Source organism: Argentina anserina, chromosome 6 (genome assembly GCF_933775445.1).
Source record: "Argentina anserina chromosome 6, drPotAnse1.1, whole genome shotgun sequence".
NCBI lineage: Eukaryota > Viridiplantae > Streptophyta > Magnoliopsida > Rosales > Rosaceae > Argentina > Argentina anserina.
Genome location: NC_065877.1, coordinates 31,212,545 through 31,316,492, shown reverse-complemented (window position 1 = coordinate 31,316,492; position 103,948 = coordinate 31,212,545). Strand labels below are relative to the sequence as shown.

Here is a 103,948-nt window from a genome sequence, read left to right as displayed (position 1 = left end):
AAGAAGCAATGTTTATGTGCAATGTTTTTTTTTTATCTGAATGTTTATATGCAATGTGAGGCCATGCCAAACAGGCATAGTTTCTAGATCATCTTAGCAACCGAGATTTTGCAATTATAACAACAAAACCTAACAAAGTTGAGGAAATCGCCGAGATACAATTAATATCTTAACTTAGCATATTAGTTTCAACGGTAGTGATATGACCGCCAATAGGCAATAACAAATTTTAATTAATCCGCACTTCCAAGCCTTCGAATTTGTGCCTATTCTTAAACCAAAAGTGCGCTTATAAATTAGCTGCAAAAACGAACACACCCTTATTCATAAACTAAGGATGGCAGTCATGTTCAAAGCAATAAGTATTTTGTGCCTAATTCTGTTTGTATCAATTTTGGTTGAAGAAGTAGATGGCAGGAAGTATATAGACTACGAAGCTGTCAAAAAATACAAACGTCCAGGATGCAGCAGTAAGAATCTAGGCAATTGTTACAAAGAAAAGGAAAATCGAGAGCCAGGAAGTGCAAATCCATATCAAAGAGGTTGTAGTCCAATAACGCGATGCAGGATTAGTGGATGACTTGCCCGGAAAACGAATTGGGTGTAGGAGCAAAACAAGTGACACCAACATACATATGAGCGTAGTCACGGATTTAAAATATTAATGTGAGCTTATAGTGATCAGCAATCTATTAATTACGTATGTACTGTAAGATAAATTGAGAGACTATGTACTTTATTATACAAATAAATGTGACAGCGCCACTGTTATACAAGACCGGAGAAACGTATATTAAGCTTATATATTCATCTAAGAACAGGTTGACTATGAAAGAACTAATCTCACTTGGATGTTTTATTAGGCTGGCATGGATGTGAAGCTCCTATCTGGGTATGTATTCTCGATTTATATGTCTTTTGTGAGGAGGTTTAGACATGCTTGTACTACAATCGCATGTTAGGTAAGTAGTAGATGATCTAGATCCATTTGTTCATAGAAGACGATCGAGCTTGTTTACTAGTATGAGATTTATTCGATTGAGAGCTAGCTATTGTTCTTAAGTTCTTTTTTCTTCGACCATAAGAGCTAGGGGTGGCACTTAAGACCGAAAAACCGAAAACCGAACCGAACACACGAAAAACCGAACCGAACCGAATTAATCGGTTTGGTTTCAGTTTGGGCACATAAGAAACCGAACCGAACCGAAAAACCGAATTATTTATAAAATAATGTCGTTTTACGTTTATCTTACTGAATATTTGTTTTGATTAATGTGATTTTAGGTTTATATTATATGTTTCTCTTTTGTAGTATTATATATGTATATATAATCATCTATGTTTATATGTATGCTCATATATGTATGTTTCAAATAAGTTTGCTAAAACAAACACACATATATATATACAAGCGGATGTGTAATTACTAAATCCGCCTCAATATGAAGCAACTATATGAAGGAAACTTGTCAAGATCGATCGACACCAGTCGATATGATTGATATGTATATATAGTCACCTTTTAAAAATTTCATCCAATTCGGACCTCGTTTAACCGTCGGAATTTTCGGTAAACCGAAAACAACACTAATATACCCTAAGAGAGGACCCATTACCAAGATGCGAATGAGAAAAGTTGTTTACATATTTGAAGTCACATAATTTTTGTCATCGATCGTGCGTGGTCGAAACAAGGAAACTCATTTGGCAAAGTCCCGGTCAATGGGGGTTTTATTATGTGAAAACGCATGTTTTTTTGGTTGACCGTTGGTACGGACGGTCAAATCATGTTCAAAACGGATGAAATTTTTATGAGTTCCCTAAATATATATACCGATCACATCTACTGGTGTCGATCGACCATATTTCAAACTGGAGTTGTCGATCGCTGAAGTGTTCACTAATGTACCATAACCTTTTTATAGTAGGGTTATAATAAAACTATCACATTATGAAGCAACTATATGAAGGAAACTTATCGGAATTGATCGACACCATCCGATGTGATCAGTATATATATTTAGTGACCATTTTAAAATTTCATCCAATTCAGACCTCGTTTAACCGTCGGAATTTTCGGTAAATCGAAAACAACACTAATATACCCTAAGGGAGGACCCATTACCAAGATGCGAATGAGAAAAGTTGTTTACATATTTGAAATCACATAATTTTTGTCATCGATCGTGCGTGGTCGAAACAAGGAAACTCATTTGGCAAAGTCCCGGTCAATAGGGGTTTTATTATGTGAAAACGCATGTTTTTTTGGTTGACCGTTGGTACGGACGGTCAAACCATGTTCAAAACGGACGAAATATTTACGGGTTCCCTAAATATATATACCGATCACATCTACTGGTGTCGATCGACCATATTTCAAACTGGAGTTGTCGATCGCCGAAGTGTCCACTAATGTACCATAACCTTTTATATTAGGGTTATAATAAAACTATCACATTATGAAGCGACTATATGAAGGAAACTTATCGGAATTGATCGACACCATCCGATGTGATCAGTATATATATTTAGTGACCATTTTAAAATTTCATCCAATTCGGACCTCGTTTGATCGTCGGAATTTCCGGTAAACCAAAAACAACACTAATATACCTTAAGGGAGGACCCATTACCAATATGCAAATGAGAAAAGTTGTTTATATATTTGAAGTCACATAATTTTTGTCATCGATCGTGCGTGGTCGAAACAAGGAAACTCATTTGGCAAAGCCCCGGTCAATGGGGTTTTATTATGTGAAAACGCCTTTTTTTTGTTAATCGTTAGTATGGATGATCAAACTATGTTCAAAATGGATGAAATTTTTACATGGTCCCTAAATATATATGTTGATCATATCTATTGGTGTCGATCGACAATATTTTAAAACTAGAATTTTTAAAAAATCAAAAAAAAAAATTCAGAAAAAAAAAACTGAAAAAAACCGAACCGAACGGTTCGGTTTTCAGTTTGCACTATTGAAAAACCGAATAGTAAACCGAACCGAACTGAACCGAAATTGAATTTCAATTTGATTTACGGTTTAACCCCAAAACCGAACCGTTTAAACCGAATGCCACCCCTAATAAGAGCGGTGAAGAATTGCTAAAAGTTATTTAATCTACAAAATGAAATCTTCGTCCAGAAAATCGAAAGTATTCATAAATTACAATATATACCCATAACCTAAAAACGTTATGTGTATACATAATACATATGTAGAACATATTGTGCGCAGTATGTCACATACACCTAGAACTATTGAGCTAGAAAAGAGATCATGATCGACCTCCATCGACGTCTGATTGAATTTGTACACCTAGAACAGATAGTCAAACCGATAACGATTTGGTTGAAGGCACGAGGTCATGATTGAATTTGAGTAAAGAGGGACCAATAAAATAACTTCTGATATTTCCGTTTGCGGAACCAGAAATTCATTCAAGCTAAAACATACGTAGTAGCAACTTCCCTTGCTCAGTAACCAAATGTGTCTACTTGATTCTTTTTCCTAAAAAAAGAAAGAAAATGTTTTAGCTCCACAATATAACGTCAAATCTGACGACATATAATTTCACGATATGTCACATCACTATTTCACGTCAGTAATTAAAATATTACAAAATTTCATTTTTAAATAAAAAGACAATCATATCCGCCTTGTAAATAATTTAATTTTTATCCTTTACTTATTAAAGATGATTTTAGCAACAATTAAGGGATAATTAATTACTAAAATAAAAGAATATTACCAAAAAAATTTCATCTAATTGAATTAATCAATTATCTTTGATTTTTTGTATCCTCTTAATTAAGAATCTTACCCAAAAAAAAATTTATTTTTCTGTCACTAAATATGTTAAGAAAATTTTCCAAAATTAATTCATGACTTTTTTAGTTTTCAAATTTTATTTACATTTACGAATTATATTAATAACTATAATTAATAACTAAAATTACCATATATTCTCTATCGAATTATTAATTAGATTACAAAAATATGAAAAAATCTCTAACAAGATTATTTAGGATACACACATATATATTATAATCAAATGAATTTAATTTTGAAAATACTTTTTACGCGCGCGCGCGTACACACACACACACACACACACACACACACACACATATATATATATATATATATTTCGATAGAGAAATGATTCAATATATGCAGTTCATATCCAAAGTGAAGCTTCACTCTGAAATTACAGAGTGAAGTTTCAATTTTGGCACACTTTTCGGTCAAATGTTTTCACCATAAGTGATTCAATATTTATATATGTTATTCAAGATCATCTCTACAAAGTTTCCTCTAACTCGACAATGGTTTGAGGTTTTGAAATTAAGATTTACACGAACGGTTCATGTTGAACAATTTTAATTCATTCATTGATTTAATCTAATTTCAATACCTTAACGATGACCGAATTGGATGAAATTTTGTAGAGATGATCTTGAATAACATACCTAAATATTGAATTGCTTATGGTGAAAACATTTGACAAAAAAATGTGCCAAAATTGGAACTTCACTCTTTAATTTTATAGTGAAGCTTCACTCTGGATATGACTTATATATATATATATATATATATATATATATGTGAAGGAAATGCCTATTTAATAACATAAATAAACCATAATAAGATAATTATTTTTGCACCAAATCTTCCTCACATATGACAAATCATTCTTTCTAATATATGACAGGTTGTCAACATTATTTTATAAGAAACGGCAAATAATTAATTGAATTGAATTGAATTCAACATATGAAAACAATGTAATAAATTATACTTCCATTTACATATATTTATATCTTATGAAGACACAAATTAGCATATATATATATATATATCATATTTATGAGTTGACCATCATATAGATAGACAAAAAATAAATTACAATAAATTATTCTTCTATAAGAAGAAATATGTAAAAATACATTTCCACTTACATAATTTTCTTATTTATTCACATAATTAACTTCAATTCCATCTCATTCTTCACTTTCACCCTATAAATAGAACCTGATTTCAAGCCGCATACCATCAAGTTTTTAGTATAACTTAAACAATATAAGTCAAACTCTCCTCATGGCCATCAGATCTTGCACTCAATTTGCTCTAATTGTTTTCACATTAGGTAGATATCGCTTCCTATCTCCTAACCAATTTCTTTTTCTCTTTTTCAGAAGAAATTCAAATTATTACTCTTGATTTATGTTTTTCTAACTATTATGCCAAAAAAATTATCCCATTTTGCAGGTTTCAAAATCAACAAATATGTGTTGTTTCTTGATTTATTCATGTTTATAATTTTATATAGTTGAATGTTAGGGTACTATGATATGCAAATATGGTGACTAACAGTAGCTTACTCTTTAAATGGTGATGATATGCAGTAGCGATGATGGAGATTTTTGTGAAGGCAGATGATGTATTAGACACACCGTTAGCTTCACCACCGTCAATCCCTCGTGTATGCACGATTGTAGCGGGTAAATGTGATGCAAATTGCGACATAAATTGTTGTCAGAAGACTTGTAGAAATGTGCATCCCGGTAGTGCTGCACGTTGCATAACAACACCCCATGGACCTACACAGTGTAAATGTAACTATATTTGTCCACCAACTTTAGAAGGTTGATACTGAGAAGAGAAAAAAGAATGTTCAAAAGATGATAATAAGTCTGCGTCTACAATAAAGGACACAAACATTTATGTACCAACATAATTTTATGAAATAATTATCTTATTATAGACTATAGAGACATTTCCTTTAAGACCATTATTTAATAACATATGTACGCATTAAATAGACCATTATTTTTGCCAATGGTTGTTGGATTTGAAGGAAGAATCGTAATCATTTTCTTTTTATAAACTAGAAATCGTATTTAGCTACACGTAATACACATTTTCACTTTGCTAGTCACACCACTCAAAACCCTATGATCAATTTTATTGTTAACCGTTAATTTAGGTAACACGAAACTATACTACATCATACAATTTGATAGAGAAGTTGATAAATACTAAGTTATTTGAGCGAGAATCTGAGCTGCGCGCTATATAAAAGTCACGACAGGTAATTAGCCTGTGAGAATTAAGAAGACATAGGCCGGTAAGTAAAGAGCTCAATGCCACAAAAATATTATCACATACATATTCCGGCCAGGACACTTTTCTCACCGTGCATCCAACACGTACTTGAACTGTGTCTTCTCATCATATAAGTTATTCAAATTTAGTCAAATATCACCTGATAAACGATGTCGTATAATACTTATCTGATTTTGGTACTTTAACTATTCTTCGATTTTGATCAAAAAGAAAAAAAACTATTCTTCGATTAATGTAAAATTAAACTATGCTGCATAACTGCATTTGCATTCCTCGCAAAGGTCTTCAGGTAATGGATTTAATAATTAGTATTCCAAAACGATGGCCGGGATAATTTATTCCTTATTTGGATATGAATGATTGACTATTAAGAAAGGAATACACGTCATACATGATGCTAGCTAGCCACACATATAAAAGTGCATTATTTCAGTCAAAAGAGATCGATATGCTATAGCTATTAGCTAGCTACCCAGAACTGATAGTAGATCCTAATTTCCATGGCAAATTCTAAGCTGCAAGCGCTGTGGAACCACCCCGCCGGCCCTAAAACTAGTTCGTTTTCTGTTTACCTTTCTAATTATTAGTTGTTAATTTCCGATCTGTCTTCCCTGATTCGATCACTGTATAATTTTCACGTCTGTGTTGGGTACTTGGGTATTTTTTTCTTTTTCGTTGGGGTCAATGGGTTTTCGCTTCTTAATTGCTTTATGTAATGGGATTCTTAGATATATGAGCTTTATCAGCATGTATAAAATATTGAAATTGCAAGAAGATCTGGATGTTATATATATATCTGTAGTCTGTACATATAAAGGGAATGAACTTTGCATGATCACTATTCTTCCGTGCCCCTTGTCAACTAAGTACTCAAATCGAGCATATGCATGGCAAAACTAATTAAGCAAATTAATCTACTGCATGTAAATGCTGTTGCTATGGGCAGTTCATTTCTGGGCTCCAACTTTCAAATGGGGAATAACCATTGCAAATATTCTCGACTCCTCTAAACCACCTGACCAAATCTCCTATGCTCAACAAACAGGTAAACACTCCCGGCCTTAATTATTGCTAAATATTCTAGTATTATAGTATTCTACATTTCTACCCTACTCATCGCAACAACTATACGTGTTATAACTGAACTAGATCAACAGGTTCTTCTTTCGTCTTCAGGACATAAACTGTATATATTTGTCGATCAGTCTATATATAGCTAAAAGGAACATGTGAATCCAAACTTTGAAAATGGTTCTGGATATAACAAGCTTATCTGTTTGATGCCTTTATATCTCTTATCCATTTGTTTGATATCTCAATGTCAAGCTCGACTTTATGGTCACACACTAGTCACTGACGATAGAAATTGTTCAACACAGTGATTATGGGCAGTGGACTTATATGGTCAAGATGGGGCACAGTAATCACTCCAGTAATTGATTCTAAACCTCGCATGAATTCTTGATATTAACAAATTCACTTGTACCAAAAATTAACAATTTTTATCAATAATTTTGCAGAAGAACTGGAATCTAGTCAGCGTCAATTTTGGGATGGCTGTCACTTCTGTATTTCAACTTGCACGTAAAACTCAGTACGTACTTAATTAAATCAACTTAGCTTGTCAATTAACTTTTTTGTTTCCCTTGCTTCAAAATAAATTATATATGTAATCTGCAATTTTCAGGCATGACTACTTATCCTCCAAAGACCAACAAGCTGCTTCAAATGGAGAACATTAATAACAAATAGTCTCAAACTCTCAATTAGCCTTTACTTATTATATGCTGTAATCTGTGCCTCTAGCTAATTGGAAATCATCGAGAAGACCATGCATGATTGGCCGGTGTTTATTTAGATTTACTAAAACATCTGCATTGTGAAACTTTCTAGCTTGAATTATATATCCTATGTATGTATCAATGTATGCAAAGTTGTACAAAATATATTGTTAGCGTACATGCACCAATTAGAGCAAATCATTTCTAGCCCTAGTTAATTTTGTTCAATTAATGACCGCGCCGGTTGCCATTATTTGGAAAATATCAAATAGCAATTCAGTTAACCTTATAAATTCTAGGTTGAAAACAGGTATTGATAATTAAGATAAAATGACTGCAGCATCCACAACAACGACATTGATCGGGAGCAGTACTGCTACCGTCTTCTGGCTCGGCCTCATCGTCGGCGTGGTTATTTTGTCGGGTTTGGTCGAAGAAGTAGAGGCGCGGAGATCGGAGCTGTGTGACTCGTGTGGAATTATTCCAAAAGGTGATCTTGCTAGTCCAAAATTTACCAGTATTATCAGATCTTCTAAATCTAGACGGCTGAAGAATGCAGATTATGATGACGACGACGTCGATGATACTTATGAGATCAATAGCAAGCACTACATTAACAATAAGGCGAACACCGGTGGTAAACGAGGCCGTCTATTGCGAGAAGCAAACCCATATAAGTGATATAACAGGGGTTGCAGCAGAACCACACAATGCAGGCAGGAACACACGAAATATGTCCACCCTTGAGATATTAATCACCTCGTTCATATAGCATAATGACCAATATCAAGATTTACTTTGCTGCACATATGTAGAGTCGATCATGCATGACAAGTGATATCAAAACGCTGCCCTAGCCTATAGGGGTACGTGCAGTTTGAATTAATACTTTTCATTTTAGGTCTTTTTTGTTTGTTGCCAAGATGATTTTATCCCTCGGTGTTCTTGCAAACATTATCTGTTATACTTGTACAGTTCTACCACCTAATTTATCATTCAGCAGTTTCTTTTTTCTTTTCTTTTTTACCTTTTCTATCACTTTAGCTGTCAGATATTGCAATACGTTTTTATTTTCAGGATGAAAATAATTTCATTTAAACAAAGAGCCAAAGAGGCTAAATACTCTACATATCCAACCGCTACCACATCACGGTAGACAAGTATTTATGGTCCGAGCCGCTACCACATTACGGTAGTTATATAGGTACTCAAAAACCAAGAGGACATGCAATAAACACCTAAATCTTGCAATAAAGCACGACGGCTTCTAGCCATGAACAAACATAGGAAGCCAAAAACCTAATACATGCCAAAAGAAAAAACAAAAACAAACTACAAGAAATTAAACTAAATAAAAAAAATAAAAAAATAAAAGGATAAAGTCGGAACCGGCCCCACATACAGTTAGGACAAGCCTAACATACAATCAAGATAGACCTGACACATCACAACCCATTAAAAAGTCGACCCTAGGCCCAAATGCCACCCCAGCCTTGTTGAAATCTTCACCTTACACAGCTGCAAATCGTCGCCGCACCACACACCTCAACCAGCATGAAGACACCCAAACTCCAAACAACCCCGCGCCACGCATCCGTGCCAAACAGTGTCAGAAAAACTCTACAAACAAAGAAATTATCCAAAGAGAAAAACTTCTAAGTTTCGAGAGCAAACTTCGGCACCAAAACAAAGACGCAATGCCACCCAAAGTCCGAGCACCTTCATATACCACATCAAGAACCACCAAACCAAATCACAGCCGCATAAAGTATTTGACGCCAACAAAACTAGATCAAGACAAAAGGACATCAAAATCGGCAGATTTAGGGAACCACAATCAGTATATCACAACATCAACACTACCCATCGGGCAGGCTCACGACGACACCAAAGACAAGTCCCACCGACCTAGAGCACCACCGGACGAGAGAGATACGGAAGATCCGAGGTGCTCTGGCGGCGCTTATCAATACAGAAGATGCACAAGATGGTTGATCCAAATATTGCAATACGTTTTTCACTATAAGCTTGCTGCTAATAGCTAGTGGATCAACAAATAACATCGATAATTAACATTGTCATTTCAATGATAATTAAGTGAATCAAATATCATATAGTATGATTCGTTAGATATGAATATATTGAGTTGTTTCTAAAATAAAATCGACATTTATTAACTATAAACTTGTAGAGTGTAGTTAATATTAACTGTTCCCTTACACTATGGTGGGAGGCGGCTGCGGTGAGGCTGGTGAATGGTGATATCCAGGGTCGAAGAAGAGGAGAGGAAAAGGATTATTGGTAACCAATAGAAATTAAGAAAATGTGAATTTATAGAAAACGATTTTATCACGAAAAATAATATGAATTCTGTTTCGGGAGAATTATTATTCTACCATTGTGTGTGTCTTAGCCTATTTAGGTTTCCTTATTGGAGTAGATTATGCTTTATGTAATAGATATGAATCCATGATACTCTATATGTAATGCCTATATATAGACCTAATTATCAATCAATAAAATATTCGGTTATGTTCTTTTATGTTGTTATTATTCTCGTTTCGTTCCTCCTCGAACATGTTATCATGCACTTTGTTCTAAAGTGTTTGAGTGACGAGATCACCACTAGAAAAATATAACCCTAACCCTAAAATCATGTTTCCGACAACCTCATTTTCTTAACATCGCCGGAAAATAGATTAGAAACCGACAAATAGTTGTTGGAAAAGCAACAATCAAATACCGAATATGCTATGGGCACCCATGAAATTTCTATGGGCACCCAGATCTTCATCTTCTCCGATCTGGCCTCCCCATTGGATCCCCGACGTCAGTCCGTCCAGTCCAATAAGCTTGTGGCATCGATGACAACCTTGCAGTGCTGCAAGTTATCCTATGTCGTCAACCAATCTTGTTCGTTGTCCAACCCAGCGTCGCACTGCTCCTTGTCCGACGTTGCAGGCGACTCAACGAAGCCTCCGATGACGAACTGACTCGGCATCGTTCAACCCGGTCCACCGGATCTGCAGGCCCATTGCCGACGACGCTTTCCTTCCCAGAAACCGACGGCCCTCTTTCGAGCCTCCCAGCACTGCAGCTCGAGCTCGACCCGTTTCCTTTGGGTCTGACCCGCTCGACCCGGTTTTCAACATGAGTAGACCCAATTACGGGTTATGGGCCTCCTGCCAGCCCCTTTGGGCCTCAGCTCTTCCGAGCCCAATGGCCTATTGGCCCTAAACTTTAGTTTCCCTTTTTCTTTTCCTATTTCTTTATTTCATTATTTCTCGGCACATCTTTCTAACTAAAATGCTTGTGCTCGTATAGGAAAAATGATCAATCATCGTACCACTGTGATGACATGCATGCCAGAGACGGATGTTAATCAAGCGCTTTCGATGCCATCAGTACGAAGATTGACAAGGAAAAAGAATTCATCAAACAATTTTCTTACATGAAGATAAATTTGAAGACTATCTCAAATTAATGGGGTTTATTTGGCAAACCACCAAGTAAGATTTTCTTAAAGTTGCTGATTTTGAACATATATATATATATTATCGGGCGCTATTAGCATTCTTCATATCTCTTTTTCAGCCTTTCTTATAACACCGATGAGACCAAAGACGGATATGATTCCCTTTTTTGTCGACGTTTTTCTTGTGATAGTCATGGGGGAGTCACGTTATTATTTAAAGGGAATAAATCGATTTCGTGTGGTCGCCTGAGTGCACCGTTATTTTGGATGTGATCATAAGAATCGCCGATACGCATTAATTATTTTATGACCATATACAGCACAACCCTTCTATTTTCGATTACATACTTGAATAGTTTCGATTATTCGAAACCTATACAACACTCATTTCTTGTGGATGCGTCGTCGTCGCGACTTTTATTTGAATGTTTAAGTTTTCATAAACTTATGTCTATAAACGATAATCCCAAGGTCTACGTATTCATTTATTTAAGTTGAAATTCACTACTCTGAAGCATCAATATTTGCTGATAAAAGATCCTAAAATAGAAAATTCTATGGGACACACGTACTTAACAAGTGATTCAATTTACATCAATGATGTCGTTTTACCATAGTAGACCTTAATGCATGCTCCACATCTAAGAAACACAAACAATTTTTTGCTACAGTATCTATTATCTATTGAGGGAACATTTGAGATGGAAACCTAACATTCTTCCAATCTCCATATAGCAGCTTTTGAGCCTCATGCTAAAGCTCCGGCCCATCTCATACGCAAGATTTGTTTGCTATGAATTTTTTATTAGTCAATCTATTTGACTATGCTTTCTGCTTAGTATTTTTCAAGTATGACGTTGGCATTGTCATGTTTATTACTCGACTTTAGCTTAAGTCGTCTATTGGAATTGGAGGCTTGTTTGTGTTGTATTAAAGATTGACATATTCAATAAAATTTCTCGTAATCCTTGTTTATAAGTGATCTCATGAGAATTTTATTTGCCTTAATTCCAGCATGAATGATCAACATTTACAACTCGTTGTGGTTATTAAATTGACTGTTTTTGGGTTACATGAGATCCCAATATCAATACATTATGAATGTGACACTTAATATTTAGAAAATGAATCTCGGAACAAAATTTGACATCATTATGATCTTTGGCGTTTCTGGCACCACTGCCCAGTTCTTGTCGGCAATTCCTATTGGATATGAAGTCTGGCCTCCTAACCGGCCAGATTCCGGCCACCACCGGCGGATTTTCCGGTCAACGGCGCCACCGGTTTTCTAACAAGTTTTTTGGCGATTTTTCTTCGTTTTCTCGTTGTTTTACCGGCATATTTCTAACATTCTTTTTGGAATGTTTTTTCACCAACGTTTCATTCAGTTTTGAGCCTATTTTGACATGGTTTTCTGGTTATGTTTCCAATTTTCTCAAAGTCGTTTTCATAGCTCAATTGGATGGTTTTTACCACCCTAAATATTTGGTATTCAACTGCTCTAATACCATATTTTTCCAACTCTTAAATTGAATAATTTAGTTATATTGTCATGTGATACATTCAATAGGATTGTACTATTTGTTTTCAATTCTCTTTTTGACAATGTCCTACGGGGTATTGCTTGGAATTGTTCCCCATGTCACCGACTCTCTTAATTTATTTTGATGATGTCCCGCGGCGAAGTCGAGTGTCTTGCTGATTGCGTAACCACCCACACTGTTCTACGAGACAAGTAGTTGTTTTACAGATCTCGTGTGGAGATTGTGTTCTATATCTTCGTACCTTGCTAAGTTTTAAAAGCCATACATGCCAATAATTTTTGTCTACATACGTATGTTGAGATTGGAGGGGAATATCTCTGTTATAAATTCAGAAATTGGTTGTACGCAACCCTACTGCCCCGCAATTGCCTTGCATGGCTATGTTGCTCCCGCAGCAGCCCCGCAGCCCCTGCAGCTGCCCCGCAGCCTCCCCTGCACGGCCTCCTGACAAAACCTGCTTAATTGATGACTCTTATTGTCAATCTTCTCATGTGAACTCCAATTGAGCATATTCCATTCTTACAACGTATTTAAGATGCCATTTGTGGACTTATTCAACCAAGAATGCAGACTTTCTAAGTATTTTTATGGTATAGGTTAAGAGCATCGACGTGTTGGTCACACGTCGCTTTGCTATCCACAAAGAATGCTACATTTGCTAAGTGTTCAGCTATGATCATCATACTAAGAGCTCACCACCATTCCCATATTCTCAAAGCTATTTGATTGGATACTGTTGGAGAGTTCACCTCCAAGAATTTTGATGATTTCGTTTTTTATTTCTATTAGGATCATCGTTGAACATATAATTCCTCATGTTCATTCACGGAACGATCTAACAAAGGCTCGGCCTTGGTTACAGGTACTAACCTACCGGTCTTTGCATGGAGATATGTAATGATGTTGCATGCAACAACACTTATTTGTTTCAGACCCAGAACTCACCAAGCGCTTAGTGCGTACCAAATGGTTACTGATATGATCCCAACGTTCTTTTCACTAATGCCTATTTGGTTAAGTTGTTTATGTGCATCTATTGTAGTTAGGGCTGGACTCGGTGTCAACGGTTCGGTTTATGAGCACTAACTGAAAATTGACACAGAATTCTCCGTTTCATATTTTTCAAAACCGAAATCGAAAAATATATATAGAAACCGCGGTTTCGGTTAACCTATAATTAGGTTCGGTTTCAGTTTTGGTTTCATTTCGGTTACAAAACCTAATATACTTATTGACCTTTCGTACTTGACTAATGAAAATAAAAAGATTAAAAGTGAAGGAGTAAACTACAAGTTCAATACTTCAATTAAGTTACATTCACCAAATGAATAATCAAGAACTCAAATATTAAGTAAACAAAAATATTGTACTTCGCTGAAACACAAGTTAACCAAAATACATATTAAACATCTTGAGTTTCTTTATTAGACGTCCAGACTTGTCTTAACATGAGGGCTAGTTGACAAAACCCTCAAGGATTACATTAGATCTCTGCATGCCTGATTGTACACATACAAAAATCAAAATCACATATCTCTGCATGTATATATTTATTACTAAAAATATTCCTTGCATAAGCACCCGATTATATATGTTCACCAAATACAAGTTATAACCTTAACTCCCAATTCTCGGTTCGGTTCGGTTTTTATCAGTTTTCTGAAAACATATAACCGATAACCGACACCAACTGCTCGGTTCGGTTCGGTTTTCGGCACCGACACAATGATTCCGTCCGGTTTCAGTGCGGTTTGGTTATGGCCGGTTTCGGTTTTTTCGGTGTCATAAAGTCCAGCCCTAATTGTAGTAATCTCAATGGGTCTACTTGAAACGCTTAAGTATTTTGGTTAGTTATGAATCACCAACACTTGTCTACTATTTCCAATCTACAATAGTGGATCTCTATCATGCGATATTAGCAGACGGTCACTTTGATGAGACATACATCCCGTCGTTAGGGGGAGATATGGAATTCTCTCATTCCGGTTTTAATGCCAGGAATTAACGTGGTGTGGCACTATGTCTCATTAAGATCTTGCACTGCTCTGAGTAAGCAATAAGTGCAACGCATTATTGACCTCCAGAAAGTCAAAGATTCGATGCTCAATGACTTTACCGATATTGCGAAAGTGATGAGATTTCACATAAATGATGTGATGTACCGCTAAGGTTGGAACTCTCAGAATATGGGAGAATTTCACATGACCTGGTCCTAGCACCGTTGACACCCCCTGACAGTGGGAAGGAAGTCGGCGATGACACCATTGTACGATGTGGTGTTGTCGGCGCCCGAGGTATTACTCCACAAAACAAGGGCGGAAAACGCAAAAATTGACTAATAAGGGTCATAGCTTCAGTCTTGGCTCCTACCATTATTCTCTGGAATAAAAAAAACCAGAAAAAAGTGAGGTGCGTAGGCATAAGTGTTTCACCCATCATCAAGAGATATTCTTTGAACATGTTTATCAACTAAGTTTATGTGGGACGCTACAGACTCTGGATTGTCTCCCATGATTGATGATGTATTTGCTTATGTTCGTATTCTGTTGTAAAGTATCAACGATGAGCAACTTGACCAGAGTGGAAAGAATCAATACAGGCTGAACTAGACTTGTTATGCTAGTCATTATTCGTAAGTGTAATGAGAAAGATGAAGTCATGCGACATTTACAGGACTTATGGCGCAAAGATTGTCTCATTATCCTAGTATTGACTATGATGAGTTATATTCTCTCGTTATGGACATAATTTATTTCCGCTACTTAATCAGTAATAGTGTCCATGAAAACTGATTTGCAGCATATGATAGTAGTCATAGCATATCTGTAAAGGGATCTTGACGCAGATATGAAAGTGCCCGAGAGACCTTGAATGCCTCCAGACCACGAAGAGATTATGCAGTCAGATTGTGATGTTCGAGAGAACGTAGTACAATCGGTTGCAAGAACTCATACCCATATATGTTCATATGAAAACCAATTTTGGATTCTCTATTCCATCTAAGTAAAGATGGTGATGAGTTTCAATAAGTTATAGATTCATGTATATAATTGTTGTTTAGACACTATTGCTTTCATTATTATGTGATTAACTATGCGCCTATGCATCGTCATTGGACGTTAATTTTTCCTTTGACATGGGTCTAGTTCTACACAACGAATTAATACTTTCCTCCCCACACCAACGCCGTCAGCAGCTCATACACACTAGTGTACACGTTAATGTTGCTGTTGACACTGGTAGTGTAGAGGATACGTATGATTTTGTCTCATACCAAAATCAGTCATTCATTGGTCAATTCCCTCATTTCTTTGTGAAAGACACATTGAATGTGACAAATTAAAATCTGTCAAGTTTCGTAGGTCAACTTCAACAAGATCTACATGACAGCTCACTCAATGAAATATGGTTAATTTGGTACCATCGGAAAAGTCTATGTGTATATTTCCAGGGATACCAACCGTTTGTTCATACATATCGTATTGAGTGAGTTATAGCCGTTTTAGCAAAGTATGACAGTTCTGTCCGGGAATTTGTAAGTCAGTCAACTTCGACAAAGCACTGTGAACTGATACGATTGAATTAGGTTGTGAACTTTATGTCATTAGAAAGTCACGGGTGTCTACTTTCTAAAACATTTTACGGTTCACTAATACCTATTGTGACGAAGAGGTTATGGCCGTTTAAGTGAGTTAATGTCATTCTACCCGAGAATCTGATTTTCGCAAACTCTTTTTTTTAGTTATTATGCAATCTTGTAACCTAAGATATAAGTTTGACTAAATATAGCTTGTATGATCTAAAGATGTATGGCTAGATTAATGATTAATCATTAGCCCAAGACTACTTTTGAGAAGCATGTAATGAACGTTGTATACGTTGTTATTTGTACTCCATGATTATGACATTAATCAGGGGGAGTTGTTTCGTAGACTTCAGGACGAGTCTACCTCACATGATGCTATCAAATGTAGACGGTGTGTTATGCTCTTTTTCACCCAAGAAGTTTTTATTTTGCTTGACAAAGTTTTTACCGAGACAACGATATGTGCACCATGCAACCTAAGCATGCGAGACAAGGGGGAGTGTTCAGTAAAAATTATTATTGTGTCTTAGCCTATTTAGGTTTTTTTATTGGAGTAGATTATGTTTTATGTAATAGATATGAATCTCTGATTCATCGGGATACTCTGTGTGTAATACTTATACATAGGTCACATTATCAATCAATAAAGTGTTCGGTTATATTCTTTTAGGTTGTTATTATTTTCGTTTCGTTCCTCGAACAAATTCTACAATCTTCTATGTGCCGACGCCAGTGCTTACGTCACACACAGAGCCCCGTTAATTTTAGCGTTATAACTAAATATACACTATCGTACGCCGACTCTTATCCTGCGCTCCCATGCCTATATAAGCAATTGACCTCCAAAAGTCTTCCACTTTGCAAATTCTAAACCTCTGAAACTGATATTTTAGCACCAACCCAATTCTCTCAGAAACTCCGCTCTCACAATCCAAAGTCTCCATCTTGAACGCAATTCGATCGAATCTGAGTGAGTCATCCCAATTTTCAATCTGGGTTTCTATCAATTTCATCATCTTTAGCTTAATTAGTGAAAATCTCAGATTTTGGAATTGTAGTTTGAGCTGTTTTTCATTGAAATTTTAGCTGAATTGCATTTCTTTATGGCCCCAAGTATGTATAAACATATGGGTGATGTTAATTACTGTTAAACTTGAAGACTTTATGTTGGTTTGTTTGTAATTTCAGTTTCTGTAGTTGGTTATTGAATCTTTGATGTGATAATGCAAGAAATGATTTTGTTATGTGGAAAATTTATAAAGAAATAGGTAAAGAATGATACTTAAGGGGGAAAATGACTCGATTTGACTCATATTAGTAGATATAAAAAGTTTGAGCATGTAATTTAGGGTCCAACACAAATTTTCTGAAGCCTTTTGTGCTGCAGGGACACCATGAGAAGTGTGCATACTGTTGAAGTGATATGGAGAGGAAAAAAGATTCATGTCGAGATTGATTCTGGTGCAAGTCTCAAGGAGATCGGGCAAGAGCTGCAGAGATTGACTAATGTCAAAGCAGATACACTGAGGCTAATTGTTCCACAGTTTCCAGATAAAACCTCGAGATTGCTGTCTCCTTTCTCCGATGAGCATGAGCGCCTCAGTTTACAGGAAACATCTATTCTTGAGGTATCATATGTTGTTGTTATCTTGTATACAGTAAATGTCTTTGGATATATGATTTTGTATCTCCCTGATATGTAAAGTATTGTCTAGATATTAATACGGCTTGTATAGTTTGACTATTTCACTTGTCTATAAGACTTTCTGGTGTCCAATCCTTGCATTGAATTCATATATTAGCAACATTTCTTTTATTCTTGAACAACAAATATGCTTAAGCAACTTTCTAATCTTTATGCAAGTCCCACTGACGAAATACGGGTGCACAGTGTGATAAAGGCAATAAAGAGTGGCTTTAACTTGCTAATTTCCTATGGATATAATTATTGTAAGTGAACTATCAAGATTCTCACTTGATAGCATTGTTTCTTTTGCTATTTTTCAGGGAAAGTCCATCAGAATGATGGGAGCATATGAGAATGAGGTGGATGAAGTACTACAAAACTCAAAGGCAAACTTAAGGATAGCAGGATTTGATGAAGAGGAAAAGAGACTGAGGCAGAGAATGTCTGATAGGCCTCATACTTCCCTGAAACTTCCACAAGGACCTTATATCTTTAGTGATTTCCACACACTTCAACTTCCAGGAATTGAGGTGCTTTTTATTTCCCACTCAAAAACTATATTTACAAAACCATTTTGGAAGATATTGGTATATTATCAATCTTTTAGAGTTTTCCATCTACTTGTCAAATAGAAAATACACCTAAGGCCCTAGGTGCAATCTATTCACTGTTGAGCAAGTTATTGGGTAGTTCTACATCCAGTAATGAGCTATTTAGACACAAGGTATGATGCATATAAGCTGGACAGTTGACACAGATCATGAGCTATATAGGCACAAAAATATAGCTCTCTCTGCTGCAGCAATGACATCTTTGACTTATACGCTAGGGTAGTGGTATTTAGTCTTGAAGCACTGCATTTTTCTAAAGTATGCTTGGATTGTATTAGCCTTTCTGTTTTTGTCTGCACTAAACCTATGATTACTTGTCTGCAGTTGAACCCTCCAGCATCTGAGGCCCTGAAAATAATGCACATGCTTGCTGCAGATCCTGGGATTGTTGCTATCATGAACAAGGTACTGTTGACTACATATTCATATATAATTCTTTTATATTTTATTGAGAAGACTACATATTCATATATTAAACTTGTATGAATAGAATATCAAGTGTGCTCAGTGTAGTTTTGATAATTGGATTCCCCCTAGCTGATATTTTTATCTTCTGTTTGTTCTTTTTAAAAGCATCACTGGCATGTGGGAATCATGACTGAGATGGCCCCGGTCGGTTATGTTGGTATAAGTCCCAAATGCATCCTCGGCTTTAACAAGGTAATATCACTGTACATCTGAATGGAAATATCAGCAGTACATATCTTTACTCTCCAATTTATTGTTGACTCTTGTTTTCTGTTTCAGAATAAGGGAGAGGAGATATCTCTGCGTCTCCGAACGGATGACCTTAAGGGTTTCCGGAAGTATGCAAGTATCAAGAAAACTCTTCTGCATGAGTTTGTAAGCTAAATATTTGTTAAATTTCCATCTTGTCCACATATTTTGTGTGTATATTAGTTTTCTATATGCGTGCAAAGGCTCTGTGTGGATTTTCATGGTTTTGGTGATAGTTGACATTGTGCTGCTATCTTGGGGACCTCATACTGTCCTTATATACATTTCAGGCTCACATGATATTCTCTGAGCATGATGCAAACTTTTATGCTTTGGATAAACAGGTAAGATGTCGTTCATGCATGTTCTTTCAACTGTGTTGGGTTTCTATTATTGTAATGCATAACAGTGGACTTTATATCTATGTCTGATTATTTGTGGACAGTTGAACCAAGAAGCTGAGACATTAGATTGGACAAGATCAAGAGGTCACACACTAAGCGGATCTAGGTATACAGAGCATTATGAAGAGAACTCCTATGTTGGAGAGGGAAGTAATTCTTCCCACAAGCTTGGAGGAAATATGCCTGATCAACTGGTCAGTGCTCGTGCATCTTCAGTGGCTGCTGCTTATCACAGACTAGCAACTGCTTCCAACGATAGCATCTCCGAGGTACTTGAACAGTCAAGTCTTGATGGTTATGGAATCCATGTGCATGAAGAAGACGAGCACGTGAAATTTTTAGATAAAAGGGACTTGGAGATTGAAAGTTCTTACAAAGTTCAGAGTCAAAATGATTTGGAGCCTGATCCTGATGACTGTATTGGCTGTGAGAACAAGTTTAAGCCCAATCCTGACAATTCCCAAGGACCTTATGAATCTTACTCAAAGTCTACAGGAAAGAGGAAAGATGTCGAACCTGACCCTGATAATCTTGAAGCTTGTTTGAAGTGTGATATTGCTGCTGAACCTGAACCCTTACACCCTCAGGAGATGGAGATTTTGGAAAGCAGTTTTCAACCAAGGAATCAAGTAGACGAACCTGATCCTGATGATTATGATGTAAAACGGGATGATTCAGGATCTGTTTCAAATGTTAATATCATAAGACCCAACCAGGATGAGTCTGTAGCTACTGAAATTACAAAAGATGAAGCCAATTTGAGGAAGTCTTATGAAGAACCCGATCCAGATGCCTCTATGTCAGATGGCATTATTCAACAATTATCTCATTCTGCTGGTAGTTTCCTGCGTCCAAATGAAGTATCCAGTATGCAGATCGCTGAACCAGATCCAGACGATCAAGAAATTCAAATAATTCAAGACCCTGTTACAGTTGCGTGTAAACGTATGCAGAAGACCATTGAGATGTTGCAAGCTGAGGTTAATCCCACACAAGCTGTGGCAGTACTCCAAACTCTATTCAAGATAATAAGGTACTATAACTACATTTTTGAGCTTTGATTTGATGCTTTTCTTCATGAACACGAAATCTTGGGGCTACACATAACGATTAACTGTATACTACCATGGGATAGGGTGACTAAACTTTCAACTCTTTTGGTCGAGAAACTTAAAATAAAAAAAATAACAAAATCTCCAAAAGGAATAGAGATGCATTTAATTGGTCATCTGCAGTTGTACTTTGTGGGTTGAGTTGTTGATCATGTGGCTTATTTTCTCTATGGGCAGGAATGTTCTTGAACACCCAGGTGAATCTAAATACAGAAGACTGCGCAAGGTAAAAATATCAGGATACTAAATTTCTTTCGTTATGTTTGACATAAAATGAAATGTTTCTCCTAATGCTGCTTATTGATGCATCACAGGCTAATCCCATGATTCAGAAGAATGTAGCAAACTATAAAGGTCTGCAACTTCTTTTATGTTGGAATTTCATTTTTTTTTTCAAGATGTGTTCATTGTTAACATTTTTCTTTTCTCCGTCTCTTGTGATTGCAGCTGCCATGGAGTTTCTGTTTCTGATTGGTTTCAATGAAAATGTTGTGGATGAAATTGGACGAGCTGAGACTTACCTAGTGTTGAAGCGGGATGATCCGGGCTTGTTGTGGCTTGCCAAGTCCTCCCTTGAGACATGTATTACTGTTTAGTCCAAACATCTAAATTTTCAGCCTTTGGACATTTGATAAAAAAAAAATCTGCCCTGTGATATCCATTTATTGTGCTTCAAGTACTACTTACATATTGTACACGCAGCATTGTACCATCTTTGTTTATGTAGAGCATTTCTCTGTAATATAACATATTGTATCCCAGATTACCAATAATATGCTTGAGACTTCGACAGGGTCAACAACATTACATGTTCGACAAACTTCTATTTGCAAGCAACTGTTGGCATAAACTTTCCAGTGGCGATCAACTTCTAAATTGCGATCCATTTTTGCCATATTCTCACTATCTTATTGTCTTCTCAGTTAATTATTACATTTTCGAACAGACCCCAGACCGCCTAAATCATCTTGCCAGCTTCAAACTTCAAAGAATGCTCATCACTGAGATACAGTTGTTTAGGTGAGCTCCCAGTGTTAAAAACCTCAAGATACAGTACATAAAAAAATGACACTGAAAGAGCCCAAAGGTAACAGACTGTGGAACCAAAACATAGTCTGATGGAGGTCTGTAATCGAACTCTATTAGATCATGCATTAATTTAGAAAATGTTCCTACTTACAGAACTAAAACATGAGCAGAGATAACCCATTCATACTTTTAGACACCCTATCAAATATTGTGAATCAAGGATTCATAGAAAGTCAAGAAAGTAATGAGTCGCTCCCATTTTACATCCAAATATAAAACTCATTGGAGTCAGCACTTAACTTCCTTCCCTCCGACAGTTGATCTGCAAAAGGGGTATAAATGCAGCAATCTCAAGTATTATCCATAGAAATATCACTAGCATTTGGATTATGAGGATTGGCATTATACGGGCTTCCTGAGATATTACTTTGATTCTGCCCGGCACCAAATGTAAATTCCTGTGGAGGGATATCTAAGGCTGGTCTGGCAAATATGGAGGGAGCTCCCACATTGCCAAATGCAGGGATAGGAACTCCATCACTAGCTTTGGGGAAACCAAAGCCAAATGAAGGTGCAGCTAGAGGCGGGAAGGCTCCCAACGTTTGGTTGGTAGTGTCAAGTGACCCAAAGATCTTCTCCTCATACTCCTGTAGTTGCCGGGAAACAGCTACATCGACAGACACAAATGAAGGTAAGCAGTATGATTGTTGCAACAATTGCATCCTACAATTAGGATTATAGGGTTTTGCGTGATGATTGATGTTTTAAAAAAAATCTAATACGAAAAGGGTGGGAAAAAAATTAGATAAGCATGAAATGAGCTGTAATTTGTATGGGATGACATAAAGACTTAAATTCTTGAAAATTGCCAGCCAAAAAGGACAATAAAACAAAAGTCGTCTTGTATAATGCATAAACTGAGAAACTTTCATGTGCTGAACATGCAGACATCCCATCTAGATGGAACATGTAGAAACAAGATGCATTCCCATTTCCACATCCAACAAATCACATTGGTCGGCGATCTCAGTATTTATATTTCTCAATACTCTTATATACAATATCTAAAACATGATTGGCTTTGCCTATTAGTATGTTTCCACCCACATTATATTATTCTTAATCGAATGCTCCATTCAATAAATGTTGAAATATAATTTCCATAAAAGCTGTGCATACCTTCAGTTAATTCAACAGCTGGTCTTCGTTCTTTGACCCACTGATAAGCCTGTGCTAGTCTCCATCCTCTTGATTTCATCAAATAAGCTATTACAATAGCTGGGGACCTGTCAGAAAGAACCATATTAGATCTCATAACAAACAAGAAAAATCTTCTACGCCTGCAAGAGCTTTATAGGTCAGTGCACACAGATAAAATAGTAAAAAGATGAAATACTGGCAGTAATTCACCTATTTTTTCCTGACATGCAATGCACTAAAACACGAACTTTGTCCCTTTCACATTGCTCTGCAAGATAAAACACAGTTTTTCTAAGTAATGCAATGTAAAGTAGAACCCCAAATAAGTTTAACAACATCAAGCTGGAATGTAATTCAGAAATCCAATACACTAGTGATAACTAAAACAAGTCCATGAAGCTTGTATCTGTCTACAAGCTTCCTCACTAGCAATATCATCAACATAATAATATCTCCATGTTCCAGTGAATGAATTTAAATGGCTCCGGACTTCAACCTAACTATGTCAGGAAGGGTGATTTTGATCAAAAGCTAAGAACGAGTCAAAGTTGCAAGTGCAATCTGATAGATAGATGACTAGTGATTTTAGATGTGTACATGTCAGTAAAGGAAGTAAAAACTGGTCCCCAACTACTTAATGTCACTAATGTGAAAGAGCCTCAAATCCTTCAACTGAAAGATATCAACTGTCAACTACCTTGACTTAAATATCTTTCACATATAGTTCATTTTTACAACCAGTACAGTTAAAATATGCTTATGAGCGGAAGAATACTAAACTAATAACCAGCATCAACACCCTAACAAGTACCAGAATACTCTGAAGTCTATGACCAAGAATTCAACGTACAAGGAAACAACTACCATACATGTAGGAATCCATCATGCAAAGAAAAGGTTTTCCCAAAAAAATAAACGAAATAAAAATGCAGAGGATACACACCTAAGAATTGATTTGCATCCTCAAATTGCAGAGTTTTGTCATCTTGAAGGTAATGGTATATGAAAGAGTTCTTATAAAGATTTTGACATGTAGGCACCGTCTGCAAAATGAGAGAATGACCAGAATGTCAGACCATCAATGACTGGAAACTAAATCAAACCAATACATACTTAAATAGACACGGTAGTTCCCATATTAACATTGCAGGGTAATTACATCGTATAGATAGCCCCAAATACACCTTCTACTTTTCACTTAAAGCCTTATACATCCTGGAAGTTGAAAACACCTACCAAGTTAAGCATCTTTCACCAAGAAAGAAAGCTAAACACATTACCCTTTCAATCCTTCATCAGTGCTGCTATTTACTAACTCGTTCAATCCGATAAATGTGCCATTTTTTCAATCTCCAAGCATTTTCAGTAATTTAGTAGACACAATGTCGAACAATCCAACACAAAAAAAAAAAAAACCGAAAAAGTTGGGAGGCTTACATTGAGAACACGAGAGATGCCCTGAGTCTTGAGAAGCTCAGAGCGAGAGGCGTTGTCGTAGCTGCCGAGGTAGAGAAACTCGGGCACAATAACCGAGGGAAAGGCGCTAACTTGGATCGCGGTTTTCTCGGCGACGGCGGGGACACGGTGGCCGCAGATCCCACACACCTCTCCCTCCTCGTATTTGTGATAGTGCCCACATACCCCACATGGATTCTCCCTCTCCCTTTTCCTCATAATCTCCGATTTAGGGCACCAACTAAAACGCCTCTAAATCACAAACCGACGAGGCCCGGATCAATAGAAGCGAAATCGGATGTGGGATTTCGACTGCGCCGGAGAGTCAGAGGTTGTGGCAGCTGGGTTCGATGATTAAGGCCCTAAAGTTTGAGTCTTTGGGAAAGAAGACAAAAGAGAAGGAGGCGTTTGAAGGAAGGTTCTTCTTTTTCGGGTGTTGTTTGATTTATGTAAAGGCCAAGCCTTTGGTTTCAGGGGAGATCAAAACGCAGCGCGTGTTTGTTTTGTCGATTTATGTTAGGCTTCTTTAAGAGAGAGAGAGAGAGAGAGAGATTGGATGTGCCTTTGGTTTGAGGGCCGTCTGATGACTGATCATCATTCCACAATGGTGGGGCCACGATTAGGGGTAGCCCTATCCATTACTCCATTAGTACCAAATCATGGTGTTCCTCAGTTCTCACTCCGCAGTCCGCACAGGACCCAATTTTTACAATTTTACCGTAATGCCCGGTTAATTTGGGCAATGGTGTGGTCATTGATACCTTGTGGCTTGGCAACTTCTAAGATTTTTCTTTGACTTAATTTTGGGTTGATTTGAATTGGGTTAACTCAATGCATAAAGATATATCATGTAACAAAATATGAGGTACAGTAGATACATAGATGGATCGGCTTTTTGCATTAGTAGACTAGCTTAATGTTCATGCTCATCGAACTAGAATTGATGTACTATAGATAATCCCGCAAATAATAATCATTTATAAAGAATAAATAAAACAAATCACAAAATAACGGAGAGAATTGAAATTTGTACTCTAATTTGTACAAAATACACTTCTTAATTATAGAAATCTCTAATTTGTCATTCATGTTTATCATCTTCCTCATTTGTATTTTTCTTTCCTTCTCCATAACTTTGTTTCCAACTCTGATCTTTTTTGGGTGGAGTATCCACACAATCTCTAAATGGGTATCAAAGCCTTTAACTCACCAATCACGAAAATGGCTAATGGCTATAATTGTATCAACTATCAAGTATGAATTGTAATAGTTAATACATTGACAAATCAATTAGGGAGCTATACTATGGCTGTATTTAGTAAGGCTTTTGGCATCAGTGATTATAAGTTAAGCTGTTGCTATGGGTGTTAATTGAAAACCGAAAACCGGAAAAAAACCGAACCATAACCGAAAAAAAAAAAACCGCACCAAACCGCAAAAAAACCGCACCAAACCGAAAGATTTGGTGTGGTTTTGGTTTGGGACGTTTGAAAACCGAAACCGAACCGAAAAACCGAATATATATATATATATATTATAAAGAAATTATATTATTTATAGATATTTTTAATATACATAATTAAATATGTTATCGATCGAGACCCAAACTTTATCAAAATTCGGTGAATTTTTTACCATATCTGTATTTATATATGCTGATCACATCCGACGGTCGAAATTTTATAATTTGAATTTTAGATATTGGAACCACAACATGTCTACTAATGTGGTATAACTTGTTTAGTGGTCTTTTTGCAAATGTATGCAGTTGTGAAGCAACTATATCTTATAAATAGAATTTTGCAAATTTGTCCGCATGATGTGTTACGTATAGTGAAATATGGTTATAGTAAAAAAATCACATATTTTCGATAACGTTTGTGTCTCGATCGAGGCGGTCAACCCTTTTTACGCTTATTATCCCCTATGGGTAGCCTTATCCCTGGAACGTAAAATTTTTGAACATTTTACACGAGCTGCTACATCACATATATGTGAGAGTGTGTGCATGAAAAAATCCACCAAAACTAGTCAAGAAGGAGGGGGTAAGAACAAATTCACTTAATTAGATGAAATTAAGTTAATGTTGACCACATCGATCGAGACCCAAAATTTATCAAAATTCGGTGAATTTTTTACCATATATGTATTTATATATGATGATCACATCCGACGGTCGAAATTTCATAATTTGAATTTTAGATATTGGAACCACAACATGTCTACTAATGTGGTATAACTTGTTTAGTGGTCTTATTGCAAATGTATGCAGTTGTGAAGCAACTATATCTTATAAATAGAATTTTGCAAATTTTTCCGCATGATGCGTTACGTATAGTGAAATATGGTTATGGTAAAAAAATCACATATTTTCGATAACGTTTGTGTCCCGATCGAGGCGGTCAACCTTTTTTACGCTTATTATCACCTATGGGTAGCCTTATCCATGGAACGTAAAATTTTTGAAAATTTTACACGAGCTGCTACATCAAATATATGTGAGAGTGTGTGCTTGAAAAAATCCACCAAAACTAGTCAAGAAGGAGGGGGTAAGAACAAATTCACTTAATTAGATGAAATTAAGTTAATGTTGACCACATCGATCGAGACCCAAACTTTATCAAAATTCGGTGAATTTTTTACCATATATGTATTTATATATGCTGATCACATCCGACGGTCGAAATTTCATAATTTGAATTTTAGATATTGGAACCACAATATGTCTACTAATGTGGTATAACTTGTTTAGTGGTCTTATTGCAAATGTATACAGTTGTGAAGCAACTATATCTTATAAATAGAATTTTGCAAATTTGTCCGCATGATGCGTTACGTATAGTGAAATATGGTTATGGTAAAAAAATCACATATTTTCGATAACGTTTGTGTCCCGATCGAGGCGGTCAACCCTTTTTACGCTTATTATCACCTATGGGTAGCCTTATCCCTGGAACGTAAAATTTTTGAAAATTTTACACGAGCTGCTACATCACATATATGTGAGAATGTGTGCATGAAAAAATCCACCAAAACTAGTTAAGAAGGAGGGGGTAAGAACAAATTCACTTAATTAGATGAAATTAAGTTAATGTTGACCACATCGATCGAGACCCAAATATTATCAACATTAGATGAATTTTTTACCATATCCTTATTTAAATATGCTGATCACATCTGACGGTCAAAATTTAATATTTTGAATTTTAGATATTGGAACGACAACATGCCTACTAATGTGGTATAACTTGTTTAGTGGCTTTTTGCAATTGTATGCATTTGTGAAGCAACTATATCTTGTAAATAGAATTTTGCAAATCTGTCCGCATGTTCTTTTTATTTCGTTAAGAATCAAGTAGATAGACAAGTAAAGAAACTCCGATTTTCTTTACAAAATAACCGAAAGAAAAACCGATATAAACCAGAGAAAAACCAAACCGAACCAAACCGAACACAATTGGTTTTTGAAAAAAAAAGTGAAAAACCAAACCGAACCAAACCGAATAAATAGAACGGTTTGGTGTTCGGTATCACCTATAAACCGAACCATTCAAACCGATTAACACCCCTAGCTGTTGCTAATCGTTGGGTAAATGAGCTTATCATCTCCTGCTTGAATAAGCCAGTGTTTTTAAGCCCGAAAAGGAGAAGCTCCTCCTTAGGTCCTTTTAGAAGCAGAAGCTGCTCAACCACTGTAGCGCGAAACACTGTTGTTAAATGAATTTTTCGTAATACTGGTTCCTACCCTTTTATGCTTTGATGAATTACGGGAAAACGCCACTGAAACCCTCGTCTTCAACCTCTCTTATGCGCCGCTCTTTAGTTTCTCTTATGCGCCACTCTTCAGTTTCTCTTCTCTTCACTCTCTGCTCTCTCTCTCTCTCTCTCTCTCTCTCTCTCTCTCTCTCTCTCTCATAACAGCATCACAAGCTCTCCTTATCTTTTCACTGCTTCGTCAATCACCAATCACGATTCTGAGTTCAAGAATCCAAAGCAACGCATCTTGAGATCACAAGTTTGGGTGCAATAATCAAAATCAAGCCCTGTTTTGAGAATTTGATTGAAGGTTAGTAATTTAGCAACATCAGTTTCAAATTTCTTTAATTTCTTTGTAAAGTTGGCTTCAATTTAATCTGGGTTGTATGTAATTTGGGATTAGTGGTATGATGTTTATGATTTGAAGTTTGTTTTGAAATGTGTATCAATGAAACACGAAATTGGTCAGAGTTAGAAGCTAGAGAAAGTTTTGTTTTGGTTAGATTGCTTTGGGATTTCGGGTTCATCTGTTATTGTTGGTTGTTAGTTTGGTTTGCAGTATGATTCTTGATTCTGTGCATATTGAGGTTTGCTGGTTCTGAACATAATTTCTTGGGTAATTGAATGATGTTTGAATGGGTATATAATAATTTCTGATAATAAAAGGAATGTACTGGTGGCAATTTGTATTATTATCCATCGGAGGATGAATATTGGTCATTTGGTTCAAAGGAGATGACATTTGTAGTTTCTTTGACCTTATTGGTTTATCTTGAAATGTAGATCATGTGTATGTCATTGTTTCTTTTCAATGCCTTTATGACAGACATGAGCTTTATAGGCTGATGCTGATAGAGTGCTCTAGCTTTTTACAGAGCCTACTTGTTTGAGGAATCTAAATTAGTGAAAAGAATGGCGAGCTAGGTTTGAAGGACTACAATGTTAGACCTCTAGTGGGATAGAGTGTTAGACATCTAGTGGGACAGAGTTAGTTATTTGGCTTCCCTCTGCCATCCGTTTCTCCTAAGTTTAATTTAGGAGTTCTTTGTCTGTTTTAAAATTGCACTGGAAAGCTGATGCTTTAGTTTTAGGGGTGCTTCTGTTTTGATTGTTTACCGTTGTTAGTAATTAAGCTCATATCTCCTATGTATATTCTTACTTTTGTTGATGGAAGTTTGTTAGTTATAAGGTATAAAAATAAAAGTAACACATATAGGGTAAATATACATAGTAGAGACAGTGGGTTACCACTTGGGCAATGTTGTGCCTGAAAGTTAGAAACTGATTTAAGCTACTACATTATGAGGTTTTTGCAGTTGACTTTTTCTTTTGGGTTTAATTCTGGTTTGCCTTTCTATATTGTAGCTTTACTGATTTTCTTGCATGATACTTATGCTGGCGCTATGCGTCTGTACTTGGTGTTGCTTTTGCATTAGATGTGATGCACCTATTTCTCTATTAGGTGTGTGCGCACACTTTTTAAGCTCATAATATTTACAATGTGTGTTCAATGAAGCAGGATAGCAAGTGTTCCGATAATCTTGTAGAGGGTAGATTTTCACTGTAATATATCAGAGATGCTAATAATGTTACAGTTGGATAATCTTAGTTAGGGGAAGGCAAAACTGCAGAGTTTTTCCAAGTTAAGAGTAGTATGAGACGATTTTCCTTAAGTTGAGAAGAGACTGGCGAGACATATGATATACAATATTAGATTCAGTCATGCATGTCCTTTGTTTGACAATTGAGGCCTCAGAATACTAGAAGCTTGCTATTTCCTTGGATATTATCTTTGCTACCGTATGTTTATTACCTGGTTTCATAGTAGATTCACTTCCAGGTAATCTTCCTCTTATATCAACAACTATTCCAATTTACTTTTACTTACCCACATTAGCTAGTAACTGACACATCATGCGACTGTATTTCATGTCACTTCCTTTTGCTATCTCATCAGTAATTTACCCTGATGCCTGCATCTGTAGTATTGATTTAGGCCTTACATAATAAAAGGTATGAAACTACTTGATGAAGGCTTTCCATGATTGTCACCTTCTTGCTGTGGCAGCTTGACTGCTGTTTAGGTTTTCCTAAAAGCAGCTGTCTAGGTTACCACCCTATAGAGTGCCCCAATAATTGGTGCATTGTGATATAATGATAGTCTGATATACCATATAGGTTCAAGCAGTCTGTCCAATCAATTAACCAAATACACAGGTGCTTGCTTGTACCTTATGATTACATTATGGTTTAGTTTTCTTCCATTTTTTAGTTCATATGTCGACCCTCATATACATATATTATGAGATGCTTCATTTCTGAATGGAAACTTATCACGATATGGAAAAATTATCATTTATAGGTAGATTAATATATCTTGAGTTTAAGTTTCAGCTTTTCTCACATTTATGCAATGTTTAGGTAAATTAATATATCTTGCCAAATCTTACCGAAAGACTTTGATTAAGAGGCTAGGTGTTTGTTAAATGTGACATCTGATCGAATTTTACAAATTCTGAAATTCAGAAGTGATGCTAAGTACATGTTACTGTGTTAGTAATACAATCCCCAACATGTTAGTAGTTAGATCACTTAGATGCATAGATTTTTAGTGTACCACATGTGTATCTAAATAAGTTCAATTACTGTTATGATTAATTTAAACATCTCTTGCTGTTTTGAATTCAATCAAATTAACATATATTCATCTTCTGCATTCTTTAGGTAAATAGCGATTCTGATTAAGGAGAGAGCTGCAGTAACTTACAAAACAGTGGTGTTCCCAAGGTATCTCCTCAAATTCGAACCTTAACAACAGATGAACTATATTCTTGAACATCATGTTAACTTATGTATTTGGTGACATGTGCATGGTTCCTATATAGTTGTGTACTTGATTGTGTGTTTTCATTACGTATATGTGATAGATGGCAAATTCCAAAGAACAAGCTAGTTGGAATGAGAATTTAGTTGAAGTTTTTGTTGACTTGTGTATCAAGGAAGTGCATAAAAATTCAAAGCCAGGTTCTCATTTTAGTTCAGCTGGATGGAAGACTATTGTCAAATCTTTTGTTGAACAAACCGGAAAAGATTATACCAGAAAACAACTTAAAAATAAGTGGGATTCCCTTAAAGGTGACTGGAAATAATGGAAAACATTGAAGAGTTTAAAAACCGGTCTTGGGTGGAATCCCGTACTCAACACCATTGATGCGGATGAGGAGTTTTGGCGTGAACATATTAGGATACGCGAGTCAGTTTCTTTCAATTTATTTATTGATAAATATATTTTTACAATGGGCTGTTTTTCATACATCTTATGATAATTGCTACTGTTTTTATGCAGAAAACAAAGGAATATGCAAGGTTTAGAAAAAAAGGAATATCACCCGAGTTTGAAGCCAAGTTGGATCAGCTGTTCTTAGGTACTACAGCCACTGGAAAGCATGCACGAGCACCATCTTCTACACTTCCTATCCCAGATAGTCCAGAGGAAGGTGATAATGATAACTACCATGAAGGTAGTGGTGACTCTGATGAGAGAGATGTATCCACAACACTTTGCCTAAGAGGAAAATAAGTGAGAGAGCTTTGAAAGATAAGGAAAAACTTCCTGCAAAGAAGGAGAAGGTTGGGGGTGCTGCTCAGTTGGCCAAAGAAATTGGCAGAATGTGTTCGACAATTGAAAGTAGAAGTACTGCATCTTCAACGGTGCATAATGCCCGCACTAGTATTGCTGAAGTGATGAAAGATGTCACTACATTGCCTGGAGCTGAGCAGGGCACTAGGTTGTGGTTCTTTGCTACTCGACTGTTTTTGAGTCCAGAGAAGAGAGAGATGTATTGCACTATGGATGATCCTAACACGAAGTTAGAATGGTTGAACTTTGAGATGACCGAGAAATGAGCTTATGCTATTTATGAGAAATTATTAGTTTCGTATTTTCATATCTTACCTCAAGTTGGAATGTTACTCAAGACCATGAAACTATGTTTTATCTTCTATTTTTCATCATGTTGACACCCTTTATATATATGCATTTGAGTTTTGTTATATTTGTGTCTCTATTAAATTGTTGATCATTACATAATATGAATAGTTTTCATTTATATGATTTACATGTTTAGCCCTTGAAATTTGCAGGTTTTGTCATTGAATTATGAACAATCCAGGTCATGATGATGAAGTTGACGAAGAGATATTCTTGCGAGCTGTGCAACTTAATGCTCTACTGATTCAACATTATTATGAGAAGTATGTCCACAAAACTCCTTATATGACATCTGAACAAACAGGTTATAGGTGGATGATGGAAGTTTTATGTGGGAATGAAACCCGGTGTTATAATGCTTTTAGAATGCAAAAGGATGTATTTTATCGCTTATGTACTGATTTAGAAGTTATTAACAAGGAGTTGTTAGGTTCAAATAGAACTAGTCATATGGAGGTCGTGGGAATGTTATTGTATTTGTTAGGACAAGGATGTGGAATTAGATCGGTAGGAGAACGATTTCAGCATTCTAGTGAAACCGTGTGTAGATATATTAGTGAAGCAATGGATCTAGTGTGTGAGCTAAGTAAAAAAATAATTAAGCCAGAGGATCCTGAGTTCAATGGTGTTGCACCGGAAATAATGAGGGATAGAAAATATTATTCATATATTAAGGTAATTTTATTGTTTGGTTACAAATATTAGACAATATAATTATCTATAGTAATTTTCAAATAACAACATTATTCACAGGATTGCATTGGGGCTATTGATTGAGTGCATATTCCTGCTTCAATTTGCGATGACGAAAAAACTCCATACATTAATAGGAAAAGATTTCCATCACAAAATGTTATGGCGGTATGCAATTTTGATATGCAATTTATCTTTGTATGTGCTGGTTGGGAATGGTCAGCTCATGATACAAGAGTATTACAATCGGTTCTTCGAAATCCTAATATGAACTTTCGTCATCCTCCACCAGGTAATATATTTAATTTTAGTCAAAAAATTTCATTTCAATTCATGCTTCAAATGACATTTTCACAAATTTTATTACATGATAATTTTATAGGAAAATATTATGTTGTGGATTCAGGATATCCCACTTTGCCAGGATATTTGGGACCTTATAAAGGGCCACCACAACACTTCCAACAATATCGTGGCCGAGAACTAAGAAATAAAAGAGAACTATTTAACCAAGCACACTCTTCACTTAGAGGAGTTATAGAACGCTCATTTGGAGTTTGGAAAAAAAATGGAAGATTTTAAAAGACATGCAAGGATATTCATTCGAGAAACAAGTGAAGATTGTCATCACTACTTTGACACTTCATAATTATATCCGAATATATGCACATCGTGATAGACATTTTATTCGAGGCGAAGAAAGGGAAGGTGGTGGAGATGAGGAAGATGATGATGATGATGATGATGAAAAAATCATCATGGCGCACAAGAAATGGATATATTAAGAGACATGATTGCTCAAAGTTTGATGAATGCACGTGATTGAGTATTTATGTATTGACATGATCCTAATCAAAACCAAATTATCAATATCAGAGTATATTGGTTTAAGATAATTTTAAAATTATCCAATATTAATATGCCATATATTTTTAGGCATTTTTTTAAACTAAAATTAGCTAAAAATTATCTTACATGTCTAAATTGGTCATTTGACAAATTAAAAGCATAAGCTAGTTTGAATTTACCAAACTCTTTGTCATTACTTTTGTCACTAACAGCTACTTATATAAGCCAGTTTACCAAACAGTCTGCAACTTTATTTATCAGCCACTTATTTTCAGAAATCAGCATAAGCCGACTTTTTTTATAAGTCCAGCTGTACCAAACACACCCTATACAAGTGAGTTTTGTTCAACACTTCCCACACGAGGAGAAGGAGAGAAGATGGTAATCGTTCGCATTGCCAAAATGTGATATTCTAGTAGTTGATGCCTTGGAAGACCCTGAAGATGTAGCTCGAATTCCATATGGATTTGCAAATTCTACAAAAGAGAAAAGGCCGAATCTTTTATACAAACCACTGAACAATCATTGGAATTCTTACCAACGGTTGCGAAGGCACCCTGGGAAATCAGAATTTCTCATGAATAAAAGAACCCATATCGCCCTCTTCAATCATCATGTTCTTGAATCATTTCATCTTCTTCCTCAATGTTTTACTCCCTCTCTACCTTTTGTATCTGTATCATGTGAGGATGAACAAACTTGTGATATTTAAGGCTAAAAGCAGAATAACAAAACTGGAGTGGTATTTGTTTGAGTTGGGAAAATCACTGTGACGGCTACGAAGCCAATGTTATTTGAAACTGAAGAGATGGGAGAGCCTCTACAAGGGGTAATTATGGACATAAGATTTTAAGATGAAAATATGAGTGTGGTTTGTAAAAAGTGGAGTGCAAATTTCACTCCCTAATAATGATTTATGCAAATATACCAACAATAAGTCACACCATATATAGAGATAGAGAAAACAAGTCGTCGAGTATAATCTCTAGCAATTTTTTTTCTTGCTCTTTATGCCTTCTACGAGAAACCTTAGTTTATTCCTTTTGGCGTGCTTTCTTACACTCATTCCATCTTTGCGTCCCTATGGCAACCAAACGTATGGTGAATCACGCCTCTTTCACCATTTATCTCTCATCTTTTCCAATCAACTTTTCCTATTAGATCCAAGACCCAAGGTTACTGACGTCGGGATCCTCCTTCTTTGGGTTGGATTTAGTAGCAGCGACGCCAATGAGGCCTCTGGCCAAAGTAGAGATCAACATTGATGGGTGGCCATTGAGTGGCTACATGCTGTTGTTGTTGGTGAAAGGGTGCAATTCCAAATTAGGGTTCCCCATAGTTGGGTTTGAACCTAGGCTTTTGAGCCTGATCTAAACTCAAAATTTAGATTAATTATTAGCCTATTGTATGCTTGTATAGATAAGTCTTATAATAGGCTCAATTTTTTATTTCTCTATTGCGCTCAATTTTTAGATATTAGATCTATCATGTGTACAAAGTTTGAGTTTTCACTCAAGACATATTGTATGCTACTCGACAACAACAAAAAAGTATGTAATGATTATTTCAGCTTTTGTTATAAAATTTTAAAAGATGCTAAATCCACTTCTATTTGTCACATTTTAAATGTGTACATTCATTACAAAACACAAAATCAACATGTCAACATTCATGATTATCTTAATGTGTATAATCGCACTACTTCATTAACTTTAATTTTACCAAACTTTATACTTCTCACATTGCACTTCACCCGTAAAGTATTTATAATCAAACGGGTTCTAAAGAAGACTTTCGCAAATTGAAAAAGTGTGGATGCATCATGATTCAAATTTTCAACCTCCATAATATGTTGTTAAATCATCTTCTCTCTCACTCTGGAAGAGTTTGAAAGACCTCAATATCACAAATCATCTTAAAATGGTCTTTGATTCCTCTAAATCTCATATTTTCCCCCATTGCAACTCATAGTTATCAGAGAGCAGCATTTTGGGTTGTTTTTGGGTTTGAAGTTCTTACAACATGAGAGAGAAGATGATTTGACATTGTGTAGGTAGATTAACCACAAGGCATGGGATGATTTCAAGCTAGATAATTATTCGTCCACCAATAAAATGTATTAAGAATGTCCCCTCTTGAATGCCTCCGATTTAATAATATTGGGATATGTTAGGTTTTTAGGAAAACAACATCTTTAGATCCTCATTGAATATGAGAAACAAAAATTAACAAAAAAATTATATTTTATTATCAATTACCAAACTTTTGGGGTGAACTACATGTGACGTCTGGCTAGGAAGCTTGTAGACATGTAGGTCACATATCTCACATTGCCTAGTTGAGAGTGGTAGTTGTTGTTATATAAGCTAGGGGTGGCAATGGTACACAATTCCATTCCAACCAATTTATATACCAACCGTACCAAAATATATTGGTATACCACTAAATTGGTACATGGTACACGGTACAGTATACCGTACCATACTTCAAAAGATGGTTGGTAGGTGGTACAAATTTTTCGTGTACCATGGTATGCCGTACAAACCGAAATAGTAATTTTATGAAAAAAACCCTAATATATGCATTCATGGTGAGTCGAACTTGGTATTCTTCCATGCAAGAAGAAGCTAACTACCACTAGGTTATCATTACAATTATAACAACTCATGTAAAACAATATATATTCTTAAAAACTATATATATCCATAAATATTTCAGCCGTAGATTTAATGAAAAATAAATCTAAACCGTAAATTTTTGTTAAATTTATAATTTTTGGACTTTAACATGTTTAATTTATGACTTTGTACTTGGTAATTTGGTTAAAGTTGTATAAAATTTTGTATTTGTGTTGTTATTTGCTATTACTTATTTGGATTTAATCTTTAAATTTTTGGGCCATAAACATATTGGTAGAAGCCTATTACCAACCGTACCAACCGAGTACCAACCATACCAATTAGTTGGTATACCAACGTTATTGGTTGGTTTAAATGGTGAATTTTTCATACCAATTATATGTTAGTTGGTACATGGTATTAGAAAAATGATGTTGGTATACCTACCAATCCACCCATAATATAAGCAGGGTTAGCTTTTCAAAGTGATGATGTATTTTGGGGTGCAACATAAATAATAAAACCTTGCGGGCTAGGGGGCCGAAAGTAGACAATACCTCAGTTACTTGGACTAAGATGTTACATATGATATTAGAACTTGTCCCCTGGGCATAAATGTGTGACAAGGATGTCGGCCCTTAAGAGAGGTGGATGACACCTGGCTAGAAAGCTATCCCACATTACCAAAGGGAGAGTGGAAGTTGTGCTTATAGTAGAGTCAACTTCTCATAGTGAGGATGCATTCTGAGGTGCAACCTCAAAAACAAAACCGTGCAGGCTAGTAGGTCAAAAGTGGAAAATATCTTAACTAATGATTGGCTAAATTACATCTTTTGAATTTAGTGCCGCAATTTTTTCTCACTCCTCTTGCTCGTCTTGTAACAGCTCAACCAAAAGTGCATTTTATGCATTTGTTGTTTCAAGCACTTTCTTTAATATAGTTCTTTCTTCTTTCAAAACTGAGATTTATGTATTTACCTTTTCAAGCTCTTTCTTCAACAAGTTATATTCTTCTTTCTCTCATTGTGCACTCTCATCTTGCTTCTTAATTTCTTCTTTTGCCTTTTTAAAACTGTGCACGCAATTCTCTTTCAATAATTCGATAAACAAAAGCATATGAAGAAATTGAAGAACTATCTCAAGGATAATAAACAGTTATACACATAACATAGATCGCCTAAATTAGAGATCTAAACACACAAATTCTAACCATGGAACCCTAGATTGTGAAGACAATCAGATGCCCAAAGTGTGGAACAAACTTGGGAATCAACGATTGAAAGAGTTGAATTCGCGATGAATCGAGCGTCCGATGGAATTTTGAAGTTACGCCTGGAGAGGTGGAACTTAGAAGGAGTTTTATTCAGTGAAATCCCTTCCAAAATTCCCCGTTGAAATCTCGTGCAATTAAAATCCCTCCATTTTTTTTTTCCAAACGAGGGATTCGACCCGGAGGAATCTGTAATCCCTTTTAAAAGTTATCTCCCTCGTTGGAGTCCTCTACCTAAACACAGTGTAATAGTATTTACTTCCTTAACATCACTTCGTGACTTTCACTTTTTATTTTGCACATCAGCAGCCCTTGATTCTCCTTTCTTTGTTCCTTCACAAGTCTAAAACCACCAGTTGAAGGGGAACACCAACATTGACATAGTTTCCCTTGGAATTGAATATTGTGGTGGTTAGACTATTAATTCCACATGGTAAGACTATCGCTGATAAGGCTTTGTTGTTTTTTGTTGAGTGTTATTCTTGCATATTTCTATCTCTATTGGGAGGTTTGTCTGAAGAAACTTTTTGGCTTTTGTGTGGAGTTGCATTTGTGCTCGAATATGGAAGTGTTCTCTTCCGAGAAGACAACTTAGCAAGATTTGAGTCTAAAACCATTCTTTTGCGTGAAGAGGGCTCTTCTAGATTCGAATCGAAAATTGGTCTCATCCGTGAAAATGACTTGTTTGAGTTTGGATCTGAAACAAGTCCACTCTGGCTGGATGACCTATTTACAACTTCCCATGTTTCATTAATAGCCTTTTTATTGCGGCGTGGAGCATAGCTAATCTTACGAAAATTGGTAGACCAATACCCTCTTTGCGTTTCTACTATCTTCTGCTTGAGTTTGTCAAGAAGTATGGTGTGTTCAAACCCCTGCTTACCATGATCTGGGTTGATATAATTGGCTTATAAAACACCTATAACACTGCGACCATCACTTCCTGCAGTATTCCATACCCTCCAGAATGGCGTGATCAACCTATTCCGATGATAAACATTGAACCCTTGAACATCAAGATGGTTCTATGCATCTTTGACAATCCAAGAGTGATCATAGCAACCATATTTGTATACTTTTTAGTTTTTCTCGTACTATATGTCTCCTCTTATCGGATAATTTAGGTCTATATGTGATCTGCTCGAACCACATCATATCATTCAAAACATTGTGATGCTTAATATCCTTGCCGCGAAGAATAATTCTAAAATTGGTGGGGAGCCGCAAGTAGAGAATTGATGCATAGCTTCTTAACGAGTGGTCGTAGGTCAAAAAATGATGAGAGTTTGGATACTTCTCAGCCATTTCTATGCTCTTCTCATCCCAGTTCGAGCCTTGCATTTGAATATCATGAGGATTGTTGTCCAAGTCAAGCTCCAAATTTCCTTCATCGTCCTCCCAAAGGTTGTATATGATTATTCGAATGCCATATTGCTTCATCATAGTAAATTGACGGTTCAAGTTTGCCTCACTCTCAAATGGTGACCATTCTATTATAGTCTACAAACTTTTGTTTCAATTTTCACTTGAGGATCAAAACATCTTGGTAGGATCAATCCCTCATCTTCTCTTGTAGTCCACCATGGGAACTACAATATCCTCTTTTTACGTGCTCCTTAAGAAAGTAATAGACACCATTCCTATATTTTGGTTTCTAGCAGTACTAGGGAAGAAAATAACGTCAGCCCCAAGCCTCATGGTACTTGTTTTGAAACCATTCCCATATTGTCCAATAGTGTCTGCCATCTTGCTTTTCTCTAAGTACCCTAATGACATGCACTTCCTCATCTTCTCTGGGTCCATCCCACCACTGTTGTCTTCAACTACAAGCATTTTGTTGTCGTCTTTCTTGTTGTCACACATGTCTATATTAACATAGGTAGCATTGATGTGCACCTTATCCAATGCATTGTCCAGAAGCTCTGCGAAAGCCCCGAGAGCCCACTTGTGACTCGTCGCGTTAGAGTGCAAAAACTTGGAGTGTATTCTAGCATGATCAAACCCACTAGTGGAAGAAGAATCCATTTTTCCACGGGTACGCATGGAGCTCCTTCGTATTCCCCATCCTTCCAAAGCTGCTTGGTCCACCTTTCCCCATAACCAATGCTGGATTTGCAAAGCTAGGCATTCGAGCTTTCAAGGTTGAATGAGAAAGAAGTTTATAATGTGTGATGAACTGTGAGTATGAGAGCCCCTATATATAGAGGCACTTCCCTAAGGTATAATCATCACCCTTTTGGTTTAGGAATCCTTTTGTGAGCAGAAGTTAATCAAGTTGATGCATCCTCAGGTTCAGGATTCTTCTCTTATTAGGCTAAGGCCCAAATTAGTAGAAAACCCACACCCGAATAAGGCCCAAAACCATCCTCACCGTACCAGAGCATAGCGAAGACAAAAACCTTGGCTTAAACCCAAGCATAAACTAAAGGCATATGTCTTCGAAGTTTGAAGTTTAGAGAGCTCTGAAAGCTATGGCTGCTTCTTCAGGTTGGCGTAAGCTCATCACTCGTCGCATTTCCTCTTCTTGTTTCGACCCACCTCCACTTGTTCACTCCCGCAGAGTCGTCGTTACTGGTATTAGTCCTCAGCCCCTTTATTGCTTTCTGGTTGATTCTAAGTTTGATTGTGTTGATGAGGTTAATGGTGGTATTGGGCTTGAAGGTTTGGGCCTGGTGACGCCGTTGGGGTGTGGGGTGGAGACGACATGGAAAAGACTCATCGACGGCGGTTGTGGCGTTAGAGGGTTGACACTTGTGGATCTCAAGATGAATGGGTTTGATTCAGAGACTCAAGCTCACTCTTTTGATCAGCTCACTTCCAAAGTCGCCGCAATTGTGCCCACTGGAACCAGTTCCGGTGAATTCAATGAAGACTTGTGGCTCAATTCTAAGGTAATCAATGTAAAAAATGGACCTTTTTGGGTGGTCAGCTATATGCTATTTGGAAATGTGGTTACTGAAATGTGTGTGTTTGCGTGATTAAATCTCTGGCAGAAGCATCGTTCGATTGCGAGGTTTATAGGTTATGCATTGTGTGCTGCTGATGAGGCACTTAGAGATGCTAATTGGATGCCCACTGAGCCTGAGGAGAAAGAAAGAACGGTAATTTCTGAAAAGATTACAACTTTTTTAGTGCTTTTAAGAGAGTCGTTATGTGTTGGTATATGATTTAACTTGGAGAAGGACAGGGTGTCTCGGTTGGTGGGGGAACCGGAAGCATCAGTGATGTATTGGATGCTGCACAGTTGATTTGTGAGAAGGTTGGTTTTTCACTAACCTGTGAGGGTATAGATATAATTTGCGTAGTTTATTAACGCGTATCTATGTATCTATGTAACCATGTTATGGCAGGAAATTATTTGGCTTGGTAATGTGCTATTTCTGTTTATTTAACCAGCGTCTTCGTCGGCTCAGTCCTTTTTTCATCCCGCGAATATTGATCAACATGGCAGCTGGTCATGTCAGCATGAAATATGGATTCCAGGTGTGTGAACAACCTACATTCTAGTACAGTTACATATATAAGAAGTTAACAACAATTAAACTGAGATATAGGTCACTAGTTTAGAGATGGAAGAGTGCCGATACAGCAAAGATGCACGGCATAGTTAGAGTGCCTTACGGAATTGTTTTCCAATAACAAAAGAAATCCTTGCAAGTAATTTGGTATTGATTCTGAACATAGGGACCAAACCATGCTGCAGTAACAGCATGTGCCACTGGTGCACATTCTTTGGGTGATGCCACAAGGATGATTCAATTTGGAGATTCAGATGTTATGGTGGCTGGAGGCACAGAGTCTAGTATTGATGCTTTATCAATTGCAGGATTTTGCAGGTATAGTGCTGGATAATAATACTATGGGCCTTTATAGTGCTCCATGTGCTGCAGTCCTTGTTTTGTTTTCAATATCTTTTGGAACTTGCTGCTGGGAAAATATAAACCTTGCTAATGCATCTTTCAGTTCTTCTTTCACTGGCATCTAACTCTTCTTCTAGAACCATTGTAACCGGAAAGTTCCTTGTGAACCTAATGATACTGTCCATGACTAATCTAACCGATGGCGGAAAAGTGGTGAAATTTCATTTATAAAAATACATTAGAAGGACTTCACCGAGTAATATGACAGAATCATTTTTTTTTCTGTATGATTAACACATATCAAACCATGGTTTGGCAGTCACTCTCTCTCTCCCTCTCTCCCTCTCTCTCTCTCTCTCTCTCTCTCTCTCTCTCTCTCTGGGGTCAAATGTTTAGGATTGAATTTCTAAACTACAATGGTTGGATTCTTTTGCAAAATTTGGCTCAATTTATCAAGGTTTTGTTCATTTTTCTTATCGTGTCTAATTTTTTTTCCTTTCTCAATTTACAGGTCAAGGGCTTTGTCTACAAAGTACAATTCCTCCCCACAAGAAGCATCACGACCTTTTGACTGTGGTCGGGATGGATTTGTGTAAGTAACATATTCTTTAAAGGTTTGTTCCACAAAATGCATATTCCCTGTATCATTCTTGATGCTTCTTGTTACCTAAACCCTTACTTTGAACCCAGGATAGGTGAAGGTTCTGGCATCTTGGTTTTGGAGGTAACTGGAACTTTTCCTTGAAAATTCACTTTCTCTCTATCTTCTTTCTTTCCTGCTCTTAATTGGTGTAATTCTCTTGTGATGGGGTAAATTTCCAATGAAGGAACTTGAGCATGCAAAGAATCGAGGTGCAAAAATTTATGCAGAAGTTCGTGGTTATGGGATGTCAGGTTGGTTAATCATAATCGGTTACAAGCAACAAATCTACTTTGTAATAATCTGGTAATTTCAAAATATATTAGTGTTGACAGTAGACACTGTACAGGTGATGCATATCACATTACTCAACCACATACTGATGGAAGAGGTGCCGTTCTAGCCATGACTAGTGCATTGAGACAGGTAACCACATGTTGGAATGCATGTATATTCTTCAAAAATTTCTCTCATATTAGTTGAACTTGGTATATTCATGGAAAGTGACAAAAATATACTTGAGTCTTCAACTTTTATTTAAATTTTGGTATGTTTCTTCTGTGGTACCACATATATCATGGGCAGATTAGGCAGTCAGTTCTGTGAGAATGGTATGTTTCTTCTGTGGTACCACATATATCCTTGCATGATAATTGTGAACCCCGTTAGAGTCTGGGTATGATAGTGATTGCAGTAAATTACTATAATCTGATACCTATAGAATGTATAGTAGTGCCATCTTTAGTAGGTTTCCCAACAGATTCTTCCCTCAATAGTTAAATGTATATCAAGATCATTGGGGCTTTTAATAATGCAACTGCCTCCCACTTGCAGTCCGGGCTTCATCCTCACCAAGTGGATTATGTAAATGCCCATGCTACCTCAACACCTTTGGGTAAATCATTTCACACTATATGAATTGCTACAATGTTACATTTTCCGGTGATTGCTTTAGAATGTAAGTAAGTGCTAAAACTAGTATAGCTGTGGCTCATACTAATATTTCTGTCTATCATTCAGGTGATTCAATAGAAGCCAATGCTATCAGAAACGTGTTCTCCGAACATGCAACATCAGGTTCTCTAGCTCTGTCCTCCACAAAGGTAAACATGAAATCTAGGCATGATAGCTTACCGGACATATGTTAGTTGCATATTATTGTCAATTACATTTCGTAGTCTGGGTATGATATCAGCTTAGCACTTTTTTTCTACTTGGTTTTTTGGGGGTATATTTTTCATAGGATTTTTTTGCATAATGCATGTTGTTTCTTTATAGATCAAGCTTCATGTACAGTTTAGACTCCACGTATTTACAGAAAGACTTCTGTGCGAGTAAAACACACTTGCGAAAAAGAGCTAGTTACTGTTCCTAATATAAAATTGGAAGCAGCTAAATGTCCATTTCTAGATAAAGTTCTTCACTTTTGTTATCTATAGTGCTTTGCAAGCAGTGATCATACAGTATATATGTAAGTTGTGTTTTGTTCTAATTTCCTTTTTATTAACTTCAGGGAGCTGTTGGACATCTCCTTGGTGCAGCTGGGGCTGTTGAAGCAATATTTTCTGTTTTGGCCATACACCATGTAAGTTACTGTATTATGCCTCTAAACCCTATATGACTGATATAGCTTCTTTGAAGATCCATGATAAGGTCATATACTAGCATTCCCCTTTCGAGCTAATATTCTGAATCAAGTGAGTTCACTTGGGTAATAATAACGCAACAGCTCGTGGACTTGGAAACATTAGTGAATCTGAATTTTTTTGCACTAATGGCCTTTCCTTTGATTCAAATCTATGTTTTATTGCAGGGAGTTGCACCACTAACACTTAATCTCTCAAAACCAGACCCACTATTCAATGATGCGTTTATGCCTTTGACGGCGTCAAAGGAAATGAACATAAGAGCAGCTTTATCCAACTCCTTTGGCTTTGGAGGAACAAATGCGTCCCTGCTCTTTACATCTCCTCCCTGAATGTTTGGTTGGTTAAATCTTCTCTTCAAGATTGTGTACCGTGAATGTAATCCAAGTGCAAGAAGATGGAGTTCATCGACTGCCCCAGAGTCACACTTGTAATGATAAATATGGGTCAAAACCCTTCATTACGAAATTCGGATAGGACGAGGTACATGGGTTTAAGCGGAATCTGTGTCAAGCATGGGTAGCTGCTATCATGGTTAGCTCAATATGAAGATTATAGATAGCAATTCATGATAGTCAAATTCCCACTACTGTAGTTTTCAGGTTACTTTGGCTTTGGTACAGGAGAAGGTTAGGCTGATATCTTTTGTGGGACAGAAAAGAAAGAGTAGGCTTCTTCTGAATGCAATTTTGTTTGATAGTTTTTGCTGATGATCTGCGGCTTTGAATCTTTCGACTATTGTTCTGGGCAACAAATTTGGAAGTTGGAAATAAATTGCTGTATTCATTTTCATAAAGTACATAATAGAGAGTCTAACTCTGAACATCTTCGAAGTCTAAATCTTGCATATTCTATGCTAGCTCTAACAACAGCCTACAATTGATCCACTGCCCAATTGATCACATCTCTATTTTCATTTCTATCTCTATACAACATATTGAGCTAATACAGCATCAAATTAACCCCAAATTATCTTATAATCTAAGTGTGCATGGATTTGAAACCTTCAGTTAGAGGGACCACCTTCGCCGACACCTTAGACTGCAATCTTGATACAGCCTGACGAATGTCCTGCAATACAAGTAGCTCTTATTCAGTAAAATAGCAAGGGGTTTCTTCCTGTGTTCCTCTAATTTTTCACGAAAAGGTTTCAATATAGAACTGAGGATGCTTGTTAAAAAATAATTATTAAAGAATAAAAATAAAAAAGAGCATCAAATCCTAAATTGGTACGCAAAACTAAGTTCAATGTATTAACTGTGTATGAAGTAAACCCAAAAACAAGACCAAATTCAACTGGAACAGCACCTCCTTGATGGGAAAATGACTACAATAAGGTAAGTACCCACCTATTTAAGCTCAACTTTGTTCATGTCCAACAAAGCAGGGAACACTAACAGCATGCATGCTGAATATCAAATTGTACAATAATACAATACAATAATAGATCTTAAGCTGTTATGGGTGTATTCCACAACATAAGCCACCCCACGATCATCACATAAGCAGTAATACAACAGTCTGAACAAGCATTAGAATATGTGATTACCTCTAAATGGTAGCGGGAGGAGAAATGGGTCAACAATATAGCCTTATTTCTAAGCCACTGAGCATTTTCAATGATCTGCAGTTGGGACAGACTGAATTTAGTGTCGTAAAATATGATATAAGAAGCAATATGCTCATTTGTCAAACAATTGATCAATATGTACTCTATTAAGAAGGAACATAAGAACACTTTTACTTGCCTCGTTTATATGAGTATGACCACGTTCTCGTGCATCCTCAATACTGAATTCTTCATCCAGAAAAGTTGCCTGTCCAAGATCATCACGCATCAGAGCTGATGTATTTTTTCTTTCGTTAAATTGTGAAACAGAATACATGTGTGGAACTGTGAAATAATACAATAAAGAGCATAACAACAGTGTGAACATATATGTGGAAATAAAAACAACCCTGCAATGTTTAACATCATCTTCTTGGACGGTTCAAATATCGTTCATGTTTGCAGTCTTGAAATTCAACAGAAAACAGTCATATAGAACAAAGTTTCATCATACCTCAGTTATAAGAATCTTTGCCCTCAGGGCATCAGCATTACGTGGATCCAGCATATACTCTGATGTTGTATCCCCTGCGAATGCCACCTCTGGTGACAATATAGTGTCTGTAATCTGGAAAGGAGAGTTCAAATTCAATACAACACTTCCGGGTTCAGTTCATTAAAAGTGAATGATTTCAGCAAGTATTACAAACCTCAGTACCAGACTTCTTCAACTTCTCAATCTGTTTTCCTTTCAGATGCATGTACTGCTTCTTTAGTTTCTTTCTAACTGAGTAAACAACATAACCCTGAAAAGTAGATATTCAAAAAGCAACCAACATTATACATAGATTCTGAGCTTATCTAGGTTGCAAAATACAAACACTTGCTAAACTAGAGACAACACCATATGTTAGCCAGCAAGAACAATATACGAAGCAGGCGACAGTAATAAAAACTTTATTGGTCCTTTGGGCTTACCACGAGGACCAAAGGCCTTCAATAGAACCTTTTAAAACATTTACAACACTTGACAGGCCATCACAAACCTCTGGTAGTCATAACCTACAACTTAGTTCTTATCGTTGTTTTGAATGGAGCTTCAGATGTGTTTACTGAAACTTATTTTGAACCATTATTTCTCTGCTGCAAATATTTTAGTACACCTTTGAAGTGAAATAATAATGTAGCGCAACAAACCTGGCTGGGTATGGAATGCTGAGTCCTAAATGGCCGCACAACAAGGTTATTCCGCAACTCATATGTTTCACCTGAAACTCAAAACAAAAAAAATCATCACCCCAACCTCAACAGACATCAACTAACCCCAATCACAACCAACTCTACATACCAACATCCAATGCAACCAAGTCAAGGTCCAAATCCACATGTCCCATACTCCTGTGAATGTCCATAAGCTTCTCCACATCCTCCTTAATACAAGGCGGCACAAACACAGTCGGCGGCTTCAAATTATACAAACCCCTGCTGGCTACATACATTGGCAGCCCACCCTGACACACGACACAACACAACTCAGACACATAATCCAACCACTTCAACTCCCAACACCAACTCAACAGACAAAACAGAGTTTAACTCACAATGTGGTCAAGATGTGCATGAGTGATGAACAGGAAATTCTGATGAATAGCTCTGGAGGGACATCTACCGATGTCGAAAGCACACTTAAACTCAGGGATGATAATGCAAGTCTCATGTCCTCCAACTGAGGACCCCTCAATGGAGTAGCCTTCCAAGTCCACACCTTTCCGGAGAACCTGGTTCCTGGCTATCCGGTACTCGTCATCTTCGATGGCCCGGCCCACTGCAGAGAGATAAGGTGAGGAGGACTTGATGGAGTTGAGGGGATTGGAGAAGGTTGGGAGTGAGGCTCTGTTGGGTTTTGGGGTTTGGGAAATGGGGTGGTGGAGAGGGAATAGGAGAGGGGCTTTGGAGGGTGTTATGGTCAGAGAGATTTGCATTCTGAAGAGTGGAGAGGGGTTTAGCAAGGTTTTTGATTCTCTGGGTTTTTGATGGGTCTGTGTGGTTGGAGCTTATCTCTATTTTGGGAGGGAGAGAGGTTAAACGCAGCGTTTTGATAGAGTAGAGTAGTAATATTTGTGATGGAAAATGAAATAGACATTGAACTTTCCTGAACAGATGAATAAAGTCAAGAAACTATTCGTTATCATACACAGAAGTATACTTTGCAACATTACATTGTCCGATTTTCGGCCTCTCCCCGAGATTACATGTGAGGGGACTATAGCCTTGACAACAAGTAGTGGCTTTTAGCTACAACATGTACACTGGTGGGTGTTTAGGAAGACAGTTTCTCACATTCAAGGGTTGTTCTTGCACTCTGGAACTTTACAGACTGAACTTTAGCAGTACATTATACAAAGCGGGGAAGCTGATGCTATGCGTTATGTAGCGTGCCTGTATTTAGACAAACTTGGGAGGAGCCAATTGAGGTTGTGTGATTCTGATGCTTCGTAAGTCACGTCGCTGCAAACCATTACTCTTGATTCTGAGCAGAGTAGTTCGCCATTTTGAATGGTGAAGCCATGGACAATTGGTAGTGGGATTCCCTTTCCGAGGTGTTTGTTCACGTATGGCACAAAAACAGTCTGAATGCCTGTCCACACCACCGGCTGCGGTAAGAGATGACAAGCAAGTGTTAACAACTAAGAAGTAGTAAGAGGAACGTTGCCGCGTAAGTAAGTAGATTTGATTTAAGTAAGCTTTGTAAACATATAGTACCTGAATTAGATACATGCGAAGACTTCCAATATTGCTCCACTTCAATGACATTGAAAAGTCATCCACTTTCATGCTACCGGCAAGGTTATTGCCTGCGATTTTAACTGAACTTGATCCACGAATGACCTTAAGGAGTATCAAACAGTTAATTACAATTTGTTGTAAGAGGTCAAGCATGAAAATCATGAATACATTAAACAAACAACGAAAAGTGCTATATCGAATTACTCACATAGATAAAAGAACCCAAATGTTGAAAGCATAGAAAAGGTTATGTATAAGAATATTATATGATACGATCAGCCAATTTTTCACTGATGAACTCACCAATGAGATGCATGCAACCGGTATTACATTGTCTTCATCCAATACATCAATGATCAGGTCAGCATAGATAGTGGCACCAATATCATGCTCTGAGATCTCTATGATTGGTGGAGAAGATAAAGAAACATTCAAGTTCATATCACGGTTTGGGTATTTCTTGTATAGTTGGGGAATAATGAATCTGTATCCACCGGTGTTCAAAAAAGACTGATCTGGTATCTTGTCAACAATCCATTGCATAAATTCTGCCTGTTCAAAGATAAAGATCGTCACTCTTAAAAAATGTCAACACTAGTTTAGCATACAATCACAATTGCAAAAAGTACTTCAAGCAAATATGCAAACTTACATCATAGTATGTGGCTGCTACAGAATTAAACACAGCCTCATCCAATGCTATTCCAAGCATTTTAGATGGATCCGAGCATACAACTAATGCTTTTGGATCCTTGTTAAGATACTCAGAGACTGAAGGTTTTATACGTGTAGTAAATAAACCATTAATCTCAAATCCTATGGAGGAATTACTCAATACTGGGTCATTCACGAAAGTGGCATTCAGATAAGTATCATCATCTAATGGGATTTCCTTTGGAAGAGCTTGCAGAAGTGTGTCCAGCTTTACAATGCCATCTTTAAGTTTTTTGGTGATAGCATTTTCCACTGCAGATTCAATTTGTTCTCCAAATGCATTAATCATCCTGAGAAATGAAAAGGATAAATATCACAGATATAAAAATATCAAGATACTAATCAGGGTTTTGAAGTAAAGCGTGCATAATCCACGGACATAGGAAATGAATTCAGAAACTATAATAACTGGACACAATGCCTTCATGTGAAACAAACCAGTAACTAATATACCAACCAAACTGATATGATAGAGAGAAATAAGTGTCATTGTCATATAAGAGAATAAACCAAATGTAGTAAAATGAGAATCAAAAGCGTCGAATTTAGATACGTGTGTAACCATGAGTACAGGTAAATGGCACAAACCAGATGCACTGCTAAATGCTAATCCAGCTAGTACAAATTTATTGATGCAGGGATAGTGGGGACAACAATTAAAAAAACTGCAAACAGTTCCACAGAACCAATAAGAGATATTACATACCCTTGATAAAACCAAGAGGCTCCTCCATCCAACTTAATGGAAATCTCCTCAACATAACAACCACAGTCCTTTAGGGAAAGCTTCAGAGTTCCTTCTTCGATCCCCAAGCCGAATGTAAGTCCAACTTCCACGCCTTCCACCTAAACCCATAACAAGCATTTATCAAACTCCATTTGTCTAAAGACATAAAAGCGAGCAGAAATACCCATGAAAAATATAGAAAAATAAAATAAAAAAGAAACTTTGAAAGTTCAGATATCTCATCATCTCATGTACTTTTCAAGTTCTAACGATGAACAAAAATCATTGAAATGACCAGAAAAGGGAGCATATAGCACGTCATAGTGCCGATAAACATATCCATAAGGCAAATAATCATATACATAACTTTGAATGCAAATGATGATAACCACATTAAAATTCGTAGATGAAGCAGAAGTTCACAAAGCCACTAAATCTCACACACCCAAACACACATTCTTTTCTAAGTCCAATAGCATCTAAGAAGCAAATGAATCATAAAAACAAACTAGCCAGCAATCACACAAACTCTCCAACCACACTATTAATCAGATAATCTAAAGTAAACAAAGCACAACCTTTATCAAAAACTCTAGCATCAACAAGCTACACAACAACAGTAACACCAACATTTCTACCAACTCTACTATCACATTCCCACTAGTTAACTCACAAGCTAAAAACTCAACCATACCTTCACAGAGGCACTGCCTTCATCCTTCACCTCAACCGGCGCAACCCAAGTACTATACTCATAATACCAATCCATGCTCATATTGCAAGTCGTATCAGAAGCAATAATAGCAACCCCATCATCCCCCAGCTTAATGTAAGACTCACCCACATCGATCCCATAGATTGTGATATTTGAAATCACCATCTCAACACTCCCTAGAAATGGGAACCTCACAGATTTCTCAATTCTGGGAATTTGGAGTGGAATTATTGAAGACACAGCTTCATTCACCAGCAATTCCTTCAGAAAATCAAGACCCTTTTGAGATATCACTATGGAGGTAAAGGCTTCGTCTTTGGCTTCTACTTGGAATTGGGTCTGCGTTGGAATCAAGAACGAAGTGAGAAGAAGCAGGAACATTATTGGCGGTGCCATTGAAATCGGTTTCTAGGTAAGAACAGAAAAGAAAGTCTGGTTTTTTGGAACAGGAAATAAATAAAGTTCAAAGCTTTCAACTGAAACTTGAAGGGAACTCTTTTGTATGAAATGACGAGAACACCCCCAACATATAAATATGTCTTGGTTGAAATAAAAATTGGATCTTTTTGTGGGGTGAAGAAGAAGAAAAGTAAAGATGGCTTTGCAAACTGGTTCGGGGATTTCGACTTCTCAGGTTCTCGTTCTTGTTGGAGCAGGTGAGATTTACTAGAAACTCTAATGAACCCTAAACCTTATTCTTGGTTGCTTTGTTCTTACACTGTTGTAATTATCAGCATCTGCATCTGCATCTTTGATCACTTTGTTTTCAATTTTGATTTGAATTTTGGGAGTTTCAATTGGAATCAGGAATTGGGTTACTTGGTATATGAACATGGTTCAAGATTGATATAAATTATCTTTCTTGGTGCTTGTGCATGAAGCTCAATTCAGTTTGTCATCTGAATGGAAACTTCACCATGAATAGGAGATGTTACCAGCAATTTTGTTAGGAAATGTTAAGTAAAAAGTAGGTGTTGGAGTACCTTTTGATATTTTCCATGGCGAAAAAAACTGTGTGGCTAACTGGTTATTATGAAACAAATATGCAGTTTTCTGTTTCCTCTCATCCATTAGTTTGTGACTATTGTCCTTTAAGATAGTTTGTCCCGTTTTGTGATTTAGGCTTGACAAGTTCGATCATTTTGAGGAATGGGAAATTGTCTGATCTTCTTGCACAACTTCAGGAGTTATGTAAGGGTGTAAATGAAGTTGAGATCTTGCCGGAGAAATTTGATAGTTCAGTTCTCAGAGCTCAGGTATTGCAATTTATCCTTGATTAGATTCAATGTATTATTCTATGACTCAACTAGTATTGGTATCTACTTCTAGTCTGTTATTGTTTAGAAACAATAACGAGCTGTTTCTGGATTCCTTATTGTTGAACTCTTAAATAGGTGCATGTAAGCATGTAATTATGTCACCCGAGTATCCTGCTTATTTATTTAATGGAATAATCACCACTCTTGTTTCATCGTGCTCATAGGTCGTAGATTCATCATAATGATCATACATTTCATCTTTTCAGGGTTTACCTTTTTCTTTTTTTTCTTTTTATAACCGGTACTTGTGTGTTTCCACCCTCAGATTCAAAAGTTGTCAGAAGAAATCAGGGAGTTAACGGTAGCTGGCCCTGTTGCCATCTACAATGGGAATTCTGACTCTGGTAGTATACAAATATAAATCCCTTGCACATTCTGTTATTATATATCAATTGATTCTCTATCGTGCATGTATTCTTGAATTATATTGATACAAAATTGATTTATCTCAAGTAATATAAATCCCTTGCACATTCTTTATTAACAAAATACTTGATTCTCTGTATGCTTCATTGCACTTTTGAACAAGGCTAGGGTATACATACTAGTTTACTGTCAAAAGGAAACATTTTGTGACTGTCATGGACAAGGTGAGAATGGGGCGGATTGTTGAAAGGCCTAGGAACCAGTTTGGTTTATATTCAATTGAGTAGAGTAAAAATGCTGTGATCTTTAAATCATCCTCTGGGTGTATGGCATTCTGTTTAATCACTATCATACATGATATATTTCCTTTCATATGTGCTCGGTCTCAACAGGAGTCAAAAGTATGATGTGGGTCAGTTTTGCTAACACTTATTTAGAGGTGTGTGCTCACGTCTTTGATTCTGCACAGGAAGTTATGCCTCGTACCTAATTCCAGTTGCTGCACTTGGTGCTATGGGATATTGCTACATGAAGTGGAAGGTTAGACCTACTTTATAAGTTTTGACAGATTTCAGATGATTTGTGGTCACAATCTGAAACACTCAAACACATGTACGTGTTAAGGGTTTGTAATTTAGTTTTATGTTCATTAAGTATGTGTGATGTACTGTACAGGGATGGTCATTGTCCGATGTAATGTATGTAACAAAGCATAATATGGCGAATGCTGTTGCAACCGTGTCAAAGCAATTAGAGACCGTGCATGAAACATTAGCTGTAAGTCATTTTTGTTAGCCACCTTGGTTTGTTCGAGAGATGGTATCTTTTGTCTGGAGCATACTAGTATCTTCATATTGTTTTTTTGTAGATTACAAGAAGACATCTGACCAAGAAGCTGGAAGAGTTGGATTGGAAGGTGGAGGAGCAGAGAGAAACAACGCATCTTATTGCGAATGGTGTATGGAACTTTTATAATCTAATTCACTGTAAATGAAACATAAACATGCTGTCTCATGATTAGATGTTTTATTATTGAAATAGGATTACTTTGTTTCCCGTTTCACTTCCTCCTCCTTGAAGGAATCATTAGATGATAGGAGATTCACTGGCCTTCCATTCTAATACTAATAAGTGCCTCACCTTTGTACAAGCAGATAGTGGCCGTTACCTCTTTGATATTAGATGATACAAAATAAAATTCCTTTAGTAACAACTGTGTCATAGTGTCATTCAGACCGGGTGGCAATGGTGAATTCAAAGTGATGAGTGGAGATCTTAAAGCACAGTAATAAGTTTTCCTATATTACGTTAATATTGTGATTTGTATACAGGTGAATGAGGTGAAATCAAACCTTTCTCAAATTGAGTTTGATGTTGATGCGATTCATCAATTGGTCTCTGGATTGGTGAGCTGCTTTACTTTCCGCCACTCTTACTGACAGAAGCTTGTAAACTCATATTTTATTTGCTAATTGGCTTAACAGGAAGGGAAGGTGGAACTTCTTGAGAGCAAACAGGTTTTATTATTGGTTTTCAGTTATATGATGATTATGTCTGATTACTTCTGTGTTTTTTAATTTCCCTTGTTTCATTTACTGATTGATTTTCCCTTTGTATTTCATGATATAGGATATTACAAACGCAGGTTTATGGTACCTTTGCCAAGTAGCTGAAGGCTCCAAAGATCGGCCGGAAGCTAAAACAATTCAGGTCAGCAATGCTATATCGGTTCATTAAAATCTGTCTGCATTGGTTCACTAGCAACAATAGTTTTGTCTTCTGGTTATTGCAACTTATGTCAATGAGATTAGCTGACTGTTCATTGGAATTGTTATGTACTCATTGTATCCCTCATTCAGTTACTAAGTCATCTTTGAATTGGTAGGATGTCTCTGCTAAGCTGACAAAGCATTTGACATTTACATCAGAGGACAAATCCCTGAAGGTTATTTTCTTTACTATCTTCTGTATTCTGTGTTCTGCTTAATGTTTGCTTCTATTCACCTTGTGGAATTAACTTCCACCGATAATACCTCAGGGCCTCCAATTCATTGCTGAAACTAAAGATACAAGCGTTGTTGAGAAATCAACTACAAGGATGGAAACTAATGACCCCAGCAACTTTTCTGGCCAAAAAGTTTCAGCCATGAAAACAAGAATACACAGGTCATTTCCTGTTGGGATTTCTTTGCACCGGAATATGACGAGCTCAGATTCATGATATTTCTCGTTTTTATTCTTTTTGCCATACTAATTAATTCTTGAAAATGTTTGGTTTTCTGGAACCCGCTTGCTTGTGTTTCATAATAGTATAAAAGGGTGCTTCATTCTATGCTGTTGATGCTTAGGAGAAATATATGGTGTATGTAATTCATAGTTGCTATTGCTTCACTAAATACACATGTATAATATAAACTCAGATACATGCTTTTGAGAGTACTTGGAACAATGATCAAGTGCTACATGATATGCCATCAGATTACTCCTCTTTTTTCTCCCATCGTTTCAATCAGCATGTTTACATACCTATATGCAGTGCTGTAATCTGGATTTTACATCTCTACATGAGCATGAGCATTTTTCCGGAGAATAAATTGGAGATACTAAGCTCATGGAAAGACTATTTCCACATACAAATCAGAATCAAGAACCATAAGAAGGCTACCAATTGCCAATGCCAATAAATCCTTACAAGGTAAAATCCAATAAATTTTCGAAGAGTAATACCTTGGTAAACAACCTCTAATGCAAAGTCCCACAAAACTTTTTAATTAGGGTGTATTATATAAGAAATTATGCATTATTATAATATAAATGTAATTTATATTAAATTTTAGACAGATTCCTTGACCAATAAGTGATAAGGTTAATTTATATTATTAGATTAGTCCTCAGAGAAACTTTAGCAGCAAGTAACTTTAATTATAGATTTCCTAATCATGAGTTTTTGGTGCTTAGAAATACATGAACTCCCTGCAGTCGAAACAGAGATTCAATCATTCTAAGTCGTCAGAACTAATCAAAGTTTGGCCTTTTCCCACAAGTTTAATCCTTTCGATAGCACCATATTTTTGCCATCGAACAAAGTACTTAACTGATTGGCGCATTTGGAATTTGAATTGCTGATCACTATTGATATTTTGGTGATTGTTCCAGTAGGTAAAAGATTTTTGGAAGGAGAAAAGCGCAAATGGGTCGAATCAAATCTCTTATTTTCTTGCTGATCTTCTTAACTCTATCAAGGTCTTGTATGTGCTGGTGGTTCTCTTCTTCTTCTAGCAAGACAACTGGCTATAAACCTCCAAAAACTCTGCAAATATCCGGTGATGTTCCAGTTATATTCTCCATGGAAGCTTTCCATGATCAGAGGGCAATTCAACGGAAAGAAGTAGCTGATAAAAGAAAACTTGAATCTTGTTGGTTTGATGCCTATAAAGGACTATTTGCAGCATGCTCCGAGATTTCGAGCGACAAGTATGATATGAAGAAGAGGTTTTCTTGGGAACTAAGCAACTGCTTTCAGAAGGAAATCGGCAGGCAACCTTTTCCTACATGCAGTGAAGGCTCTCCTATGAAAGCTTGCCTTGCGAAGTTGGATGACAATGCTATTGAGACATACAGGGCCTTCTTCATAGAGACTGACTCTATTTGCTTTCAGTTACAGTTGAGTCTCAATTGTTTCCAATTGGAATTTGCAGTTTTTTTTAAGCCTACTTATGTTTAACTTAGAAACTGATTCTCTTTTTTTGGTGCAGGTCTCATGTATTTAGGGCTGAAACAGAAAAGTTGGTGAATCAATTGGTGAAGTCAGCTGATTATGCAGAGGGAAAACTAGAAACCATTGCAGAACAATCAGAGAAATTGTTGGAGGGGTCAAAAGATATACACATATCCTTGAGTTCAATTGACCAACAGACCCAAGAGATGGCTCAAACTTCCAAGAAGGTTGGTGAACAAATTGGTGATATAGTGAAGCAGTCTGAGATAATGTTTGAGCAATCTGAGAGAATTGCTGCATCGCAGTTAGATCAATCTGAAATAATTTCTGCATCCCAGTTAGAGCAATCTGAAAAAATTGCTGCATCTCAGTTAGAGTTGCAAAAAGGGCAAGAGAAACTGAAGGAAAATCTGCAAGAGGGCGTGGAAGTGATACACGAGTCTTATCATGCTCTAGGTAAAGAAATACACAGTTTACAGGATGAGACTATTGAGATAGAGAAGAAAGTAACCGAAGTCGGCGACACAGTGTCTACAAAGATGAACATCCTACAAAGTAAGGCTGATGTTATAAGCAATGTAACAGAGATTTCATTGGAAAAGCAAAAAGCACTTCTCGAAGGTCAATCAGAAGCTCTTGACGGCCTTCAGTCATTAACTAAATTTCAGGTTCAAGCTCTAGAAGAGAGCAGGGGCATTTTGCAGCAATTGGCTAAGTTTGGTCGTGAGCAGCAAGAAGAACTTCTTCAGCAACAAGAGCAAATTAAACAAGGCCATGTCAATCTGGTTAAAAATTCAAAGTCCATATTGGCAGCTCAGGTTAGCAGCATTTCTCTTCGTTGCAATCTAATTAAGTCTCCATAATGATTTTAACTTCTCTCATAAAACTGGTTCCCTTACTGCTTATATATGTTTGCAGGAAGCTTTTGAACAAAAACAAGAAACCATGTTTCTTGCTCTGGATAAGCTATTCAAATTGCAAAATGCCTTGTTTCTCGAATCAAGATCAATTAAAACTTTCTTTCTGTATTCCATATCGATGTTAGTGATCTACTTGTCTACCAGCACAAAGCAAACTTACAAAGTGAGACCAATTCTTTACATAGGTAAGCGTCTAGTCATATCCATTTTTTTTAGAAGCTTAATTTGTTCTCTGTAGCTACATGTGAGTGATATCGTTTTTCTTTTGTCACAGGTCTATGTGTTGCATTTTCGATTGAATTAGCAACGGTTCGATTCTCAACCAGTGGAGTAGAGCAACAGACAATGATAGTCAATGTAATCAGGCTCCTTTATGTGTTGTTCTCTTTAGTTCTGGTAGTATACGCCGCCTTCACATATAGGTAAAAAAAAAAAAGCAAAAATAATCTTTTAGAGTTGGTTTTTAACTTTTTATATATGACGGACAACTGAAATATTATATGTAATTGAAACTTTCAGGGACTATGAGATGCTGAATTACAACATGCTGAAAAATCTGACAGAGGAGTTCCTAAGGTTTCAAAAGAATGCTGCTTCTCCATACGATTACGATGACTCACCAGATGCTGAGAACGATGAATCAGACTGGATTACATCGGTTGACACTGGTGTAGATGATGGCATTGAATACCTGTTGGACTCCGGATCCACTGATCATATGCATGAGGAGGTTGGAGATAATTCAAATCTGATAACTTCGGTTACTAGAAGATATAATCTGCGCAGTCGACGTTAAACTATCTCTTCATCTAAACTTGTGAACTGATTATTTGCTTAGAGAGTAAAAGCCATTAAACATAACCTCTAGAGAGAGCTAGCTAGCTAGATTTGTCAATGTTAATTCATGAGGATTGATTATCCTACTGTAATCTACTTCTTCTAATGAATTATAATTGTACAGTACGTGAACTTTGAGAATTTCTCACACTTGACTGAGTTAAATGCTTACGAGATGAGCAATTACTACTTTGCAATCATTACGTCGATATCCATTTTTTTCTTATGATGCAAGAATAATATTTTGATTATTTTCGGTAACACCTCAAACTGAATATAACAGCTGTTAGTGTTTGAGGGTTCTTGAGTTCGAAACCAAGTTCTGATTGTAGCATATATTGAGCTTCACAGTCCAAGGAGAAGAGGAACATTGAGCTCAACAACAATAAAAGTTCAGTTTTATGAACATTCTTACATGCTAAAGTATCAAATGTTAGCAAACTTAGCATCAATCTCAACATTAATGGTTATAACAACCAACGGTCATCATACTGCTGATAGCCTGATAGAGTTGCCACTGCTCCACACATCTTTTATTAATAAAGCTAATAAAGAAGTCAAAAAGGTCAAATGGTTAAAATTTTAAATTATTTAATTTGTCTTTTATTAATCAATGTTATGTGTAAATATATTCTCAGAAGAAATAAGAGTGTAACTTGATAAAGAATAAACTTAAAAATAAAAAATAAAAATTACAGTTACTGACTTACTCACTCACAATCTCTATAATTAAAAGTAACTGTCCGACCATGGTTTTAACACTTCTAACAAGTATTAGGCCAGTATAACAGACCAACACGTACATTTAATTTTATTTTCAAAAGTCTAGGGCCGCCCATAAGGTCCAATTTAACTGGTTTAACAGATGCCAAATCCCGAACCCTGTCACATTCGGGTCGACCCGACCCCACGTGAACCGACTCGATGTTCTGTGGGTACAAAACTAGGGCTTTTCTTCTTTTCGATTCCGAAAAAACAAATCAGCGTTTTTCAGGTTCTGCTCTCGCACCCTTTTCCCTTCGACTTTCTCTAAACTCAGGTATAACCTCGTTCCATATCCTCCAATATTAATTTCATTAATTCATTTCTTGTTCTCCTTTTCAATTCTCATCGATCTAGGGTTTGCTCCGCCCATCATTTTTTGTATCAGTCGCTAGAGCTTTGTGCTTAAATTATTTAATCCAATGAACAACTTTCTTGTTTTAATCCGTGTCATCCTTTTCTATTCCCCCCTAATTTTGATGAACACTTCAGTTTATTTTTTATGAATGATTAAATATTGAATTTATTTCTCAGAATAGCAAAGTAGTTTGTTAATATGTGTAGCAATTATTTCTGGCTGGGGTTGATTCTTGTATATGACCTAATTTCTGAAGATTAATTTTGTTTGTGCTGCACTTATGAAAATGAAAACTTTTGAATTGTTTATTGATGAAAATGAAATATGGTTTTTGTGGTGGGGGTTTGAATTGATGGTGGACTTATACGATTGGGTAGGATTTGATTTTTCGTGTCTGAATGAAGTTTGGTTTGCAGAAGCAGGAACAGTAATCATGCCGAAGAACAAGGGAAAGGGAGGAAAGAACAGGAAGAGGGGAAAGAACGAGGCTGATGACGAAAAGCGTGAGCTTGTCTTCAAGGAAGACGGACAGGAGTACGCCCAAGTGCTTCGGATGCTGGGTAATGGTCGGTGCGAGGCCCAGTGCATTGATAATACCAAGCGGCTCTGCCATATCCGTGGTAAGATGCACAAGAAGGTGTGGATTGCAGCTGGGGATATCATTCTCGTCGGGCTTCGTGACTATCAGGATGACAAGGCTGATGTGATCCTTAAGTACATGCCGGATGAGGCTAGGCTGCTCAAGGCGTATGGAGAGCTTCCAGAGGGTATTCGTCTTAACGAGGGTATTGGTAATGCTATTGATGAAGAGGATGAAAATGATGGTGAAGACTATGTTGAGTTTGAGGATGAAGATATTGATAAGATTTAAGGTTTGCAGACCCGCTATTTTTCAGTGTTATATGCTAGCTTTACCAGTTTGGAGTTATTGACATCACTACAAGTCAAACTTGGATTGGCAGCTGTACTTTTATGGTTTTGTATTTCCAGATGGGCAATTGGTCTTGTTCCATGTAACATCTGTTATTATTAATATATGTATGCTTGTCTTCTTTTATGAATAATGGTTATGTTCTAGTGCCTGCATACATTCTCTTGCCTTGTGTTACTTGAATTTGTCTATAATGGCCTTCCTAATTTATCTGTGTTATTTGAGCTCTGGATTGTTTATGATTTTGTTGGTTGGAGACGTCCGTCTTTTAATTTGTTGGTCTCAAAATGTAGGAGACCTCTTTGGGCCCTTATTTTGCTCAATCTGGTATGGGAATGCTGTAATGCAAATGAGCAATACAGTGACAATCTAATATAAGCGAAGTTGAATGTTGATATAGACTATTGGTAGTCTGGTGAGACAGTAACTGAATGAGGTGCTATGCTGCAATCTTGGCCATGGAGCATCTATGTATCGTTCAGGGCGGAAACTAATGGCGGTTCAATTTCAGACTCGAGCTGTGCTGGTAAGTTGGATCCAGGCTTGGTTGAGTAGTGGGTGTTTGGAGGACGGCCAGGTTAAATGGTACAGTATAGCTATATGGAGTTAAATTTAGTGGCAGATAGGTTTAGCTCTGCTGGTCTTTTGCATAGCTTTTGGATGCAATGGGGCTATCTAGTTCTTGTGTCGTGTCTTGGGTTTTACAGCTGATGCTAATTAGTACATTGGGTTTTAACTGAACATATATAACCTTCTGATGTTCTTGTATTGAAACATCAAGTTCCTACAGGTGAAGAATTTCGACGATTCTAATGACCGCACTTCCATTCGAAATTTGGTTTTCTAAAGCAAATCCAACGCCCCTTACCCGTTTCCGCTATCCGAAAATGGTGGGGATCCCCATACCCGTTACCCGATTATACCCGAAATATTCTCCCATTAGGGTCGAATACCTGTGGGTACCCTACCCGCTGGGTATTTTTGTCATCCCTAGATTATCTCCTTAAAACTTTATTCAGTTTTCTTCAATAACGTTGTCATGCTAAAAAAAGGAATATATATATATATATATATTCAAGCAAATCACCCCACTATCTAATGATCTGTCACAATGAGGATAAGAAATGTTATCCTTGCACAGTAGGTAAATAATTGTAAATTTACAAAAGTGTAAATTATCAATTTGGGATACATATCTGAATATAATCTACAAGTCTGAGATTGGTGTTAACATAATATACAAGCATAACTACAGGGGAAAAACAAAGTCATTGTGATGTACAAGGACAAAAGAGTAGCCATATACTGTGTACTTCTGCTACTGCTAGCTATAAAGCGAAAAAATCAAACAAACTGATCCTCTAATTAACCAATGCTTTCTGAGTCTGACCAACACTCGCAGTAGCTAGTTAAACTTTCCTAGTCATGATTTACAGGCAAATTTTAGACAGTTGATAATGAGGACAACTTGACCAACAAGATATAAGCCAGAGACAAAAAGTAGGTATATATTTACCGCAGGATCCTTCCCTGAAATTTGAATGATTCTTCCTTGTACTATTGAAATTGATTGTGAGAGTAATAGGAGGCTGCCGCAGCAATTTATAAGTGAGACGAACACTAATGCAGCTTGCTAGCTAGCTATAAATTTGGCTAGTCATTTACTGTAGATGTTAACTCTCTCCATTTCTGACGCGGCACAACTGCTTCAGGGCACTGTTTATAATTTTGAAAGTGAGGACAGCAGCACTAAGGGCAAAGATAATGAAGATGGCCAAGCGAACACAAATGCTATATAGTATCATCTCATGATCCGGCTGAGAGTTTCCATATCTTCTTCCTTGTACTATTGATGTCGTTGGTGCTTCTGCAGGTGACAAAAATTCAGCTAATATAGCTGTAGTAGTAGCTTCTCTGTCACCGGCATTCACAGATGATGAGATGGGATAAGAAAGTAGTAATACTCATCAAGAAGAAGAACAGGATCAAAGATGGGGGTTGATGATCATTATGAGAGTAATTAGAGGCTTCCATTGTAGAAATGTAATGTGGATTATCAGTGTTGCATGGCAATAATATATTGGTGGAAGTTTAATAATTGATGTACAGAAATGTAGCTAGATGCTAATCATGCTATAGACATGGCCATAATTATGATTCTCAGAATTTGGAGGTACAATTCTACCTGTTTTGGTAACAAGGACCACTACATAATTTCCCCAACTATGCAATCCTTTACCTATACTTCTCATTTCTTTCTTTGTAGTGTTGAAATATCTTTTGCATTGTTTGTGAAAAAGAATGTGATATTTGTTAGCTAATATAAAAAAGAATGTGATATTTCTAGACTGACTCATCCGCTTTGGTATACAACGGTGTACCACCGTGGAGTAGGGGTGGCAATGATACATAATTCTATTCCAACTAATTCATATACTAGCCGTACCAAATATATTAGTATACCACCAAATTGGTACATGGTACACGGTACAGTATACTGTACCATACTTCAAAATATAGTTGGTAGGTGGTACAAATTTTCCGTGTACCATGATATGCCGTATCAATCGAAATAGAAGTTTTATGAAAAAAAAACCCTAATATTTTATGAAAAAAAACCCTAATATATGCGCATTCATGGTGAGTTGAACTTGGTATTCTTTCATACAAGTTGAAGTCAACTACCACTAGACTATCATTGCAATTGCAACAACTCATTGCTAAACAATATATATATTCTTAAATTATATATATCCATAAATATTTCAGTCGTGGATTTAGTGAAAAATAAATCTCAACCGTAGATTTTTGTTAAATTTATAATTTTTGGACTTTGACATGTTTAATTTATGACTTTGTACTTGGTAATTTGATTGAAGTTGTATAAAACTTTGTATTTGTGTTGTTATTTGCTATTACTTATTTGGATTGAACCTTTAAATTTTTTGGCCATAAACATATTGGTAGAAACTCATTACTAACTGTACCAACTGTACCAATTAGTTGGTATACCAACGTTATTGGTTGGTTTAAATGGTTGATTTTTCATACAAATTATATGTTAGTTGGTACATGGTATTAGAATAATGAAGTTGGTTTACCTACCAATCCACCCCTACCGTGGAGCTTTGGGGGTTGTCCTCCACTAGATTTACCTCCGGGTCCCACGTAGAAAATGTGAGAACTGGAAATAAAAAAAAAAGTTATATTTTTGTTAGCTAATGTCCCTACTTATAATTTTTGATGATGTTCTTTTCGGTTCAACAATAATTGTACTGTCACTACTGCTGAAAATTTTATATTCATCCGTACAGCAGCAGGTGCCTGTGTTAGGAGTATTTGATTATTTGTTTTGGTCAATTTAGGAGTATTTAATTAGCTATCATAATTTATTTTAGGTACTACTCTATGAGTCTATGTTGTGTGGTCAATTATACTTCACTTTGTAATTGTAATTACAAATTTGTCACAATTCTATATTTTATATCTTCTTCTTTTCTTTGGTCTGAAAAATTCTTCACTAATTCCATTTTGATTTGCTTATTCATTTATACTGTTGACCTGACATCCTTAGGTCTTAAAGTTTATGTACAGAGTTAGTAAGATGCATTTTGACACAAGCTGTCTTCCTGGAGATCACAGCTGGTTAGAAAGAAACTACTCAATCGATTCCTCCCCAGGACCACACTAGAACAGTGGTACCACTTTGATGGTTGTAAATTCGGCAAGGTTTTTGCATATGCCTTAGCATTTCTTAGAGTTTGATCATTAGTGATGGAGGTAACAATTTTTGTATGAAAAAATAGGTTGTAATGCATCAAGATGGTAGCTGGAATTAGGCAAAGACCTGAAAAGTGAAAACAGACACAAATAATTCTGTGGACAGTAAGATAGAAGTGTGTTGCAATTACTGCTGTATCAATGGAAGTCAATTCTTTAGATTGCAGAATGTCTAAAGCTGATTATTTTTATGCTAAAGATTACAGTTGTCAGTAACACAATAATAAGCTCCATTTCAATCTCAGATACTGAGCATGTACACTTCTGAACATTTTTGAAACTCGAGCATGATGATTCTCCATTGCTTAACTACATTTACATGAGTCATCAAGAAAAATACTTCAATTCACACAATCCCAAACCAAGGATCTGCTTATTTACTCTTACATTGTCAAATTTCAACAAGACTAATGAGAAAGCTGTAATTGTCAAAATGACGAGTTTCTGCACATGACACTCCGGGTTTTCTTTGACTTGTCGATTGCATCTTTATCAGCCTCCCTTAAATAATCCTTCTTGCTTACCTGTGCCAATGTGGAAGTCAAAGTCACATGAAAAGCATAAACTAATTGCGATTTTATTTGTATTCTTTACATTCTCGATGAAGATCATTGCAAATGGATCATGGAAGTTCCTGTCTAGCTCGTTTTAATATTGCAGTTCAGTTTCAGTAAATTCTTACCTTGAGGTAATCTTTCCCATACTCATAACTAGACACAGTTTTCCGTCGTGATACACCTTTTGTAGCCTTGAAGCTGTTTTGATCAACTGAGTTGAAGCTACTGCCTAATTCTTCTGTTACTGAAAAATTATCAAATGCAACAGTCACCTCATTAGATCCACAGCTTTCTTTTTCTTCAATCATTCCATCAAATAATCTCTTCCTGATCTTTACAATTCTCTGGTTGCTATCAATTGGCTCAACAAGATGTGTATTGCTTGTAGGAGTTTCGACCAAGGAGCCTGAGTTTTCAGGCAGGCGGGTTGCCATCCATCGTTCTAGCCAGCTCCACCCCATATTTTGTTCTGTGCCATCAGATCTTGCTTGTTTTTTCTTTGAACAGATCCGTAGCTACGTTTATACAAGAAGCAAAAAAAATAGTACTAAGCTAAATTTCAACAAAATTTTACTATGACCTTTATCTGGAATTTTCAGATGTACCTGTTGCGAAAAGGCATAAGCTAATGCTCTCTCACGCCTGGTTGTCGCCTCCAATCTGTTCTGCAGTCTCATTTTTGACATGTTGCTACTCAATGTGCTATCATCCCAATCTTCCTGCAAGTGATCATTTTGTTACTGATTATAACGATACGAGGCTATCCTTCAACATAATCGAGCTAGTTCTAAGAAATTAAAAGCTAGAGTTGTTTGTTTACTACCTTAAGCCTTAGCACTTGAGCTCTAGCTTTCTGCTGTGTCAGCCGCTGTTAAGCAGCCAAGTTTTCCTCCTGTACTGAGTGCACTTCCATCGAATTTGCTGTTTGACCTTCAACTGATGTCCCCAGAGACTCCATACTTGGGACTTTCTGATCCTACAACAAGCTCCTGTTTACTACCCTCTGATTTGATCCCTTCATTCTGATACCTAGTCTGAAATTCAAAGAGTCTAATTACCATCAATGAGGAGGTATATATCTAGAATTTCCATAAACAATTTGAAAAATGACCAAGTTCTAACATGCTAATATTAATTCACCGAAATTCAGTAAATACCTTCACTAATATCGTTGAACTATGACTTACAAATGTTCTGAGTTTCTGATATGAAATTTACCAGGAAGCCTCTAAATGCTGACTGGATGATGATTGCTGCTAGCTCCTCAGACATTGTGTTGCAGACGGGCATATCTTTCTTGTCTACTAAGTCTTCTTGCAATGGTTGTGTGACAGTGGCCTCAGAGCTCTCAGCAGAACAAGAATCCACCTCAACCATCACTGAATTGAGCTGCGATACACTAGCTTCAAAGCTCTTAACTGAAGCTGAATCCTTGTCTACAACCATTGAATTGAATTCGTCCCCACATAGATATGATCTGAGTCTACCTGAGCTCCATCTTCTCCGTTCTGTCATATTGTTCCTCCCCTGATCATTTCATCAAACAAAACATCAAATGACATCAATATATACTTATATAAGTATGTAGTAGCATAAGAAAAGTAACAGACTCGAAAACAAGTATGACTTACATTGCTCTCATGAGTCTTAAAAGATCGATTTCTCGAGAAGACACTCTTGACTAAACCTCCATGGATTCCCATCTCAACTGAGAAGGCACAAGCACAAAGAAGCTGCTCAAAGAGAGCTAGTGTGTCCTAAATCATATATACTTCAGTGAAAAGCTCATAAGTGAACTGACATTTCTCAATTACAGTAAATTTCACTGTATAGAATTGTTTGAGAAGTTTAATGACAACTAATACACTTTAATTAGAGAATAAGCACATGTTAGATAGAATTAAGTCAGAAACCTGCAGGGTTTTAATTGCTTTAGAGCTGGATCTGATCCATTTTAGTCACAAAAATAATAGAATCTGAAAAGTGAGGGTTGGATAAGAAAAGATTGATATGATGAAGGAGGGGGTGGGGGCATGGTTTTGTTTTTGCTTTTTCACCTGCTTTTGTCACATGGCTTGAAGCACATTGTCCTCAAAAAGCTTGCTTGCTGTTAAGGCTATGCCCTATTCCTTTCTGCTTACTTCTTCCCCTCCTCCTTTGTTGTCTCACTGTAAAATGAAATTCTTGAGCCAAATTTATGAACAGACTGGATTTCATAATTTTCTGAAATTATATCTGTATATATATCCCTAAAACTACAGCAACTTAACCTTATGTGTTGTTGTGCTAAGTGCAGAAAGAGGATTAGCTTTTTTCTTTTGTGAAACAATAAAACCTTGAAGTAACTAAGATGCTTGTGATTGTAGGATGTCACAGTCACTGATCTTTGGTACCAGCCAAGTTGCAACCTTTCCTTCTGATCGACCCCAAATGTTTGCTTTGGAATTGAATGACAATGCCACACAGAATTTGGGTCCATGATAAGCGCTGATGCATTTGATCTGTGAAAACCTTTGTCATCAGATCGATCATTTGTCGAATCCTGATCAGCTAGTCTGGCATTCCTAAAACTCCATAAAGATTTGAAATGCATTTCCGTCAATATCTGCATTTCTCATGCATTTCCGTCAATATCTGCCGTCTCACATACTCAAAATAAACTCGCCGCCGACCCAATGGGTTCAATGTCCTTGTCCTCCACCTTATAACAGAATCCTAAATCCAAGTGCGTCAAGTTGGGTACCAAGTTCATCAACGAAACAACTCCCGACTTCAATCTCCATCGAAGCATAAGCTTTGTTACATCCCGACACTGATTTGCTAGAGCGAAAACACTTTCAGACACCAAAGTTTCAACCTTGAAAACATTAAAATTAATTGCATCATCCATTCTTATTCAATTTTTAGTTTGTCTTAGGTCTCTATAACTAAAAATGATGTCATAAGTCGTGTTGTATTCCTGACACTGCCGACCGCTATCACAATTTTTCTAATGTGTCCGGCCTTTTTTTTTTTGACACCCTATGAGGTATTCCCTCGGATTGTCGGCAGGGTTTCCCACATGCCTTTGGCTGAAGGACTAATCCCTGTCGAGACCCCGTTTGGCTGTAGGAGCATTGCAGCTCTTCCCTGGCCACATTTGTGAATTTAGTGAAATCAATGTGTCCCCCATCCTTCGAACTTCTGGCCTGGTGGTAAGCCAAAATAGAGATACTTGTTGTGTCCGGCCTTAAAAAGTAGAAACTTTGATCAAGTGTCCCCCTTCACTTTTTTTTATAAATTTTAGTTTGCATATGATCAATAAAGTGCTTTAAAATATTATCGTCTCATAAGATAACATCATATTCCTGACAATAAAAAACGCTATTGTACTTTTTTTTTCATGTGCTATACTTTAGAGAGATAAAAACTTAAACAAGTATCAATAACGACATAGAGGACACACCATGGAACAGTGTGTGCCTAACGCCTATAACTTTGACATAAAATATGATAACTTGTATAATACGTAGTGTTGTATTCCTGGCATTACCGACCGCTATTACAATTTTTCTCATATGTGAAGCCTTAGAAAGTTTAAACATTGATCAAGTGTAGCATCTTTCAATCCCTATTGACTCTTTCATATCATCATGATATCAATAATTTGATATCGCAAGTTCGCAACCATGTGAAATATCTTTGACGATCTGTACGACATACAACATCAATAAACGTCGTGTCGTTTTGTTTTGTTTTGTTTGGCTCCATTTAAAGACCCATCGCCTGGAAACCGTTCCTCCTTCTGAAAGTGAGCCCTCTTCCCCAATTAAACTCTTCAGCTCTCTCAATTAGGGTTCCCTTCAACTTGGCAAGCAAACAAATCGCTCTTCTGGGTATGCCTTTAAAGTTCCAATTTTTACTGCAAACAAAAAAAAGTTGAAATCTTGGGCCTTGTTAATCTGCAGGGAGTGAGGTCAGCAGAAGAAGCTTCGAGAATGAGCATTGTGCCCAAAGAGAACATTGAAGTAATCTCACAGAGCATTGGGATCAACAATTTGTCCCCAGAGGTCGCCCTTGATCTCGCCCCTGACGTCGAATATCGCCTCCGTGAGGTCATGCAGGTTGTTCTCTTGCTCCAATTCATTTGTAAAAGAATAAAGTTACTTCCTTTTTTTACTGTGGTGGTGGTATATGTGAGAGTTTGAGTTAATTTTGCTCTGCTTTGAGAGGTGTATGGTTGTGTTGAAGCAGTGAACTTTATAAGGAGGATGTTGTTTTAGTTATGTTGGTGGATTGAGGGACGTTGTGTGATTTAGTTTGCAATGCAAGTGCAGGAGGCTATCAAATGTATGCGTCACTCGCGGAGAACTGAGTTGACAGCTGATGATGTCGATGGTGCGCTCAATTTGAGAAATGTCGAGGTGAGTGTTGCAGTGTATGAAGGAAGGTGATTTTTTTTATTTTTTTTATGTGGTTTTGCTAGTTTTTTGTCTTTTGGTAATAGTCTTTGTAAGATGTTGGTTATGGTTTCATAAAGTAGAAAATTTGTGTTTCAAGTAGGTGTTACTTTTTGTGCTGGACTTTGCGTACGTGAATCAGTGTTTGTTTTTCTATAATATTCAGTGTTTTCACTTATCTACAAAATGAAAGTTAAATCTTGTCAAATGAAGTTTGATAGGATGATTTTGGTCCAAAATGTCATTTGGTTGAAGAAAAATTGTCGCAAGCATGTTTGTGTAGGTTGTCTTTACTTTAGGAACCAGCTCGTTTGTGATACTTTGCATCTCATACCTTATGATTATGTCTCTAGGAGCTCTCTGCATGGCCCACTGTATCCTGTGTAATCTATCATGAATCTCATTTTGTTATTGTTCTTCTTGTACCAGCCACTATATGGTTTTGTGTCTGGAGGCCCCTTGCAATTCAAAAAAGCAGTTGGACATCGGGATTTGTTTTACATCGATGACAAGGATGTCGATTTCAAAGATGTAAGAACTTCTGAGTAAACAAATAGAACTCCGTACTTGATTTGTTATGTTATGTAGTAATTGCTCCATGGTTTGTTTGATTTAGGTGATCGAAGCTCCTTTACCAAAAGCACCACTTGATACTGGACTTGTTTGTCACTGGCTAGCTATAGAAGGTGTACAACCTGCGATTCCGGAAAATGCACATGTAGAAGGTTTGTCATTTTAAGTTTTGGAATTGCACCCAAATTTCTTAAAGAAGTGACTACTGCTAAGAAATCACACTTCAACTTTTGAGTTGTGATAACTGCAGATTATGAAAATGTTAAACTCTCAGCATTCCATACAGCTTTGAACAAAATAACTATTGATTGGGGTTCATAATCCTAACTGATGCATAAGATTATATACAACCTGAATGCTAATATGAGTAATATCTCATTGCTATTTTATTTATTTATTTATGTAATCTAGCTAGTATACAATGCTCTGTAGTGTATGTTATATGCTTCTTATGTTTTATAGAATTTAATCTACAAAAGCCTTTAAACTCCATCTATTTTCATTCTTGATTCTGTAACAGTAGAATATTATTGACGTCTCTATTATTGCTGGCCTAAGTTTGGTTATCTTAACTTCTGTGTTTCTTTGTAGTACTTGCAGCTCCTTCTGATGGTAAAAAGTATGAGCAGAAGGATGATGGACTTCCTGTTGAGCTTAAGTTACCAGTTAAGCATGTTCTATCCAAAGAGCTTCAGGTACATACTCCCACTGTCAACTTATATGTATCATTAATTTTTCCGGGCTTGTTGACAGTATTATTTATTATTTTTTGTATCACCTTTGCAGCTATATTTTGACAAAATCACTGAGCTTGTCATGAGTAGGTCCGATGATATTCTTCTGAAAAAAGCACTATTGAGCTTGTCTACTGATTCTGGGCTTCATCCGCTGGTTCCTTATTTCACATGCTTTATAGCTGATGAGGTGGTAAATCTTGGCATATTACTGATAGCCAGAGGATAGTATAAAGTCATTTAGTAATAGCTGTTTTGAATTAATGTCAGGTTTCTCGTGGTTTGAGTGATTATCCACTTCTGTTTGCTCTGATGCGAGTTGTATATAGCCTTCTCCAGAATCCTCACATTCACATTGAACCTTATGTAAGGGTTTCCTTTTATCTTTAATTTGCTAAAAGAACCTCATATAAGCTTTAGTCTGAGAAGGCTTCTTTTTTTTCCTGTCAGCTACACCAATTGATGCCATCTGTAGTTACTTGCCTTGTTGCAAAAAGATTGGGCAATAGGTTTGCTGACAACCATTGGGAGCTTAGAGACTTCACGGCGAATCTGGTTGCTTCAATTTGTAAAAGGTTAGGCTTGCTACATTGCATCTGGCATCTCTTACTGACACATTGTAGTAGAATTGTTTGATGCGAAGTTCACATATAACTCTGTAAATGATGCTGATTTGAAGGTTCATGACTTATCTTTTGTTAGAGTTTATAACCTCATAATTTTCTCACGATCATGTCCTGGTCCAGTTGATTCTTAGCCTGGTACATTAGGCAACCTTATGTAATGATAATTGAGTGCACATACTGTTCAGGTTATGGATAATCCTTTGGTCACTGTGTCAGATTGTTGTTGGAGACCATTTGTTTGAGTTGTTTCTCTGTTCAGAAACTGAAGTAACACACTTATTGCTATCAGAATGCCTAGCAAAAATTATGATACTGCTCCACGTGCCATCTCTTTCATACATATCATTTGGTGTTAGATTCACGTCTTAACCCATGGAGTTCAACCTTTTTGTTTTTATGTGTTGCAGATTTGGGCATGTCTATAACACTCTACAGTCAAGACTAACTAAAACTTTGGTCAATGCATTTTTGGACCCAAAACGGAGCTTGACTCAACACTATGGTGCAATTCAAGGTTTAGCTGCTCTAGGGCCCAGTGTGGTAATATCTCAAGCTCCTTAACTAAGAAAACCTTTCATTTATGTCCCATGAAATGCTTGTAAACTTAAATGTGTACTTCAACAAAAAAGGAATAAAAATTCAACTAGAACTGTATATATAAGTAATATAACTCATTTTCTAGGCTATGCTGATCTCACAATCTCATTTTGTTAAAAATATTCACCTTTTAGCTTTCCTTAGTTTGGCAAATATCATCCTACTTTTGGGGTCAGGATATTCAACTGTTTTTGCCGCATTTTCGATGTAGGTTCACCTTCTTATACTGCCAAATCTGGAGTCATATTTGCGACTTCTTGAACCAGAGCTGCTTCTTGAGAAGCAAAAGAATGAGATAAAGAGGCATGAAGCTTGGCGTGTTTACGGTGCCCTGTTGGTGATTCTCTTTTTATACCTGTATAGCAAATACCCCATTAATATATCTAAGGAAATGATTTCTATTGATGTCATTCATATTCCAGAGTGCGGCGGGGCAATGCATATATGATAGGCTGAAGATTTTCCCAACATTGCTATCTCCTGTACCACATTCTCTCTGGAAGACCAATGAAAGAGTTGTTCTCACTACGTCAAGTAAGAAATCTAGTTCCTTGTTATTTTTTGAGTGGCAGCATTTCAACTTTTGGGAGTGTTCACTGTTATTGTATGCTTGGTTTAAAATTAATTATTTCCCAATGATGTTGATGCTTAATCAAAATACACATGCATATATATGGTTGCACACCATTCTGCTTTGTACCTATTGCATGCCTTCTAAATAGGACACATCAAAAATGTAAAATTTGAAAAATATGAATTACATTGTTTGCTTGAAACATTTGTGTATATCTTGAAGAAAGATGCAAAGGTAGAGTCATATGTTGAGGTTAGGCTCCTCCTACATGCCGTGTTTGGAGGTTATTGCAACATCAGAACCATGCTTGAATCAGTGAAGATGTGCTCTCTTTTTTTTTTGGTATTTCTCTGCTATCCTTTCTGGGCATGAGATGTTATTATATATAGTAGGTTTTTATGTAATTGAAAAGCTGAAGTAGGAAGCTTCTCCAAGACAAAGAAACCCATTTGTTTTGTATATGCGTGAATCAGAACAGCACACACCTCATTTTTCTAGATAATTATTTAGCAAAGTTTTAACTCTTTGTGTCATTGTTAATCACAAGATAAACGGAAGAGAAGTGTGGATCTCATCGAACAGCAACCACCACTGAAGAAAATTGCAACTGATGGCCCAACTGATTTAACTAACTCTTCACCATCTCCAATGCAAGTAGAAACAACAACTCCAGCTCTTTCAGGTGATACCAATGCAGGCCCCTCATCATCTACAATTTTGTCTAATGAGAGCATTCCAAAAGGCAGGGGTAGGCAAGACGGGGCTGATGCTCAGTCTCTGAAGAAGTCAGCTATCCTCAATCAGGTCTGGAAGGAAGAATTGAATTCTGGGAAACTACTGGTATCATTGTTTCAATTGTTTGGTGAAGATATTCTCCCCTTCATTCCAGCTCCAGAAATGTCCTTGTTTCTGTAGCAGTGTAGAAAGGTTGAAACTTATGATTGACTAGGTGGACATAGTAAAGGTGGATGAAAGATCGAGGAAGTAACTTTGTAAATTGCAGTACAAACCCATTTTTCCCCTCTTTAGTATATTAGTGGATCCATTACAGATAACAAACATGGTGTCCCCGACTCAGTTGAAGGGACTGGGAAGACCTCAATCCCATGGACCATAGCAAGTTATGAGCTCTGTTCAGCTTTGTACTCCACCATATCAACAGCCCCATATGAGCCATTGAGCCCTGAAAAAATGGTGGTATTGAAGAGCTTTATTGTAGGCTTTGCATCACTATTGAGAAATGGTAAAAAAAAAATGGACCGGAAAATGTATAGGCAGACATGGCACACGACTACTTGTATGGGCAGATACTGCATCCCATAAACTTTTCACATGCGATCATATTCCGGGCTCTGAATATCCATAACAGTTGGATCATGCATGTTAAAAATAATAAGAGCGTTCAAACTCGATCACTATTTGAAGTACTCAGTAGAGACTAGAGACTCGAATTTAAGTGTTATTACATCTTTAAAATTAAATGATATCGATAATTAACTTCTCAATGATACTCTAATCAGTTGTTAATATGATATTTGTAAGGTGACGGACCGAAATTCTAGGCCTTTAGGCTTTATTCTTTGGATTAATATACAATACATCCGATATCAAATATATATTATTGTTATGACCACATTTATAAAAATAATGTCGACAATCTAATATAATATATGACACGTAAATGTCATATGTGATATATGGCATACTAGAATTGTCCTTATTCTCTTTGTCTATTGCAAGAATATAATATCCTAGCTAGTTGGCCCTGATCTCCAACGCCCACCTACACAGCATGTGTCTCATTAATGTCACAGGGCGTGGCCAGTAGGACAATTGTATACAGACGTTACTCCTTATCTCTTTCCCGATCTCTTCCTCACATTCTCAGACCTCGTTTACCCTATAAATAGAGGCGAGGAAGCTCCTTCATTCCAAGCTCGATCTCTCACTCACATTTGGAGAAACTACTGAAATATCAAAATGGGTTCCAACAAAGCTCTTCTTCTCTTGGCTCTATTTGTTGCTCTTGTCCTTGTAGTGTCCGCAAGCACTCCAAGCAGAGACCTAGCTGAGACTTCTGCTGAGAAGGAAAATGGTAACTATTTATAGTTGAATACAGTTAGTGAATGTATACATCCAGTGTTAAACATTCGTTTTTTTTTTACGTTGGTTAAGCTTTGCATGCAGGGGTGACCACTGAAAGTTCCAACAACGTTGGTGGCCTAGATGATGCTAAGTACGGTGGATATCAAGGTGGTAATGGTGGTGGGTATCAAGGTGGTGGCGGCCGCGGAGGGGGACGTGGAGGAAGGTGTTACCATGGCTGCTGCAGGCGCTATAACTATGGAAGAGGATGCAGAAGGTGCTGCTCTTACGCTGGAGAGGCTGTTGATAGTGCAGAACCCTAGTTCAAACCTGCTGAATCACAAGTTACGGGACTCACAACTAAGAATAAGTCGACGATGTCGATCAATATGGTCAATGTGCATGTTTAGATTCCGGCAAGCAATAAATTTGCCCATAGCTTCAAGTTATTCTGGCAATGTACGTGTTCCAGGGAAGCTTAGCATATCTAGCTTGTTTTGTTAATGTTTGTTTACTACGTTTACGTGGAAGGTCTGTTATAGCTTCACCTTCTATATGCAATAAAATAATCTAGCTTCTCCATATATACCTATCAGCTTTTCTTTTCTACCGGCATAAGATCAATCCCTTGCTCTGACCTCTCGTATATATTCTTGTGGTGATCGATTAATCTCTGTGCATATCAAAGACTCCGTTGTCTTATTATTCAAGAGTTAATTATAAAGAAATCAAAACAGGATTTGTACTTTTGATCCAATTCGAAAGTGCAATACGCTCCGACAGATTTTTCCGTTAAATACCTTAATTGCCGAATTCAGAAGCATGATCGACGACTTGATTTTTGATCGAATCTAAGGGAGAAAACAGGTGCCGACACCTGCACCCCACCAATAAATCATTTTGGCATTGAATAGCTAGATTTGTATATCTTAATGGCTAACAATTAACCAGCTAGATAGTTATGGGCATTGGTCAGGTACGCAAGTACGTGCATGTAGCAATCTTTCAGGGGAAAATTATAGGGTGCGCTGTGATACATCATAATTTTCCTTCTCTATCCACATTCGATCTTGTTGTATGCTATATAGCAGCTGTACAACAGATTGTATCTACTGCTTCTTTCCTGACCAGACGTCATTTGGACCTGAATTATTGAAAACATAATAACAAAACCATATTCCTTTTAGTAGAAGGAATCATAAGTAAAGATTTTAAAACATAACAAATATTGTTTTTAACTGGAACAAAGTCAAAATTACGAACCTGAACATACTCTTAATTAACCTTATGAGGGTTAACAGTAGAAAGAACAGAGCTTCAACTTCTCTAGAATATCATAACGAAGGTAATTGATCGAGGTAACAATCAAACCAGCGAAAAGACGTACAATAAAATAGTAGAAATTAAGTATGTAGTTCCCACTTCTCACCAGGTTGATATCATAAAAAATTCAGAACGTATATACTCGACCTACTATTACATACATGTGTTTGGACTTTGGAGAGAACAAATTCTACGTTAGATATATACGTACGTACGTGAAGAAGTTTTTTATAACTTGCATGTACGTACGTGGATAACAACCAAAAATGGGGACTGACAGACTGTATATAGCAGTAAGAGGTAAAAATAACGGGACTGTCATATCAGTTATCCAAGTTGGCCAAATTGTCAAATTGCATGCTAAGTAGCTAGAGAGATCTCCAACGCCCAACTACCGTGTCTCATCAATATATCTGTGTGCTGTTGGGTTCAGTATTATCGTCTTAATGATTCCGTATTTCCCTGATCTTATCACTATCTGTCTATCTCACATATATTCTCAGGTCTCGATCTGCCTATACATAGAAACAATGCAGCTCCTTCATTTCCAAACTCGAACCCTTACTCACATTAATTTGGAGAAACAGCGATATTCGAAATGGGTTGCAACAAAGCACTTCTTCTCTTGGCTCTTTTAGTAGCTCTTGTTCTTGTAGTGGCAGCAAGCAGAGACCTTGCTGAGACTTCTACTGAGAAGGATTACGGTAATAATCATGCTTAGTGAATATGTATGTGTGTGTGTGTAAGTAGCAATATCAGATGTTTATTCAAATGTTGATTAAGCTTTGCATGCAGGAGGCCTAGATGATGCCAAGTATGGTGGATATCAAGGTGGTAATGGGGGTTATAATGGTGGAAATGGAGGCTACGGCGGAGGATACAGCGGTGGTAATGGTGGATATAATGGCGGAGGATCCAACGGTGGTAATGGTGGTCGTGGAGGCTTCGGTGGAGGAAACCGTGGCGGAGGACGAGGAGGAGGGTGTTACTATGGCTGCTGCAGGAGTAATTACTATGGAAGAGGGTGCAGAAGGTGCTGCTCTTATGCTGGTGAGGCTGTCGACAATGCAGAACCCTAAGCCAGGTATGGATCGTTATACGAATAAAACCGCAATGTCGATGATCAATGTGCATGGCCAAGCTAGTAATATATATGCCCAATAATGCTCGCAGTTATTCTGGCAATATGTGCTATATGTTAAGCATTACCGTGTGTACTGTTCACTTTGCTGTGTTGCTTCCTTTCTATGGAAGCTCGTGCAGCTATAGCTCTCCGTTTACATGCAATAAAACACGGGTGCTGTTACTAAACCTCTAATAACACACCCCTATCAGTTTTATTTATTTATTTTGATCCCATTTGCAAATTACCTAAACTATCATTTGCATTTGTTTTCTTTTCTTTCCCTTTCCTTTCTCCCGTCATCCCCAAATCTCAGACTACCAAGTTTTATTCACACACCATTATTAATTTATATATATGTATACATCAATAATCTCGGTTGATGAAAACTAATGTAATTGTACTCTTTGATTCTTTATGCGAATCAGAAACATGGTAAAACCTTCTTTTTCTTTTTGAAGCCACATCGTACGCTTCCATTTCCCTATCTTCATCGAACCAAAGAGGTTTCAGACACTCATTGAAGAAAAGCAAGAAAACCACTACTAAGAACAAAACAATGGCACTTGCAATGAAGATGAGGAAGACGAAGAAGAAGAATGAAGATAGTGACCAATGACTAAGGATAATGGGAAAAAGAAAAAGGAATTGAAAACAAAAGTAAATGGATGATTTAGGTTATTTGTAAATGGGATCAAAATAAAGTAATAAAAAACTAATATGGATGAGTTATTAGTAAGGTGTGTCAATAAGAGCACCCTAAAACATATATATATCTAATACTTCCCATCTTCCCTCTGAGGTTTTTTCCATGTACTGGAGAACTTGTTCATTTTTATATCATACATCAATGAACGGTCAGATTTTATTAAATAATTTTTTTTATTTTTTTAAGAAATATTTATAGATATGAATAATTGAGATTGCATAATAAATACCTGTACTTACTTGCACTTTATACATTGAATAATTTTCCATCAAACACCATAAAACTCTTTCGAAACAAAGACAAAAACCAAAATAGAACGAAGTAGAACATCATAACCAAAATAATGGTGGATATGGAGACAAAAGGACATCTAAAAAGCTCGTTGAATCGATAATTTCCCAAGCATATATACAGAAAACTCGACCAACCATCAGGAGTGTCATCCAACAAAGTTCCAATTCTGCTATTGGCTTTGGGAGTCGAGATCATTGCTGCTGCCCTATTATAGCCGGTGACAACAGCTAGTATGGGCCGTATGGCTAGCTAGGCAAAGCAAGTGTCCCTATTGCCGAAGGTGACTTCTTTAAGCTTCTTATACATTGCTTGATCACTCATTCAGACCCCCCCCCCCCGGGAGACTTCTGCCAATTGTCCATGATACTAAGATGATTGCGGTCGAGTTTTGTCACGGTCCCGAAATTTCGAGTATGAAACCCGAATTCGAAACTATGAAAAATTCTAAAACAATCTCAATAAATCGAAATCATTTCAACGTCACAGTGGATCATTACTGAGTTCATGGTACAACTCAGTCAAATTGATTATTACAAACCAAATTATAATTCAAGCATTATATCAAATGGAAATGTAAGAATCTTCTCAATCCTCACCACAAGATAAAATAAAACAACTTCAAAATCTTCAGAGTTATCCGTCGATTCCGCTAATCCACACATGCGGTACATCATCGAATAGGTGCACCGGGATTGCAAACACAAACCCGGTAAGCATTACAGCTCGTATGAGTAAACAACAATATGACTCGCATATAAATACATAAGAAAATACATAAAACATTAATCATAAATGCACTCATGAGTCATTGGACGGTCCCTCTGGTTGTCCAATGATATTTGAAAATATATGTGCTCATGAGAAATCGGGCAACCTCTCTGTTTACCCAAATACATTTCTAATACGGGTACTCATGAGCGCTGGTACACCTCTGTTACTCCTCATGTTAGTACGCTGCCCGACATTGGGCAACCACTTGCTACTCAATATCCAAAATATGGGTACTCATAAGTGCTTGCACACCTCTGTTACCCCTTCTGTTAGTACCCCGACAGACATACTAGAGCTCTAACTGTATCGTAACTATCGCCCGGCCAAGGTTAGGTTCTGACATGCCAACACGTCCGAAGACAGGTCCACATACCACAAAAACATTTTAACATAACTCAAGTTAAAACCACGTACAAACAATTATCACATGTTATTGTACAAATCCAAGAGACATGCTCAAATAAGTAAATATCAACGCTATAATGAACTCATTCGTAAATGGAAATTATGACAGTATATATTATAGCAAACTATATATATGTACTTATTTTACCAATTATACACATACACAATCCACTATATCATATACATATTATAGTTCGTTCTTTTTAATTAAGCGTAATTATGAATCTCCGCAAGGGTAGATTCGTCACTGTGAGGTTTTACTCACCTTATAATCTTGAGCGTAATTTCCACGATTCCACAAGTGAATCTTTTACTTGTTGTGTCGATCACCTAGAATAGATAAGAAGTGAATTTAGAATCGTTACGTAAAACCTTAAATGCTGAAACAGTAATAATGTTTTACTGTTCAGTAATTTCAAGTTTTTACAAAATTACTGTTCACGAAATTACTATTCAAATATGTACTGTCTGCGTATTACTTTTCATATATGTACGGTTTACATATTACTTTTCATATATGTACTGTTTACATATTAATGTACACCAATGTATTATACATAGTAAATACTGTCAGTAAATATAAATAACTGATTTACCCTTCAAAATTTACTTTTACAATTACTGTACGTAAATTATATTTACATTTACTGTACGTAATTTACTTGTTTACATTCACCGTACGTAAAAATAATTTTACAAAAATTTACTATTTTCAAAATTTACTGTTCACGCGCCGCCGCACGTGGCGGCGCGCGTGGCTTGCCCACTGTCACCCAAATCCCCTCCTTTCCTTCCCTTTTTCCCCTCCACGGCCCAAGGCCTCCTCTTGCACCCCTCACCCTCCCTCACGCTCTCGCACGCGCCGCCTAAGGCGGCGGTGCTCCCTCCACCTCCTCCTCCAATTCTCCACCAAAACGCCATAAATTCAACAACAATCAATCCCAACAGTCAAAATGCATAAACCCTTACCAGAATCACGCCTTGGAACCACCGGAACATCGCCGGAGAAGCTAGAACTAAGCGGCGGTGGATTTTGGGCAGTGGGTGAGGCGGCGATGTGCTTTGAGCTTTAATCGCTTTGTAGGTGGCGCCAAAGACGAGGAGCGGCGATGGCGAGATGTTCCTTGTGCCCTAGCCTCGCCGGCGACGAAGCAGACGGTAGAGAGGATCGCAGGAGAGCTCGAGATGTCGCGCGGCTTCACGAAGGCGAGGCGAGGTGTGTCGAGCTCGAGGGTTGCTGCGGTGGACCGTGCGGAGCTCCTAGGGCAGGCAGTGATGACCACGGTGGCCTAGGTCGGGAGATCGCCAGAGGCGTTCTCTGTGAGAGAGAGATCGGGGAGAGAAAGAGCGATTGGCTGTGGGGGTGAGGGGTTTCCGAAAATGGAAACCCTAATCCCTAAAATTCATTTTTTATACCCACTTCTAAAATCGGAAACTAACTTCCGTCGTTAATAACTTTCACGTATGACGTCCAATTAGAACGCGTGACGTGTCTACGAGCTCGTATCGACGAACTCTACAACTTTCATGAAGGAAGTTTTCAGAAACGAGCGACAGATTAAAAGTCGATTCTCGCGTCGCGGAAACGTAACGTTTATCCAATTTAGTTTTCCGAATACGGTTCAGTTTTCGATTTCGACAACGTCGCTAAGCAAGACAAATGTGTTTTATTAATTTAACGAAGTTTATTAATTTAGAAGAATGCATATAATTTGATCCCGAAAAATCAGGTCAATACAAGTTTGATGTGGTTCAATTTGTTCATACTCTCCAGTCTCCGAGAACAAAATTTTGTAGCTAACGCTCTCGGCCTCTCGTCGCGCTTGGTCAGCAAACCTTATGAGTATTGCCATTGGGATCCAATGCTCCCCGTCTCTATGGCCTTCAATTTTGACCTCTTTATAGCTGGTTGCCCTAGAATTTCTTCCTATAGTAATTTGTCTTTGGCATAAAAAAGAAATGGGAAAAATTTGTGTACAAACTAGTATGTACGCGTGCGTCGAACTATTATTTATTTGCACACTTTGAGAATATAAATACATAATTTTAACCGTTTAAAAGTTTAGTTTATTACCAAAGATCATGTTTGTAAAAAATTGATGTAAACAAAAATCGTCTTCATAGTCGATTGCATCAAACAAATTGACGGTTGATCATGAGACTACTAACTTTCACCATAACCGTTCATTTGTTTGATACAATCGACAAAGCAAACGATTTTTGTTTATGTTGATCTTTTACATAATTGATTTTTAGTAATAACTAAACATTTGAACGGTTAAAATCATGTATTTATATTCTCAAAGTGTGCAAATAAATGAGAGTTCGAACGCAGTTTTTCCCAAAAGAAAATACTTTTCAACGTTAGTGCATGCATATAATATGTAAACAAATGGTAATGAACCAATCAAATGAATTTCACTTGTAGGCACAAAAAAAGAAAATATAGATCGGTAAGTCGTTTACAAATCAAAATTAAGCTGAGCTTAATTTAAAATTTAAGCTTGGACGTAAACGTGTTCATCTTATACTCGTCTACATGATTATGTACGTGGTCGTACATGCATGCATCAATTAAGTTTTTTTTAGCAGCTCAAGTTGATCGAGAAGAAATGCAACGTCACCGGTTGACTTTATCAGTTTTTCATTCAATGATTTGCCGGATTCAGACCATAGAACAAGTAGCTAGGGACGATAAATCAGTATTAATCAATGTGATATCGATAAGATCGACTAGGTAATTAAATTCGAAGAAGTCAACTTGATGTACAAGAACCACTGCTAGATAAGGCCGAATACGTTAAGTTTTTATAAACCGATCACAAACGTGTCTTAAACTCCCAACTACACAATACGTGTCTCATCAATATGTCAGGTTGTGTGACCAGTATGTCTTCGAGTCTCTTATCAATCATGCTTGCCTGCTTGGGAAGCTAGCTAGTATGTTTAGATCATATTTGTACGTACGTACCCTCTTCCATGCTCACTATTTGATGGAGACCAGGAAAATGAAGAGGTGGAAAACTGGAAATTGAGAGCTCGTCCCCATCATGCAAATGGTGATAGTATGATAGCAGCAGGGGCTGGGTAGATAGAGAAATTAATTACTCCAAGTTAGTAAACGAATGGGTAGGTACGTAGAAAGAAGAATGAAGGAGCGAGATGGTCTAAACTCTAAAGGATAAACACCCGAAATTAACTAATTAAACCACAAGCATGTTCAACAGATTTACTATAAATCTCTATCGACACAAAAGTGAAAAACAATTTACGATACATATTTTGGTTCAACTCCAATATATTCGTTCTTTCATTCTTAAAGTTTTAATAATCGGTCATGTTGGTATTAATTTGACAATTAAATTTTTATCTTTAGTGACAGTCAACGGTCCTTATATTGTCAGTATCGATATTTTGAATATGTAAAACATTATATTTCATTAGGCAGATTTAATCATTTGTCCTTAAATTATTTCTGAATTTATATAATTTTCTATAAATATATGAGATGTACGTTTATTTTCTCTTGTATCACATTCTCATATTCTCGAGATTAGGGATACCTTTTTTTTTTCTTCAAAAATAATAATAAAAGGGAAATTGTGTCAGTTCTCAATTATTCGGTTTTTTCTTGGGCGAGACTTTTGAGGGCTAAGGCCCATGAGCTATGGTCCAACCCAATGAACTCCCAATTCTTCAATTCTAGCTCTCCTCTTTTTATCATTTGATATTGAAATTTGAAGTTTCTTCCAAAATAATTCTATTACAGTCACAACCGGTAAGGAAGTGCTACAATATGCTCATATTGCTTGTAAAAACATGAAGAAGATGAAACTTTTCTGATCAAAAAACTTAATCATACACAGAAGATCAACTATGTATACCAAGTGTTCTGGACTCAAGCCAAGTCAATTGGGCTTATGTCGGCTGCTTGAACTTGTACTTTATATTGTCCAAGTATTTATAGTCTATATGCTACCCCATTCCGGTTTCCCTCTAAGCCTCGTTTGGTTCATGGAATGAAAAGGAAATGAAATCAATTCTTTGGATTTTCCATTCCCATAGGAAATTGCAATTCCTATAAATTTTCATTTTCGGTGTTTGGAAAGGTCAGGAATATAGTCATATACTCATATTAAATTATTTGGTACTCCTTGGAATGAACCAAAATCCTATCTATTTTCCAATAATACCCAAAACCTTTTCATAAGTGACCAAATTTTAGTTTTTGTTTATATAATCTAACACATCAGTGGTTTTCTCCTTCTTGGACAATAGAACAAGATGGAGGTATATATTCTATCACTCTACTGCACACTTTTCTTTGTTTTATCAATCTACTGCATACTTTGTTTGTTTTTGAATGTCCAACACAAGAGACCAATCACAACAAACCAAACTATATCTCACAACAAAAACCAAAACCACATATGTAATCAATCACTGGATTAAAACGATCGAGAGGAACTAAAATGAATATATATATACTCATACATACACTGAACCAATGAACAAATAATAAGATAGTAAAAGAAGAAAGATATATACATATCTGGAATCTAAAATTCGAGGAGACGATATATAGCAAGATAATTTGATTGGAGATTTTCAGGTGTTCTACTCATTTGAGTCATCTCCCTTTCTCAAATAATCTCAAACCTTATACTGGGTTTTTATAAGGCCTGAGATTGGTTTTAAAATAATTATTTTTTCCCAGAATTAGAAAAGAAAAACGGTCTGAATTTAGCACTAACCGGAACCGCAAAAATCGGGTCAGTTTATGGGTTTTTATAGTTCTAAAAGTTCACTGTAATATATATATATATATATATATATATATATACCTTCAAGCCTTAAACAATAATCATATAAAATACCAACTTCAAAATGCAAATACAAAACGTCAACAACCTCTCTAATACAATTACACAATGATCAACAATTAACATACTCAATTATTTCAAAAAGAAGAGAGAGTAACAAAATAATAGAGGGAGTGAGGCAGATGAACAAATGAAGTGAGGAAGTGAGGGCGTAATGCAAAAAGAATATGGTTTTTTAGTCTATATAGTGATTAGTATGAGTCTAAGAAGTAAAGAAAAGAAAGTAATGAGGGAAGCGGCGACAAAAGAAGTTTATTTTAGGGGTTTTTCTTATATAGTTGTGAAAACTTGGTTCTAATGGTTCCAAAATCATTTTCAAAAATAAGAACCGAAATCGAATTGAATCGGTTGTTTCGGTGCGGTTCATCTAGAGTTAGTAATTTATTTATTTTTAAATCGAATCGAATCGGTTGTTTCGGTGCGGTTCATCTAGAGTTAGTAATTTATTTATTTTTAAATCGAATCGAATCGACCATTTTAGTGCGATTTTCGACAGTTCTAAACAATTCTCGGATTTAAAGTCTCGAGCCTAGTTTTTATCGCAGACTCATAGACTTTTAAAAAATGGTGGATAAAATTGGGAAAGTAAGAATAATTTAGTCATAAAATTTGGCATTAATTGCTGGAATGTAGGAAGGAAACTCAATCCATTGATTGGGTGGAAGGAAGCATTTTCCGCCCGATTTTCCCTCCATGTGGGAAACACTTTCTTTTCCTTCTGATTTTCTCGGGCTTCCAAACACAAGAAAATAATGATTTTCTTTCTCAATGGCTGGATTTCATGAACCAAACGTGGCCTTCAGCGATAGTTATGGCAAAGTTTCTTCTCGGCTATTGTTAATTGCCAATTTGGTGATTACTACTATTGGAATTCTAAGATTTTTCAAAATTATTATTATTTAGCGTTTTTTTATTTGCTTAACGAAAAATTCTATTGTATATCAATGCATGCTATACATTTTATATTTCCTCTAATGCTTGCCAGTGTGCCTCTTATCTCCCATGTTTGCTGATGAAGATTTATGTTCTCCATGAGACCATGAGTCAATAATAAAAGTCAATTTGTACTCAAATTCTATAGCATATATCCAAACAAACGTACGACCCACGATCGAGTTGTTGTTCTCTAATTCATATTGTTCAAGTTTTATGTGGATGAGATCGATCGTTTCGGATCTATACGAATCATTTTCAATGAGAAGTTGAGAACAATCTACTACTTAATTGTATTCTCTGATTGTTAGATCAATTTTGGACATATCACATATTATATGATTATCATGTTTAATGTCATAACTTATTTCTATATGGAAACAAAAATAATATCAAATTTAGTTTCTAATGGTTTCGTGTATTATATCATTATGGTAAGTAATCCTAATTTAAGTCTAGAAGCAAGACTACAAATCAGTATTGAATCAGGAATCTAAATAAGATGACTTAACTTACATGATGTTTTTAATGGAATGACTCTTAAGGGTTAAAGATTCTCTATATATAGATGGTAAACGTCTATGTTATCACTACGAGTTATTTGCGTGAGTTACTGTCCATTGAGAAAGCAGAAAGTAGTGACTAACAGAAGACCTTGCCTAGCACATTGTGACTTCGGATTAAGGCACAATGGATCACGGTGTTGTCGTTCATGAAGATGGTAAGTTAATCTCATTCACTAAACTAACGATTAGTTGTTATGCATATGATCTATGGTTTTGTACTCATATAATGTAATTTAATTTACACTGATTGTACGTAGTTTCTACAAACTTAATCCAAAACAATCTTCAGCAGACAGTCATTCCAACTGATCTAATCATATACATCATGTGGAATTTTATATCAAGTTTTTTTCTTCGATGATGAAATTTTATGTCAAGTTTACGTGAGGAAATTTACGCAGAAACCAGATATGATCTGAGAAGGATTTACATAATTATAAGTTGCGACTTGTGAATGTGAGTCGAACACAAAACAGTTAGCCGTCATACATTATTATTCATCGAAAACTTTTAAAAAATAACCACTGCTTCTGTTATATGGAGAAATGAGATTTCGAATTGAGCTAAAGATTTCGTTTTCGTACTAGCCATCACAGTCAAACTGAGATATGCTGTTACCAGCATCGAATTCTAACAAGGTCTCGTTTCAATATCCTATACATCAAATTATTATATGTCCTAATCGTTTTAATTATATTGAGAAACTTCGATTAAGTACGTACGGTGCAGAGTGGTTAAGAAAAACCTTGATCATGTAATTGGTACCTCATTTGCCAATTACATCAGGTGCATCATGCAGCTAGCGCTTGGATTATATATGCGTGTGTATTTTATATATATTAATTTTTATTATATATCTTTTTTTTTTAGATTTAGATTGAAATTGAAAATATAAGGTTGGCTGAATCAGAGAATTGATCTGATGGCAACGTCTATTTTCACATACAATACATTGACCACGCATTCATCAGCTGTATACCTGCATGCAGTGCTCATCTCAACCTAGCTAGCTACAACACATGTCCTTGCTCAAACAGGCACAAGTGTTTCTCTGAAGAGGATCAAGTGATAAGAACTTCAAAAATTCATGCCTATCTAACCCAGTCAAAGATATACTACGTATGTTCTTCTCACTACTGCCCAACTAATTTCTGACTCTTTTAAGACTGGCTAATAAATTAAGGATCGGTATATCCTCGTCTTTTCTTAATCCCATGCACTATAAATTGACAAATCGAGGAGAAACCCTAGCATTCCATATTGATATTGTAAGAGTAGTATTGAATCGAAGTTTCAGAGAAACCATGAAGAATTTCGAGGCTTTCAATTTGCTAGGGCTTCTGTTTGCCCTTGTTCTCATCTCTTCCACTGTCACAGCTGATGAGAAATCCAAAGAGGAGAATAAAGGTAATCAATGAAATAACCATTTGAGAAGTTTACATACATGTAGGATCACAAATGCAAGTGATATTTCATGAATATATTTATGTACACACCACGGAATGATCGATTTTTAATATCTTATATACATGCAGGGGTGGTGGATGGGAAAACAAAGGAGACGAATCCGGTGCCAGGTGATGCCGAGAAACAAGGATACGGCGGCGGAGGAGGATATTGCGGGCGCTGCTGCTGGAGACATGGCTACCATTATTGCGGTAGTCAATGTTGCTGGCCTCAGAAAGAAGAAACAGAAGCTGCAAGCGAGGCCGCGGCTGACGCCAACCCTGATGGATATGGCTGGGGTGGACGAGGCGGTGGAGGATGGGGAGGTGGACGAGGTGGAGGTGGCTGGGGAGGTGGACGTGGTGGAGGTGGATGGGGAGGTGGGCGAGGTGGCGGTGGCTGGGGAGGAGGTGCCAGTGAAGCTGCTTATGAAGCCAACCCTGATGGATATGGCTGGGGAGGGGGAAGAGGCTGGGGTGGACGAGGTGCCGGTGGATGGGGAGGCGGACGAGGCGGCGGTGGTTGGGGAGGAGGCGGTGTATGAATGAATGCACGGTAATAGGCTTGTGGAGAAAAACTATGTATACATAAATAATATGTACGATCGATCATAAAGTATGTGTAGTAGAAACCAAAAGGAAAGCGCATATGTACGTAATCAAGAGAAATATATGAGTGTACGTAATTAAGCTCCATGACAGGCATGCCAGAGCGCATGAAGGTAGGGTAATAGAATATCTGAAAGTATCTGACCCTAGCTTCCCAGCTAATAAGAAGCCCCAATCGACAGAGGATGACCCTAGTCGTCCTTGTTATGTGTAAGCTCCTTTGTGTGGAGTATTATCTACACAATGTGATAGAAATACATACGCGCAATGTTAATGTTATGACGTTTTGTTTTTTCGAATAATGTTATGAAGTATATTATGCTATATATATATATATTGTTTTAGTAAGGGATTTTTTTTGGTATTTTAAATGGACAGTTCATTAATCAACTTTTTAACTATATTTTAAACATCTATACTGTTCAATTTTTAGGCTCTAATATGTAGCTCACCCCTGTAATATTTCAGTCAAAATGGTGATAATTAAGGAATCAAAATTGACAAAAGCAATGGACGCACCAAATCTGTCAAACATGAACCGTTCATGCAAGTTTAAATCACAGTTTTGAATGTCTTAAACACCTTCATTTTGACTGAAATTTTACATATGTGATCTACACATTATATTTTAAATGTTGAACGGTGCTGAAATGTGATCGAAAAGTCGGTCAAGTGACATATCACTTTTTAAGAGAAAATTATATATAAGCCCAATATTGAAGCCCCCTCTTTAAAATACATCCACACCCAATTTTTCTTTCAATCTATATCCAAAAAATTTTATTATCAATATTTATTCCTTTTATAAATATCTTATTTTCCCTTCTGATATACAAAAAGTCATACTAAATTATTTCCTTAATCATAGGTCTTTCATCCATAATTATTTCATTGTTTTAAATTCATATTATAACTTTAATCTATATATATACTCATCACTGAGCTATTTAGTTTTGCAAAATTTTCATAGCTTTTGTTGTTGTTCTTCCATCAATCAATTCAATTTTGTAAAGTTTTACACAATTCTTCTTTTTAAGAAATAAGAGCTAGTGACAAAAAGAATTTATGAGAAATTCTTATCGTAAGGTATGTACACATTTTTATTCTTGAATGACATTTTATTTATTTCATGTTAGGTATATTATAACATAAATTCTCTGTAAGAGGTATAATACTATTTTTTAGAACAAGAAGCATATGTATATATATACATTACAAATCTAATAAAGAGGTATATTAAAATTATCAATTTGCATGTTTTCTTCGATAAGAGGTAAAAATACAATTTATAAAATTTCCCTATGTCATTACATTTTTTTGAAGTGAAGTTTGTAAATAAATGTTTCTAATCCTTAGGTTGAAATTAAAAGAGATACATATTAACTAGGTTTTCTCATACCTATTAACTATGTTAAGAATGTTAACTTCTACTTTTACGTCAGGATATAAAGAGATGAATGAATACATAAAAATTAGTGTTGCAAATATCAACCTACAAATTTTCAAATTTCAACATAAACATTTACCTTTAACAAAGATAATTTAAAGTACCGAAACATAAGTATTACATTCATTATCTACCTTAATTTGAATTAAAATTATAAACAAAATTTCTATAATTTTAGCAATAATAATGAGGTAAAGGAAATCACAAGCAATCTATAATTAAGTACTTTAAAAGAGACTTTAATTTCATAGTTGACTAATCATATATAAATAGTGGCAACCTATGTAATTCTTGTTAAAATGAAAGACAATTTATAGGTTTAATTAAAAATATTTGAGGAAAAATTAGAATTAAAATGATAAGTGGGTTATTTTAAAAGCAAGTTCTAAAAATGGGTGTAAAATGAAATATCCTTTTTAATGGCTATATATATATATATACACGATGAAAAATAAATAAAACAAAGATCAACCGTCACTCCTAAACAGATATGCACGTACGCATGCATGTCTTAGCTAGCTATCTGTGTACTTCCTTTATCATCATCAGGAAGTGAAAAAGGAATAACTTCTTTTCTTTTTCAAGATTCAACCACCGTTAAAGTTGAAGAGGTCAAGACCAAAATCCTGTCAATTGAAACATCGGGATCGCAACTTTGATGATCGACTATAAGATTCTTAAGCAGTTTTAACCAAGGGCTCTCTGCATTCTGCACACTCGAGCTCTCAGTTCTGCAATCTGTTGTACGTCTGCTTGCAACTAATTCTGATCAACATTTGGACCGGATCTAGCTCGCTATCAAACACATAATGCAATGTTCGCTTACTGGGTTGATAAAAGATCATTAATATCTAATAGAAGGGACTATTTTACACCGTGACTATTCTAGTACGTATTAAATCAAACTGGTGTGACCGGCCGAAATTTTCAAATTACTCTCAGATCGATCAGTAACAGGTTGAATAAACAGTCGATGTGCGTGGTATGGAGAAAGGATATGCAGCCCCTAGCCGCTGAGCTCGGCGTAGAGTCGTGTCCTTAAACCGGTGCGTGTTGGCAAGACCAAAGAAGCTAGCAAAACTGGTTAATGAGGCGGTTTCTTATGAAGCAAACCCGGATAAATATGGTGGGGTCTGGGGAGGACGTGCATGGGGAGGAGGTGGCGGCTGGCTTGGGGGCGACCGGAGGAAACTGTTTGAAGTTAAAGCACTAGCTAACTAGCATGAGCTTATTTACCTACGAGGAATAAATATGGATATGAATAATATGTTTGTAATAACCCGATTTTTCGGGACGATACAATAGATTATTTCTAAAGTTATAAAGTTGTGAAAATTATAAATCGTGTTTGTTCCGCTTTGTGACGTCGGAAATCGAAAACATAAACGTTATCGAAACGTTTATTTAGAAAAACGTTACGTTTCTGCGACGTGAGAATCGATTTTTATTCCGTCGCTCGATTGTGAAAACTTCCTTCACGAAAGTTGTAGAGCTCATCGATACGAGTTTGTGGACGCGTCACGCGTTCGAATCGGACGTCGGACGTGAAAGCATTAACGTCGGAAGTTAGTTTCCGATTTTGGAAACGAGTATAAATAGAACATTTTAGGGATTAGGGTTTCCATTTCTGGAAACCCTTCATCCGCCCCTTTTCTCTCTCTCTCTCTCTCTCTCTCTCTCTCTCTCTCTCTCCCTCGAGATTCTCTATCCCCGATCGCTCTCTCTCCCTCCCTCGAGCTTCACCGGCGATCTCGCCGACCAGCCCACCATGGGCCACACCGCCTAGCCAAAAAGGATCGCTCGACCCTCCGCAGTCGACCCCAAGGTTGCGACGCTTCATCTCGTTGTCGTGAGCCTTCACACTCTCCCCGAGCCCTCCCTCTGCATCGCCCCGAGACTTCCCTCCTCCGGGCGACGTGGCCATCACCACCGGCCCCTAGGCCCTCGCCGGTCTGACCACATCCTCCTCAAAGCACGACGCGACCCATCACGCCGCCGAGGAGCCGCATCGACGAACGAGGATCATGTGAAGAGCTCACCAGTGATTCAACCACTTCCGGCGCCATTCAAACTCCGATCTAGGTAATGATGCATTCCAATTCATGGTGGTGATGTTTGTGGATGAATTTGAGTGGTTTGAATGGAGATTTGAGGAGATCGGAGTAGGATCGGAGGAGAGGATGATATGGTGAACACCGCCGCCTTAGGCGGCGCGTGTGAGAGCGTGAGGTTGTGTAGGGGCGGCCTTGGGCCGTGCAGGGGTGAAGGAGGAAGAAAAGGAGAGAAATAGGGCAGCGGTGGCGTGCTACGCGCCGGCCTTAGGCTCGGCGTGTGGGCCCCACGCGCTGCCACAGTGAGTGCCATGCGCGGCCTGCCGGAGGTGGCGCGTGTACTCCACACGTTGCCACGTGCGGGTGTGCATGAATAGTGTTTTCGAAACAGAAATTTTGTAATTTTATTTTTACGTCGGTGAATGTAAAAAGGGATTTACGTACTGTAAATATAAATTTATTTTACTTACAGTAAATGTAAATGTAAATATAAATGTAAATTACTTTCAGTAAATATAAAAAGTAATTTCAAAAGGGTAAATCCATAATTATTATTTACTGAGACAATATTTATATTTCAATAGTATGTATATGTACAGAAATACGTAAACAGTATGTACACGTATACAAATACGTAATTGATGAGTATTTGTACATAAATATGAGAATAGTGAATACACGAATAGTACTCAGTGAACAGTAAATTCGTAAAACCATAAATTGCTTAATAGTAACAGATTATTACTGTTTCGGCATTTAAGGTTTACGTAACGATTCTAAATTCTTTTCTTATCTTTTGAAGGTGATCGTTAAATCAAGAAAATGATATACTTTCGGAATCGTGGAATTACGCTCGAGTTTATAAGGTGAGAAAAATCTCACATATTTACGAATCTACCATTGCGGAGATTCAAGATTATGCAGAATTTTTAAGAATGAAATATGACATGTATATAATATAGTGGAATATATATATATATATATATATTTGTATAAATGGTAAATAGTTACACATATATATAGTTTGCTATATAATATACTGTTATTTTTTGCATTGTGATTATGTCATTTTGATGACGAGATTTATATATCGAGCATGTGATTTGATTTGTACAATATGACATGATGATTATTGTACGTGGTTTAACATGGAGATTGTTAAAATGTTATTTTGTCTTCGGACGTGATTTTGTCTACGGACGTGAATTGTCTTCGGACGTGATTGTCTTCGGACGTGATTTGTCTTCGGACGTGAATTGTCTTCGGACGTGAATTGTCTTTGGACATGATTTGTCTTCGGACGTGATTTGTATTCGGACGTGATTTTGTCTACGGACATGTGATGTCTTCGGACGTGTTTTGTCTTCGGATGAGTTTTGTCTTCGGACGAGTTTTGTCTTCGGACGTGATTGATGTCTTCGGACGAGTTTTGTCTTCTGACATGTTTATGTCTTCGGACAAGTCTTCAGACGTGTTTGGCATGTCGGAACCTAGCCTTTGGCCGGGCGAAAGTTATGATACAATTAGAGCTCTAGTATGTCTGCCGGAGTACTGCATGTGAGGTAACAAATGGGTTATCGGCTCATGAGTACTCATATTTTTAGATGTTAGGTAGCAGGAGGTTGCCCAATGTCGGCGGTGTACTACGTGAGGGGTAACAGAGGTGTACCAGCGTTCATTAGTACCCGTATTATAAATACATTTGGGTAAACAGAGGGGTTGCCCAATTTCTCATGAGCTCTTTCATTTTCATATTTTGGACAACCAGATGGGCCGTCCATTGACTCATGAGTGCATTTATATTTGATATTTTTTGTGGATTTCTGTATATATTGATATGCGAGTTTTATTATTGTTTTTACTCATACGAGCTATAAAGCTTACCGGGTTTGTGTTTACAATCCCGATGCACCAATTCGATGGTGTAGTGGATAACTCCGCAGGTGTGGATTAGCCGGAATTGACGGACCGCTCAGAGGACTTGAAGATATTCAGTTCCAACTTGTGTGAGGATTTTGTGTGACTTTCTTGTGCGGTTTTTGTGAGGATTATACATTTCCATTTGTTATAATGTCGAATTATAATTTGGTTTGTAATAATCGGTTTAACTGAGTTGTATTTTGAACTCAGAGATGATCCGCTGTGGCATTTAAAATGATTTCGATTCATTGAGATTGTTTTAGTGTTTTTCATGACTTCGAAATTTGAGTTTCATGCTCGAAATTTTGGAGTTGTGACATTTGGTATCGGCGTGATCGAAGTTAATTTGCGACAATGTCTATGAGTAGAGTATCTAAGTTTGGCAGTGGCGGATTCTGAAAATTTTGTCAATGAAGGCAAAAATTACATCACTTGAGTAGGTCGTTGTATACAAGAAAGTTATTAAGAGTTTCTTGTACGTATTAGTAAACTATTAGTTATTTTACATAACAATATTAAATACATAAGTGACACAGAGCAATGAAAAAAAATTACTATTGAAAAGAGGCACCATCAAGCACATATATCATACATAGAGTGCATTGTAGTACAAATATAGTTTAGGAAAACATCTAGTCGTACAAAAGTAACAGTACAATATAAAGCTAGTAAAATTACATCTAGAAGTCATGATGTTCTTTAAATTCTCAGTTAACAAAAGCTAGTGTTGTTGATTTCACTTTCAAAACTTAATAATCAGTAAGAAATCAAGATATTCTAATGAGAAGCGCAAACATCCACCACCATTCAAGTAATCACACAACAAACACTTTTAAACAAATAAAGTAACATCATTCGTTGAAGGCAATCGAGAGAGAAATTCATTCACCTGAGAACCCCAACCGATAACACTGATCTGCTTAATCCTCCTGAAGGCATCTGGCAGCAAATGGAACAAGTCCCTTCCTCATTTCACGATATACTGCAATCAGTATCAACCCAAATAGCATATATCAGACACTACAAACATATATAAACTGAAATAAGATAATCACAACAAGTTTATGTTAACAATAACTAAACTACTTTGCTCACACTGCACTATTTTTCGATACTCAAGTTCTTATAAATTAAACTAAAATTAGATAAGTGAATTAGTAGAACAACTATGAAACACTGAAACAAAGATAGAGAGATCAAGAGTTCAAGACCTCATCGTGACCAGTGAGGTTGATCTTTTCCTTCTTGAAAATAGAGGTCTCGAAATCAAGCAACAGAGGCGTCTTAATCACAAGCATTGACACCATACGAGCTTCGAGAGCGGAGCCGCTGGCACTATTAGCAGCAGCAGCGCGACTGGCTCTGGCTCGGAGAAGGTTGAGAGACTTGGAGACGGAAGAAGAGAAGGTGAGAGTGGAGGGAGCCGCGTAGGTTTTGGAGGTGATTACGGCGGAAGAAGACGGTGGAGCGTGTCACATCCAGGAAGGGATAATAACCGTATTAGAGTTTAAAAATTGAAGAATTAACAAGCGAACAGAGTTTGTTTCAACACTCATCAACTTAGAAACATGTATAAATGTTTCGCAAGAGAAATGACAAACGGAGTTTACAAACATAACTTGAATTTGAAAACTCAAGTATGACTTTAAAAATTCACTTGGAATAATTACGCAAGCATTACAAAGTTTCTAAAACAACATAAGGTGACCAAATGGTCACCAGTCCAAAATGAATATAACAATGGTAACCCAAAATATGCAACAAAGGTGACAAAGATAATAATACAACCTCGGAAAAATTCTCTTTCAAATAGTACATGAATCCAAAGAGAGAGAGCTAATAAATTAACAACAACTTCAAACATCAATACTCGAGGAAAGTGTACTCCTAACTTCTCGTTTCCTAAGCCCCATAACAAATTCAAAACCGGCAAGGAAACTATAGTAGGTGTGAGCTTCATCCTCGCTCACCCAGTAGGGGCCAGTCCACCTATGTGATTTGAAAATAAGGTAGGCTAAGTTTTATGAAAACTTAAATAGTTTAGATGTGAGCTAGCTCAATAAAACATTTTATCACAAAAGGGTTAAGTTATCTTTTAGGGAAAACAATGCAAACAATGCATGATGGTCATCAATAATGTCAAGTCAATGGTGACTGATCCTAACGACTAGGAGGCGAACGAGTCACCTCTTAAGTCAAGGCTAACTGCCTTTGTCAAAACAGCAAAGGAGTGAGAGTGTCTATTTACTAGAATGCGCTAAATAAAACTGTAAAGTATGGATCCAATAATAAATAGGACATTGCCCCTCCGGAGGTTTCTGGTTATCGACAACAAGGGGTTGCCGGTTATCCCGGGCCCCATTCACTCTTAGGTCTACTCACTCCCTCATGAAGTATTCGTCTATTCTCAGGTTTTAGTATTCTCAAATCAATCATGCACTTTCAACAATAAATAATCACCGAGGCATAGACAATGAATTTTAAGGGCACGAAATACACAAAGGGGGGTTATCTCACCCTACCTGGATTGAAGTGCAGAATCCTTGCTACTATTCCAATTCTGAAATAACGATGCTCCACCTTTATATGATTTTAATGCATCAACTCTGAATCGTAAATTGACTCGATTCAGTATTCCTAGTATGACCAAGAAAGTCAAAAGGTTGACTTTTCGTTGACCAAATCTTCCCTGGGTTGACCAGGAATTGTTTACATTGGCTAAGTTGACCAATATTCGACTAATTCTCGAATGACTCGAAAATAGTCTAACTTTAACTATCAAACGACATTAAGCATGTGTTAAACACACTGAATCGTTTCGATGACATTTATATTTTTACCGACATATTTCTAAGTTAGACGAGTTCTCGATTCTCGATCCAGGCGAGAATCGGAACTTCTACTGCTTGTCGTAATTGAATGTTACATTTTAATCGTCGTCATTTTAAATAAGTTTGGTTTTCACTCAGTTACTATAGGTAAAAGTAAAACCGTTAAAACTTTTTAACAAATAGCAAAGAGATAACTTAAGATAAAACTGTAAATTGTAAAAGTCAAACAATAACTTTCTGCCCAGGGCAGTTAGTAATGTGATAAAATAGTAAAAAAGTTAAAATGTAACAATAAAAACCCATCTTTTCACCTTATCACTCTAATCCTATTTCCGGCCTCCAAAACCAATTCCGATGAAGCCTAAACTAACATGCAATTCACTCACAAGCTTCTCAACAATCATCAACAACCAAAATCGACACAACAAAAGTAAATAGAAGAAGATTACTACCTCCACAAGTCATCGATTTCAAACTGGGATTGTTGCATCGTGTGCCCCAAATTCTAGCCACTTGTGCTGCTCTTGCATTGCTCCAAAGCTCATGCTTCACGTCTGGGTCATCCTCAAGCTCGTCTTACCATTCGGAGAAGGAGAATAAAGGTTTGTCGGAGTTGTGGACGTCATAGCAGAAAGGGACAAAGAAAGGAAAATATATTTAGGTTTCAATTCCAGAATTTAAATGAAGAATTGTATTGGGTCATTGAAAAGATGAATTGACTTAGCTTTGAGAACTATCAGAATTCGCCGACTGCATACCCCTGCCTCTATTTCAAAATGTCAAAATGGAACCTCAAGGGTGATCGATGGGTATAGAAATGAGGAGAAGAGAGTGGCGAGTGTGATGGTGATGATGCATGTCAGGTTTTGGCCGAAACGGCTGAGGCACGACCTCAAGAAAGCGGCAATGGTCTGGGTTCGGTGGAAGAGAAAAGAGAGAGTTTTCTCTCGATGTTGTCGAAATGAAGAAGAAAGAGAGAGTGAAATGGGTTTTAAGAAAAAGAGGATTAGGACCCGTGACTTGGGCTCGGGTCATGAGTTAGAGAACTGGGCTTATACAAGCCCTAAAAGCAAAACCCAATGTAGAAAAACATTTTCAGAAAACATTTAAAACAAAAGTACAATTTAAGAATTCGTTAAAACAAAACGGAGCTCAGAAAAATATTTTGAAAATATTTCCGAACTCGTGGCGACGTATAGTTTAATATCAACGTATTAAACTACATTTTCGACATTTAATATAAGAAATTAGTTCTAATGCTGATTAATTAGTCATAATGTGTCGGTAACCGAGGTTTCTACAGAATGGTGAGGGATGGAGTCATGGAGAGAAGGAGGAAGTGGCAACTGCCATTGTTTATGACCTAGAAGGAGAAAAGTGAGGGTGAAGTCATGAAACCAAAACTCCTTCTAAGGAGTTGACAAGTCGTCCCATGTCCTTTCTTAAACTTGCGTTGCATTTTTTTCTTTTTCTTTTTTTAGTTATAGATGAGAGGACGTCGCTTTGGGTTCTCGACGTCATTTTTTGGGCAAAGAGCAGAGACAAAAAAAAAGACGCGCGGTATGCACTGTACCTCCATCTATCGAGGAGTAATAACTCGATTTTTCAGGTTCAATTTGGATGAATTATTAGAAATGAATAAACTTGGACAATTTAATAAATCGTATTTTCTTTCGCTTCACATCGATGTCAAATCGAAACGGAACCGTCTTCGGAAATCTAAATTGGAAAAACGTTACATTTTCGCGACACGGGAGTTGACTATTACTCCGTCACTCGTTTCCAAAAACCTACTTCACGAAAGTTGTAGAGCTCGTCGATATGATTTCGTGGACATGTCACACGTTCTAATCGGACAACGTATGTGAAAGTTATTAGCGATGGAAGTTAGTTTCCGATTCTGGAAAAATGTATAAAAATGAATTTTTAGAAGCTACAGTTTCCAAAAACGGTAACCCTTATTTTCTCTCTCCCTCTCTCACCCAGCAGCCATCTCTTTCTCTCTCTCTCCCCGACCCTTTCTCCCTCTCAAATCGCCTCCGGCAATCTCCACGACTCCGACCTCCGTGGCCCTCACCGCCTGCCTCAAAGGCACCGCACGGTCACCAGCTGCCACCCTCGGACGCATCACACCGCCGCTCGCCGCAACGAAGCTCGATTGACGATTGGAAGCTCCTACGCTTCGCCGTTGTCCAAGCTTCGTCTCCGGCGATGCAAGCACCCGACGATAGTCCCTCTCCACCGATCCTCACCCTCTGATGCCTTCTGTGATCGATTTGGGACTCAAATCAAGCCGCATCTCATCCTCCCCGAAAATCGACCCCGTCGGCATATCGAGCTTCTCCGGCGACTTTCCGGTTATTCTAAGTTGCAACCTAGGTAACGATTTGTTTAAATCGATTGTTGAGTTTGATTGTGGGTGAATTTGTGGCGATTTGAGGAGTTTCGGAGGAGGAGGGGAGGTTCGTACTGCCGCCTAGGACGGCGCGTGAGGGGGGGGGGCAAGAGACGGCCTTATGCCGTGGAAAGGTGGAGGATAGAGGTGGCAAAACCGTGCTCAGACCGACCCATTTATTTATCGTGTCAGGCTTGTGCCGGGCCATTTTCTTAATTATTAAGCCCGGCCTAGCGCACGGCCCAAGCCCATGTTGGGCCGGGCCAAGTAGCGGGCCGGCCCGGCCTATTAGCATTATATGACACAATTAAAAAAAATTATGTACTTTGAATATTTGTTTTATATACCTATTTAGAGTAGTAAAATAAATAAAATACTAAAACACATTTCATTAAGGGTGGGTATAAAAAACGGAAATCCCAATCCCGTCTCGAAATTCATAGGAACGGGACGGAGGCTAAAAATGTCTGTTCCGATCACGTCCCGTTTCATAATAGTGGGATGGGACGTGGGACGAATAATTTTTATCCCGCATCGTCCAGCCACGTCCCACCTTTAATGAAAACTTAAAAATTCTTATATATTTGTATCAAAATGAAACTAATTTATGTTCTTAATAACTCCAAAAATATATCAACTCAAATAATAATAGTGAATTATAATATTTTGAACATAATATGCATTTTTTTTGTTAAAATTTCATTATTGAATGTTACTTTGTTAATGAAAAAGTAAAAATATTGGTTTTTATTTAACTTCATAGGAATGTGGGATTTGTTTCGTCCCGACCGGTATTAATTCCGAGTGGGATGCATTCTTAAAAACCATCGTCCCGTTCCGATCCCGTCCCGATTCAAAAGAGTGGGATGAGACGTGGGATGAGTCCCGTCCCGTGCCCACCCCTATATTTCATAATCTTATTTTTAAAACGTTACATATCTCAAAATAATAACGTTTTATTCAGTATTTTGATAATATTTGTGAAATATTGTAGTTATAATAATAAAATAATCAATAGATTTTAATTTAAAAAGTATAATATTCAAGTTTAATAATGATAATTATTTAAATATTGATATAAATAATATAAAATTATGTGTTTAACGGGCCGACCCATGAATTAATCCTGCTCGGGTCGTGCCGGGCTAAAAACGGGCCCAGGCCATACCGGGCCCATGGGCCAAAATATCTCGGCCCGGCCCATTACAATAACGGGCTCGGGCCATGCAGGGCCGATTTTTAACGTGCCGGGTCCAGGCTGGGCTGGGGCTTTTGGGCCCATTTGCCACCTCTACTGGAGGAGATGAAAATGGAGGGTTTTGGGCGACGGTGGGCGAGCTACGCGCTGGTTTTGAATTGCCGCGTAGGCGCCATGCGCTGTCACTGTGGGCGGCGCGTGAACAGTAATTTCCTAGCAGTAATTTTTTGAAAAAGTAATTTTGTACATTAATTGTAAAAGTAATTTACATACAGTAATTATAAAAATAATTGACGTACAATAATTATAAGAGTAATTTTCGGAATAGTAAATCAGTGATTAATATTTACTAGAACAATAATACGTAAACAGTACGTACATAAACAGTAATACGTGAACGGTATTTACATGAACAGTAATTACGTAAAACCGTAATTTGCTGAACAATAAAACAGTAGTATTGATTCGGTATTTGAGGTTTTACGTAACGTTTCTAACCACTTTTTATACAACTAGGTGATCAACAAAACAAGTGAATGATTGCTTTCGGTATTGTGGAAATAACGCTCAGGAAATAAGGTGAGTAAATGTCACTATGACGAGTCTACCCCTGGTGGTGATTCATAGTTACGCTTTATTTTAAAAGATCAAACTATGATATGTATATGATATAGTGGGTTGTATCTGTGTATAAATGGTAAAATCGATACATATATATGGGTTGTTATATTATATATTGTCATATTTCTATTTCCAAATGAGTTTATTTATAGCACTGATATTTATTTTCTTTTAGCATAAGTCGCTTGGTTTTAGTATAATAACATGTGAGGATTGTATTGTATGTGGTTTTAACTTGAGTTATGTTAAAACGTTTTTTTTCTGTCTTCGGACATGTTGGCATATCGGAACCTAACCTTGGCTGGGTGACAGTTACGATTCAGTTAGAGCTCTAGTCTGTTTGCCGGTGTACTGCATAAGGGGTAATAGAGGGGTTACCTGCTTATGAGTACCCATATTTTGGATATTGGGTAACATATGGGTTGCCAATGTCCGACGTCGTACTGCATGAGGGGTAACAGATGAGTACCTGGGTCTCATGAGTACCCGTATTATAAATGTATTTGGGTAAACAGATGGGTTGCCCGATTTCTCATGAGCACTTATATTTTCAGATATTATTGGACAACCAGATGGGCCGTCCTGTGACTCATGAGTACATTTATAATTAAATATTTTCAGTATTTTTCTCTTGTATTACTATACGTGTTATACTATTGTTTTACTCATACGAGCTGCAAAGCTTACCGGGTTTGTGTTTACAATCCCGGTGCATCTATTCAATGGTGTAGGGGATAGTTCTGTATGTGTGGATTAACAGAATTGGAGGACTACTCTGAAGATTTCGAAGTTTATTTATTTCGTTTGGTGGTGAGGATTGAGAAGATTTTACATTTCCATTTGATATGATGCTTGAATTATAAATCGGTTTTGTAATAATCAATTCGACTGAGATGTACTATGAATTCAGTAACGATACGATGTGACTATAAGATGATTTCAATTTATTGAGATTGTTTTAGAGTTTTTTCATGGGTTCAATTTTAAGTTTAACACTTGAAATTTCAAGATCGTGACAGCCGGAATATGTCATTTTTTTTTTATTTTTCTCTAAAAAAACTTCGTACTCTATATCCAATATCTCGAACCCAGCCTAACTAGGCTCGCCCAGAAATGGATCCGCCACTGTAAGTAGGTATGAATCAGAGAAATATGAATAAGCTCCATGGGAATCATGTACGAAGCATAGGGTCAAATATCTTAATTATTGTCTGCACACTACCAGCTCCATCCTAGACACGATCTTTTTACTCACTGTTCCTACACCAGGAAGTAGCGGAAGTGATAAGTATTCAAACTGCATGTATATCCTAATTGTTAACTAAAATAGAACATAAAGTATTCGATAAAACAAAAACTAAAAGAAAACAATTTTGGATCACGGGTGTACAATTTATGTGCCAAAGATGACTATAAACTCAAGACCACCTAGCCTGGAAAACTCTGCAGCGAAGGAGAGATGTGTCGACGGTAGAGATATTATAACGTGTATATTATAATATCAGGACTTCCTAGTCGGTGCGAAGCACTATAAAATTACAGTAGTATCGGAGAAGAAATCTAACGTAAAATTGTCATATATCTTTCTCCTATCCAGCTAGATAAGCCTCTCATAAACAGAGAGTCACAATGAAATTCAAGGGTTTCATTTTGCTAGGGCTTCTGTCTGCAGTAATTTTTATCTCTTCAATTGTTGCAGCTGCCGAGACATCCAAACATGATAATACAGGTAACTATGATTAGTGCTGTCCTTTTTTCATTGATTTGTCTTAACTAATTAGTTTCAAGTCTGCTAATATTGATAAAATTGTTAGTGGAAACCAGGCTTAGCCCCAAAAGAAACGAAGTCGAACCAAGTAGAGGATTCAAAGCCGATTGAAATTGGCCGATGCGGGTGTTGCTGTCGTCATAATTTGTGGGGATGCGGTTTGCACTGTTGTGATGGTAGAGGACGTGGCACTGGCTGTAATAACGCAGTCGGCACTAAAGCTGTTGGCGGCGGTATTCCGGTTGTTGGCGGCGGCATTCCGGTTGTTGGAGGAGGCATTCCGGGCGTTGGTGGAGGCATACCGGGAGTTGGTGGAGGCATACCGGGTGTTGGAGGAGTTCCCGGTGTTGGTGCAGGTATTCCAGTTGTTGGCGGCGGCGCTCCAGGTGTCGGACACGATGCCCCAAGGGTTGATAAAGGAGGCATTCCCGGCATGCGTGGCCGTAGAGGAACTGGAGGTGGCGGCCGAGTCGGTGGTGGAGGCAACTGAAGCCGGACCGCTGCTTTATGAAGATTTGAAATGTTACTTTAATTTATACATAGAAACTACGTAGTATTTTCAAATAATGTAATTGCATGCATAAATGACTAGGAGGCCAGGGGACTGAGGGAAGTATAATATAGTGAACCTATAGACGAGAAGATGTTCCATTACGTGATGCTGAAGCAATAAGCGTCTCCAGTAGTAGGCTGGTAGCATTTCTATGCTTGTACTTGGGTTTCATATATGAAGCCAGCATATTGATCGATATGTACGTACATTTCTATTTCCATCATCTTTGGAAACAGCTAATGTTCATTTGTTGCTGAGTACGTTGTTACAGAATTTTATATTCTCACTTTGTCAGCAAACATAATATTGCATATATAGAATTACATTGTTCAATCAATTTCACTTCGAGAAAAATGGAACCCAATTGAGTTCTAGACTCTTCTCGCAATGCGGTAATTTCTAGGTTGGAATGTGTTAATTTAACTTTGAAAGATGAAAAATAATACATAAATGGGCAAATAGTTCACCGAAGGAGATACAACTTCAGCATCAGAACAACCCAATAATTTACTTTACCTGCATAATTAATTTTTTCTTTACGTACTATAATTAAGTTTGAGACTGATGAAATCAATACCAACAATCGAAAACAGAAACCGATGAAATGGATCTCCTTAGCGAGCCTCAATATGTTCAACTAGACACCTAAATGCAGAAAAAAGTTAAGCGGTGGGTTTCAACAGATATCTGTATGCCTCAATCTGCAGACCACTGAGGTAGCAAAGTGCCATGCAGTTGGCCCTGTTCGCTCGGTGGAATTTAGTGGCACGCGCAGGTATACGGTGATATACACTTGAACAAGGTCAGTGTGCCGACACTCGACAGCCAAGTGCACAAAGAGAAACTCCGCCAACTCATTATATATTGTTAGGAAAATTTTATGTTACAACGTTGTAAGGTATGCAACACACAAAATTATGAACTTTTAATTTTAGATATATTTTCGATCTCGGGTTTTATCCACTCTTTTTTTCTATAAATTAATCATCCAGAATCAAAATCGTGTTGCATGACGCTGTACAATAGGTTCATATATCTACTGGTTTAGACCCGGCATCGATGACTAAAAAAAAATGCAGGGCGGAACCAGGATTTGAGTCTAGAGGGTCGAGATATATTCTACACATATAACAAAAAATATTGGTACATCGTCTTTTTATTTAGGAAGATTAATAAAATCTTTAATTGAACGTAATAAAATTTTAAATAGTCTTAATAACAAAAGAATTATGATTTTATATGTTTTTCTCTTTAAACTTCTCTTTCAAACCCATGCAATATTAAGAAAACATATACTACTTGGAAGCTTCATGCATATTGATTTTATCATGCCATTAACTGAATTCAATAAGATTCCTTCTTTCTATCTATATTAACTAACTTACGGAAGATCATATATATTATGAGATTCAAGCCGACATTATGTGGGGGTACAATAAGAATTGACTAGTTTTCCATGTATATATGGCACATTAGCTATACAAATATGGGTTATTAGCTATACAAATATAGTTTCAGCAGCTGCATGCTATACATCAGTATTAGATAGTGGATAGAGGGTTATCATTAGATGCACGTGGGCTGTGTGATGGATTAAGTTGTTGCATGTCATACGCTCAACAAAAATTCCCTATAAATATGAGATTTACGATTATGCTGGGTCCGAACCCCACCGGACTTACATATAGTTCCGCCACTGTTTGCATGGTTCAAATATTCAAAAATTAATTGTTAACTCTGGAATTCAGTGGAGGAAAACTTCTAAAGAGATAAATGATCGAATATTATGATTTACTGAAAAATACATGTTGAGATGTATTTATCTCTCAGAATCTCTTAAAACTGTAATGTACGTACGTGCACTCAGTAGTGTTTACAAGATATCATAGAGACCTTATTGGAATATGATTGTGGAACCTCCACGAAAGGTTCTGTATTTCCCACTCCGCCAACAGGGGGAGCCAGATGCCTCATTCTAGTAACCTCTTTTCTATGAGATCAACCTGCACACGTACACGTCTCGGTTTACAATGTTTCTTTCATGGGAGCTTGGTGGTGGTTTTCTCATGCCCAAGGATTATGTGGCCAAGTGCTCAGGAGCCAAGTTAGTCTTAGGATTCTAGATCGGTGCCCCAAGTGCCACCGATTACTTAATTTCTTTTGTATTTTACTGCCTCCTCCTTGATATATATAACGTCAAGCAAAGCCTCTGTATACTATGCTCGCAGTACTAGAATAGTGAAGTTATAATTTGTCCAGGAAAATGAGTTTCAAGCTCCATGTTGCGTTACGTCTCCTTCTTGCGCTTTGCCTCGTCTTTTCGGCAGTGGCAGCTGGTCGGGTAGTTCCCAAAGATGAGGAGCGAGGCTCTTTCAATGCATTG

The 103,948-nt window shown here is 37.0% G+C and overlaps 14 protein-coding genes and 1 pseudogene across 17 annotated transcripts; 10 read left to right on the top strand and 5 right to left on the bottom strand.

The window, feature by feature from the left end:
• The first annotated feature begins 6,550 nt into the window (after positions 1-6,550).
• On the top strand, positions 6,551-8,074 carry LOC126799029 (mitochondrial pyruvate carrier 3-like). The gene is made up of 5 exons (XM_050526138.1): positions 6,551-6,683; positions 7,075-7,173; positions 7,508-7,560; positions 7,649-7,722; positions 7,816-8,074. The coding sequence occupies exons 1-5, from the start codon at positions 6,629-6,631 to the stop codon at positions 7,868-7,870; spliced, it is 336 nt and encodes a 111-aa protein (XP_050382095.1). The 5' UTR covers positions 6,551-6,628; the 3' UTR covers positions 7,871-8,074.
• A 9,305-nt stretch (positions 8,075-17,379) lies between these two features.
• On the top strand, positions 17,380-21,860 carry LOC126798275 (uncharacterized). The gene is made up of 11 exons (XM_050525190.1): positions 17,380-17,484; positions 17,902-18,142; positions 18,522-18,731; positions 19,137-19,217; positions 19,386-19,472; positions 19,560-19,655; positions 19,820-19,873; positions 19,975-20,966; positions 21,223-21,271; positions 21,360-21,399; positions 21,493-21,860. Exons 2-11 carry the CDS (start codon positions 17,909-17,911, stop codon positions 21,639-21,641), a joined length of 1,992 nt encoding a protein of 663 aa, XP_050381147.1. The 5' UTR covers positions 17,380-17,484; positions 17,902-17,908; the 3' UTR covers positions 21,642-21,860.
• Positions 21,861-22,170: 310 nt separating this feature from the next.
• Positions 22,171-25,230, bottom strand: LOC126798884 (protein-tyrosine-phosphatase IBR5). The gene is made up of 5 exons (XM_050525965.1): positions 24,712-25,230; positions 24,218-24,317; positions 23,485-23,542; positions 23,254-23,360; positions 22,171-22,741 (listed from the first exon to the last, which is right to left on the bottom strand). The coding sequence occupies exons 1-5, from the start codon at positions 24,946-24,948 to the stop codon at positions 22,425-22,427; spliced, it is 819 nt and encodes a 272-aa protein (XP_050381922.1). The 5' UTR covers positions 24,949-25,230; the 3' UTR covers positions 22,171-22,424.
• Positions 25,231-38,382: 13,152 nt separating this feature from the next.
• Positions 38,383-39,981, bottom strand: LOC126797288 (protein MICRORCHIDIA 7-like; annotated as a pseudogene).
• Positions 39,982-40,346: 365 nt separating this feature from the next.
• Positions 40,347-44,396, top strand: LOC126798797 (3-oxoacyl-[acyl-carrier-protein] synthase, mitochondrial). The gene is made up of 14 exons (XM_050525856.1): positions 40,347-40,480; positions 40,568-40,797; positions 40,900-41,007; positions 41,094-41,165; positions 41,303-41,389; positions 41,591-41,742; positions 42,278-42,358; positions 42,457-42,490; positions 42,594-42,660; positions 42,756-42,832; positions 43,241-43,301; positions 43,427-43,509; positions 43,920-43,991; positions 44,220-44,396. The coding sequence occupies exons 1-14, from the start codon at positions 40,378-40,380 to the stop codon at positions 44,382-44,384; spliced, it is 1,392 nt and encodes a 463-aa protein (XP_050381813.1). The 5' UTR covers positions 40,347-40,377; the 3' UTR covers positions 44,385-44,396.
• A 501-nt stretch (positions 44,397-44,897) lies between these two features.
• LOC126798798 (tRNase Z TRZ2, chloroplastic) lies at positions 44,898-47,673 on the bottom strand. The gene is made up of 8 exons (XM_050525857.1): positions 47,203-47,673; positions 46,950-47,112; positions 46,799-46,869; positions 46,312-46,407; positions 46,116-46,229; positions 45,801-45,869; positions 45,602-45,676; positions 44,898-45,123 (listed from the first exon to the last, which is right to left on the bottom strand). Exons 1-8 carry the CDS (start codon positions 47,581-47,583, stop codon positions 45,034-45,036), a joined length of 1,059 nt encoding a protein of 352 aa, XP_050381814.1. The 5' UTR covers positions 47,584-47,673; the 3' UTR covers positions 44,898-45,033.
• A 93-nt stretch (positions 47,674-47,766) lies between these two features.
• Positions 47,767-50,973, bottom strand: LOC126801000 (putative BPI/LBP family protein At1g04970). Its single transcript, XM_050528437.1, has 6 exons — positions 50,524-50,973; positions 49,809-49,948; positions 49,041-49,392; positions 48,692-48,940; positions 48,365-48,490; positions 47,767-48,255 (listed from the first exon to the last, which is right to left on the bottom strand). The coding sequence occupies exons 1-6, from the start codon at positions 50,938-50,940 to the stop codon at positions 48,028-48,030; spliced, it is 1,512 nt and encodes a 503-aa protein (XP_050384394.1). The 5' UTR covers positions 50,941-50,973; the 3' UTR covers positions 47,767-48,027.
• Positions 50,974-51,062: 89 nt separating this feature from the next.
• LOC126799358 (uncharacterized) lies at positions 51,063-54,715 on the top strand. The gene is made up of 11 exons (XM_050526554.1): positions 51,063-51,200; positions 51,667-51,800; positions 52,129-52,207; positions 52,699-52,769; positions 52,905-53,006; positions 53,098-53,187; positions 53,561-53,635; positions 53,714-53,746; positions 53,859-53,939; positions 54,115-54,174; positions 54,268-54,715. Exons 1-11 carry the CDS (start codon positions 51,140-51,142, stop codon positions 54,448-54,450), a joined length of 969 nt encoding a protein of 322 aa, XP_050382511.1. The 5' UTR covers positions 51,063-51,139; the 3' UTR covers positions 54,451-54,715.
• Positions 54,716-54,842: 127 nt separating this feature from the next.
• LOC126800092 (protein GAMETE EXPRESSED 1-like) lies at positions 54,843-57,718 on the top strand. 2 transcript variants are annotated; one of them, XM_050527377.1, is made up of 6 exons: positions 54,843-54,924; positions 55,386-55,892; positions 55,985-56,765; positions 56,866-57,052; positions 57,142-57,289; positions 57,387-57,718. In XM_050527377.1, the coding sequence occupies exons 2-6, from the start codon at positions 55,420-55,422 to the stop codon at positions 57,661-57,663; spliced, it is 1,866 nt and encodes a 621-aa protein (XP_050383334.1). In that variant the 5' UTR covers positions 54,843-54,924; positions 55,386-55,419; the 3' UTR covers positions 57,664-57,718. The 2 variants fall into 2 exon arrangements, with proteins under 2 accessions (XP_050383334.1, XP_050383333.1); XM_050527376.1 differs by lacking the exon at positions 54,843-54,924 and having other exon boundaries at positions 55,338-55,892.
• An 886-nt stretch (positions 57,719-58,604) lies between these two features.
• On the top strand, positions 58,605-59,923 carry LOC126798170 (eukaryotic translation initiation factor 1A). Of its 2 annotated transcripts, none has more exons than XM_050525034.1 (2): positions 58,605-58,743; positions 59,241-59,923. In XM_050525034.1, the coding sequence occupies exons 1-2, from the start codon at positions 58,629-58,631 to the stop codon at positions 59,693-59,695; spliced, it is 570 nt and encodes a 189-aa protein (XP_050380991.1). In that variant the 5' UTR covers positions 58,605-58,628; the 3' UTR covers positions 59,696-59,923. The 2 variants fall into 2 exon arrangements, with proteins under 2 accessions (XP_050380991.1, XP_050380992.1); XM_050525035.1 differs by having other exon boundaries at positions 58,681-58,743; positions 59,229-59,923.
• A 3,762-nt stretch (positions 59,924-63,685) lies between these two features.
• On the bottom strand, positions 63,686-66,632 carry LOC126799495 (protein IQ-DOMAIN 33). The gene is given in 8 exon segments (XM_050526706.1): positions 63,686-64,059; positions 64,218-64,607; positions 64,698-64,811; positions 64,916-65,056; positions 65,058-65,126; positions 65,311-65,619; positions 65,724-65,800; positions 66,150-66,632. Coding segments are annotated over 7 exon segments (1,191 nt in total). The 5' UTR covers positions 65,796-65,800; positions 66,150-66,632; the 3' UTR covers positions 63,686-63,963.
• Positions 66,633-67,877: 1,245 nt separating this feature from the next.
• LOC126797231 (transcription initiation factor TFIID subunit 6) lies at positions 67,878-72,909 on the top strand. 2 transcript variants are annotated; one of them, XM_050523893.1, is made up of 13 exons: positions 67,878-67,967; positions 68,040-68,195; positions 68,409-68,495; positions 68,961-69,062; positions 69,148-69,256; positions 69,705-69,799; positions 69,891-70,028; positions 70,109-70,204; positions 70,289-70,413; positions 70,872-71,004; positions 71,273-71,398; positions 71,484-71,595; positions 72,183-72,909. In XM_050523893.1, the coding sequence occupies exons 2-13, from the start codon at positions 68,070-68,072 to the stop codon at positions 72,548-72,550; spliced, it is 1,617 nt and encodes a 538-aa protein (XP_050379850.1). In that variant the 5' UTR covers positions 67,878-67,967; positions 68,040-68,069; the 3' UTR covers positions 72,551-72,909. The 2 variants fall into 2 exon arrangements, with proteins under 2 accessions (XP_050379850.1, XP_050379849.1); XM_050523892.1 differs by having other exon boundaries at positions 69,696-69,799; positions 72,183-72,908.
• Positions 72,910-73,585: 676 nt separating this feature from the next.
• On the top strand, positions 73,586-74,300 carry LOC126797233 (glycine-rich protein 3 short isoform-like). The gene is made up of 2 exons (XM_050523894.1): positions 73,586-73,730; positions 73,823-74,300. Exons 1-2 carry the CDS (start codon positions 73,616-73,618, stop codon positions 74,041-74,043), a joined length of 336 nt encoding a protein of 111 aa, XP_050379851.1. The 5' UTR covers positions 73,586-73,615; the 3' UTR covers positions 74,044-74,300.
• Positions 74,301-75,625: 1,325 nt separating this feature from the next.
• LOC126797287 (cold and drought-regulated protein CORA-like) lies at positions 75,626-76,172 on the top strand. The gene is made up of 2 exons (XM_050523938.1): positions 75,626-75,747; positions 75,842-76,172. The coding sequence occupies exons 1-2, from the start codon at positions 75,642-75,644 to the stop codon at positions 76,120-76,122; spliced, it is 387 nt and encodes a 128-aa protein (XP_050379895.1). The 5' UTR covers positions 75,626-75,641; the 3' UTR covers positions 76,123-76,172.
• Positions 76,173-100,873: 24,701 nt separating this feature from the next.
• LOC126800670 (uncharacterized) lies at positions 100,874-101,502 on the top strand. Its single transcript, XM_050528068.1, has 2 exons — positions 100,874-100,979; positions 101,066-101,502. The coding sequence occupies exons 1-2, from the start codon at positions 100,874-100,876 to the stop codon at positions 101,500-101,502; spliced, it is 543 nt and encodes a 180-aa protein (XP_050384025.1).
• The last annotated feature ends 2,446 nt before the right edge of the window (positions 101,503-103,948 follow it).

What these genes read in the sequence shown, in the direction of transcription:
- LOC126799029 (XM_050526138.1), top strand. Translation starts at nt 6,629, where the DNA reads ATGGCAAATTCTAAGCTGCAAGCGCTGTGGAACCACCCCGCCGGCCCT. An exon ending in CTCCTATGCTCAACAAACAG is followed by an intron (nt 7,174 to 7,507) that starts GTAAACACTCCC and finishes TGTTCAACACAG; the next exon opens with TGATTATGGGCAGTGGACTT. An exon ending in CAACTTGCACGTAAAACTCA is followed by an intron (nt 7,723 to 7,815) that starts GTACGTACTTAA and finishes TGCAATTTTCAG; the next exon opens with GCATGACTACTTATCCTCCA.
- LOC126798275 (XM_050525190.1), top strand. Translation starts at nt 17,909, where the DNA reads ATGAGAAGTGTGCATACTGTTGAAGTGATATGGAGAGGAAAAAAGATT. An exon ending in AGGAAACATCTATTCTTGAG is followed by an intron (nt 18,143 to 18,521) that starts GTATCATATGTT and finishes GCTATTTTTCAG; the next exon opens with GGAAAGTCCATCAGAATGAT. An exon ending in GAATGTAGCAAACTATAAAG is followed by an intron (nt 21,400 to 21,492) that starts GTCTGCAACTTC and finishes TTGTGATTGCAG; the next exon opens with CTGCCATGGAGTTTCTGTTT.
- LOC126798884 (XM_050525965.1), bottom strand. Translation starts at nt 24,948, where the DNA reads ATGAGGAAAAGGGAGAGGGAGAATCCATGTGGGGTATGTGGGCACTAT. An exon ending in GCATCTCTCGTGTTCTCAAT is followed by an intron (nt 24,318 to 24,711) that starts GTAAGCCTCCCA and finishes CTCATTTTGCAG; the next exon opens with ACGGTGCCTACATGTCAAAA. An exon ending in AGCTGTTGAATTAACTGAAG is followed by an intron (nt 22,742 to 23,253) that starts GTATGCACAGCT and finishes CTGTCGATGTAG; the next exon opens with CTGTTTCCCGGCAACTACAG.
- LOC126798797 (XM_050525856.1), top strand. Translation starts at nt 40,378, where the DNA reads ATGGCTGCTTCTTCAGGTTGGCGTAAGCTCATCACTCGTCGCATTTCC. An exon ending in TCAATTGCAGGATTTTGCAG is followed by an intron (nt 41,743 to 42,277) that starts GTATAGTGCTGG and finishes CTCAATTTACAG; the next exon opens with GTCAAGGGCTTTGTCTACAA. An exon ending in TGTGGTCGGGATGGATTTGT is followed by an intron (nt 42,359 to 42,456) that starts GTAAGTAACATA and finishes CTTTGAACCCAG; the next exon opens with GATAGGTGAAGGTTCTGGCA.
- LOC126798798 (XM_050525857.1), bottom strand. Translation starts at nt 47,583, where the DNA reads ATGCAAATCTCTCTGACCATAACACCCTCCAAAGCCCCTCTCCTATTC. An exon ending in TGAAGAAGTCTGGTACTGAG is followed by an intron (nt 46,230 to 46,311) that starts GTTTGTAATACT and finishes TCTCCTTTCCAG; the next exon opens with ATTACAGACACTATATTGTC. An exon ending in GTCATACTCATATAAACGAG is followed by an intron (nt 45,677 to 45,800) that starts GCAAGTAAAAGT and finishes TCCCAACTGCAG; the next exon opens with ATCATTGAAAATGCTCAGTG.
- LOC126801000 (XM_050528437.1), bottom strand. Translation starts at nt 50,940, where the DNA reads ATGGCACCGCCAATAATGTTCCTGCTTCTTCTCACTTCGTTCTTGATT. An exon ending in GCCTCTTGGTTTTATCAAGG is followed by an intron (nt 49,393 to 49,808) that starts GTATGTAATATC and finishes TTCATTTCTCAG; the next exon opens with GATGATTAATGCATTTGGAG. An exon ending in CGGTTGCATGCATCTCATTG is followed by an intron (nt 48,491 to 48,691) that starts GTGAGTTCATCA and finishes ATACTCCTTAAG; the next exon opens with GTCATTCGTGGATCAAGTTC.
- LOC126799358 (XM_050526554.1), top strand. Translation starts at nt 51,140, where the DNA reads ATGGCTTTGCAAACTGGTTCGGGGATTTCGACTTCTCAGGTTCTCGTT. An exon ending in ATTGCTACATGAAGTGGAAG is followed by an intron (nt 52,770 to 52,904) that starts GTTAGACCTACT and finishes TGTACTGTACAG; the next exon opens with GGATGGTCATTGTCCGATGT. An exon ending in CCGTGCATGAAACATTAGCT is followed by an intron (nt 53,007 to 53,097) that starts GTAAGTCATTTT and finishes GTTTTTTTGTAG; the next exon opens with ATTACAAGAAGACATCTGAC.
- LOC126800092 (XM_050527377.1), top strand. Translation starts at nt 55,420, where the DNA reads ATGGGTCGAATCAAATCTCTTATTTTCTTGCTGATCTTCTTAACTCTA. An exon ending in TCTATTTGCTTTCAGTTACA is followed by an intron (nt 55,893 to 55,984) that starts GTTGAGTCTCAA and finishes TTTTTGGTGCAG; the next exon opens with GTCTCATGTATTTAGGGCTG. An exon ending in AGTCCATATTGGCAGCTCAG is followed by an intron (nt 56,766 to 56,865) that starts GTTAGCAGCATT and finishes ATATGTTTGCAG; the next exon opens with GAAGCTTTTGAACAAAAACA.
- LOC126798170 (XM_050525034.1), top strand. Translation starts at nt 58,629, where the DNA reads ATGTTCTGTGGGTACAAAACTAGGGCTTTTCTTCTTTTCGATTCCGAA. An exon ending in TCGACTTTCTCTAAACTCAG is followed by an intron (nt 58,744 to 59,240) that starts GTATAACCTCGT and finishes TTTGGTTTGCAG; the next exon opens with AAGCAGGAACAGTAATCATG.
- LOC126797231 (XM_050523892.1), top strand. Translation starts at nt 68,070, where the DNA reads ATGAGCATTGTGCCCAAAGAGAACATTGAAGTAATCTCACAGAGCATT. An exon ending in TCAATTTGAGAAATGTCGAG is followed by an intron (nt 68,496 to 68,960) that starts GTGAGTGTTGCA and finishes TTCTTGTACCAG; the next exon opens with CCACTATATGGTTTTGTGTC. An exon ending in TTCTATCCAAAGAGCTTCAG is followed by an intron (nt 69,800 to 69,890) that starts GTACATACTCCC and finishes TCACCTTTGCAG; the next exon opens with CTATATTTTGACAAAATCAC.
- LOC126797233 (XM_050523894.1), top strand. Translation starts at nt 73,616, where the DNA reads ATGGGTTCCAACAAAGCTCTTCTTCTCTTGGCTCTATTTGTTGCTCTT. An exon ending in TTCTGCTGAGAAGGAAAATG is followed by an intron (nt 73,731 to 73,822) that starts GTAACTATTTAT and finishes CTTTGCATGCAG; the next exon opens with GGGTGACCACTGAAAGTTCC.
- LOC126797287 (XM_050523938.1), top strand. Translation starts at nt 75,642, where the DNA reads ATGGGTTGCAACAAAGCACTTCTTCTCTTGGCTCTTTTAGTAGCTCTT. An exon ending in TTCTACTGAGAAGGATTACG is followed by an intron (nt 75,748 to 75,841) that starts GTAATAATCATG and finishes TGCATGCAGGAG; the next exon opens with GCCTAGATGATGCCAAGTAT.
- LOC126800670 (XM_050528068.1), top strand. Translation starts at nt 100,874, where the DNA reads ATGAAATTCAAGGGTTTCATTTTGCTAGGGCTTCTGTCTGCAGTAATT. An exon ending in ACATGATAATACAGGTAACT is followed by an intron (nt 100,980 to 101,065) that starts ATGATTAGTGCT and finishes GTTAGTGGAAAC; the next exon opens with CAGGCTTAGCCCCAAAAGAA.